Source organism: Triticum aestivum, chromosome 2B, assembly GCF_018294505.1.
Source record: "Triticum aestivum cultivar Chinese Spring chromosome 2B, IWGSC CS RefSeq v2.1, whole genome shotgun sequence".
Classification (NCBI taxonomy): Eukaryota; Viridiplantae; Streptophyta; class Magnoliopsida; order Poales; family Poaceae; genus Triticum; species Triticum aestivum.
In genome coordinates, this window is record NC_057798.1 from 171,168,244 (window position 1) to 171,307,481 (window position 139,238).

Below are 139,238 nucleotides of genomic sequence, written 5' to 3' on the forward strand. Positions count from 1 at the left end.
CAACGCAATAAAGGGGTTGTCAATCCCTTCACGGGCACTTGCAAAAGTGAGATCTGATAGAGATAGTATGATAAGATAAATATATTTTTGGTATTTTATAATATAGATGCAAAAAGTAAAGATGCAAATAAAAGTAGATTGGAAGCAAATATGATAAGAGATAGACCTGGGGGCCATCAGTTTCACTAGTGGCTTCTCTCAAGATAGCATAAGTATTACGGTGGGTGAACAAATTACTGTCGAGCAATTGATAGAAAAGCGAATAATTATGAGATTATCTAGGCATGATCATGTATATAGGCATCACGTCCGTGACAAGTAGACCGACTCCTGCCTGTATCTACTACTATTACTCCACACATCGACCGACTCCTGCCTGCATCTAGAGTATTAAGTTCATAAGAACAGAGTAACGCCTTAAGCAAGATGACATGATGTAGAGGGATAAACTCATGCAATATGATATAAACCCCATCTTTTTATCCTCGATGGCAACAATACAATACATGCCTTGCTGCCCCTGCTGTCACTGGGAAAGGACACCGCAAGATTGAACCCAAAGCTAAGCACTTCTCTCATGGCAAGAAAGATCAATCTAGTAGGCCAAACCAAACTGATAATTCGAAGAGACTTGCAAAGATAACTCAATCATACATAAAAGAATTCAGAGGAGATTCAAATATTTCTCATAGATAAACTTGATCATAAACCCACAATTCATTGCATCTCCACAAACACACCGCAAAAAGAGTTTACATCGAATAGATCTCCACAAGAGAGGGGGAGAACATTGTATTGAGATCCAAAAAGAGAGAAGAAGCCATCTAGCTAATAACTATGGACCCATAAGTCTGTGGTAAACTACTCACAACTCATCGGAGGGGCTATGGTGTTGATGTAGAAGCCCTCCGTGGTCGATTCCCACTCCGGCGGGCGCCAGCGAAGGCTCCAAGATGGGATCTCGCGGATACAAAAGGTTACGATGGTGGAAATTGTGTTTCATTGGCTCCCTGAATGTTTTCAAGGTACGTAGGCTTATATAGGAGGAAGAAGTACGTCGGTGGCCGCCCGAGGGGTCCACGAGAGAGGGGGGCACGCCCTATAGGGGGTGGGGCGCCTTCCTATCTCGTGGAGGCCTCGGCTGCTTCTTGACTTGCACTCCAAGTCCTCTGGATCACGTTCATTCCAAAAATCACGCTCCCGAAGGTTTCATTCCGTTTGGACTCCGTTTGATATTCCTTTTCTTCGAAATACTGAAATAGGCAAAAAAAACAGCAATACAGGCTGGGCCTCCGGTTAGTAGGTTAGTCCCAAAAATGATATAAATGTGTAAAATAAAGCCCATAAACATCCAAAAGGGGTAATATAATAGCATGGAACAATCAAAAGTTATAGATACGTTGGTGACGTATCACCCCCCCCTCTAGTCAACTATATCGATCCTTTTAATTGGTATCAGAGCCTCGTCTCTTTATTAAGGACTTTGCCGTCCGAAGAGTATGGTTGACACCGTAGACGGTGTGGAGGAGCACTCCGGTGTGAATCCGGTCTCGTCTATGGCCGATGGGGGAACCACGGTCTCTCGTGAGGAATTCAATGTGGCTTCGGACACATTGAAAACCTTCATGACGACCGTGGTTGAAAGCATGTTTAATAAATTCTTAGAAGGGCTTAAACTTTCCACCACACTGATGAAAGTGGGTGATCCCACTAACAAGGTGACGGATTCTAACTCCAACAAGGGGGAAGCTACTAGTGAAAAGGCTCCTTCTTCTAGTGGTAAAAATTGCACCGACATCTTTGCCCATGTGGAACCTCCACTTATTTATGGTGGACGGGTTCCTTCCACTCATTTAAATCATGCCGATCCTCCCCCTAAGATTGTGAAAAATGAGGACTTTGATTCTTGGGTTTATCGCTTTAAGTGTCATTTAAACCATGTTATTACTAATCTTTGGAGAATCATTAAAGAAGGTTTTTATCTGCATGACCGAAGCAACTTCACTCCTAGAGAAGCCGCAGATATAATTCAATGAGAATGCTCTCTTCATCATCCAAGATGCAATTCCACCCGAAGATCTTGCTCATCTCCGGCCCTTCACCAGGGCCAAGGATGCATGGCGCCATGTTGTCTCGCTCTATAGGGGAAGCGCAAGCATTCAACGCTCCAACTGTGAAGTGGTGCAAGATGAAGCCGATGAGTTTGCAATGAAAGAGGATGAAGAACCTCGTGAGCTTTATCGAAGATTAACTACTCCCGCGGTCTCACTCCGAGATCATGGGAGCAAGGATATAGATGAAATTGGATCAAGCGCAAATTCCTCAAGGTCATGATGCCTTACCACAAGGCCATGTCCTCCATCATTTGTCAAAGGCCGGATTTCCACACCTTGTCCTCAAGTGAAGTATTGGATGAGTTTGTGGCTATGAGCATCTTGGACAAGACCGTCGACAATGCGGTGCTACGTTCTCAAAGAGCAAAGAAGTCCAACCTTGCTTTGAAGGCCAAGGTTAGTGTGGAAGAAGAGGATGAAGAGGAAGAAGAGGAGAGCAATCCCGAAGATACAAAGTATGCTTATCATGAACACATGGCTCTTGCTTCAAGGCAATTTTGGAGTAAGAAGAACACAAGGCCCAACTTCAACAAGAACAACTCAAGTGGCGCGAAGGTCAAGCAACGAGTGAGGACTTGCTATAATTGTGGCAATGTGAGCCATTTTGTTGCGGAATGTCCTTATGAGAAGAGGGAAGACAATGGTGGCAAGCTCATCCGAAAGGACAAGGCCAAGTATTTCCCCAACAAGAGCAACTTCACCAAGAAGACTCCTCCCAAGGGGTTGGTGGCACAAGAAGAGTACAATGAGGATGATGATGACGATGAAGACGGTGAGTCGGTTGCCGTGGCCTCCATTGCCATTGCGACAACTCCATGGGTGTCTCTCTTCAACTCACCCAATGAGAACATCACCTCCAAGTGCCTCATGGCTAAAGCCACCAACAAGGTGTTTGCTTCCGGTGGGGGATCATGGTTGCTCGATAGTGGATCTACAAATCATATGACCGTAGCAAGGACTTGGTGGTGGATGTCCACAAGATTCCATCTATGCCCACCAAGGTATTGGGACTTGGCAAGGTTGTCATTTCTCAAGATCTCACGACCGAGAAGGTCATGCTTGTTGAGTCCCTTGCATACAATTTACTTTCCGTTCGTCAACTTGCACTCATGGGCTTTGCCACTTTCTTTGATATTGATACCGTGACCCTCTTGTGGAGCAAGACTCTTAAAGTAGCCTTTGTTGGGCATGTTGAGAACAGTCTCTATGTGATTAACTTTTCGGAGCGACCCACTAAGACCGCGACATGCCTAATGGCTAAAGTTGACGTGGGATGGCTTTGGCATCACCGTTTAGCCCATGTCAATGTGAGATCTTTGCAAAGTATTCTCAAGGGGGACCATGTCCGTGGACTAACAAATTTTAGTTTTGCTAAAGATCGTGCTTGCAGTGCTTGTATCGAAGGAAAGTTGCACGAAAAGGCTCACCCTCCCACGACTATCATTTACTTGAAGAGGCCTTTGGAGCTCCTTCACTTGGATCTCTTTGGGCCTCCATACTTTGATGGCCTTGGGGGTATAAAGTATTGCTTGGTATTGTGAATGATTATTCAAGATACACTTGGGTATATTTCTTCAAGAGGAAGAGCGAGACCCAACAAACCATCATTGACTTTCCAAATGAAGCCCAACGTCAACACAATGCAAAGATCTTGACAATAAGAAGTGACAATGGCACCGAGTTCAAGAACTACACCTTGGATAGTTTCTTAGTGATGAGGGGATCAAGCATAAATATTCCACACCATACACCCCTTAACAAAATGGAGTAGCGGAGTGGAAGAACCGGACGTTGATGGATGCGGCAAGGACCATGATGGCGGAGTTCAAGTCTCCATACAACTTTTGGGCCGAAGCCATCAACACCGCGTGCCATGAATCAAATCGGCTCTATCTCTGCAAAGGTTTGAACAAGAATCCATATGAGATACTCACCAGTAACAAGCCCAACCTCAAGTACTTTCGGGTGTTCGGGTGTAAGTGTTTCATTCTCAAGAAAGGTGTTCGGTTGTCTAAATTTGAGGCTAGAGCTTATGAGGGCATATTTGTTGGTTATTCTACAAACTCTCATGCTTACCGTGTCCTCAATAAGTCCATGGGCCTTATTGAGGAGACGTGTAACATGGAGTTTGATGAGAATAACGGCTCCCAAGTGGATCATGAAGGAAATATGCCCTAGAGGCAATAATAAAATTATTATTTATTTCCTTATAATCATGATAAATGTTTATTATTCATGCTAGAATTGTATTAACCGGAAACATAATACATGTGTGAATACATAGACAAACAAAGTGTCACTAGTATGCCTCTACTAGACTAGCTCGTTAATCAAAGATGGTTATGTTTCCTGACCATGAACAATGAGTTGTTATTTGAGTAACGAGATCACATCATTAGTTGAATGATCTGATTGACATGACCCATTCCATTAGCTTAGCACCTGATCGTTTAGTATGTTGCTATTGCTTTCTTCAAGACTTATACATGTTCCTATGACTATGAGATTATGCAACTCCCGTTTGCCGGAGGAACACTTTGGGTGCTACCAAACGTCACAACGTAACTGGGTGATTATAAAGGAGCATTACAGGTGTCTCCAAAAGTAGATGTTGGGTTGGCGTATTTCGAGATTAGGATTTGTCACTCCGATTGTCGGAGAGGTATCTCTGGGCCCTCTCGGTAATGCACATCACATAAGCCTTGCAAGCACTGCAACTAATATGTTAGTTGTGAGATGATGTATTACGGAATGAGTAAAGAGACTTGCCACTAACGAGATTGAACTAGGTATTGGATACCGACGATCGAATCTCGGGCAAGTAACATACCGATGACAAAGGGAACAGCGTATGTTGTTATGCGGTCTGACCGATAAAGATCTTCGTAGAATATGTAGGAGCCAATATGGGCATCCAGGTCCCGCTATTGGTTATTGACCGGAGACGTGTCTCGGTCATGTCTACATTGTTCTCGAACCCGTAGGGTCCGCACGCTTAAGGTTACGATGACAGTTATATTATGAGTTTACATGTTTTGATGAACCGAAGGAGTTCGGAGTCCCGGATGAGATCGGGGACATGACGAGGAGTCTCGAAATGGTCGAGACGTAAAGATTCATATATTGGATGATATGGTTAGGCCAAGGGGTCAAGCCCATGAGGCTTTAGATCGGTGCAAAAAGGAGTTTTGCGGAGGCCAGGGGGCCAAACGCCGGAGACCCTGGCGTCTGGCCCTGGGCCAGACGCCAAGGATTGTGGCGTTTGGTCCTGGAGTCCGAGTGGGACTCTTGCCTTTCGGGCAAAACTGACTTTGAGGAGGCTTTTGCTCCAAGTTTCGACCCCGGGGCTCAACATATAAATAGAGGGGCAGGGCTAGCACCAAAGACACAACAAGTTGATCCACGTGATCTATTCCTTAGCCGTGTGCGGTGCCCCCTGCCACCATATACCTCGATAATACTGTAGCGGAGTTTAGGCGAAGCCCTGCTGCTGTAGTTCATCAAGATCGTCACCATGCCGTCGTGCTGACGGAACTCTTCCCCGACACTTTGCTGGATCGGAGTCCGGGGATCGTCATCGAGCTGAACGTGTGCTTGAACTCGGAGGTGCCGTAGTTTCGGTGCTTGATCGGTTGGATCGTGAAGACGTACGACTACTTCCTCTACGTCGTGTCATCGCTTCCGCAGTCGGTCTGCGTTGGGTACGTAGACAACACTCTCCCCTCGTTGCTATGCATCAGATGATCTTGCGTGTGCGTAGGAATTTTTTTTGAAATTACTACGAAACCTAACAGTGGCATCCGAGCCTAGGTTATTTATGTTGATGTTATATGCACGAGTAGAACACAAGTGAGTTGTGGACGATACAAGTCATACTGCCTACCAGCATGTCATACTTTGGTTCGGCGGTATTGTTGGACGAGACGACCCGGACCAACCTTACGCGTACGCTTACGCGAGACCGGTTCCCTCGACGTGCTTTGCACATAGATGGCTTGCGGGCGACTGTCTCTCCAACTTTAGTTGAACCGAGTATGGCTACGCCCGGTCCTTGAGAAGGTTAAAACGGAGTCTATTTGACAAACTATCGTTGTGGTTTTGATGCGTAGGTGAGATTGGTTCTTACTTAAGCCCGTAGCAGCCACGTAAAACATGCAACAACAAAGTAGAGGACGTCTAACTTGTTTTTGCAGGGCATGTTGTGATGTGATATGGTCAAGGCATGATGCTGAATTTTATTGTATGAGATGATCATGTTTTGTAACCGAGTTATCGGCAACTGGCAGGAGCCACATGGTTGTCGCTTTATTGTATGCAATGCAATCGCGATGTAATGCTTTACTTTATTACTAAACGGTAGTGATAGTCGTGGAAGCATAAGATTGGCGAGACGACAACGATGCTACGATGGAGATCAAGGTGTCGCGCCGGTGACGATGGTGATCATGACGGTGCTTCGGAGATGGAGATCACAAGCACAAGATGATGATGACCATATCATATCACTTATATTGATTGCATGTGATGTTTATCTTTTTATGCATCTTATCTTGCTTTGATTGACGGTAGCATTATAAGATGATCTCTCACTAAATTATCAAGAAGTGTTCTCCCTGAGTATGCACCGTTGCCAAAGTTCGTCGTGCCCAGACACCACGTGATGATCGGGTGTGATAAGCTCTACGTCCATCTACAACGGGTGCAAGCCAGTTTTGCACACGCAGAATACTCAGGTTAAACTTGACGAGCCTAGCATATGCAGATATGGCCTCGGAACACGGATACCGAAAGGTCGAGCGTGAATCATATAGTAGATATGATCAACATGACGATGTTCACCATTGAAAACTACTCCATCTCACGTGATGATCGGTCATGGTTTAGTTGATTTGGATCACGTAATCACTTAGAGGATTAGAGGGATGTCTATCTAAGTGGGAGTTCTTAAATAATATGATTAATTGAACTTAAATTTATCATGAACTTAGTACCTGATAGTATCTTGCTTGTTTATGTTGATTGTAGATAGATGGCTCGTGCTGTTGTTCCGTTGAATTTTAATGCGTTCCTTGAGAAAGCAAAGTTGAAAGATGATGGTAGCAATTACACGGACTGGGTCCTTAACTTGAGGATTATCCTCATTGCTGCACAGAAAAATTACGTCCTGGAAGCACCGCTGGGTGCCAGGCCTGCTGCTGGAGCAACACCAGGTGTTATGAACGTCTGGCAGAGCAAAGCTGATGACTACTCGATAGTTCAGTGTGCCATGCTTTACGGCTTAGAATCGGGACTTCAACGACGTTTTGAACGTCATGGAGCATATGAGATGTTCCAGGAGTTGAAGTTAATATTTCAAGCAAATGCCCGAATTGAGAGATATGAAGTCTCCAATAAGTTCTATAGCTGCAAGATGGAGGAGAACAGTTCTGTCAGTGAGCATATACTCAAAATGTCTGGGTATAATAATCACTTGATTCAATTGGGAGTTAATCTTCCGGATGATTGCGTTATTGACAGAATTCTCCAATCACTGCCACCAAGCTACAAGAGCTTCGTGATGAACTATAATATGCAAGGGATGAACAAGACTATTCCCGAGCTCTTCGCAATGCTGAAAGCTGCGGAGGTAGAAATCAAGAAGGAGCATCAAGTGTTGATGGTTAACAAGACCACTAGTTTCAAGAAAAAGGGCAAAGGGAAGAAAAAGGGGAACTTCAAGAAGAACGGCAAGCAAGTTGCTGCTCAAGAGAAGAAACCCAAGTCTGGACCTAAGCCTGAAACTGAGTGCTTCTACTGCAAGCAGACTGGTCACTGGAAGCGGAACTGCCCCAAGTATTTGACGGATAAGAAGGATGGCAAGGTGAACAAAGGTATATGTGATATACATGTTATTGATGTGTACCTTACTAGAGCTCGCAGTAGCACCTGGGTATTTGATACTGGTTCTGTTGCTAATATTTGCAACTCGAAACAGGGACTACGGAATAAGCGGGCACTGGCAAAGGACGAGGTGACGATGCGCGTGGGAAATGGTTCCAAAGTTGATGTGATCGCGGTCGGCACGCTACCTCTACATCTACCTTCGGGATTAATATTAGACCTAAATAATTGTTATTTGGTGCCAGCGTTGAGCATGAACATTATATCTGGATCTTGTTTAATGCGAGGCGGTTATTCATTTAAATCAGAGAATAATGGTTGTTCTATTTATATGAGTAATATCTTTTATTGTCATGCACCCTTGAAGAGTGGTCTATTCTTATTGAATCTCGATAGTAGTAATACACATATTCATAATGTTGAAGCCAAAAGATGCAGAGTTGATAATGAAAGTGCAACTTATTTGTGGCACTGTCGTTTAGGTCATATCGGTATAAAGCGCATGAAGAAACTCCATACTGATGGACTTTTGGAACCACTTGATTATGAATCACTTGGTACTTGCGAACCGTGCCTCATGGGCAAGATGACTAAAACACCGTTCTCCGGTACTATGGAGAGAGCAACAGATTTGTTGGAAATCATACATACCGATGTATGTGGCCTGATGAATATTGAGGCTCGTGGAGGATATCGTTATTTTCTCACCTTCACAGATGATTTAAGCAGATATGGGTATATCTACTTAATGAAACATAAGTCTGAAACATTTGAAAAGTTCAAAGAATTTCAGAGTGAAGTTGAAAATCATCGTAACAAGAAAATAAAGTTTCTACGATCTGATCGTGGAGGAGAATATTTGAGTTACGAGTTTGGTGTACATTTGAAAAACTGTGGAATAGTTTCGCAACTCACGCCACCCGGAACACCACAGCGTAATGGTGTGTCCGAACGTCGTAATCGTACTTTACTAGATATGGTGCGATCTATGATGTCTCTTACTGATTTACCGCTATCATTTTGGGGATATGCTTTAGAGACGGCCGCATTCACGTTAAATAGGGCACCATCAAAATCCGTTGAGACGACGCCTTATGAACTGTGGTTTGGCAAGAAACCAAAGTTGTCGTTTCTTAAAGTTTGGGGCTGCGATGCTTATGTGAAAAAGCTTCAACCTGATAAGCTCGAACCCAAATCGGAGAAATGTGTCTTCATAGGATACCCAAAGGAGACTATTGGGTACACCTTCTATCACAGATCCGAAGGCAAGACATTCGTTGCTAAGAATGGATCATTTCTAGAGAAGGAGTTTCTCTCGAAAGAAGTGAGTGGGAGGAAAGTAGAACTTGACGAGGTAACTGTACCTGCTCCCTTACTGAAGAGTAGTTCATCACAGAAAACTGTTTCAGTGACACCTACACCAGTTAGTGAAGAAGCCAATGATAATGATCATGAAACTTCAGATCAAGATACTGCTGAACCTCGTAGATCAACGAGAGTAAGATCCACACCAGAGTGGTACGGTAATCCTATTCTGGAAGTGATGATACTAGATCATGATGAACCTACGAACTATGAAGAAGCGATGGTGAGCCCAGATTCCGCAAAGTGGCTTGAAGCCATGAAATCTGAGATGGGATCCATGTATGAGAACAAAGTATGGACTTTGGTTGACTTGCCCGATGATCGGCAAGCAATTGAGAATAAATGGATCTTTAAGAAGAAGACTGACGCTGATGGTAATGTTACTGTCTACAAAGCTCGACTTGTCGCAAAAGGTTTTCGGCAAGTTCAAGGGATTGACTACGATGAGACCTTCTCACCTGTAGCGATGCTTAAGTCCGTCCGAATCATGTTAGCAATTGCCGCATTTTATGATTATGAAATTTGGCAGATGGATGTCAAAACTGCATTCCTGAATGGATTTCTGGAAGAAGAGTTGTATATGATGCAACCGGAAGGTTTTGTCGATCCAAAGGGAGCTAACAAAGTGTGCAAGCTCCAGCGATCCATTTATGGACTGGTGCAAGCCTCACGGAGTTGGAATAAATGTTTTGATAGTGTGATCAAAGCATTTGGTTTTATACAGACTTTCGGAGAAGCCTGTATTTACAAGAAAGTGAGTGGGAGCTCTGTAGCATTTCTGATATTATATGTGGATGACATATTGCTGATTGGAAATGATATAGAATTTCTGGATAGCATAAAGGGATACTTGAATAAAAGTTTTTCAATGAAAGACCTCGGTGAAGCTGCTTACATATTAGGCATTAAGATCTATAGAGATAGATCAAGACGCTTAATTGGACTTTCACAAAGCACATACCTTGACAAGATTTTGAAGAAATTCAAAATGGATCAAGCAAAGAAAGGATTCTTGCCTGTATTACAAGGTGTGAAGTTGAGTAAGACTCAATGCCCGACCACTGCAGAAGATAGAGAGAATATGAAAGATGTTCCCTATGCATCAGCCATAGGCTCTATCATGTATGCAATGCTGTGTACCAGACCTGATGTGTGCCTTGCTATAAGTTTAGCAGGGAGGTACCAAAGTAATCCAGGAGTGGATCACTGGACAGCGGTCAAGAACATCCTGAAATACCTGAAAAGGACTAAGGATATGTTTCTCGTATATGGAGGTGACAAAGAGCTCACCGTAAAAGGTTACGTTGATGCAAGCTTTGACACTGATCCGGACGATTCTAAATCGCAAACCGGATACGTGTTTACTTTAAACGGTGGAGCTGTCAGTTGGTGCAGTTCTAAACAAAGCGTCGTAGCGGGATCTACATGTGAAGCGGAGTACATAGCTACTTCGGAAGCAGCAAACGAAGGAGTCTGGATGAAGGAGTTCATATCCGATCTAGGTGTCATACCTAATGCATCGGGTCCAATGAAAATCTTTTGTGACAATACTGGTGCAATTGCCTTGGCAAAGGAATCCAGATTTCACAAAAGGACCAAACACATCAAGAGACGCTTCAACTCCATCCGGGATCTGGTCCAGGTGGGAGACATAGAGATTTGCAAGATACATACGGATCTGAATGTTGCAGACCCGTTGACTAAGCCTCTTCCACGAGCAAAACATGATCAGCACCAAAGCTCCATGGGTGTTAGAATCATTACAGTGTAATTTAGATTATTGACTCTAGTGCAAGTGGGAGACTGAAGGAAATATGCCCTAGAGGCAATAATAAAGTTATTATTTATTTCCTTATAATCATGATAAATGTTTATTATTCATGCTAGAATTGTATTAACCGGAAACATAATACATGTGTGAATACATAGACTAACAAAGTGTCACTAGTATGCCTCTACTAGACTAGCTCGTTAATCAAAGATGGTTATGTTTCCTGACCATGAACAATGAGTTGTTATTTGAGTAACGAGATCACATCATTAGTTGAATGATCTGATTGACATGACCCATTCCATTAGCTTAGCACCTGATCGTTTAGTATGTTGCTATTGCTTTCTTCATGACTTATACATGTTCCTATGACTATGAGATTATGCAACTCCCGTTTGCCGGAGGAACACTTTGGGTGCTACCAAACGTCACAACATAACTGGGTGATTATAAAGGAGCATTACAGGTGTCTCCAAAAGTAGATGTTGGGTTGGCGTATTTCGAGATTAGGATTTGTCACTCCGATTGTCGGAGAGGTATCTCTGGGCCCTCTCGGTAATGCACATCACATAAGCCTTGCAAGCACTGCAACTAATATGTTAGTTGTGAGATGATGTATTACGGAACGAGTAAAGAGACTTGCCAGTAACGAGATTGAACTAGGTATTGGATACCGACGATCGAATCTCGGGCAAGTAACATACCGATGACAAAGGGAATAGCGTATGTTGTTATGCGGTCTGACCGATAAAGATCTTCGTAGAATATGTAGGAGCCAATATGGGCATCCAGGTCCCGCTATTGGTTATTGACCGGAGACGTGTCTCGGTCATGTCTACATTGTTCTCGAACCTGTAGGGTCCGCACGCTTAAGGTTACGATGACAGTTATATTATGAGTTTACATGTTTTGATGAACCGAAGGAGTTCGGAGTCCCGGATGAGATCGGGGACATGACGAGGAGTCTCGAAATGGTCGAGACGTAAAGATTCATATATTGGATGATATGGTTAGGCCAAGGGGTCAAGCCCATGAGGCTTTAGATCGGTGCAAAAAGGAGTTTTGCGGAGGCCAGGGGGCCAAACGCCGGAGACCCTGGCGTCTGGCCCTGGGCCAGACGCCGAGGCCCATGGCGTCTGGGCCAGACGCCAAGGATTGTGGCGTTTGGTCCTGGAGTCCGAGTGGGACTCTTGCCTTTCGGGCAAAACCGACTTTGAGGAGGCTTTTGCTCCAAGTTTCGACCCCGGGGCTCAACATATAAATAGAGGGGCAGGGCTAGCACCAAAGACACAACAAGTTGATCCACGTGATCTATTCCTTAGCCGTGTGCGGTGCCCCCTGCCACCATATACCTCGATAATACTGTAGCGGAGTTTAGGCGAAGCCCTGCTGCTGTAGTTCATCAAGATCGTCACCACGCCGTCGTGCTGACGGAACTCTTCCCCGACACTTTGCTGGATCGGAGTCCGGGGATCATCATCGAGCTGAACGTGTGCTTGAACTCGGAGGTGCCGTAGTTTCGGTGCTTGATCGGTTGGATCGTGAAGACGTACGACTACTTCCTCTACGTCGTGTCATCGCTTCCGCAGTCGGTCTGCGTTGGGTACGTAGACAACACTCTCCCCTCGTTGCTATGCATCACATGATCTTGCGTGTGTGTAGGATTTTTTTTTGAAATTACTACGAAACCTAACAGATCAAAGTGGCACTTGTGATGTAGGTGATGAAATTCCTCCTCAAGCCATAAGAAGAATGGGAGTTGGTTTTATCCTACCCATTGAGGAACCCCTTGTGGCCGAAGGAGAAGGACAATGCTCCACTCAAGTGGAGCCATCACCAACCCAAGGCCCACACGCTTCCGAAGAACAAGTGAAGGCCCTCAACATTATGAACAAGACCAAGGGCAAGATCAATCTCAAGATGGTGGTGAATCACCTAGTGATGCCCAAGGTCAAGTTCTCTCCTCCGAGCATGTTAAAGATCAAGAGCAAGCTCAAGATCAAGAACAAGCTCAAGACGGCGCTCAAGATGATCAAGTGATCGCTCCTCATATCACCCCGAGGAGGAATTGGAGCGTCGTGCCGCCAAGATTGCATCCAAGCTCTCTACCAAGGGTCATCTCATGAAGAATGTGCTTGGAAGCACTCAAAAGGGGGTAAGCACTCATAGACAATTGGCAAACTATTGTGAACATCACGCGTTTGTCTCTTGTGTTGAACCCCAAAAGGTCTATGAGGCGCTCAAAGATCCGGATTGGCTCAATGCCATGCATGAAGAACTCAACAACTTCGAGTACAACAAGGTGTGGAGATTCATGCCAAGGCCAACGGGGAACCACAATGTCATTGGAACCAAGTGGATATTCAAGAACAAGCAAGATGCTCATGGGACAATAGTTGGCAACAAGGCAAGATTGGTAGCACAACGCTACCCCCAAGTCTAGGGTATCAACTATGGTGAAACCTTTGCTCCCGTTGCTCGCCTTGAATCCATTCGTTTGTTGATTGCTTATGCTTCTCATCATAACTTTAAGTTTCAACAAATGGATGTGAAGAGTGCTTTTCTTAATGGTCCTATTAATGAGTTGGTATATGTCAAACAACCCCCCGGGTTCGAGGATCCCTACTTCCCCGATCATGTGTATCAACTCGATAAGGCACTCTATGGCCTTAAACAAGCCCCACGTGCGTGGTATGACCACCTTACCGAGTTTTTGCAAGATCGTGGATTTGAAGTTGGGAAAATTGACCCCACTCTTTTTACTAAGAAGGGCAAAGGGGAGTTGTTTGTGTGCCAACTATATGTTGATGATATTATCTTTGGTTCCCCTAACAAAGCTTTCAATGAGAATTTGCCGCTCTCATGACCTCTAAGTTCAAGATGTCTTTGATGGGAGAGTTGAAGTTCTTCCTTGGATTCAAAGTCAAACAAAGAAGAGAAGGAACCGTCATCAACCAAACCAAATACACTCAAGACATGCTAAAGAGATTCAAGCTAAGTGATGTCAAGCTGGCTTCCACTCCAATGCCCACCAAGTGCCAACTTGACATTGATCCCAATGGTAAAGCGGTTGATCAAAAGGTATATCGCTCCATGATCGGCTCCTTGCTTTACCTTTGTGAATCTAGACCGGATATCATGTTGACTGTGGGAATTTGTGCACGGTTTCAATCCGCACCTAAGGAAAGCCACTTTGTGGCGCTCAAGCGAATCTTTCGATCCTTGGCTCATACCCCAAACTTTGGCTTATGGTACCCAAGAGGAGCAAAATTCAAGCTTGCAGGATATTCAGACTCGGATTGGGCGGGAGACAAAGTGGATAGGAAGTACACTTCCGGAGGGTGCCAATTCCTTGGTTGCTCTTTAGTAAGTTGGTCTTCTAAGAAGCAAAGTTGTGTGTATCTCTCGTCCACCGAAGCAGAGTATGTGGCAGCCGGTAGTTTTTGTGCACAACTTCTATGGACGAGGCAAACTTTAAAGGATTACGGTGTCATTTGTGATAAAGTGCCTCTTTGGTGTGACAATGAAAGTGCCATCAAGATTTCTCTCAACCCGGTGCAACACTTCAAGACGAAGCATATTGAGATTTGGTATCACTTCATCCAGGATCACATCAGGAGAGGGGAGATCGAGCTCAACTACGTCAACACTCATGATAACCTTGCAGATATTTTCACGAAGCCCTTGGATGAAGCAAGATTTCGCGAGTTAAGGCATGAGCTAAATATCATTGATTCGAGCAATGTTGCTTGAACCCTTGCACACCCCACCATACTCAACTTGTTATCTTGTTTAGGTGTAGGCATGGACATAGGGGGAGTGTTGTTCTCTCAATGAACTCTCCCTCCCCCCCCCCCCCCCCCATTATCCATAAATTGATCAACTCTTTCACATTAGCCATTGTTGATGGTACTTGTGCTTCAAAGATGAGTTTTGGTCATGGTCCCAAGGATAATTCTTCGTGGTGCCATACCAATTGACTCAAACATAGGTGGCTTTGGCCACCGCCCTCTCTTTGGAGAGGTTGTGTTGCGTGTTTAGTCCTCCTGTCTCTTGCCTCTCTTTCTTCGTGCCGAGCTAGTGTGTGTTGTCTTGTGTGTCAGCGTTTTGGTGCGTCCGTTCTCTTGAAGGTTGCTGTGCAAATGCCCTTTGGTCGTCTCTGTTTTGAAACTTGCATTTTCTTGGGCACATGGTACTACCGCGGCTTGCCACGGTACTACCGCAAGTGCTGCGCACGGTACTACCGCACCCAGCATGACAGTAATTTTTTACTACCGCCTGGGGGAGCAGTACTACCGCCCTCGATGCGGTACTTCCACCCAGGCGGTACTACCGCAATGACATGCGGTACTACCGCGCAGTCGAGAGTGCGCGAGGGTTAAGAGCGGGTAGGGGGAGTTCCAACTCCCATGTACCCATTCACTCTTTCTCCCCATGCCGACTCTCTCTCTCCTGCCCAAGAACGTCGCTGGAGACCCTCGCGGGATCTCTGTCCCTGGCTGCTCTCCTCGGATTCCAATCGGTGGGATCGTTCCCCACCACTTTCTCTTGCCATGGAACAAGGTTTCTCCCCAAATCCCTGTCTCTTTGGTTCGTTCTTTTGCTTCTAGGTTTTTTGGGAGATGCATGTTGTTCTTGAGATTTTAGGCCAAATCTTTGCAAGAGTAGGATGTAGGAGAGTAGCAATGCATAGAGATTGTACTTGGTATGTTGCCCCGTGGTAGATTTGATCAACTGTAGTACCGCTTCATTGTCACGGTTGTGCTCAAATCCAGTTGAGGATTCGGATCTGACATCGTGCGGTACTACCGCATCTCTGGTGCGGTACTACCGCTCCTCCGGAGCGGTACTACCGCGCAAGGCGCGGCACTATAATTTTACTACTGCTCTGAGACACGATACTACCGTGCCCCCTGGCACGGTACTACCGTGGCTAGGAGCAGCACTAAAATTTTAGTACCGCGCAGCCATGCGGTACTACCTTTTTGTCAAATCTCTCATGTGGCAATTATCAAGTGTGCATTCTACTTGTTTCACCTATTTTGCTGTGGTCTTTGCATTGATCCTTCTCGCTTCTCGTGTGTGTTTTTGTGTTTTGTGTCTTAGGTGGTGGCTCCAGTGCTCCTACTCGCCGTTCCAATCCCAGCCGTGGCACGGGCTCCAAGTGTCTGCACAACCAAGATGAAGCTCCAGAGGGCTCCAATGCCCCCCAACGAAGGACCAAGACCACTGCCACCAAGAACAAGGAGCCCTCCATGGGCATGGATGAGATCCCACTGGCTGAGTTTGTCTCTCGAAGGAGGATCAACCCTTATGTGAATCCTCGTGCCAACTTTAGAGGGAATGATCTGTTCTGGACCAAGCAGTAGAATATCATTTATCTGGATGTGATCAAGGCCAAGTAGAACATATATGTGGACGTGCACTGGATTGACATGAATCACATGAGGGATGATAAGCACCATGCCTACTTTGGTGTGGCCTTGGATCTCGTGGAGCAGTTTGCCATTGAGATGTGATCTCTTTCCACCTAGACTTTGATCCCGAGCTTGTGGCCCAGTTCTTTGCTTCAGTTCACTTTCATACTGATGAGGATCGGAGGATGACCTGGATGACCAATGGGCGTCAGTTGGCTGCTACATGGAAGGACTTCATGATTTTGCTCCATGTACCTGATGAGGGGCTCAACATGCCCGTTGATGTTCGCCCTCATGCCAACTCCGAGTCAGCTAACAAGAACAAGCTCTAGTAGTATTATGTTGAGAAGTTGCTTCCCAGTGGCAAGAAGACGTGGGTGCTGAACTCCTTCCTTGACATCATGTATCGCATCTTCCGCAACTCCCTCTTTCCACGCATTGGTGACAAGGACATGGTGCATGCCTATCTTGTGGATATGACGCTCCTTTGTGAGGAGGCGCGCATTTCTCAGACACAACCACTTGATGTCTCACATATCATGTGGTGCGAGCTTCGGTTCGCGGTGTTCAATTGCAAGTACCCATCTATGGACCTTACCTGTTTCTGTTGATCTCGAACACTTGCAAGAAGCTGTTTCCCGGTGATGAGTTTCTTGCTTCCGACTGGACTTGTCATGAGCCCATCAAGCTCCGTGTCAAGACCCAGTGGGCCAACACTACTACTCGTGCTGAGGCTGAGGCTGCTAGGATGGATGTTGATTCTGGAGGAGATTGAGGAGGAGGACGCAGATGAGAATAGCTCTGTTGAGTATGCTCCTCCCTCTACCGAGCCCTCATGGGCTAAGAAGCTAAAGGCCAAGATGAAGGCCTTGTTCTGCATGCAGGCAAAGGGGCAGTATCGGACTCACGTTGCCTCCAAGGAGAGTCGCCGCCGCGACAAGAAGATCATGAAGGTTTTTGGAGAGGACATTTCCAGCGGCTCCGAGAAGCACATCACTCCAGAGGCTGAGTGGATGGCAAAACAAGGCTACAAGTGGACTGATTCTGAGGAGGAGCCCATCCCCGCTGCCGAGTCCGACGGAGAGCGTGCGAGTGACTAATCCGCTTGAGCCACCACTTATGTTGTAGGTGTCCTTTCTGCCTTTTTGGCATCTTGATGCCGAAGGGGGAGAGAGTGTAGGATTTGCGAGTCTTGTGTCGTGTTTGTTTCACTTGCTTTCGTTCCGTTGAACCTCGTTTGCTTTGGTTTGGTTTGCTCTTATGAGACCTCTCTATCATATGGTGTAAGACATATGCACTCTATCATACCGTATTGAGCTTATGCTATCTTGTGCTATTTACATTACGCTCATATTTACTATCTTGCTTAGTTTTAGCCTTATTGTTGCAAGATATGCTTGTCTATAAAATATAGGGGGAGTGTTGATCCTAGTATGTGTGTTGTGCAGTCCGAAGCACTTATCTAGATAGCACACATCTAGGGGGAGCTCGTCTATATTTTAGAGATGTGGGGTTTGCTCATGTTCTATGTTATCTCCCTTTGTGCAAACCCGTATTGTCATCAATCCACCAAAATGGGGGAGATTGTAAGGGCATATTTATCCCTTAGTTGTTTTGGTGATTGATGACAATGCTTTTGCGGACTAATCGTGTGCATTGAGTATTTTAGACATTTCATCACTGGGCACAAGACGATTTGTTGCCCCTCGAAGACTATTGAAGACGGCGTTTGTCTACGTTTCTTTTTGGTGGATTTGAGTCATAGGAAAGCCGTACTATTAAGAGGGGGTCCGCTTTGGAAAGGTTTGGGTGGAATCATCACGTACATGTCTACTCCTTTGCACCGCCTTTCCTTTGGCACTTTGGAACATCCACTGTCTTTTCTTGTCTATGCAAAAGGTCGTGATTGCTGAACTGGGGCATGCGGTAGAACCGACCTCTGGCGCGGTACCGCTTCCTCTGAGCAGTAGTACTGTGGCCTCAGGCCAGGCGCTGCTACTATTGCGGCAGTAGGGGCGGATGTAATTTTTTACATCCGCGCCCTACGCGGTAGTACCGCGCCTCCGGCGCGGTAGTACCGTGCGCTCTAGCCAGGCTTAGCTGCATGCACGGCAGTAGGGGCAGATGTAATTTTTTACATCCGCGCCCCGCACGGTAGTACCGCTCCTGGCTTGTTGTACTACCGTGTCGGATTTTTGCATAGATCCCAACTTAGCGGAAGTTGCCATGGATGTATTTTTATATGTCCGTGCCTTCTCAGAATCTGGACTACCCCTGCCTTGCGATAGTACCGCAAGGGGGAGCGGTAGTACCGCGCCAGCGGTTCTACCGCCCTCTGCTTCATTGCATCTGGGTTGTTTTGGTTTCTGCTGCACGGGCAGTAGTACTGCGGGGCCCTGCAGTAGTACCGCGTGCCCTTGCGGTAGTACCGCGTCCCTGGCGCGGTAGTACCATGCTAAGCAGGCTGAGTTGGTGGATAACAGTTGGATTTGTTCTTCCACTGTATAAGGGGTGTCTTGTTCTCCGAGTTGACTACCTCTTCTATCCCTAAGCTCCATTGTTGCTCCAAGCTTCATTTTCACCTGATCTCTCTCCATAGCCAATCAAACTTGTTGATTTTCTAGGAATTGGTTGAGAAGGCCCCGATCTACACTTCCACCAAGAGAAATTTGATTCCCCCCACTAATCCCTTGCGGATCTTGTTACTCCTGGGTGTTTGAGCACCCTAGACGGTCGAGGTCACCGCGGAGCCATAGTCCATTGTGGTGAAGCTTCGTGGTGTCGTTGGGAGCCTCCAATTAAGTTGTGGAGATTGCCCCAACCTTGTTTGTAAAGGTCCGGTCGCCGCCTCCAAGGGCACCAATAGTGGAATCACGGCATCTCGCATTGTGTGAGGGCGTGAGGAGAATACGGTGGCCCTAGTGGCTTCTTGGGGAGCATTGTGCCTCCACACGGAGACATACTTCCCCTCAAAAGGAAGGAACTTCGGTAACACATCCTTGTCTTCACCGGCTCCACTCTTGGTTATCTCGTGCCTTTACTTGTGCAAGTTTATTTGTGTGATATCCCTTGCTTGCTTGTGTGCTTATTGTTGTTGCTTCATATAGGTTGCTCACCTAGTTGCATATCTAGACAACCTACTTTGATGCAAAGTTTAAATTGGTAAAGAAAAGCTAAAAATTGTTAGTTGCCTATTCACCCCCCTCTAGTTAACTATATCGATCCTTTCATGCGTGCTACTTATGAGCTACGTTGGGATTTCCTCGAAGAGGAGAGGATGATGTAGTACAGTATAGATAAGTATTTCCCTCCGTTAAGAACCAAGGTTATCAATCCAATAGGAGAACTGCGCAAGACCTCATTAGTCGCACCTACACACAAAATAACAAATACTTGCACCCAACGCGAACAAGGGGTTGTCAATCCCTCGATAGTTAATTGCAAGGAGCACGTTTTCTCTCCGGCGGAGCGATTCTGCCAGGTAAACTTCCCTCCGAGAGGGGGAAATCAAAGCCATCGACATCACCAATGATCCTCTCATCGTGGGAGGACCTATCTTCATCAAAATCTTCACCAGCACCATCTCATCTCAAACCCTAGTTCATCTCTTGTATTCAATCTTTGTCCCAAAACCTCAGATTGGTACATGTGGGTTGCTAGTAGTGTTGATTACATCTTGTAGTTGATGCTAGTTGGTTTATTTGGTGGAAGATTAAATGTTCAGATCCTCAAGCATATTCAATACCCCTCTAACCTTGAACATGAATATGATTTGTGAGTAGTTATGTTTGTTCTTGAGGACATGGGAGAAGTCCTGTTACAAGTAATCATGTGAAGTTCGTATTCGTTTGATATTTTGATGATATGTATGTTGTTGCTTCCTTTAGTGTAGTCATGTGAACACCGAATACATGACACTTCACCATACTTGGGCTTAAGGGAAGGCATCGTGGAGTAATATGTAGATTATTTGTTGCTAGAGTGACAAAATCTTAAACTCTAGTTTATGCGTTATTCCGTAAGGGGCTGATTTGGATCCATATGTTTCATGATATGGTTAGATTTATCTTAATTCTTTTTTCGAAGTTGTGGATGCTTGCGAGAGGGGGTAATCATAAGTGGGATGCTTGTTCAAGTCAAAATAGCCCCCAAGCACTGGTCCACCCACATATCAAATTATCAAAGTAGTGAACGCGAATCAACTAAACATGATAAACGTGACTAGATGATAATTCCCATATGTCCTTGAGAGCACTTTGCTTTTATATAGGAGAACTTTTTGGCATGTCCTTTGCTATAAAATGGACCGAGTCACCTTGTTGCACCTTTGCTAGTATTGTTACTTGTTACGAATTACATTACTACAAAACTATCTATCACTATTACATTTAGCACTTGCAGATAATACCTTGCTAAAAAGCGCTTATCATTTCCTTCTGTTTCTCGTTGGGTTCGACACTCTTACTTATCGAAAGGAATATGATTGATCCCCTATAATTGTGGGTCGTTAAGGGTCTAGAAGTAGCTGATGTTATTATGAACATCAAGTTGTTGAGAGATGCGAATGTTGGGATTACGCTGCCTCAATCTCACTATGTGGAAAAGGTCTTGAGTTGTTTTTGGTATAGCGACTGCAAGCCTTCTCCAACTCCATATAATGCTAGTGTGTTGCTTCGGAAGAATCGAAGGATTGCTAGAGATCAACTGAGGTATTATCAGATTATTGGCCTGCTTATGTATTTGGCAAGTACCACGAGGCTTGATATCTTGTTTGCTATGAGCAAACAGAGCTGGTTTGTGTCAAAGCCAGGAGATAATTGATACGTCCATTTTGCATCATGTTTTCTTACTGTTATTTATGATGTTTTTATCCATAATAATGCTTTTTGGAGTAATTCTAATGCCTTTTCTCTCATAATTTGCAATTATGAGAGAAAAGGCATTAGAAGAGAGAATTCCTTATTTGACACTATCTTAAAATCTGATTCCTTATTTGACACTGGAAAAGTTTTTCTTCCCTATTTGACACCAGGCGTAAATTTTATTCTCTATATGACACTCTAGTTCATTTTTAACTCTAACGGTGTTAAGTACAGACGTAAAAAGACGTTAGTACCCTTGATGCACTCTGCGACCCAATTTCTTACTATTTAAGACAAAGAAGTATATGAGATATGTAGTCAAGGTTAAATGGCCATCTGAGATCCGTATATTTGGTGACGTATTTTCTACTCAGCTAAATAAATCATGTTACACAAATGCTATATCAAGATCATGTTACATGCAACAAGTTGAGCCAAGGACTAGGCAGCAACACACGTGGGGAGAGAAATGACCTGAGCATGGAACTATTGAAATTGTATCACGCCTCTAGTAACTTGCGATTCCGCGTATGTGCGTTGTGTGTTACCTATAATCCATCAATGATCAAACTGCCTGCTTTGGTTACATAGTGTTGTTTCAGCAGAGTGGAGCTCACCTCTCTGCCCCAATAGCTTTGGCGGCTGGATTGTGGAGTCCTGTGTTGCTCTACTCTACTCCCCTTTGTCTTCAGGTCAGCACCCACATCGGCTTGGGCCTCTTGGGCTAGAAAATGGTTCAATGCATAGCTAATACGCGTGTGCGCTACCACTTACCCCTTGACAAGAGTGGTAAGAACATCTCTCTAGCAAGCCCCGTATAATGCCCTGACACGCAAAATAATCGTCAAAATACGGGTTCACGCGAAAAAAGCCGCCCGATCAGACACTATAAACGCGTCGGACCCGTAAAAAAATTGAAGGGCGCGGTAAAATCCCACCTCTAGCCCGCGGAAACACAGATTTCCCCCTCGGCCCGATGGTGCCCTGTAGCTCAGAAAAGCTATTGGCGGGAGGGACATTTCAGCGCGCGTGTTTCCCACCCCCTTCCGCAACCGTCCGCCATCGGTTTTTCCCGTCCGCCACCGGCGATTCCGGCCATATCTGTGGAGGGAATCACATCGTCTGGGCGCCCCTCACCCGGTTCCACTTAGCCGCTTCATCGGCTCCCCGGATCCGCTGAGCCGTCGCCGCCCCGGGATCGACCGCCTCATAGCTACCACCCGAGCCGTCGGTGAGTACTTGTGCTTGTGCTTTTTTCTCGAGGATTCGTCCGATTCGGATGAATCGGATGTTAATACGATGCTTGAGAACCCTAAATGAGTTTTGCAGGTCGGCGATATACCGGGCCTGCTAGAGATGCTCTAAGCTATATAAAAAACGTTGGTTGCCTAAAAAAGTCCAAAAACATTGAACAATAATATGTGTGTGTGCTTATCCGTCTTGCAAGAACGTATCACCGGAGCTTTGCTAGTTGTACGCGTTTGTCTCATCAAAAAAGAAAAAATGCTAGTTGTACGCGCGTCTTGCTGGAAGCACGGGTCGTGGCCAATTCCAAATAAACGACAACCAATTTTGAGCATGCCGTGCCGCTGCTGTAGCTTTGTACCGGGTCTGGGAAACAAATGATGTGGTTTCTCTAGACATGGACACGAGGATTGGGTCATCTTTTTTCCAGGGTTACACAACGATTGATAGAAGGGTACTACGGTCCTAGTTGACGGAAGAGGCTAACGGAATTGACGGCGATGTCATATTGGGCAAAAAAATAGACCAAGTGTCAAATGGGAAAGAAAGAAAATTCTAGTGTCAAATAAGGAAACATATTTTGAAGTAGTGTCAAATAAGGAATTCTTTCTAATTTGCAAGGTATACACCAAGATGGAGAATTCCGGCAGCTAGAAATCTAGACCCGAAAAAGCTACGCCAGGCTACCTATTCTGCACAACTCAAACCAGCTGAATCTTCATGGAGATTTTTTATGGAATATTTGAGGAATATTGGAGCAAATAACTACCAGAGGGGGGCCACCAGGTGGGCACAACCCACCTGGGCGCGCCCTGGTGGGTTGTGCTCACCCAGGCCCACCTCCGGTGCCCATCTTCTGGTATATAGGTCATTTTGACCTAGAAAAAAAATAAGGAGAGGACTTTCGGGATGGAGCGCCGCCGCCTCGAGGCGGAATTTGGGCAGGAGCACTTTTGCCCTCCGGCGAAGTGATTCCGCCGGGAAAACTTTCCTTCCGGAGGGGGAAATCATTGTCATCATCATAACCAACAACTCTCCCATCTTGGGGAGGGCAATCTCCATCAACATCTTCAACAATACCATCTCATCTTAAACCCTAGTTCATCTCTTGTGTTCAATCTTGTTACCGGAACTATAGATTGGTGCTTGTGGGTGACGAGTAGTGTTGATTACATCTTGTAATTTATTACTATATGATTTATTTGGTGGAAGATTATATGTTCAGATCCAATATGTTGTTTAATACTCCTCTGATCATGAGCATGTTTATCATTTGTGAGTAGTTACTTTTGTTCTTGAGGTCACGGGAGAAATCATGTTGCACGTAATCATGTGAACTTGATATGTGTTCGATATTTTGATAGTATGTATGTTGTGATTCCCTTAGTGGTGTCATGTGAACGTCGACTACATGACACTTCACCATATTTGGGCCTAAGGGAATGCATTGTGGAGTAGCAATTAGATGATGTGACAGAAGCTTAAACCCCAATTTATGCGCTATATATTCCATAAGGGACTGATTGGATCCAAAAGTTTAATGCTATGGTTAGAATTTATTTTTAATATTTTTCTCGTAGTTGTAGATGCTCGCGGGAGGGTTAATCATAAGTAGGAGTTTTGTTCAAGTAAGAACAACACCTAAGCACCGGTCCACCCACATATCAAATTATCAAAGTAACGAACACAAATCAAACCAACATGATGAAAGTGACTAGATGAAATTCCCATGTACCCTCAAGAACGCTTTGCTTATCATAAGAGACCGTTTTGGCCTGTCCTTTGCCTCAAAAGGATTGGGCTACCTTGCTGCACTTTTGTTACTACTATCGTTACTTGCTCGTTACGAATTATCTTGCTATCAAACTACTCCGCTACTTACAATTTCAGCACTTGCAGACATTACCTTACTGAAAACTACTTGTCATTTCCTTCTGCTCCTCGTTGGGTTCGACACTCTTACTTATCGAAAAGAGCTACAATTGGTCCCCTATACTTGTGGGTCATCAATGATCATTAGCATTCTCTTGAGAGGGTTATGCACTATTTAAAAGGCACTACAAGCTATGGGATTCACTACACCGGGTACCCAAGAGTACTGGAGGGTTATAGTGACTCAAAATGGATATCTGACGCTCATGAGATTAAGGCCATGAGTGGATATGTTTTTTCACTTGGTGGTGGCACTGTTTCCTAGAAGTCTTGCAAACAGACCATCTTAACGAGTTCAACTATGGAAGCAAAACTCACATCATTAGACACGGCCACTGTTGAACAATAATTCTAAACGCACGGACATTTACAGGGGTTTTACGGAGTTTTCTTCACAACTAATTACTGCCCCCGTTGATTTTCAAGCGGGGTGGGGCCCTCCACTTTATTTGATCCAATCAAAAGATCCCAGCTAGGCCTCTTCGTTGATCCCGTACTAACCCTGCCCGTGTCTGTAGCAAAGCCGACTGTTGAAGCAGAGTGGCTTTGTCGGCTCTTGATGGACTTACATGTGGTTGAAAAACCAACCTACTATCCCGATGAACTATGATAATCAAACTATAATCATCAAGATAACCAGTTCTAAGGATAATATGAAGTCCTCAAAGCATGTGAAGTGGAGATTGAAATCTATCAGAAAATTAAAGAACTTCTGAGTTATTACATTGGATTATATCCAAATGTCTAAAAACCTGGCAGATCCCTTCACAAAGGGTTTATCATGTAATGTGATAGATAATGCATCAACGGAGATGGGTTTGAGACACACCGTATAAGTTGTCAACAGTGGTAACTCACTTTATGTGATCGGAGATCCCGTGAAGTAGAAGTAGGAGACAAGTTGTTGGTCAGCTGGGAGGAGCGTATCCCTATATTAATTATCCCACTCCGTGAAGATGTAGTACTCTAATCTATATGAATTTGATTGTTAAATGTCATAGTTTGTGAGAATTGAGTGTTCTCTAATGAATTCATGAAAGGCCCTGGAGTATGGCGTGTACGCTCCACCTGTGGGGAAGCCTTGCGGCAACCCAATATCAGTCAAGAATTTGTGTGAAACTAGTCCGCGGAAAACTTGTAGTTCGAGCCATAGTCCACTATTCAAGTTGTGATAGTGTAGCATAAAATTTTAAGTGGAAGTTCAACTTAACAATCTCCACTAAGCAATGTTTTGGAACTAAATGATAAGATATGCCAATGAGACTTTGTGGGGGGTTGTCGGATTTTTGCTAGTAGGCTTTTGGCCCAAAGCCCAACTAAAATCTGAAATTCTCATGGCCCATTCTTGCAGGGCAGTGTGTGCGGTGTGAATGGGACTAATATTTAGTCCCATACTGCTAGGTGAGTGGGAGTTGCACTACTTTATAAGGTGAACTCTTCTAGCACTTGTATGAGAATGAGAAGATGAGACCTACACACGCGCTCCTCCACCTCGCTCGCCTCGCCATGACGCGCCACGTCGGGTTTCGGAAATGAGCCGAGCCGAGGAAAAAGCTATGCATGTTGTCTATATTTTTGCTACTCGGGAGAATTAATGAGTCATTAGTTAATAGTTAACGGATGCGTTAATTACTCAGTTGTGAGGTTGTTACCGACTTGGACGTGGGGTTTACTCCCGCGACCTACCTGGCCTGCCACTGTATAGACAGGAAGACGTCTACCCTAGCAGCCATCACAACATATGATTTTGCGCCGTTCGAAAACATTGCGCCGCCACGCAGGTCTTCTCCATCCCTCTTTCCAACGTGCACCGCGAGAAGGGACAACAGGCCTACGGAACCCCGCCTCTCATAATCCAGTACGGGAGAGGGCGGTCATGTTTTTGGGAGCGCACTCGCGCGACTGCTGGCAGCGACGATTTTCTCAACAACGACTTTTTCCCCGACCTCGGCAACCTCTTCATCAATGACATGGGCGACAACATCAACGCCAACGGTTCTGCTCCCGATGCACCGTATGTGATTCTGTCCTCCTTGTTTGAGATCGTGCTAGAATTTCTATTTCTAGTATGTACCCTTGATTCGATCTGTTCATCCATTAGCTATTCCGCATGATTAGTTTAATCTCTGTTATTGCCCTCATGATTTATTTACTGTTTATTCAGATTAAATCTCGTAGTAATTTGCTCATATATTCAACAGGACACAAACCCTACCAAAACTCAAAGTAACATCTAAAAACAAAGCCCTCCCATCGACAAGGCTCGGGATCCACCGCGCTTTCATGGCCCTACTAAGGCCACCGGAGACGAGGCGACCGGTGGCGGCGCCGACGCCGGCAGGAGGAGGAGAAAACCTAAACTTGGGAGAGGAAGCAGTGGCTGTCCACGTCACTATCTTCCCTATATGTCCATCTCTTTCATGATCCGAATTCACATGGGTAGTACTAAGGACCTGCTATCAACCAAGGTCTGATAATAGTGCTAACGGGCGTTATGATGTCAGGCTCATCCTCTTTGTGACCCAGTACCACTACTAAGAACTACTAGTTTTTTCTTAATAAGAAGAAAAGGGGCCGACGGCCAAGGAGAAAGATTGTCACAGAACTACTCCTTTCGTTCCTAAATATTTGTCTTTATAGAGATTTCAATAAGTGACTACATACGGAGCAAAATGAGTGAATCTACACTCTAAGATATGTCTATATACATCCGTATGTGGTAATCCGTTTAAAATCTCTAAAAAGACAAATATTTAAAAACGGAGGGAGTAGTATAGTACTTCCTCCGTCCCAAAATTCTTATCTTAGATTTGTCTAAATACGGATGTATCTAATTACGTTTTAGTGTTAGATACATCTGTATCTAGACAAATCTAAGACAAGAATTTTGGGACGGAGTGAGTAAAGTTCAACAATTTGTGTTCTGCTGCAAACATGGTCCATGAAAAACGGAAGACAAGTTTAAGTTAATTAATAAGAAGACGACGCAAGGGTTTGCTGTGGCTCCGATGGATGCAATGCACCGTGTTATGCATGATCGAAGGGAACGGGACCAAATGGCAGATGATGCAACTAGAATAGCAAACTGTACGTAGTATTTCTTGTAGTACTTTGCTATTAAGCCAGCGCTAATTAATATGAATTGGAGGGAGTAGTATATGTGTCTGTGTTGGTTGGGTTGCTCGTAGGCTACTGTCACTTGTTTGTGTCGTCTCCCCATCATGCCAATCAATTGAATCGAATCGAATTAAATTGATGCCAAGCATTAGGCGTACCTGCCATGCTATGCTAGTGCCGTCTCTCCCTCTTTTCTCCTCCCCCCCCCCCCCCCCCCCCCCCCCCCCCCCCCCTCTCTCCCCTTAGCATGATTGGATTGGATTGGATCTCTCCCTAAAACAAGTTGATGAGGATGCTAACCAACAGCGATCCCGACTTTGCATTTGTTTTGATTTCCCAACAAAAACAAAGTGGCAAACGGCTGGCAGGGCGGGGCAGGGCAGGGCAGGCAGATACCGTTTCCATTTGGTCACCTTCCACGAGTCGTCTGGTCACCTTTGTCCGCTTCTTGACCGGCCGGCTCCTTTGCTGCTGCCAGTCTGTCTTGTGTGTCAAGGAGGAAGTTTCCACACCCCACGTTCAAATTTGTTGTCCGTCGCCGTCGTCGTCGTCATCGCCGTCAACCCTATCCCGGTGCCGTGTTCTGCTGGGCGTATGTGCATACATAACATGGGCCTGGCTCGAAATTTGGAAAGCATAGCTTTGCTTATCCTGTTTTAGCACACACCCACTCACCTAACAGTACTTGATAAATGCGGCATCTAGGCTGTATCTGTATCAGCCTCAATGTACTACTCCTAAGCTGGAGCCAGTCAAGACGATCCCCTCTTTGCAGCTGGAACCCATGACCAGCTGCTTCTTTTATTTAGTTTATTAATTTTATTTGTTTATTCAATTTGGGCCAATCCCATCCACCTAGGCTTTCTTTTCACCCAATCCTTATCAGATTCGCATGGCATTGATTCTTCTCCAACTGGAAATGCAAATACTGTCGTTATCATCTCATCCTTGACCATGCCTCCTCCCCTGCTCATCCCTTCATCATTGGACTTGGAGAGGACAGCCTCTTTAACACCTTGGTTAACTCCCTTTCAAGCCAAGGAAAGGAAGGAAGCCACACATTCTACAGTTAATTCCCCTTTTTCATCCTTGCATGCATGCATGCATGATGATGCCACCACCACCAAAAAGAATACACCAAGTAATAATCTCTCCACCAACAAGATGCTAGCTAGGACTAGCTGTCGCACAAGAAAGAATGGAATAATCATCGGACAGCCGGCAATAATAATGTATGTACCCGCAAAACAATCAATAATGTACTCCCTCCGTCCGGGTGTATAAGTCATTCGCGTAGTTCTAGGTCATCGATTTGAGGAATTAAATATGTGTTATATGTCATGAAAAGTACTACCTCCGTCCCGGTGTATAAGTCATTCGCGTAGTTCTAGGTCGATAATTTAACTATCTAAATATGTATTATATGTGACAAAAAATATATATTTAGAAACTACATCCGTGTGGAAATATAGTGGTATACTTTTCATGACATATAACACATATTTAATTCCTCAAATCGATGACCTAGAACTACGCGAATGACTTATACACCCGGACGGAGGGAGTATACCACTATATTTCCACACGGATGTAGTTTCTAAATATATATTTTTTGTCACATATAATACATATTTAGATAGTTAAATTATCGACCTAGAACTACGCGAATGACTTATACACCGGGACGGAGGTAGTAGTATCATGTATGTCTACAAATTCCATTATTACCATCCTCTCTGTAAAAAAATAAAAGTTACAGTGTGTTCATATATGTATGTATATACGATGATTGAAATCTCCGCCCATTTTACACCACCAAATGAATGATTTCCACTAGTGTTGCGCCAAGCAGCCGTGGCCGTCGCAGTGCACCGGCGGGCGGTGTAGGAACGCGAGGCACTGGTCCGCCGGCCGCTGGTCCGGACGGCCGGCGATGCAGTTCTGCCGGTCGTCGTTGCGCCGAAGCGCCATGCACCGCTCCGGCTCGCCGCAGAAGTAGTTGTACGAGTAGGTGAAGTTGGCCAGCCGTGGCAGCGCGCAGATGCCCTCCGGGATGTGCCCGGCGAGCTCGTTGTGCGCGACGTCGAGCTGCTCCAGCGCGTGCATCCCTGCCATGGACTCCGGCAGCGTGCCCTGGAGCTGGTTAAAGCTCACGTCCAGCACGGTGAGCTCGCGCAGCCACCCGATCTCCGGCGGGATGCAGGACCGGATGCCGGAGTTGAGCATGACGAGCTCGTTGAGCGTGCCCCCCATGCGCCCCACGCTGGCGGGGATGCAGCCACGGAGGCGGAGGTTGGCGAGCACGATGACCGAGGCGGGGGAGTTGCCAAAGTTTTCCGGCAGCTCGAAGTCGAAGTTGTTGTCGTTGATGAAGAGCGCGTCGATCTTCTTGTCGAAGATGGCCGGGGGCACGGGGCCGCACAGGTTGTTGAACCTGATGTCCACGTACTTGACGTTGGGGAGGCAGAGGATGTGCTGCGGGAAGCCGCCGGAGAGGCGGTTGTTGCTGACGTCGAGCTCGTGGAGGAGGGAGAGCTTGGGGAGGGAGTCCGGGAGCCCCCCGGCGAAGCGGTTGGAGTTGAGGTGGAGGACGGCGAGGTCAGTGAGGTGGCCGAGCTCGAACGGCAGCGTGCCGGCGAGGTCGCCGTGATTGAGGTCGACGCCGGCCACGGCGCGCGCGCACGGGTCGTCAAGGGACGGCGCGCAGAAGACGCCGAAGTAGGCGCACACGTCTGGGCCGCACCAGTTGCTCGTCAGGTTCTTGGGGTCGTCGGTGATGGCGCGCTTGAGGGCCTGCAGCGCCACGTACGCGCGCTGCAGACGCGGGCTGTTGTCGGCCGTCTGCTTCGGCAGCGGCACGGGGCAGGCCGAGCAGAGCAACGCGGCGGAGAGGAGGAGCGCGGCGGCAAGGAGCAGCGGTGGCGGCGAGGCGGTGGCCGGCATGTTTGCGTGTCTTTCTTTGGGTGTGTGTGTGGGTGTGTGTGAATTGGGTTGAGCTGGGTTGAACCGAGTATATATACAGGGGGAGGCGATCCTTTGACACGGTTTCCTTTCGTGGTTGAGTTTGCGCGTCATGATTTCGTTCTGGGTTTCTTGTTTTCTTTTACAAGGTTGACTGCTGGCTTTCCCACCTTTTATTTTTGTATTCTTGTTTTTCGAGGTTTTCTAGCTTTCCCGCGTTTTATATATAAAACAACAACGGAATAAGGTACACGAACGAATGATACAGGATACTGAGGTAACCCTTTTATAAAGCCGATCCGAGGATAAGCGGCATACGCAAAACACTACGCAACCAAAAAAGACAACACAACACTACGCCCAGCACACCTAAGCTCCACGACAACGCCCTTAGGAGGGAGAACGGCGCAAATCGTCACCGCTGCCGAGTCTGCAACGAACAAAGGTCTTCACCCGGAGCCCTGTCACAGAAAGGGTACCCACGACGACATCTTCAAGAAGATAGCGGCACCCACAAGCGTCGCCGTTATTGACGCCGAGGCGCTGAGTTTTCACTCAGCAACTCACCCATGCTACTACGAGGTCACCAGGACAAGCTCGGTGAGGAATAATCCCAGTTCTGGATCGGAGCGTCACTAGTGCTAAGGCAGAGCGCCCGCCCGAGCCACCCACATCTAGTCGTCCCGTCGCCCACACGCCAAGACAGATAGTCACCACCGCCACAATGTTGTCTGCCGAAGAGCCAACATGCAGACACCACCCGGGGCCGCCACCCTAGCATCCATGTCCAAGCCATCATCATCCGCCCACATCATGATGCACCAACCACAGTCGGAGGAGTAAAAGGTGTCTCCTTTCACTCCTAGCCTGGCATCAGCCACGAAGTCTGGATCAACACCTCCATGGTAGGAGGTGTCGACACCTGCGTCTCCAGCCAGTCCCGGTGGAACAGGAAGACCCAACTCCGTAACTACCGACGGCCGCCGTCGAACATGCTCGTACGACGCCAAGTCCATGGTCTTCGATGCCGATCTACCCAACAAACTCGCGATGTCTCGACCACCACCAACAGTCACAATACTTGCAAGGAGAGGGTCCTCATCATCCGCGGGCACCACCCGGACCAGGCCCACCATCATCTACCCGGAGTGAAGCTTCGACCCGTCCCGGGCCCAAAATGGTCCGCCCGAGCACGAGTTCCCGGTCCTAGCCATCTCCACCGCGTGAGCACCCCGCGCCATCGACCCACACCCAAAAGAAGAGAGGCACCACCACCACCCCACCCCGCCGCTGACCGCCTACCACCACCATGCTGCAGCAACCGTCTCACTGACCGATGCATCCACCTGACGGTCGAACCGGACCGGGGCGAGGGGAGAATCCTGTCATGACTTAGCCCTTGTAGGATCGAAGGGTAACGGCTGCGCGAGTCCACGGAGGGCTCCACCCACGAAGGGTCCACGAAGAAGCAACCTTGTCTATCCCACCATGGTCGTCGCCCACGAAGGACTTGCCTCACTAGGGTAGATCTTCAGGAAGTAGGCGATCTCCTTGCCCTTACAAACTCCTTGGTTCAACTCCACAATCTTGTCGAAGGCTCCCAAGTGACACCTAGCCAATCTAGGAGACACCACTCTCCAAGAAGTAATAAATGGTGTGTTGATGGTGAACTCCTTGCTCTTGTGCTTCAAATGATAGTCTCCCCAACACTCAACTCTCTCTCACAGGATTTGCATTTGGTGGAAAGAAGATTTGAGTGGAAAGCAATTTGGGGAAGGCTAGAGATCAAGTTTCATATGGTAGGAATGGAATATCTTGGCCTCAACACAAGTGTAGGTGGTTCTCTCTCAGAAAATGTATGTTGGAAGTGTAGGCATGTTCTGATGGCTCTCTCCACGAATGAAGAGTGGTTGGAGGGGTATATATAGCCTCCACACAAAATCTAATCGTTACACACAACTTACCAATCTCGGTGGGACCGAATTGAGAAACTCGGTCGGACCGATTCAGCAAATGATGTGACTGTTAGGATTTTTGGTGGGACCGACATGCAATTCGGTAGGACCGATATGATAAGGGTTAGGGCATAATGTAATCTCGGTGAGACCGATAACACAAACTTGGTGAGACCGATTTTGGTAATGGACACACAGAGGGTTGGTCAGGCAAACTCGATGGGACCGATTCGCTCATCTCAGTAAGACCGAAATGTTACGAAAAGGAAACAGAGGGTTTGCATTGTAATCTCGGTCGGACCGATCGCTCATCTCGGTTTGACCGAAATGTTATGAAGGGAAACAGAGAGATTACAATCCCATCTTGGTGAGACCGAGATCCCTATCGGTGAGACCGATTTGCCTAGGGTTTGTGGCAGTGGCTATGACATCTGAACTCGGTGGCGCCGGATAGGAAGAATTGGTAGGGCCGAGTTTGACTTATGGTTTAGGTCATATGTGGATGTGAGAAAGTAGTTGAGGGCTTTGGAGCATATCACTAAGCATTTTGAGCAAGAAATCCATTAAGCAACACCTCATCCCTCCTTGATAGTATTGGCTTTTCCTATAGACTCAATGTGATCTTGTATCACTAAAATAGAAAATGTAGAGTCTTAAGCTTTGAACTTGAGCCAATCCTTTTGTCCTTAGCATTTTGAGGGATCCACTTTTCTCATCCATGCCATGCCAATCACTGAGCTTTCCTGAAACATTTATCTTGAAGTAGCAGTAGCTCAATGAGATATATGTTGTTAGGAATTACCAAAACCACCCAGGGATAGTTGCACTTTCAATCTCCCCCTTTTTAGTAATTGATGACAACATATAGATCGAAGCTTCGACAAAAGATAATAAGATTGAAAAACATTGTCGCTTTGAGAAGTATGTGAAAAGTAAGAGCTCGCCCTAAATTTGTGCATTATTTAAAATTTGCTTTGGACTGCAAACGCACAATGAGTTAGGATCATGGGTCACTCTTCCATGTCACATACATCTTGGTGGAGCGCTCAAAATGATAATAATTAAATACATGCACTCATCACCAAGCAAAGTGAATGATCATATGAGAATATAAGAGATAATGTCATCCAACAAGCATTAAGGTAGCATATGATCAAACACATGATCATCCAAGTATCTCACACAAGGCATAGAGTATCAAGCAAACAAGCAAATAACGAGGTTCAATCACCAAAAAGAAAAGAGAGACCAAAAGCAACACTCTCTCTCGAAGCCTATGATCTATACATTTTCTCTCCCTTTGGCAACAAGTTACCAAAAAGTTCATAAAAAATGCATAGTGCTAAACGACTCTCAGGCTTGGTCTTCATGTGATGGTGTAGAGATGGCTCCTTGGACGAAGACCTCTGTTGATGTAGCTGGAGCTGGTGGAGAGGGTGCTGGAGCTGGATGCACTGAAGTTGTAGCTGATGCAGATGATGTAGCTCTGGTGTCTGGAACAGACATTGCAGCAGATCTTTGTCCTCTGGGCACTCTAGCAAAAGCATCAGTAGTTGACTTGCCCTTCTTCTCCTCCACATCCTCCTGAAGTTGCTCAACTGCAGTTTGGATCTCAGTCACTTTAACATCAAGAGCATAAAATTTCTGCTCTATGATCCTCTCCAAGCTCTCCTGGTTTTAAGTCAGGGTGGCCAAGCCCTTCTCAATCCTTAGAGTGGAGGCAATCAAGTAGCCAAGCTGATCTTGCTTGCTCTTCAGGAAAATCTGAGATGCTTCTTCAGCAGTTGGCATCTTTGCAGCTTTCTCAGCCCTTGCCTTCTCCTTCTTCTCTTGTGCTTGCATAGATGATGGTTCATTTTCATCCATCACAACAGTGTTGTCCTCAAAGTCAGGGTAGATGGGCAGGTGTTCCTTCTCCAAGAGATATGTGCCAGTGCCCATCTTGGAGTTTATAAGCTCTTGAATCTGTGGGGCATACCCACAACTCCTCTTCTGATCAGCAACATTCCTTTTGATTGTTTCCACAATCAGGATCATGACTTTGAACTTCTGAGGCACATCAAATATATGAAGCAAGTTAATTGCATGGCCTCTGATCATCTTGTGATCACCTGACTTGGTCAGCAAAGTGTGCCTTAAAATCCAGTTGATAGTGGGCAGTCCTAACAACAGATAATGTACTGATCCAAACTTGTGTGTCTCTAGTGCAGCATCTGGGATCTCTCTGTACATGTGAGCCATGGAGTTGTGATCTTTCTTCTTCTTGGCATAGACATCCAAGTCATCCTCATTCTCCTTTGGAGCATTGATCAATTCAGACCATTCTTCAACTGTTGATTGGTACCTTGTACCCTCAGACATCCAGACTATCCTTCGATCTGGGTAGAAATGAGTTGTGGAGTAGAACTGCATAATGAGCTCTTTCCACTTTGTGAGCTTCTGCCCAACAAAGTCTACTACTCCACAAGACTTGAAACTGTCATAAACTCCAGGTTAGTCCTCTTCATTCTTCTTGATATAGTCCCAGTCAACCCATCTCATATCACAAACTATGGGCTTCTTGTCAAGCAGCACTGTCTCATAGAAATCCCGTTGTTCCTTAGTATGGAACTTGTAGTCCACAGAAGTTCTTCTCTTGACAGCATAGGGGTCAGTCAGTCTCCACTGTCTAAGACATGCATCCTTCCTGAGCTTCATGTCTTCTGCAACTGGGTGAGCATCATTATGATCTGGGATCTTGGGCTTCAACTTTCTCAGGACAAGTGAGTCTTCATCTTCTTCATTAGCAGCTTCAGGCACTGGGGCCTTGTTCTTTTCTGCAGCTGGAATACTCCTGGTGTTCCTCTTGGGTGCAGACTTGGGCTTAGGAGCAGCAGCCTTGGGAGCATCTTTGGGCTTAGATGGAGCAGCCCCTAACCTTATAGCATCTCCCATCGGCTTTTGAGCTTTAGGTGCTGGTGCAGCAACCTCTTCCTCTTCATCTTCAGAGTCTCTCCTCATAGAGGGCTTGTCAAGTACCTTGGCTGTAGTGGTTTTGACTCTCTTCCTTTTCTTGTCTTGGCCAGCAGCTTCATCTTCAGACTCAATGGTGAACTTCATGGTTTCACCAGTGCCAACATTGCTAGGTTTGGAAGTGGGAATCCTCCTTGCAGGTGCCTTGTTCTGCATTCCTGGCTTAGTGGATGCAACTGAGCTATATTCCTTCTTCAGCACCTTCTTCTTGGAGGTGGCCTCATCCTCTGCAGCCACATAGTCCTCATCCTCGGAATCTGAGGTCTTCTTCTTTCTGGCCCTGGTGGCTGCCTTTGGCAAGTTGCTGGGTGTGCTCCTGCTGCCATCATCATAGCTGCTAGAGGGACTAACGCCCTCACTCATCTTAACTTGCTCCTCAGACTTATTCTAACTGTCACTCTGATCTGACATGGTGCAAACTCTGACAGCAGACCCTGTGAATAGAAATAGATGAGGTAGAAGGGATGAGCATCACAAAGCACAGAGGTTTTTGCAAAAGATTGAGTCAAAAACTTAGATTTAGTTTTCCACAGAAAGAATTTCGGAGCTACCAATTTGTAAACTCGGTGATATCGAAGCAGCTTTTGGAACCTAAACTAGTGAACTCGGTCAGACCGAATCACAGTTTGGTGGCACCGAGACTGCTAGGGTTTCACAAAGTCCTGAACTTGGTCACACCTATTTGCAATTCTCGGTCAGACCGAGAATCACATGTGCACTGGCCTAAGCCAAATTGGTGGGACCGATGTCTACAACTTGGTCGGTCCAAGATGAGTTCCGCGGAAACCTAACCCTAAATTTTCAATCCAAAACTAATCTACGGAGTGATTTCGCTGGATATGAAGATCTCAATCATGGCAAGATACATGGCAACGCAATGTGCTAGGAATCGGAGTTGGGAATAGCACAAAGATTCAAATCCATACCCTAATGCGGCAATGGACTTGCTACAGCGGCAATAGCAGAGTAGAATCCCGTTGACGGCAGCGGAGACCAGTGGCTGGAGGTCACTGGTGACAAGGAGGACAATCTGGAGACCCGAGGAGGCAGAGCAGGCTGTGCGCGGGCGAAGAGGTTCAGAAAAATTTCCAAATTTTGGCCCGGGGGGAAATATAGCCTGACCCTGTCGGTGTGACCGAGTGGAACAACTCGGTGGCACCAAGATGCATAACTGCAAGCAGTTACTGCAACTCGGTGTGACCGAAAAGTTCAAATCGGTTGCACCGAGATTGAAAACCTAGATCAACTTAGTGATCTCGGTATGACCGAAATGGATGGATCGGTCAGACCGAAACACACAAAGAGGTTTTGGAAGTTTGAAGTCTATGATGAATCGGGGACTCCGAGTGCTCCTCACACAGAGTGGTTGGAATCTGACTTGATCAAACTTTCTGATGTAGCATGAATAGAGTTTGTGACAAGAAAAGCATAGATAGCTAGAGAAGGTTCTTAGGCATTCTTGTCCATCCACTTGGCAAAAATAAAAGAAACCAAACAATCAAAACTACAAGTGGATGTCCTCAAATGAGTAAATTATGCAACCAACATGCTCACACAATAAAATGGCAAATGAAATATGTGTCAAAGCATGCACAACCATTCTAGCATCTATTAAGCAATTGGCGATGACTAGGTCATATATATATGAGTATATTGACTTAGGAGTGAAATGAGAACATTTGATCATAGGTCATACTCATCGTTTTAAGCACAAGTGGGGTTACCACTTTTACATAAAGCATTGTTGTGTTCACACCATTAGAGTTGCTTTGACTCAATTCTTAGAGTAAAGCTCCCCCTAGATGTGAGATCCCCCCTAAGAGGGATGAACTAAACTTGGGTTTGTCGTTGATGACTTCATGTAGGTGTTGAAGATGTGGATGCTCAACGTTGATGTAGATCATTTGGAGCAATCCTTTTGGAGTGAGTTGCACTTTCAATACCTACACGGGTTAGTCCCACAAGGAACAAACAAGGATATCCATAGACATAGAGTGATGCACACACAAGATGATGTCCATGAAAGCATTAGGTTACCTTGTCCCTTGTCTTACCAACAAGAGGGTTTGTGACTCCTTGAACTAGTGCAAGATGTGGAAGTTGATTCCACTTGTCCTTGCCAAAATGATAAGAATGAAATATGTTGGCGAAGTCACCCTCAAGAACTCTCTAGTTCTTCTTCTTCGGGATCCATATCATCTTGATGGGAATCCTTGGAGTTGTAGTTGTACTCGATGAAGTAGAACTTGACGTAGTCTTGGGAACCCACTTGACCAAGGCCTTAGGGGCTTCTTCAAATTCATCAATCTCCTCTTGAAGCTTGTCCTTGCCTTTGTGTTTGTGGTCTTGTGGTGGAAGATCATCTTGAGCTTGTGTCCCTTTGAAAGAAGTAGGATCATACTTCTCTTGTTGAGGAACAAACTTCGTCTTGGGGTATTGATCTTCTTCCCACTCAACTCCATTGGCATTGAACATTGGTTCAAAACCAACACCTTGGTTCTCCCAGTGCCTTCCTTGCTTGCGTACAATTTCCTCGAATTGCTTACTCTCGGCAAGGCTCTTGTAAACACCTTTCTCTATAATTCCCTTCCATAAGCTATTTTCTTGCTCAAGTGTAACTTGGCTAAGAGAATCATTAGTGAAATCAAGAGAACTACTAGAAACAACAACATTGGATTTAGCATGATTATTGTTACTACTATAGGAAGAGTCTTTCTTGTTATTGTTAACTTGAGGCATGTATGTAGAAAAGAGTGATGAGGATACAGACCTGGGGTAGGGTCATAGGCCTGACCTACACGTCCTATCCATGGTCACTACTCCAGAAGATAAGAAGACCAAGAATCCACTCAATAACCTAATCACTCGACCATCATTCCCCACCGTCACTCGACCATATGGGGAATCACTCGACTATATTGAAGACCTGGAGTCGGAAGAACACACAATGGCCGGGCATTCACTCCTTAGCCTTCATGAGCATTAAGAGTATTTAAGACTGCCGTTACCAGTAACGTGCTTACTTTATGTACATTAAGCCCCTTGTAATGGAGGTGGGCGGGGGTCCTGGCGCACTCTATATAAGCCACCCCTCCTCTAGGAGAAGGGTTCACACCCCCTATAATACAACACACATAATCCAATCGACCGCCTCCGGGCACCGAGATGTAGGGGTATTACTTCCTCCGAGAAGGGCCTGAACTCATAAACCTCGTGTGTACACCTTCGCCATAGCTAAGATCTTGCCTCTCCATACCTACCCCCCCTTTCTACTGTCAGACTTAGAACCACGATAGTTGGCGCCCACCATGGGGCAGGTGTCTTAGCGACTTATTGATGAAGTTGCAAGCTTTTCCGATCATCATCATGGTTTCCGACGGCGAGTTGGTTGAGGACCGCTAGATCTGTCTCGGTGCGCTCGTTTTCGTTGCCGACGACTCGGCGTGGCTTCAGGAATCTCCGCTCGACCTTGAGGCGCTCCCTGTCTGAGGGGCAACGTACTTTCGCACGTGCATTCGTGGCGTCCTTCTTCGGCAGCCGTCGACTCAGTATCAGTCGGCTCCGATGACATCTTCCCTCCCTGCTGTTCGCCGCTGCAAGCGATCTGGTCGGTCGCGGCTTCAGCGGTGGGTGAAGCATGTGGTGGCTCGGCGTTCGGCCACTCATCAAGTCGCGGCAATCGAGCCCGACGAAACTCTCCACGGCCTGTTCGATCTGTCGATTGGCTCCACGGAGACTGCATCTGAGTGCGATAGCAGCGATCCTGCGGCTGAAGTCCTGATGGTCGATGGTCCGCGTGGCCCACCTGGCTTTCGCCGCGAAGATGGCAAAGAGGCTAGCGGCGATCCATCACAGGTCCACAAGGAGTATCATCCTGAACCTCTCTCTTCGCAGCAGAGAGAGGATTTTCGTCGTTGCAACATGGACGCACTTCACACGCCCATCGCTGGAGAAACTCCCGAGGCTCGGGCCTTGGAGGAGGCGCACTTGGCTAATTTGGCTGAGCGCACTCGATTGGAGAACTTGCAGCGCGCTCTCGACGAGCGAGCCCGAGAACAAGTTCCCGAGTCCAGTTGACGGCAACTTTTCCCGCCTCCACCTAAGGTATACCATAGTCCGATTCAGAACCTCACTGCTACGGCCCGAATTGCAGAGTCGATTCAACCTTCCCAGTCAGAGGCTGGCCGAGGGTTGGAGCAGATCCGGCCTCTTCTCCGAGCAGCAGGAGAACAGAATTCTGTGGTGTCTCAGTCGCGGAATAGGATACACAGCAGATCCGTGGTAGCAGATACAATTTAGTCGGCCCATAGCCCAAGATCGCCCCCGTGGCGTGAATGCCGTGGGCTGTATGATCGTCAGTTCGACCACGACAATCGTTGTCGAGTGCCAACGCCTCCTCCGAGGAGTGCGTCGTACGTGCCTCGGCAGAATGATGACAGGCACCGTCACATGGACGAGCGCAGAGCTCCAGTCGACCCAAGGGAGCTGGGCTTCGATGCGAGATCCATTCTCATCCAAGGCCTGGTCGACCAGAATAGAACACACAGAGAAGACCTGGGCAGAGATCGTCCGAGTGGCAGCAAATTACATGTTTCAGGCCTAGAGTGTTTCAGCAGAGCCATGAGGGCAGCAGTGATTCCTCCCAACTTCAGATTGGCAACAGGAGTCAGTAAGTTCACTGGAGAATCCAAGCCTGAAACTTGGCTTGAAGATTACCGAGTGGCTGTGCAAATTGGACGCGGAAATGATGAGATAGCAATGAAGCATCTCCCTCTTATGTTGGAAGGGTCGGCCCGAGCATGGTTGACTCAGTTGTCCCCGGACAGTATACATAGTTGGGAGGAGCTATCTCGAGTGTTTGTAAGAACCTTCGAGGGAACGTGCAAGCGGCCAGCAGGGCTTCCCGAGTTGCAGCATTGTGTGCAGAAGCCGAATGAGACTTTGAGGGAATTCATTTAGAGGTGGACCACTTTGCATCACACCGTGGAGAATGTATCAGAGCATCATGCGATGTGCGTTTAAGCAAGGCGTCAAGTATCGAGAGTTGGTTCTGAAGTTCAGTCGGACTGGGGATATGACTCTGACCTGGATGATGGAGATAGCCACCCGGTATGCTAACGGAGAAGAAGAGGATCAACTCCATAGCGGGAAGAGTAAACCAGTCGGCCAAGAGGCTGGTGGAGGTGGTTCCAGTCGGAAACAAAAGCGTAAAGCCGAGTCAGCGGCACCTGGTGAGATTGCAGCAGTGGCTCAAGGAAAGTTTAAGGGAAAACTAAGGGGCCTTGGCCTCCTAAGAAGGTAAAGGATCAAGCAGGAAATGATGTGCTGGATTTGCAGTGTCACATCCACATGAAGAAAGATGAGAAAGGTAATCTGATTTACCCAAAGCATACCACTCGACAATGTCGACTCCTGATCCAACAGTTCCGGGAGAAACAACCCAATGAGAAGGACAAGGAGTCGGACAAAGATGAGGAGGAAGAGGAAGATGACGGTTACCCCAAGGTCAATTCCACTCTCATGATTTTTGCTGATGTTGAGCGCAAGAGTCGGTTGAAGGTCATCAACAGAGAGGTGAATATGGTTGCTCCGGCGACGACAACCATGTACCTGAAATGGTCCCAGACAGCCATCACATTCGACCAGTCAGACCATCCTGCTCGCGTAGTCACCCCCGGGAGGCAAGCGCTGGTGGTCGACCCAGTGGTTGGTGGCACTCGACTGACTAAAGTGCTGATGGATGGAGGTAGCGGCCTGAATATCCTGTATGCTGAAACCTTGAAGGGGATGGGCATCCCGATGACCAAACTTAGCGAGAGCAACATGAGCTTTCACGGCATTATCCCCGGGATCACTCTCAACGTGGTTTTCGGTGACTCCAAGCATTACCAGAAAGAAAAGTTGACATTTGAAGTCGTGGATTTCCAGAGTGCTTAACACGCCATCCTAGGGAGGCCGGCATACGCACGTTTCATGGCTCGACCGTGTTATGTGTACCTCAAGCGGAAGATGCCTGGCCCCAAAGGTGTGATCACAGTCACTGGCAATCAACAGAAAGCAGAAGAATGTTTCTAGAAAGGTTCCAAAATCGCCGATGCACAAATGGCGGCGGTTGAATTCCAGGAGTGTCAGAAGAGTGCAGATCCGAGTGATTTGCTCCGAGCCAAGAAGCCTGCTACAGACTCTGCATTCCACTCGACTGGCGAAACGAAGCCGATTCATATTCACCCGACCGACCCCAATGCTGCCCCGACTCATATATCAACAACGCTCGACAGCAAATAGGAAGAAGCGCTCATCCAGTTCCCCCATGAGAACTGGGACATCTTCGCATGGAAACCCTCTGACATGCCAGGTGTACCCACAGAACTGGCTAAGCACCGTTTGTGTGTTGACCCCAAAGTAAAACCCGTCAAAGAGCACTTTCGGCGGTCCGCTGTTCAGAAGAGAAAAGCAATCGGCGAAGAAGTGACTCGACTGTTGGCAGTAGAGTTCATCCGTGAAATGTACCACTCTGAGTGGCTTGCCAATGTCGTCATGGTCCCCAAGTAGGACGATTCACTTCGCATGTGCATTGATTTTAAGCATATCAATCAGGCCTGCCCGAAAGATCACTTCCCTCTCCCCCGAAGGAAAAGCTTACAAAGTTCAACGCCTAGTTTATTATCTCTCTGAAGTTTTGATTCCGTCCAAGCAACGATATCCTCATTATCTGAAGCTTGCCTATGGAATTTACATGACCATGAAGAAGGTTGCACATTACTTCTTTGATCACTCTATTACAGTCGTTAGTGATGCACTGTTGTCTGAGATTCTGAATAACAAAGATGCAACTGGTCGAGTAGCAAAATGGGCGATTGAACTCCTTCCACTGGACATCAAGTTTGAGGCAAAGAAAGCTATCAAGTCCCAAGCAATCGCGGATTTCCTTGCCGAGTGGATTGAGCAGCAACTACCGACTCAAGTTCACTCGGAACATTGGACTATGTTCTTCGATGGCTCCAAGATGCTAAACGGATCAGGTGCTGGAGTAGTATTGGTGTCCCCCCATGGAGACAAGCTCAACTATGTTCTCCAGATTCATTTTGATTCCTCCAATAACGAAGCAGAATACGAAGCACTTTTATATGGGTTGCGTATGGCCATTTCACTCGGCGTCCGCCGCCTCATGGTATATGGCGATTCAGATTTGGTGGTTAATCAGGCGATGAAAGAATGGGATGTCAGAAGTCCATCCATGACTGGTTACTGCAATGCTGTTAGGAAGCTGGAAAAGAAGTTTGAGGGGTTGGAACTTCACCATGTGCCCCGATTGAAAAATCAAGCTGCAGATGAGTTGACGAAGATAGGTTCAAAGAGAGAGGCCATTCCCCGCAATGTGTTTCTGGAGCATATTCATTCACCTTCGGTTCAGGAGGATCGCTTCACAGAAGAGTCGCCACAGCCCAAGAGTGCCACAGATCCGACTGAAGTTGAAATCCCAGCCGTGGTCGACTTAGTCATGGAGGTTCTGGTCATCACTCCCGACTGGAGAGTGCCGTACATTGCATACATTCTTAGGAAAGAACTTTCGGAGGATGAAGAAGAGGCTCGACAGATCGTCCGACGATCTAAGGCCTTTACTGTGATAAAGGGGAAATTGTTCAGAGAAAGTGCAACTGGGGTTTGCGAGAAGTGCATCACGCCAGAGGAAGGTCGAATGATCCTCAATGATATTCACTCGGGGACCTATGGTCACCACGCGTCCTCTCGGACCATCGTGGCCAAAGCATATCAAGCCAGATTTTACCGGCCGCGGGCCAACGAGATGGCTAAAGAAATAGTGGACAAGTGTGAAGGCTGCCAGTTTTACTCCAACATGTCTCATAAACCTGCGTCAGCTCAATTCCACTCGTCTGGCCTTTCGCCGTCTGGGGAGTGGACATGGTTGGGCCTCTGAGGACGGGCATGAGTGGATTTACTCATGTGTTGGTAGCAGTCGACAAGTTCACCAAATGGATCGAAGCCAAGCCCATCAAAAGCCTTGAAGCAAGCACAGCTGTGAGTTTCATCAGAGAACTTATATTCAGATATGGCGTCCCGCATGGCATCATCACGGATAACGGCTCGAACTTCGATTCTGAAGAGTTCAAAGCCTTTTGTGCCTCCCAAGGCATGAGAGTCGACTATGCTTCGGTCACTCATCCTTAGTCGAATGGGCAGGCCGAGCGGGCAAATGGATTGATTCTCAAAGGATTGAAGCCTCAGTTGATGTGTGACCTGAAACATGCAGCAGGAGCTTGGATCGACGAGCTTCCATCCGTACTGTGGGGGTTGAGGACAACCCCTAACTGGTTGACTGGAAGGACTCCATTCTTCTTAGTCTACGGAGCTGAAGCCGTGCTCCCCAGTGATTTGCTCCACAATGCACCTCGAGTCGAAATCTTCTCAGAAGAAGAAGCAGAACAAGCTCGGCAAGATGCAGTCAATCTCCTAGCTAGAAGAAGAAAGAGAGATGGCCTTGATCCGGTCGACCATTTATCAGCAAGACTTGCGTTGATTTCATGCTAGAAACGTGAGGGGTCGAGCGTTTCAAGAAGGAGACCTGGTTCTTCGAGTGGACCAGCAGAGACCTCACAAGCTCGCTCCTGCTTGGGAAGGCCCTTTCGTCATCACCAAGGTGCTCCACAATGGAGCATACCGTCTCTTCAACGTCGAACATAATAAAGATGAGCCACGCGCCTGGAATGCGGATCTGCTCTGCCCTTTCTATTCTTAAATATTTAGACTGATGAGATGTAATAAGAAATACCTTTTAGTTTGGATATCAAAAGACATAATTTACTTCTTCTGAATGATTGTTGTTTATTTCTTTTGTACGCATTACCTTAGCTGCGAATCTATTTCGCCTAAGACGAAGTGATAAAAATCCTACCGAGTGAAGAGTCTGCCTCTCACTCGGGGGCTTAGCTGCAGCCCAGTGCTTGCCTAAGTGATAAAAATCCTATCGAGTGATGAGTCTACCTCTCACTTGGGGGCTTAGCTGCAGCCCAGTGCTCACCTAAGTGATATAAATCCTACCGAGTGACGAGTCTGCCTCTCACTCGGGGGCTTATCTGCAGCCCAGTGCTCACCTAAGTGATAAAAATCCTACCGAGTGATGGGTCTGCCTCTCACTCGGGGGCTTAGCTGCAGCCCAGTGCTCGCCTAAGTGATAAAAATCCTACCGAGTGAAGAGTCTGCCTCTCACTCGGGGGATTAGCTGCAGCCCAGTGCTCGCCTAAGTGATAAAAATCCTACCGAGTGATGAGTCTGCCTCTCACTCGGGGGCTTAGCTGCAACCCAGTGCTCGCCTAAGTGATAATAATCCTACCGAGTGATGAGTCTACCTCTCACTCGGGGGCTTAGCTGCAGCCAGTGCTCGCCTAAGTGATAAAAATCCTACCGAGTGGTGAGCGACGCTCCCACTCGGAGGCTTAGCTGCAGCCCAGTGCTCGCCTAAGTTTGAAAAACCCTACCGAGTGGTGAGCAACCCTCCCACTCGGGGGCTTAGCTGCAGTCCCGTACTCGCCTAAGTTTGAAAAATCCTACCGAGTGGTCAGGGACGCTCCCACTCGGAGGCTTAGCTACAGCCCAGTGCTCGCCTAAGTTTGAAAAACCCTACCGAATGGTGAGCAACCCTCCCACTCGGGGGCTTAGCTACAGTCCCGTACTCGCCTAAGTTTGAAAAATCCTACCGAGTGGTGAGCAACCCTCTCACTCGGAGGCTTAGCTGCAGCCCAGTGCTCGCCTAAGTTTGAAAAACCCTACCGAGTGGTGAGCAACCCTCCCACTCGGAGGCTTAGCTGCATTCCCATAACTCGCCTAAGTTTCAAAAATCCTACAGAGTGGTGAGAAACCCTCTCACTCGGAGGATTAGCTGCAGCCCAGTGCTTGCCTAAGTTTGAAAAACCCTACCGAGTGGTGAGCAACCCTCCCACTCGGAGGCTTAGCTGCAGTCCTGTCCTCGCCTAAGTTTGAAAAATCCTACCGAGTGGTGAGCAATCCTCCCACTCGGAGGCTTAGTTGCAGCCCAGTGCTCGCCTAAGTTTGAAAAACCTTACCGGGTGGTTGACGGGAACATCAAGACCATTGTTGAGTACCTTGCTGATGAGCTGATCAATGCTACTCAAGGATCACCCAATCGGTTGACAGGAACGTCAAGACCATTGATGAGTACCTTGCTGATGAGCTGATCAATGCTACTCAAGGATCACCCAATCGATTGACAGGAACGTCAAGACCATTGCTGAGTACCTTGCTGATGAGCTGATTAATGCTACTCAAGGATCACCCGATCGGGCGACTGGAACGTTAAGACCATTGCTGAGTGCCTTGCTGATGAGCTGATCAATGCTACTCAAGGATCGCCTGATCCGTCGACTGGAACGTCAAGACCATTGCTGAGTGCCTTGCTGATGAGCTGATCAATATTGCTCTAGAAGATGCATCAAGCAAACAGACAACAATTCGAGAGAAAAACAAATTTCGTTCAAAGACAGACGCAATATATGAGATGATAAATCCAAAGTTTCTTAACCGCAGGATAAAGTGCTCGGGCATCAGGCCCGAAGGAGTTTTAACAGTTAAAAATTCACTCGGCATTCCGAGGCAAATAAAAGTAAGGCATAATGTTTTTTAATCACTCGGCAGGGGAAGGGCTGGCCGGGTCGCAGAAGCTGTCGAGATCGTTTCTGTCGGCGATGCGAGTTGCTGCCTCGAGGAAGGTGTCCATGAAGTCCTGGAAGGAGTGCTTCTTAGTGTTTGCCACTTTGAGAGATGCCAGTTTGTCTTCCTTAGCCTCCTTGCAGTGCCCTCGGACCAAAGACAAAGCGACATCGGCACCACAACGGGCGGAAGATTTCTTCCACTCTTGCACTCGGCCTGGAATCTGATTTAGTTGAGTCATCAGGGACTCGAGGTCTTGAGACATTTCCGCCCGAGGCCAGAGTTCAGCATCCACTTGGGCCATCGCCTCCTTCAGCCGAGCAAGATAAGCAACCGCACCATCTAAGCGCGACTCCAATCGAAGCAGATTCATTGCGGTGTCATCTTTCACCGGACAGTTGATGGGGTCGAGACCCGTCTCCACCCGCCCATTGCAAAAAGTGATGAGTTAACGACAGGACAACAAAGTTCAATCGACGACAAATTAATCGTGGTCGACAGATCATACCTTCAAGCTTCAGAACAAGTTTGGCGGCGAGTTGCTCCAGATAGGACTCTAGCTTGTCGGTCTTGCTCTTGAGGCCGCCAACTTCAGTGGTCAGGTTTTCCTTGTCCTTCTTCAGCTGCTCGACTTCCCGATTACCATCCGAGATGGCAGTCTTCAGCTTCACGTTCTCCTCCTCCAATTTGCTGACCAAAGCCAGCTTCTGGTCCGCAAGCTTCATCTTCTCACGTGCTTCCTTCTGAGCGGCTGGCAGATCCAGATCCTTTTTCTCCAAAGCCTCCTTCATCCTCTCTAAAGAAACAACACTCTTCAGACGAGACTGAAGTTGGCAATTTTCACTATGCACATCTGCTTGTGTGAAATCACTCGGTTCAAAGAGACTGAAGGAAAAACTAGTGCGAAGTGTGAAGCTACAAAACAGACAAAATGGTCGAGTAATCACCTCCCATGATGGCCGTTTCTTGTTGGGAAGTCTTCAGATTCTTCTTCGCAAGTTCGAGGTCAAGTTCAACGTTGATATGCTTCTTCTTTAACTCGGTGAGCCGAGATCCAAGATCACAAGACCTCTGCAGCCAGAAAGACAGACATGCCAGTTGACAGATACAAGCAACAGTGAAGGAAAAGAATTACTCTAAGACTACTGCCGAATCAAATATTCAACAGTAGTCTCAGGGACTACACCCAGTGGGTGCACTTAGCGTGCCCCCACTAGATCAGATCAATACTCAGCATGAGTTTAAAAAAAAAGAGATACATCATTAGACCTCAGTCGACTGCCAGCAGCCAACCGTGGTCTCGGGGACTACACCCAGTGGGTGCACTCGACGTGCCCCCACTGATTCGAAAAGTGCAGAATTGAAGATTTCATGAGTTCTAAACGAAGGAACACCCAGTGGGTGATCAGATATAAAGCGACATTCAAAAGTTCAGTCGGAATTCCACTGACCTGAACATTGGTCTGAAGGGCAGTACTGGCGTTGTAAGCTATCTGACTGGCTTCATGCATCACTTTCACCTGCTCCATGCCAAGATTCACCTGGCGAAGAGCTTCCCTAGCGGCACCCGGCAAGTCGTCTGGAGTTTGATATGTAGCAAAGAGGGATGGATCCAGAGGGGTCGAAGTTATTGCCGTTTCGGATGAGTGGAGTTGCACCGGTGCAGCAGGTGTCTGTGCAGTCGTCCCCAAAGGACGATCAGTCGTCAACGGGTTAGCGAATGTGACGTTGCTATGGACTATCGCCTCAGGCGCCGGTGTCGACTGAGGGACCTGGACTTCAAGCTTCCTCCTGCTTGAGCCTCCACTATTCTTCCTCCTCTCCTGTAGAGGCACTTCTTCTTCTTTGTCATCAGGAAGCACAACGATATCTTGCGGAGCTACATAAGAAGAGAAGTATCAAATTTTTAGTCAATTGACCATCCACTCGACTAAACAGAACTTGGTCGAACGAACTTACCAGCTCGTGAAGTGGCATCTTCGTCTCTTGATGCCTTGTCAATGTCCATGTCAGTGGCAGTAGAGGTGGGGCTGGAGGGACACAAGAATTGGTCGGTCAGATCAAGAAAAACTTTAGTCGACTTACGGAAACACAAACAAGATACCCACCCTGAGGCAACGGGGACGTCCATCTTGATTCGCGACAATGTCTTCCAGGCTTTGGAGGGAGCAACTTTAGGCTACTTGGCCACCTTCTCCGTCGGCTCCGGAGTCGACATCCGAGTGCGCTTCTGAGTACTGGCACTCGGACCCACGCTTTTCCCGTGCCCGCCAGCCGGATCATGCTGCTGTTTGGATCAATGTTCGGAGCGCGGCGGCGAGTCAACTTCCTCCTCCTCATCCAACTCCTCGCTCTCCTCCTCCTCATCATCTCCCTAAGAATCCCACTCGCCACTATCTTCCACGCTGTCCTCCCCCTCCTGGGCCTGTTCCAAAGCTTGTTCACCATTGGGCATCGAATGCATCTCAGTGAACACCTGCAGAAAAAATTGGTCGAACGAGAGTCGGTCAATATCAAGTGCAGCCGGAGCATGAATGAGAAGCAGTCGGAACAAAAAGCATACCTTGTCGGGTGGGTTTACGCTGCTAAAGGGAACAACTCGCCTAGATCCTCTTGGATTGTCCTGATTTCCCGTGATGGTCCTCAGCCACAAAGCTACTGTTTCAGACGACACTTCTTCTGGATGGACCCGAGCGGTGTCGTCCGGTCCGGAATACAGCCACATCGGGTGATCGCGGGCCTGGAGAGGCTGGATGCGTTGACTGAGGAACACCTCCAACAGATCCAGACCCGTAACGCCATCATTAATAAGATGAACCACCCTATCCACCAACATCCTCGTGTCCATGGTCTCGTCAGCAGTCTCTTTCAGTGGAGCAGGAGTCTGGACTCGGTCAAACGAGAATTGCGGGAGGCCGGTCGACTGACCTGGAGCCGCGACATCCTGGCAATAGAACCAAGTCGACTGCCAGCCTCTAACGGAGTCAGGAAGAGTCATGGCCAGAAAGGCACTCCTATTCCTCTTTTGGATACCTAAACCCCCACACATCTGGATGACATGGGTTTTCAAGTCACTCGACTTCGCCTTTTTTACCGACTGGGAACGAATGGTGAAGATGTGTATGAAAAGACCCCAGTGCGGTCGACACCCCAAGAAGTTCTCGCACATCGACACGAAAGCAGCTAAATACGTGATGGTGTTGGGAGAAAAATGGTGGAGTTGAGCACCAAAAAAGTTTAGGAACCCCTAGAAGAAAGGATGCGAGGGAAGCGAAAAACCGCAGTCGACGTGGGTGGCGAGCAGAACGCACTCACCCGGTCAAGGCTGAGGACTCATCTCCCCATCCGGCAGCCTCACCGCTCCCTTGGCGATTAACCCCGACTCCGCCAGCTCGTCCAGGTCTGCCTGCCAAATCAAAGACCGGATCCAATTGCCCTGGATCCAGCCCGACGGCAGCCCCGCGCGCGATGACGACCTATGTTGCTGCTTCTTGCCCTTCGCCACCTCCTTCGTCTTCTTTGCATGCTCTAGCATCGGCGTCTTGTCCTTCACCATGGCGACGGGGCAGCGGCGTCAGAGCGGAAGAGTAAGGTGCGGCGGAGAAGCGGAGAGAGAAGAAGAAAGAGAAGATGTGCACAGTGCGGACGCCTCAGTCCGGTCACCTTATAAGGGATTGTTTCCGAGTGACTGACGCGTGGGACCAGGCGATCCCATCAAATCCCGCAACAGTCGCGCGCAGCGTACGTGGCGAAAAAGGCGGCACGGGAATTGAGGAATCACTGTTTATCCGCTCCGCCCACTTCGGCACTCCCCGTCCGGCGCGCTTCCCTGAAATTTCATATCCTGCGAAATCCGGGATACACTACAGACAATCGCGCCCACGATCCCGTTCTCCAACACAACACTCGGCACATGAGATCACCAGTTCACTCGACTGTCCACAGAATGGATTAAGGCGACTGAGTCGACACCGAAATAGTGACGCAGGCGTTCGGACTTGCAGAAAGCACTCGCGAGGTCCCGAAGCTCGGAACAGGTTCAATTTCAGCCTACTTTGCACTCGCACCTTAATCCATTCAGGTGCTACTGATGAGGATACAGACTTGGGGTAGGGTCATAGGATGACCTACACGTCCTACCCAAGGTCACTACCCCAGAAGATAAGAAGACCAAGAATCCACTCGACAACCTAATCACTCGACCATCATTCCCCACCGTCACTCGACCATATGGGGAATCACTCGACTATATTGAAGACCTGGAGTCGGAAGAACACACAACGGCCGGGCATTCACTCCTTAGCCTTCATGAGCCTTAAGAGTATTTAAGACTGTCGTTACCAGTAACGCCCTTACTTTATGTACATTAAGCCCCTTGTAATGGAGGTGGGCGGGGGTCCTGGCGCACTCTATATAAGCCACCCCCTCCTCTGGGACAAGGGTTCGCACCCCTTGTAATACAACACACATAATCCAATCTACTGCCTCCGGGCACCGAGACGTAGGGCTATTACTTCCTCCGAGAAGGGCCTGAACTCGTAAACCTCGTGTGTACATCTTCGCCATACCTAAGATCTTGCCTCTCCATACCTACCCCCTTTCTACTATCAAACTTAGAACCATGACAAAGAGTAAACGGTTGGCAATGTAAGAAGAACTTTTCTTGCGAATATCATCATTGATTGCTTTTAGAAACTCGTGTTCTTGCTCAAGGTTGAGCTTTTCAAAGCGTAACTTCTCATGAGTCCTTCAAAGTTCTCGATGATCTCCTAAGATAGTTTCATGAGCTAACTTAAGAGTTTTCAGTTCTTTAGTTAGGAGCTCAATCTTCTCCTTATCATTGTCATTCGTTTTATCTTGATTACCATGATTAATTGACATTTCATCATAGTATTCATCACTAGAGTTGTCAACAAGTAAATCATCATCACCTAACAAGTCATCTTCATCACTATTGAAATCAACATACTCGAGGTGTGATACCTTTGGGCCTTTAGCCATGAATCATCTTACAAGTCCTTCATTTGGCGAACCAAATATGTCGTAGGAGTTGGTTGACACAAGTGCTAGACCGGCAACACCTTCATCTGGAGTATATTCAGAGTCGGAGTGATAGCTTCTCTCGGAGTGATTGTTGGAGTCGGAGCCGGATACCCATTCACCAACATGAGCTTGATGTCTTCGTTTTGTGTAGCTCCTTGAAGACTTGTCCTTCCTTTCCGAATCCTTGCTTCTCCGCAATGTTCTTCGTTCATAATGATCATCTCTACTCCTTCTCTCTCTTGATGGTGATTCTTCTCTTCTACTTCTTCTTTTTGGAGAATCTTCTCTTCTTTTGTAGGGTGTCGTACACTCATTGGAATAGTGTCCGGGTGTTCCACAATTGTAGCAATTACGCTCACGACTAGAAGATCTCTTGTCATTGTAAGACCTTGACTTGGAACTTCTTTCCTTGCTTCTACTCTTGTAGAACTTGTTGAAGTTCTTCACCATTAGGCTCAATTCTTCATTGAAGGTTTGTTTCTCACTTGATGATGTGGGAGCTTCACATGAGGCTTTGTAAGCACCACTTGACTTGTTGTGGAGCTCCTCCTTATCCTTGAGTGACATCTCATGAGCAACAATTCTTCCAATGACTTCCGTTGGCTTGAGATCTTTGTAATTGGGCATCATTTGGATCAATGTGCACACGGTATCATATTTTCTGTCCAAACCTCTTAGGATCTTCTTGATGATGAATTTGTCGGTCATCTCTTCACTTCCTAAGCCGGCAATCTCATTTGTGATAAGAGCAAGCCTAGAGTACATTTCAGCGACGCCTTCACCATCCTTCATTTGGAACTTGTCAAGCTGACTTTGAAGCACATCCAACTTGGATTCCTTGACGGAGTCGGTACCTTCATGCATATCAATCAAAGTATCCCAAATTTCCTTTGCATTTCTCAAGACGGCTGATTTTGTTGAATTCTTCGGGGCACAATCCGTTGAAGAGGATATCACAAGCTTGAGCGTTGTATTGCAGCATTTTCAACTCTTCCGCGGTAGCTTCACGGTTCGGTTCTCTCCCATCAAAGAATTCACCTTGTAAGCCAATACACACAATAGCCCAAATGGCGGGGTTATGTCCAAGAATGTGCATTTTCATCTCATGCTTCCAACTAGCAGAATTAGTACCATCAAAGTAAGGACCTTTACGGTTGTAATTTCCCTCGCTAGACGCCATACTCTCCTAGGTTGTGAAACCAAGGCTATGACCACAAAAAGCTATGGAGATCAAAGCAAATGGAGGCCAAAGCTCTGATACCACTTGTAGGATCGAAAGTATGTCTAGAGGGGGTGAATAGACTACTTGACCAAATCTATCCTTTTCCCAATTTTAGTTCTTGGTAGATTTTAGCAATTTAGCACGGTTCAAGCAATCTTATCACAATTCAAGCAAGCATGCAAAGAGTATATGATCAGCGGAAAGTAAAGCATGCAACTTGCAAGAATTTAAAGGTAAGGGTTTGGAGAGTGCAAATGCAATAGGAGACACGGTTGTTTTTGTCGTGGTTCCGATAGGTGGTGCTATCGTACATCCACGTTGATGGAGACTTCAACCCATGACGGGTAACGGCTGCGCGAGTCCATGGAGGGCTCCACCCACGAAGGGTCCACGAAGAAGCAACCTTGTCTATCCCACCATGGCCGTCGCCCACGAAGGACTTGCCTCACTAGGGTAGATCTTCACGAAGTAGGCGATCTCCTTGCCCTTACAAACTCCTTGGTTCAACTCCACAATCTTGTCGGAGGCTCCCAAGTGACACCTAGCCAATCTAGAAGACACCACTCTCCAAGAAGTAACAAATGGTGTGTTGATGATGAACTCCTTGCTCTTGTGCTTCAAATGATAGTCTCCCCAACACTCAACTCTCTCTCACAGGATTTGGATTTTGTGGAAAGAAGATTTGAGTGGAAAGCAACTTGGGGAAGGCTAGAGATCAACATTCATATGGTAGGAATGGAATATCTTGGCCTCAACACAAGTGTAGGTGGTTCTCTCTCAGAAAATGTATGTTGGAAGTGTAGGCATGTTCTGATGGCTCTCTCCATGAATGAACAGTGGGTGGAGGGGTATATATAGCCTCCATACAAAATCTAACCGTTACACACAACTTACCAATCTCGATGGGACTGAATTGAGAAACTCGGTCGGACCGATTCAGCAAATGATGTGACCGTTAGGATTTTGGTGGGACCGACATGCAATTCGGTAGGACCGATATGATTAGGGTTAGGGCATAACGTAATATCGGTGAGACCGATTACACAAACTCGGTGAGACCGATTTTGGTAATGGACACACAGAGGGACCGATTCGCTCATCTTGGTAGGACTGAAACATTACGAAAAGGAAACCGAGAGTTTGCATTGTAATCTCGGTGGGACCGATCGCTCATCTCGGTTTGAACAAAACGTTACGAAGGGAAACAGATAGATTACAATCCCACCCGGTGAGAACAATATCCCTATCGGTGAAACCGATTTGCCTAGGGTTTGTGGCAGTGGCTATGACATCTGAACTCGGTGGCGCCGGATAGGAAGAATCGGTAGGGCCGAGTTTGACTTATGGTTTAGGTCATATGTGGATGTGAGAAAGTAGTTGAGGGCTTTAGAGCATGTCACTAAGCATTTTGAGCAAGAAAGACATTAGGCAACACCTCATCCCTCCTTGGTAGTATTGGCTTTTCCTATAGACTCAATGTGATCTTGGATCACTAAAATAGAAAATGTAGAGTCTTGAGCTTTGAGCTTGAGCCAATCCTTTTGTCCTTAGCATTTTGAGGGATCCACTTTTCTCATCCATGCCATGCCAATCATTGAGCTTTCCTGAAACATTTATCTTGAAGTAGCATTAGCTCAATGAGATATATGTTGATAGGAATTACCAAAACTACCCAGGGATAGTTGCACTTTCAGCCCTCCGCCCGCCAGAGCTGTGAGGAGCCAGCAAGGCTAGCCAGACCCACAGACGACCTTGAGCAGCTCCTCCACAGCACGCCCACACCTCCCTGCCAGATCTTGGTCACCACCAAGCGCCCGCAGCACAGTCAGTCTGCCAGTCGCCAAGACAAACAAAAGGAATGGCCGCGACCTCCAGCCCACGGCAACACAGCCAGTGCCACTCAGCTCCAAATCATCCGGGTCACCGCCGCCAGATATCACGGCCACAGACCAGACCGAAGCGTCCCACCAGAAAATCCCGCATAGCCGTTGCAATCCAGCCATCCGCCCACGTTGTTGATGTGCCTGCATGACTGGTCGCCACCGCGCCCCACTCGAGTGTTGTGCCCCCATCTCAATGCTACACCCCGCAATGCGCACACCAGCGGGAGGGGAGAAATGCCCTGTCGCCGCTTCACTAACCGGGCTTTGTCCAGCGGCAGAGGGGAGGGAGGGCGAGCAGGGGAGAGGTGAGGCGGGAAGGGAGGCTGCGCATGCTAGTGTTCACCACCTGCTAGGCGAGACGTGGGGGCATTTTGGGAGGTTTTGATTGGAATATACTCTAGTAGATAATATTTCGTTTTGCTTGATTCTCAAAATTATGTGTTTTTCCAATGTAGCTTTCAGTGCGGGTTTTCGGTTGTCATTTTAAGATTAGTTAGCTGGCTAGCTAGGGGTCATGTGATTGGTTGTGATAATTGATCGCATGATTACTCAAAATAATTTCTTGAGATGAGATGCCGCTCTACAAATAGCCAATGGCGCCTCGTCAGAATGCCCACATGTGTCGTATGAATGGTAGTTTGCAATCTAACTCAGTGTTGTGCTTGTCCGCTGACGCGTTCGCTGGTCCACCCCAGGCATAAACTGGAGGAGGAAAAATCATGGAAAGCATTGTGGAGGGTCAAGGCTCCCAACAAGATGAAAATTGTGCTATGGCGTTTGGCTCATGATTGTCTTCCCTCGGGCGAGTAGCTTCGTCATCGCCATGTACCGACTCGGACGGATTGCTGCTTCTGTGGCAGGCAAAGAGTATGGAGCATGCACTGCTATTCTGTTCTCATGCTCGCGCAATATGGGAGGCGATTAAGGAGACTTTTGGAATCAAACTCCGTCGGTCGTCCTTTACATCACCTAAGCAGTGTCTATTTGATTATCTATCCAGATGCTCCGATCAGGAAGCAACGGTCATGAATGACGATTTTGGCATATCTGGGAGGCTCGCAACACTGCGAGAAATGAACCGGAAGCCCCACACTCGAAGCGCACAGCAGCTAGGACCCAGGCTTATATTGAGTTGATCATCCAACACCTATACAAACTTGTACCTGCACATAGGCATGAGACCTCTACCCTGAACCCTCTCTGGTCCCCGCCGCCGGTAGGTGAGCTGGTTGTTCTCTCTAATGCTGTTGTTTCTAAAGATTTGAATGAAAGCCGGAGTGGGTGTTGTGATTATGGATCATTTGGCTCAGTGTGTGGCTGCTTGCTCTGAATATTTGAAGGGTATTCTGAATCCTAAAGTAGCTGAAGCCATGGCGCTTCATCGGGCGGCCAGGTTTGTGAGAGAGGAAGGCCTTGCTGATGTGGTCTTCAAGTCAGACTACCTCTCAGTAGTACAACGTTTGTCATCTCCGACCAAGGATCATTCTGCTATTGGATCCATTGTGAATGATATCAAAGTGGTGGCAAGAGACCTTCCTGATGCGTCGTTCATGCATGTTCGTCGGCACCTCAATGTCTTGGCTCATGTTTTAGCTAGATTAAGTTTGAACTCTACTAGTCTTTCTATTTTTCATTCTGCTCCAGATTGCATCCGGGAGACTCTTTGTAAATTTGTTGCTTGATCAATAAAGGCCGACGTTCTCCCAAACCAGTAATGGATAACTCACAAGATAAAAGTAATGAAACAGAAAGTTCACACGCTTGGTGAAGAAGCAAATCCAACAATTAGAAGTCAACGAGATCACCATGGAATTCCAGGAAACATAATGACCAATACTAGAATAAAATTAGGTTGATAACAAAAATTCAAAAACCATTCAAGAATGCATAAAATGATCATTCAGGAACCATCAATAACATAAAAGTACTCTAAAACAACTACAATAGTCTGATTCCTGAATAAATGACCGATCTGGCTCCTCGGGCAATTCATGTGTGGTTGTTTTCAGACAAATTCTAGTTATGGTGACACAAACCATATATATGAGAGTTAGTTATCCACAGAATCGAACTAGATCACATGGAAATGGTACTCAGACAATGACAACAGTAACTCACTCATTTTTGTGTCCACATAAATAGCTAGATGAATGTTTAGTCAAGTACTCCCTCTGTCCCAGCAAAAGTGTACTTCCAGCATTTTTTGGAGGTTCAAAGTTTTTCAAGTCTGACCAAGTTTATATGAAAATTGACCAATATTTATATACAATGAACATACATATTATGATGAATCTAATGATACTAATTTGATGGTTTACATTTTGGTAAATTTTTGTAATTTTTTTGTACAAATTTGGTCAAACTTTAAAAAGCTTGACTCTCCAAGAAAGTTGGAAGTACACTTTTTCTGGGCGGAGGGAGCATACAGCAGAAATTGCAAAAATCGCAAAAATCTCTAGCGGACAATGAAGAACAGGTGAATTGCACCACATGAAATAGACGAAAATGGCATTCTGAAATGTCGACAGTTCAAACTGACAATGTCAACTTTGTCCATCAAATGCATCAACAATTATTGGCAATGACTCTGATTTTATGAATACAGCCGTAGTGCGAAATAAGTGAAGATGTCTAGGTTACAGACTAGGTTCAGAAGAGCAGAAATTTTCCATATAAAGTATCTCTTACCAGATCAGTCCCTGAAATCGAGAGGAACCTCAAAACTGCAGTTCCAATAAATAAAGACCTCAGGACAAAGCTCGAACACTGAAAGCAAGGGTTGACAAAGGACCTTCAAAATGCTGAAAAGCAGTATCATATAAGCCTTGATGAAAGTTCCTAAATTCCAGTGTAAACCACCTTGTATACAAATAGATGGGCCATCTACTTTCCGTTCTTAAAAGAAGTTAAATATAAGATGGACACTATGTGTAAGCTTGACTTAAGCAAAACTACTTACTGTCATCTTCCTTTTTGTATGTAATACAAAGGAGAGTGGTACTGGATAAAATGCTACTGTACAACCAACAAATTTTAAAATTATATGCACCCAACACAGCAAAAGCTATGCACAACAATAACCCAAAATGTCATATTAACAGCTGAACATGGCATCGAGCAAAAAATTCATCCATCCAAAAGTATCACATGTGGTAGTTTGCTAAATCTTTAACAGTGACAAAAGCTAGATGCACATTAATAATCCTAGTGGGAGGACATTCGATTATCACAGGAAACAAACCAAGAGATGAACTTACCAAAATAACAACCTCGAAAAATAAACAATATCTCAATATACAGGTAGAAAAAATTCTGCATCAATTATTCATTCTAGGGCAATAACAACCGAGTTGCATGTTGAAATGTGGAAAATCACATTCAGAAACATCATCAGAAACTTTGTTCTTTATCAAGTAATTCTACAACAATGCTCGCAAGACACATTTGAAGACTACCTACACTAGCAGGAAAAATTATCACATGAAACTTCCAAGCTATAGATGATCTCCTAACGTGGTCTTGCCATCCGGTTCATTTCCAGTAGTGGTGTAAGAGACATAGAACTCTTCCAGTTCCCTCTTGAAGTTGCGTATAGAGTGGTCGCTTGACAAAGTCTACGCAAATGCTCACGGTGCCAAATTCGTACACTGGCCTGCCGTTATAGAATTTGTTAACTCTAGGCATAAACAACAAACCTTGGTCAGCCGCATGTGCCTGAATAGAATCCTTGAAGCTCATATCTCCCATGGCTGCTCCTGGTACAACATGGTAAGGTGGGTACTGCGATGCTTGTTGTGTTGCATCATATTGCTGCTTCTCTGTCAATAAGCCAACATTCTCCCTAGCTCCTGGATGCACCAACTCATGTCCTTCAGCATCTTGGTTCATCATCTCAAGACCAACCGTTAGAAGCATCCGTATGCGTTCATTGGCAAGTAACTCTGGTGGGAAAAGGCCCCTCCAACCCTTGTACCAATTCATTATCTCATTGAAATCAGGATTTGGCGAGCTCAACCAATGGTACTGTAAGTGCATCTAGTGCCACACCTAGTTGGTTTTGGAGTATTGACGATAAACTTGGTTGAGTGACTAATGTGTTTGTGAGAATTGCAGGAAAACATAAGTAGTAGTCCCATATTGATTCAGTTTACCTACCAGAGATGACCCCTAAAAATGTGTGAAGACATTGAAGACAATGGTGGTCTGTGAAGATATTCACATTGAATACTATGACATGAGAAGACATCGCATGAAGATTATGGAGTGCGAAGACATAGTTGTTTCGTAGTTTCCTTTTCTTCTTTGTTGGGTCATAGGAACCACCGTACTATTAAGTGGGGTCCAAGTGAACAAAGTCAGAGTGACTGAGGTGATGCTCAACCAAATCCTATGTCTTCGAGCAAAGACAATGAGAGCAAATCTTATCTAGAGCTGGATGAGTCATCTTTACTTGTAGCCCAAGTCAAGCCGTCGCGTGTGTTTGAAATCTGACCACTGAACACGTATCAGTTCCTTAGTGACCCAGGGTCATTTTGGACTAATCAGGTCGGGTTGCCTCCTGTCTATAAATAGCCCACCCCCTACACCATAAATTGGTGGCTGCTTAGAGTAAGTGCACGACTTTTGTCATTTGAGAGCAACCCACCTCCGAAGCTTTTGAGAGAGTAATCCTTGCGAGGACAAAGCCTAAAACACCCAGAGCCAAAGAGTGTTAGGCATCACTGAAGTCTTTCTGTCCGGGTGATATGAAGACTTATTACACTTGAGGACTGTGAATCCTCCAGCCGGTTAGGCGTCGCGTTCTGAGCATCCAAGAGTCATTGTGGATTGCCGATGAACTTAGTCTGTGAAGGTTTGGAAGTCTCCCTTGAAGACTTACCAGAGTGATTGGGCGAGGACTAAGTGTCCTTAGCTCAAGGGGAATAAGGTGAAGACGCGGTCTTCTGAGTTGACCTCAGCCTCCCTAACCAGACGTACAGTTGTCACAGCAACTGGAACTGGTCCAACAAATCCTTGTCCCCTCCAAGCAACTGGTTCTATCTTTCACCTCTCTTTACTTACAGTTTGTCTCCGTGAAGTCATTGCCCATTTGTCTGATCTGATTGACTTCACTGAGTGAAGACTATTTACTGTTTGGCTTCATACGATCTTCCATCCCGATCCTTACTACCTAGCTACTGATAGTCTTCATGCTTTCACTTCATTGCTTGCTTGACTATGGCTTGTCTAGTGTAGTCTACCTTCCGCTGCATATCAATAGGGTCATTTCTATTGTTTGTCTTCAAAGCCCCCGTGTTTTGAAGACTTTCATAAAAATCTCCTATTCACCCCCTTCTAGTCAAATACTAGCACTTTCAATTGGTATCAGAGCAAGGTGCTCCCTTGTTCTATGTGATTCGGTTTAACCACCTGGAGTTTAGCTATGTCGACTGCAGGGATAATCAAAGTCTCTGCTGCGTGCCCTATCTTTGATGTCACTGATTGCCCCTACTGGAAGAATAAGATGCGTATGCATCTTGAAGCCATTGACGCCTCCTCTGGTATGTCGTCAAGAATGGCGTTCCAAAGGTCAGTGAAGGTGTCACTGCTGCTGATGTCAAGAGGTTCATTCAACTGGACTCGACTGCCAAGAATATCATATGTGGTTTGATCAAAGGACAGTATGGTCGTGTGACTGCTCTAGAAACTGTGAAGCTAGTCTGGGACTGTCTTTCCAAGGTCAACGAAGGCGTCTCGACCCAGAGAGATTCAAGGATTAGTGTTCTTCGCAATCTCTTCAACTTCTTCAAGAGAAATAACAATGAGAATGTTCAGCTCACATTTGATCGACTCATAGATATCACAAATGAGCTTCATGCACTCGGCGCCACTAAGATCACCAAGCACGAAATCGTCGAGACACTTCTGAGATCACTTGACAGCTCATTTGACACCCTGTCCCTGATGATTCAAGAGCGCCCTGACATCAAGACTCTCGATCCGTCTGACATACTTGAGAGACTCAACACACATGAGTTCCAGCTATCTGAGAAAAGAGATATCTATGGTCCCAACTATGGCCGAACTCGCGCTTTGAAGGCAAAGGCTATTTCCTCATCTGAAGAAGAATCTTACTATAGTTCTGGCGATCCTGAAGACATTGGAAAGGAGCTCGCTATGCTTGTGAAGAAGTTCCAGAAGTTCACTAAGAAGAAAGACTTCAGAAAGTCTTCAAGATCCATCTCTAGAAATGATGAAGCTTCATCTCGTGATCACAAGAAGAGAACATGCCACAAGTGCAAGAAACCTGGTCACTACATCTCTGAGTGTCCAAAGTGGGACAATGAGACCAAGAAGAAGAAGAAGAGCAAGGAATATGATTCTGATGACAAGAAGAAGAAGAAATCCTCAAAGTCTTCTTCCAAGTCTTCGTCGAAGTCTTCATCACACAAGAAGAGCTCATCAAGCAAGGCTGGTGCGTTTGTTGGCAAGGAGATGGATTCAAAGGAGGAGTCTGCATCTGAGATGGTGGAGGTCGAGTCTGAATAGGAATCTGATTCTGGAGTAGCAAGCCTGGCTCTAGCTTCTGCCTATGTCGCCAAGTCCATCTTCAACACTGAAGACAATGGCCTCGTCACCAACGCTGATGCCAAGGACGAGGATGACTCTGCTCCCACCTACTGCTTCATGGCACGTGGTGCCAAGGTAAACTCACATGATGCTTACTTTCAAACTTCAAGTGAAGATGACTTTGAATGTGAATCTAAACCTAGCTACAAAACACTTGCTAAAATTGCAACTGAACAACAGAATGCTATGGAACATATTCAAAAGTTGCTAGACAAAAGCGATGACCTGTTGGATGCGGAAATGACTCGAACTCAGTCCTTAATTGAAGACATTAAAAATCTTCATGTTAAGTACGAGGAACTTGAAAGTCGTCATGAAACGCTCTCAACTACTCATGAAAAGCTCTCCTATTATTATCTTCAAAGGAAGCAAGAGCTTGAGAAATTAAGATGGGCTCATGAAGATCTTCAAAAGGAGAACGAGTCACTCCACACTCAACAGATCGGTTCCACTCACGAAGGATTTGAACCACCATGTCTAAAATGTCTTGAGCGTGATAATGCTGTCTCTGTTGCTAAGTGTTCTACTGCTGCTACTGTTGCAATATCTTCAACTGCTAATGTGGTAACTAACCCTTCTACTGAGGATACCACTACTATTGCTGATGAGAATGCCAGGTTGAAGACATTGCTTGAGACATGAATGTATAAAAGTCTCAAAGGGCATTAGACATTATGTGATGTACTCAAAAAACATATTCTAAACCAAAGCCCTAGGAAAGAGGGTGTTGGGTTTGAGAGGAAAATGAATGTTGATGACTCTTAATGGATGCCTGAGCAGTACCCCAAAACCACATCGGTTGCCAAAGGGACCTTCAGTGGATCCATCTACCTTATCTGGCTTCGCTTGTGCTAACCCAATTATCATTGATGAATCCTTGCATGCAAACTATAAACTGTTCAGGAATCACAATGGTGAAGTGTTTGCGAGGTATATTGGTACTAACTACAGGAACAGACAACCTCTTAAGGAGATCTGGGTACCCAAAAATTATCTGGAGAATCTTCCCGTGAATGTCATCATGACACCACCGGGGAAGAAGACAAAGTCCAGACCAAAGGCTTCATATGGTCCAAAGGCTTCATACAGACAGAGGACTCACCAGAGTCACCCTAACACCAGTGTTTTGCAGGGAAACCATACTCAGACTTTTGAATATGAGTGTGTTTCGTCAAACCGCTATGTTCATAAGACCAAGAACTTTTCAGCTTATTCTTATGAGTATTATTCACCTCCTGCAAGGCTATTTGATAGGGCTCCAAAGCCGAAGTTCTTAGATGCTGCACTTAGACTCATAGGGGTAAGCCACCCCTCAAGATGTGGGTGGTTAAGAAAACTTAACTCTCTTTTGCAGGGAAAGGTCTCCAGCCGGAAATCAAAGGCGTCTGATGCTTATGCTGGGGACCTTAAACATCTTGTGGGACGCAAGATAAAATGTCCAAATGGTCTTACTATGTATTTCGTCCCAGGATTCCTTGACAATCATCCTATCTATCCTAACCAAGATCTGAACTTTCATAGTCCGCTTGTTCATCAAATGTTTATGCTTCACAATACACTTGGTGAAGCCTATCCCCCAAACTGTACTGTAGGGTACGACACCAAAGGCTTCAGAATGGATTATGGATAGTGGCTGCACTAACCACATGACTGGTGATTGAAGTCTTTTGATGGATTCAACCCTACGTCCGTCTGACAAAAGTCACATCACATTTGCTGACACTGGTAAAAGCAAGTCTTTGAAGGGTATCGAAAAGATGATCTGTACATGGTAGATTTCTCAGCAGGACCACAGTTGGCCATATGTCTTCTAGCAAAAGCTTCAGAGTGCTGGCTCTGGCATCGGACGCTAGGACATGCTGGCATGAGGAACTTGTACACTCTCGCGAAGAAGAAGCATGTCGTGGGCATCGAGGGCGTCAAGTTCAAGAAGGATCATCTATGTGGTTCTTGCGAAGCTGGAAAGATGACTAGGGCCAAGCATCCCTCGAAGACAATCATGACGACATCATGTCCCTTCGAGCTGCTTCACATGGACTTATTCGACCCTACTCACTACTCTACTCTTACTAGCACTTCTTGTCTCTATGGCTTCATCATTGTTGATGATTACTCAAGATATACATGGGTGCATATAATCCTCTACAAGAATGAAGTGCAAGATGTCTTTAGACAATTTGCTAATCGTTCCATGATGAACTATGGCATGAAGATCAAGCACATCAGAAATGACAATGACACAGATTTCAAGAATACCGGCCTCGACACTTATCTTGATACACTGGGCATCACTCATGAGTTCTCAGCTCCTTACACACCTCAGCAGAATGGAATCGTGGAGCGCAAGAACAGAACCCTCATTGAGATGGCTCGGACGATGCTTGATGAGTACAAGACTCCAAGGAAGTTCTGGCCTGAAGCCATTGATATTGCATGCCATGCCATCAACCGTGTTTATCTTCACAAGCTTCTAAAGAAGACATCATATGAGCTACTAACTGGTAAGAAGCCAAGCGTCAGTTACTTCAGAGTATTTGGTGCTAGGTGCTGGATCAAAGATCCACATCACACTTAAAAATTTGCACCAAAAGCACATGAAGGTTTTATGCTTCGATACGGAAAGTATTCACACTCCTACAAAGTCTTCAACCTCTTTCACTATAAAGTGGTTGAAACTGTGGATGTGCGGTTTGATGAGATTAATGGCTCGCAAAGAGAGCACCTGCCAAATGTGCTAGATGAAGTCCCTCCTAATGAACCTATCAAGCTTATGGGTACTGGAGAAATCATACCTTCAGAAGCTCAGGCTGAAGAAGAAATCATCATTGCACCAAATCAACCCGAAGACAATGCTCAGCCTGAAGTCAATGTTGAAGCTGAAGACAATGATCTGCAAGGGCAAAATCTTTGTCTAGTACATCCCCGAGTTGCAAATGAAGTATAGATTGAGAAGATAATTGATAGCATCAATGCACCTGGTCCACTCACTCGTTCTATAGCAACGCAGCTAGCAAATTTCTGTGGGCACTTTGCATTTGTCTCTATATCCGAACCCAAGAAAGTTGCTAAAGCCTTCATGGAACCTGAGTGGATTCAAGCTATGCAAGAAGAGCTTCATCGGTTCGAGATGAACAATGTATGGGAATTGGTCAAGCGTCTTGATCCTCGCAAGCACAATATCATAGGCACCAAATGGATCTTTCACAACAAACAAGATGAGCATGGTAAAGTCGTCAGAAACAAGGCTCGTCTAGTTGCTCAAGGTTACACTCAAGTAGAAGGGATTGACTTCGATGAAACATTCCCTCCCATGGCAAGGCTTGAAGCCATTCGCATACTGCTAGCCTACGCCAATCATCAGAACATTCTTCTGTACCAAATGGATGTGAAGAGTGCCTTTCTCAATGGCAAGATTGAAGAAGAAGTGTATGTTGCACAACCACCTGGCTTTCAAGATCCAAAACATCCTGATATGGTATACAAGCTTAACAAGGCACTATATGGCCTCAAACAAGCTCCTCGCGCTTGGTATGACACACTTAAAGACTTCCTGAAAAGCAAAGGCTTCAAACCTGGTTCTCTAGATCCTACACTCTCCACGAACACATATGATGGTGAACTATTTGTGTGCCAAATCTATGTGGATGACATTATCTTCGGCTGCACTGACAAAAGATACAGTGATGAGTTTGGGCACATGATGCAAGAGCAATATCAGATGTCCATGATGGGTGAGCTGAAATTTTTCCTCGGTCTTTGTCGTGGAATAGTCACGGAAGATGTCCTAGTGTGAGGACTTAGTCGTGGAGCCATCGCAACTAGGTTAGCTTAAAGGGGTTAAACGGGACAAAGGACACATGAGTTTATACTGGTTCGGCCCCTTGTGGTGAAGGTAAAGGCCTAATCCAGTTTGAGGTGGTATTGCTTATGTCTCGATTACCAGGGAGCGAATACGCTTGACCTAGGTTTCGATCTCTTATTTCTTGCCCTGAATCGCCGTCGGATCGTCCCTTTATATACACAGGTTGACGCCCAGTGGCTCATGGAGTCCCGGCCGCCTCATAGACAATGTGTCCGGCTCGAAGACTAACCATACTTGCCTTACAATATAAGTTACACATATATGGCGATTTACCCCTATGGGCCTTAAGTCGCCCTTGGGCCCTGGACCCTTCATGAACCGCCATCTTCATTGTCTTCATGGGCTTCATACTGATGAACCGCCATAGGTATAACCCTCCCCCTATTGGGCAGGTCATACCTGGTAGTCATATCCCCAACATTAGGCCCCAAATTGATTTGAACTTGTTTATGTTAATCTTCAACACTTCGAAAATCCCTCCTTCTTCATTTATGCGAGATCTCATAACCCGCCATGACGTCATCTTCTGCGATCGTGATAACCCGCCATGACGTCACTTGTCATTAATTTTACACATTATCCAATATATCTTAACGGATCTTTATCTTTAATAGCCATGCCGAGAATCGAAGCGCCCGAGCCGCTGGATAATCATTCTTTGGCCTCCTTGTTTTTTGCGCCCACCTGTTAATCTTTTCCTTATAAATAGGGTCGAACAGCCTCTTTTCATTATCCACCTTTCGTTCTCGTCTTCCTCCTCCTCTCGCGACTCGTCTGCCTCTTCGATCTCCGCCGCCGCCATGAGCTCACCGTTTTCCTCGTCCTTGGCCGCTACATCGACCTGAACATGACCAGAGAATGCCAATGCTCCACCGCAGTCTCATCTGCATCTGTAAGTGCTCACCTTCCTATGCTCCAGATCTACATTAGGGTTAGTCTTGTTCTTCGTTGTTCTTCGCCATTCTTCACTATTCTTCGCCTTCCTCTTCAACCCTAGTAGCTTTTGATCTGAATATAACATATAACTTGTGCGGTAGCAGTTTTAGTCTTTGCCTTTAATGTCAGCAGACTTTTTCCTTCATAGAAGATCTCATCAGAACCCATGAACTCCTCTGCTGCCGCTTTTAGGTTTTAGATTTCACTGAATTTTCTGAACTGCCACTGATCCAAAATTATAATTCCAGTCTGTGAAACATGTTTGTCCAGTACTTAGCAAAATTTTCTTCCTGATAGATCAACCTGGCCATGGCGGCTTACATCACCAGTTGTAATCAGATTCAACACTTAACATATTTCACTCTTGATAGATATCAATCTGGTCATGGTGGCTTACATCACCAGTTGTAGCTAGTCATATATCATTAGGCCCCTTTTAAGCCGCCATTTTGAATATATGCTGCAGTGCTTTTCCTCCGGCTTAACTTAAACCGGCAAAATTGTTCCTTCTTTTTTTAGGCTTTACAATGCCGCCGAAGACATCCACTTCCTGTAACTGGGTTCCCTCCATTGTCACCGAGAACACGCTCCAGGACTTTGTGAAAACTGGCTATTTACCAGAGAATACCGTCATGCATTATCGCGCCCCTAATCCGGAAGAAGAAAAACCTCAGCCAAAGGATGGTGAAGTCATCATTTTTATTGATCACATCAACCGGGGCTTCTCACCGCCCGACTCTAATTTTTTTTGAGATGTTCTGCACTTATTTGAACTTCATCCTCAAGACATTGGACCCAATTCCGTGTCAAACATCTGCAACTTCCAAGTTTTCTATGAAGTATACCTTCAATAGGAGCCCAGTGTCGAACTGTTCAGCGAATATTTTTATTTGAACCGCCAAAATGAGTTTACGAATGGACCCAAGCTGGAACTTGGCGGAATCTCAATTCAATGGAGAAGAGATGCCATCTTTCCGTATGCTTGCTTGCCGAGTCACCCTAAATATTGGAACCAGACGTGATTTTATTGCCAAGATACTTCTCCGTCTGACGAGAATCCACTGTCGGGTTATCGTGCCCAGCGTCTTGACTCAAAACACAATCTTCCTGAGAAGCTTACGGCTGCTAAATGTAAAAAACTCGCCCCACCATTAAAAGGTCAAGGCTCTGCTGGGAAACGGTTTAACTATCATTGACTTGGTTTGATGTTGGGTTGCATGGAGGATCATACCATTGAGTCGCCGAACCAGCTTAATGTGTACCTACACGGGTAGTAAAAAGGATCCATTGCGCCACAACTCCGTGCGTTTAACGGACAACACCATCAATGAAATGACGAAGTCCCTTCTGAACGAAGACCTGACAGACTACAACAAAGTGGGCCTAAACCCTTTCTGCACATCTAACCCGCCACCAAAAGTAAGTCTTTTAAATTACTTACCTCTGCTTCGTCCTTAAATACTTTGTTAATTCAACTTTGATGACTTTCATAGGCTGACGATGATTTTTGGAAGAAGTATGACCATGAAGCTGCCAAAAGGGCCAGGAAAGCCAAAAAAGCCGCCAAGAGAACCGCAAAGAAGAATAGGAAGAAGACCAGTACTTCCGAGCTGTTTGAACTAGACAACTACTCTGAGTCGGAGGTAGACCTTGATTCCCTTGGCTCCTTTTTCAACCACCTTATGGACATTAATTATCATCAGGATGACACGGGGGCCAGTCAAGCAATCGAAGAAGAGGTAACTATGATTTCCTCCGACTCTGAGCCAAGACAGAAAATTCGAAGAGTAACCTGGAAAGTAAGCTTTTCACACCCCTTAGATCATCTGGATCCTCACTTTCTTTTGAAGCAACAGCAGCATGAGAGCCGGCGACAGACCCGAACCAATGGCGGTGAAGAATTATCTTCCGGCTTACCGAACACTCCCCAAAAACGTCGAAACAAGGTCATCCCTGATCTGAACTCTTTTTATCCTTTGGTGGGTCTCATTCGCCAGCCACTTGATTCTTCCGATTCAAATTATCAGGAGACTTCTCGCTCCTCTTCCGGCAACTCATCACAATCCTAGCTGTCGGCTTTCAAAACTGCTCCTGGGTAATAACGATTACTTATTATCTGCTCCTTATGCTCCTTTATACTTATACTGACCTCTCATGACCCATGTAGTGGAGGCCAAGCCTAGCAAGAAGGCGAAGGTGAATAAGCCGGTTGAAGACCCCAAAGTTGCTGAACCGGAGCAACAAATTCCAGCGCCTGACACCTCTGCACCACAACAAGAAGAACCTGTTCATGACGTTCCACCAGAAATCCCCGGCTCTTCCATTGACCAGACAAAAAGCACTCCTTTGAATACTGAATCCTCAAGCCCGATTAGAACGGATGAGACACATGATGATGATGTGGTGATTACCAACACCGACTTTAGAGAGCCGGGAAGACCCACTGCCCTGGCCAAGCACTCCGCCAAGGAAGAACACATTCAACAGTGAAAAGAGAGATTTGATGTGGCCGACTACTCTGAATTGAGTGTTAGTGAAGTCTTCTCTGGCTACCTCAATCAAGTACACACCATCCGAGGTCTTGAAGTTGACATGGTGAAGCAGATGCATCAAAAATTTGTGGTATGAACTCCTTGTTTATTGAGTTATGCACATCCTATCAGCCCCCAAGTCTACAGTTTATGATAGAATTGAATATGCCGTAGACTTAAATTAACCGCTAGTGTAAAGATTACCCTTTAATAGAACCCTTCAAACTCCGGCTTATACCATCCGAGTTAAAGCAGATCTATAATGATTAACACTAAATCCATAGCCCCCAAGGGCCGGTTTAATCAGCATGAATGAGCCGGTCCTTTGTTTCCTTGTGTCTAAAGAAGAAACTTACTTGTGTAGCCCCCATGAACCGGCTGTGACCGTTTGTGGCACAACCAGGTCATCATAAAGTAGGAAAAAGACAAGAAATATGCACTAGCCCACAAGTGCCAAATACCCTTGCTCACAAAGTGCTTGGGACTTATTCACATAAGCCGTTGCATGAGTAATTTTTTCGGCAGACATTAGCCCCCAAGTGCCAAGTGTTGTTGCTTGTAGAAGGCTTGGGACTTCATGTTTTGTAATCCAAATTTGAATCATGATCTTGAACCGGTGTACGTACAGGCTACCACTGCTCAACTTGAATCACAATTAACTGACGTGAAGGCTCGGCTGGAGCAGCAAGAATCTGAGACCCGGAAGGCCGACTCGAAATTCCAGTTTAGCATGTCTGAATTGGAAAAACTGAAGACCAGCTTTGAGGTTGAAAGAAACACCTGGGCTGAAGAAAAAATTGCCTTGATACAGTGGGCTGAGAAGGCGAAGGCGTCTCTTGAGGAGGTGACCACTGAGCTTACCGGCTTAAAACGCCATGTATCTCAGATGGTTTCTGCTATCTTTGGTGAGTCGCCTTGCTAGTATCAAATTTGAATCTCTTTCTTGACTGCATAAACCGCCACTAACCAATCTATGATTATTATTCAGGTCCCAGGAGCGGCAATCTTAGCCAAGAGATGCTTGTGAAGCTCAAGGTTGTTTACACTTGTTGAGCAGCTCTATACTGGGACTCAACGCGCACTGGCCACAATTTCTCCGGCTAATCAGACACCTACTCTCTTGATTGAAGTCTTGAAGAAGCTTCCTGTTCCGCCTGAGAGGTTTAACAAGATGAAGCAATCATCTGCAAGAGCCGATGCTGTGACAGCCTTGAGCTGGGCCAAAGCATGGCTATTAGAGCTAGACCCCGACGATATATCTACCGGGTATCCAAGCTTGCAGGAAGATGGCACTCCTTTTGATAAAAAAAAGACTTTGCCGCCTGCGTGAAGGAAATATGTCCTCTTGCCAGCCTGATTGCCAATGAAACAGATCTTTCAAGATATCAACCAGCTTATGACATGGAAAGCCAGAAGCTTCCTACACTGGCTTTCAAAGTGATGGATCTAATTCCCCCAATCCGTAAGCACACTTTTGCTCCTGAAGTTGACCCGTTCGAGCTTATTGATGATGAAGCTGAATTCCAAGCCTCGAGTGGTATTGACTGGTCATCACCAAACTTCCAGGAAGCAAAGGAGGGCGAAGAAGCGGAGAAGGATGATCCAGAAGCTTCAAGCCGTCAGGGCCAAGAAGATTAATCCGCTGGGCGGTTCATATATTTGATCTTATGAAAAACACTTAATCCTTTTGGCTCCTTGAGTCATGTAATAGGCTAGCAAAAACTTTGCTCTGTCATGCCATCGTGCACGTTTATGTTTTGCCCAACACGGTTTGAGCCGCCACTTGATAATTATCCTTTTACACTTATCATGACGTTGATTTGTGTAGATGAAACTTAGGATTATACTGCATAGAAATAAATCACAAGAGCCCTTGGCGGTTTACTGCAGGGCGGGTCATTATACCCATATAAAGCCACTGATGTTCTAAAATACTTTATAGACAGGGCTGGTTTAGTCATAATTAGATATAATCATAACAAAAATATCATACCTGTGATATTGAATCGTACTGCCGGCTTATGATACCTGTGCAGTAAGGGTGATAACCCAAAACTTAGAAGCCAATACCTCCAAGTATTTTAATATCATCAAATACTGGCATTTTACCGCCTAAAGCTAGGACGGGTTAACAGAAACCACGAGTATGCTTCAAATATGAGCTGTGAGAACTGAAGCGACACGACCTGAGTCAATGTAAACCATATGTCAAGATGGTATCAAGATGAACCGAAAAAATGTTCAAAAAACCAAGTAAGATAAGAAAACGAGGCTATGCTTCGAATACGAGCAGGAAGCCGGACCAAAAGGGTTATTTCATAGCTATGCTTCAAATGCAAGCAGGAAGCCCCCAAGTGGTTTGTGGCCTTGGGCCGATCAAGAGGGTAATGACAACTATGATTCGAATATGATCAGGAAGCCACCTAGTGACCATAAGGTTTTGGCATTGCGCTGATCAAGAGGGTAACGACAGCTATTATTCGAATACGATCAGGAAGCCCCCTAGTGACCATAAGGTTTTGGCATTGCGCCGATCAAGAGGGTAACGACAGCTATGATTCGAATACAATCAAGAAGCCCCCAAGTGACCTTTGAAATTATGATGAGAAAGACTCATTATTCGTGGAAATGAAATGACAGAGACTCTGCTTTATCAGGGATGCCGGTTTTATTATAATCATCATAATATATACATTTATCAAAATATGTACATCATAAGAGCCGGTGGCTCAAGTGTATTAAGGCCGAAGATGAGCAATATTCCACGACCGGCGGGTCTCCTCCTCCGACTGACGTGAGTCCTTGTAGTCTCGAACATTCATGAGATAGTATGACCCATTGTTCAAATTCTTGCTGACCACAAAGGGTCCTTCCCAAGGTGGGGATAGCTTGTGCATGTCAGTTTGATCTTGGATGAGCCAGAGCACCAAGTCACCTTCTTGAATGGTTCTGGTCTTAACCCGGCGGCTGTGATAGCAGCGCAGATCTTGTTGGTAAATCGCTGAGCGAGCCGCCGCAAGGTCACGCTCCTCATCTAACAGGTCAAGTGCATCCTGACGTGCTTTTTCATTATCAGCTTCGACGTAAGCCGCCACATGGGGCGAGTCATGACGGATGTCACTAGGAATCGCCTCTCCTCCATAAACCATGAAGAAAGGCGCGTAACCCGTAGATCTGTTGGGGGTAGTATTGATGCTCCATAGCACTGAAGGTAACTCCTCCACCCAACAACCCGGCGTCCTCTGCAAAGGAACCATAAGCCGGGGCTTGATGCCTCTCAAATTTTTTTGATTGGCTCTTTCAGCTTGACCATTGGATTGGGGGTGAGCTACTGACGACACATCAAGTCGAATATGCTCACATTGACAGAACTCTTTCATAGCATCCTTGGACAGATTAGTGCCATTATCAGTTATAATGTTGTGGGGAAAACCAAAGCGAAAAAGCACCTTTTTGATGAATTGAACCGCCGTTGCCGCGTCACACTTACTGACTGGCTCTGCTTCAACCCACTTTGTGAATTTGTCAACTGCCACCAAAAGGTGGGTCTTTTTATCCTTGGACCTTTTAAAAGGCCCAACCATGTCCAACCCCCAGACTGCGAACGACCAAGTGATTGGAATCATCCTCAACTCTTGAGCCGGCACATGAGCGCGCGTGATATTTCTGGCAACCATCACATTTACTGACAAAATCCTCTGCATCAGCATGAGCCATTAGCCAATAAAATCCAGGACAAAAAAGCTGTGGCCACGAGAGATTTAGAGCCGGCATGATGATCACAATCTCCTTCATGAATCTCGTGAAGAATTTCACGGCCTTCTTTAGGAGAAATGCAATGTTGAAATGCCCTAGAGACACTACGATGGTGCAACTCACTGTTAGAAATTGTCACTGACTTAGACCGCCTGGTTATCTGTCTGGCCAAAGTTTCATCCTCAGGCAACTCGCCCCGGGTCATGTAAGCCAAATATGGAACTGTCCAATCAAGAGTAGCATGAAGAGCCGCCACCAATTGTGCTTCCGGGTCAGGAATAGCCAGATCTTCCTCTGTAGGCAACTTGATAGAAGGGTTATGCAAAATATCCAAGAAAGTGTTAGGTGGCACTACTTATGCTGGGACCCTAACCGGCTTGAAGCATCAGCCGCCTCATTTTTCCTGTGATCAATGTGTTCCACTTGATAACCCTTGAAGTGCCTAGCAATAGCGTCAACTTCACGGTGGTAAGCCGCCATAAGTGGATCCTTAGAATCCCATGTGCCTAAAACTTGCTGAGCCACCAAGTCTGAGTCGCCAAAACATCTCACCCGGCTTAAGTTCATCTCCTTAGCCATCCAAAGACCATGGAGGAAGGCTTCATACTCAGCTGCATTGTTAGTACAGGGAAACATCAACCTTAAAACATAACAAAACTTGTCACCTCGAGGGGAAGCTAAGGCCACTCCAGCCCCCGAGCCCTCCAACTGCCTGGACCCATCAAAGTGAATAGTCCAATATGTGTTATTTGGCTTCTCTTCAGGCATCTGCAGCTCTCTCCAGTCATTGATGAAATCCACAAGTGCTTGAGATTTTATGGCCGTGCGAGGCATATACTTTAAACCAAGAGGTCCAAGCTCAATAGCCCACTTGGCTACTGGACCTGTAGCTTCTCTGTTCTGGATAATATCCCCTAAGGGAGCAGAACTGACCACAGTGATGGGATGACCCAAAAAATATTGCTTAAGCTTCCGACTGGCCATGAACAACCCAGAAACGAGCTATTGCCAATGCGGGTATCTCTGATTGGACTCAATAAGCACCTCACTGATATAGTAAACCGGCCGTTGAACCGGATATTCCTTGCCTGCTTCCTTCCGTTCCACCACAATTGCTACACTGATAGCCCAAGCGTTAGCAGCCACATATAACAACAACTGCTCCTTATCAATAGGAGCAGCAAGTACTGGCGGCTCAGCTAGCTGTTTCTTCAAAGCTTCAAATGCATCATTAGCAGCATTACTCCAAACAAAGTCATATGTTTTCTTCATCATCTGGTACAATGGTATGGCCTTCTCACCCAACCGGCTTATGAACCGGCTTAAGGCAGCAATACGACCCGCCAGACGCTGGACATCATTGATACACGCCGGCTTTGCCAGGGAGGTAATGCCCTTGATCTTCTCCGGGTTAGCCTCAATGCCTCTGTTAGAAACCAGAAAACCCAAAAGCTTGCCTGCTGGCACACCAAAAACGCACTTGGCCGGGTTAAGCATCATCTTGTAGACCCAGAGATTGTTGAAGGTCTCCTTCAAATAATCTATCAAAGTTTCCTTCTCTCTGGATTTCACCACAATGTCATCCACATAAGCATGAACATTGCACCCAATCTAACTGTGAAGAAAGTTCTGCACACATCGCTGGTAAGTCGCCTGGGCACTCTTGAGCCCAAAAGGCGTAGATACATAGTAGAAGGCTCCAAAGGGAGTGATAAAAGCCGTCTTCTCCTGGTCCTTAACTGCCATCTTGATCTGATGATAACCAAAATAAGCATCCAAAAAACTTAAACACTCACAACCCATCGTAGCATCAATGATTTGATCAATACAAGGGAGAGCGAAAGGATCAGCCGGACAAGCCTTGTTTAAGTTTGTGTAGTCCACACACATACGCCAAGTGCCGTTCTTCTTAAGCACCAGCACCGGATTAGCCAACCACTCAGGATGAAAGACTTCGACAATGAACCCGGCTGTTGAGGGAGTCCGTGATTAAGGGGTCCTCGGACAGCCGGACTATATACTTTGGCCGAACTGTTGGGCTATGAAGATACAAGATAGAAGACTTCGTCCCGTGTCCGGATGGGACTCTCCTTTGCATGGAAGGCAAGCTTGGCAATTCGGATATGTAGATTCCTTTCTCTGTAACCGACCTTGCACAACCCTAGCCCCCCTGGTGTCTATATAAACCATAGGGTTGGGACTTCTAGGGTTAAGCCACAACAATCATAATCTCATAGGCTAGACTTCTAGGGTTTAGCCATTACGGTCTCATGGTAGATCAACTCTTAATACTCATATTCATCAAGATCAATCAAGCGGGAAGTAGGGTATTACGTCCATAGAGAGGGCCCGAACCTGGGTAAACATTGTGTCCCCCGCCTCCTATTACCATTAGCCTTAGACGCATAGTTCGGGACCCCCTACCCGAGATCCACCTGTTTTGACACCGACATTGGTGCTTTCATTGAGAGTTCCGTTGCACCGTCACCAAGAGGCTTGATGGCTCCATCAATCATCTACAACAACGCAGTCCGGGGGGGATCTTCCTCCCTGGACAGGTCTTCGACGGAGCAGATCGATAGCTACGCCCCTGGCCATCAGGTCAGATTTGGAAACCTGAATTTCATGGCCGATATCCACGGAGACTTGATCTTTGACGGATTCGAGCCCATGACGGCTGTCCTCGGCCACCACGATGAACATGACCTAGAGCTGTCATCGGGCCGCACAAAGGAGATAGCGCCTGTGACTGCCCTGGCCCTAGAGTCGGAGCAGACTGCATCGCCCGAAGACGGGAAGCTCAACCCCGCCACGGAGGCCGCAGACTCAGCAGCGCTCGAGCCGCACATGGACCCAACATCAGGTTGGGTTGGTGCTACCGGAACCTCGGACTCGTCTCCGGCCAGGGGCTCCGTACCATGTGCATCCGCGTCCATCAAACTAATTGGGCGCCGGTCTTGGAGTCCAGCTCCGCGGACATTTTCCAGCACTCGCCTTTTGGCGACGTGTTAAGGTCATTAAAATCCCTCTCCTTGTCGGGGGACTCTTGGCCGAACTATGTCCGGCTCGAATGGGAAGTGGATGATGAAGAAATTCGTTCCCCACCCACCACCCACTTTATAGCCACTGTCGAAGACTTAACTGACACGCTTGACTACGACTCCGAAGACATCGATGGTATGGATGACGATGCCGGAGAGGACTAGGAACCACTGCCTACAGGGCGTTGGACAACCACCTCCTCGTATGACATATACATGGTGGATACACCCAAAGAAAACAACGGCGATGATGAAAATCCAGTCGAGGATAAACCTCCTGAGATACAGCCGAAGCGCCAACATCAGCGGCGCCGCTCTAAGCCACGCCATAGTAAAAACAGCAATACCATCACAGAAGAGGACAACACTCTGGACGGTGCCAAAAACAATGAAGACCCCGTTGAGCCAACCTCCAAACAGGAGGAACGGTAGGATGGGCGAGTCAGCCCTAGCGAATAGGCCATGAACAAAGACTCGAAGGATAGCAATTACCTTCCACTCTCCGAGGATGAGGTGAGCCTCGACGACGAAGATTTCATCTTGCCTGAGCAGCCCGCCGAATGGGAACGCTTTAAGCGTCAGCTAATTGCCACTGCAAGAAGCCTGAAAAAGAAGCAGCAGCAGCTTCAAGCTGATCAAGATCTGCTCAATGAAAGATGGATTGATGTCCTGGCAGCCAAGGAATATGGCCTCGAGCGCCCAACCAAAAGCTACCCGAAGCGCAAACTGTTACCACAGTTCGATGACGAGGCGTTGGAGCCCGTCCTACAAAGGCACAATGCGGCTGACCGACCACCATGTGGCCGGGACAAAGAGGCACCTCAGGCCGAACACCAGCCCGCACTGCCTCGCCGAACAAACAGAAATACAACAACTCGGGGATATACACATGACCTACGACGCGATTTGGAAAAGAGAGCAGGTCAGACAAGATCAATCTATGGATCACGGGGCCGTGCCCCGACGCGCGATGATGGCCATCTGGCTGAACGTGACAAACATAACCACGTCCGGGCCGAAAACCGCAGACGAGCTCCATCCGAGCTACGTCACAACTTGGCCCGATATAGAGGCGCCGCACACCCCCTTTGCTTCCTGGATGAAGTAATGGGACATGATTTCCCAGAAGGGTTTAAACCCGTAAACATCGAATCATATGATGGCACAACAGACCCCGTGGTGTGGATTGAGGATTTTCTTCTCCACATTCATATGGCCCACGGCGATGATCTTCACGCCATCAAATACCTCCCACTCAAACTCAAGGGACCAGCTAGATACTGGTTAAACAGTCTGCCCGAAAATTCCATTGGCAGCTGGGAGGAATTGGAGGGCACCTTCCTCGATAAATTCCAAGGCACATATGTCTGACCTCCGGATGCCGATGACCTAAGTCATATAATCCAACAGCCCGGAGAGTCATCCAGGAAATTCTGGACTCGGTTCCTAACTAAAAAGAACCAGATCATCGACTATCCGGACGCCGAAGCTCTAGCGGCCATTAAGCACAACATCCACGATGAATGGCTGGCCAGACACCTCGGCCAGGAAAAACCGAAGTCCATGTCATCCCTTACGGCACTCATGACCCGCTTTTGTGCGGTCGAAGATAGCTGGCTAGCCCGTAGCAATAACAGTACAAGCAAACCTGGCACCTCAGAAGCCAGAAACAGCAACGGCAAGCCCCGACGCAATAGACATAAGCGTCGAAACAATGGTGACAACACCGAAGACATGGCGGTCAACACCGGATTCAGTGACTCTAAGTCCGGTCAGCGGAAGAAGCCATCTAAAAGAAACAATCCAGGCCCGTCAAGTTTGGACCGCATACTAGATCGACCATGCCAAATCCACGGCACTCTTGATAAACCAGCCAATCATACCAACAGAGAATGTTGGGTTTTCAAACAGGCCGGCAAGCTAAATGCCGAGAATCAGGAGAAAGGGTGGCAAAGCGAGGACGATGACAAGGAACCCCGAGCACCGAACACAGGGGGACAGAAGAAATCCCCCCCAAATCAAAACGGTGAACATGATATACGCCACCCATATCCCCAAGAGGGAGCGCAGGCGTGCACTCAGGGACGTCTGCGCGATGGAGCCAGTCGCCCCAAAGTTCAATCCATGGTCCTCCTGTCCGATCACCTTCGATCGCAGGGACCATCCGACCAGTATCCGTCATGGTGGTTCAGCCGCACTGACCCAATTATTGATGGATTCCACCTTACGCGAGTCCTTATAGATGGTGGCAGCAGCCTGAACCTGCTCTATCAGGATACAGTGCGCAAAATGGGTATCGATCCCTCAAGGATCAAGCACACAAAAACCACCTTTAAAGGTGTCATACCAGGTGTAGAGGCCTGATGTACGGGCTCAATCACACTGGAAGTGGTCTTCGGATCCCCGGATAATTTTCGAAGCGAAGAGTTAATCTTCGATATCGTCCCTTTCTGCAGTGGCTATCATGCACTTCTCGGACGAACCGCATTCACTCGATTCAACGTGGTGCCGCACTACGCCTACCTCAAGCTCAACATGACTGGACCACGCGGTGTCATAACGGTCAACGAAAATACGGAACACTCCCTTTGTACTGAGGAGCACACCGCGGCCCTTGCAGCAAAAGTACAGAGTAGCCTTTTTAGGCAAAACCTCAATTCGGCAATAAAGGCCCCGGACACCGTCAAGCGAGTCCAAACTACTCTGCGGCAGGACTGTCCAGCTCGTCCAGAGCTTGACTAGCAATTCGGCCTCCGTCCCTGTCCCAATCAAGCGGTGAAATTTGTGCCGCGCGTACATAACTACGCACTCAAAATACCATGGGCATGGACGGAGGCACAGCTAGACCGTGGTCCACAATGAGGCTCAACCGCTCCCGGACCCATATACCTTCACCTTTTCTTTTTATTTCAGGTTTTTCTCATCTCAAGGATTTTTCTGATAACCTGATCATCGGGCCCATCATGGGACGGATACACCAAGGAGGCAAGGAGCTTTGACGTACAAAGGAATCCTAGGTGGTCTCTGCTAATGATCGTTATACCTATTTTTAATACCCGCACGCAGCTCGCCCTTGGTCATGGAATGTCAAATAGCCTTATTTGCTTATCGCATTACTTATACAAATACGCCTTGACGTATTAATCAAATTACAATGGAAAATAATTTGCAGCGTCAGCTTATTACTTGATTTTTTCCTTATCTTTGTATTTTTATCTATTGCACCCATACACTCTGGTACGCATTACTTCGCCAGGGGCTTCATCACGCCCCGCAATACGGCAATAAAGTCCGAACACTTTTACATTACAGTTCGGCACCCCGAACTTATAGCATTATATGCATCGGCTCCGAATCATGTCTTTGGTCAATAGTTGGGTTGCCCGGCTCCTGTGCTTACTACCTTACGTTCCGCTATATCGGCTAGGGTAGTAAAGGGAGAACTACTGCAATTGTGTCCTGGTTCTTCCAGACGAGCACCTCAGTAGAGAAAGCCAAAAACTAACTGTCATGATGCGGCAAGAGCTAGTCAGCAGTTCGAGAGGTTTCAAATCCTTAGAGATTTTTTCCGCTTTAAGCGAGGAATCGGTTTTTATCCGATTAGGCGTGTATAGCGCCGCAAGTTCGGCCTTCCGAATACCAGGGGCTACGCCAAAATTTTCATTGTCAAACTCCTATGGCTAAGTTAGGGTGATAAAGTTGTATAGTCCGATTGCCTTGTTCGTTGCGCTAAACACCTCCTTTAAGGACCAAAATGTGGAGTAAAGAGTGTTTAGATTTATCCCGAACACCCCCGTACCATCTACGTGCGCGCAGAAGCCGACGACTGGCCAACTCTCAGATTTTCATAAACGGCCGCACAGGAGGTAAAATTTTAAACTAACAGACACTATATTACATAACGGATCTGTTTAATATTATAGGGCAGGATAACATGAATGTTTTCATGGGAATATAACATCCTTCACACATTGCTCCGCCACAAGGCGGGATCCCTCTAGGACACTGTCAAAATATAGCTCAGGTCGGCGGTGCTCCTTGCCCCTGGGCGGCCCTTTGGTCATCAGCTTCGTGGCATCAATCTTCGCCCAGTGCATCTTTGTGTGGGCAAAGGCCATCCACGCACCTTCCATGCAGACTGACCGCTTTGTGACTTCAAGCCACGGGTAGGCACTGATAAGCCGCTTCACGAGTCTGAAGTAGCTGCTGGGCATGGGCTCGGCAGGTGATAGCCGGACTATTAAGTCCTTCATGGCTAGTTCGGCCGCCTTATGCAGCTCGACCAGCTGCTTCAGCTGGTCGCTAAAGGGCACTGTATGTTCTGGTCCAAGGTATTGCGACCAGAACAACTTCTCCTAGAGCTCCCTTCTTTGGCTCAGTAAAATTCGGCAGCATCTGATATGCTGAGCAGCAGATTCACGAACGCCCCTGGAGAGCTCCAAATTCGGATAAGCAAAAGGAACATCTCCTTCACATACTTGCTTTGCATAATGAAAGCCTTACCCGCCGTGATCTTCTTGGCCACCTAAATTTCCTGGAGGGTGCTCTAGGCTTCTGCTCGGGCATCTTACGCGCTCTGGAGGGCCCTAGCAAGTTCTAACTCTTGAGTATTAGAATCACACTCCAAGGACTCGTACTTCTTGACGGTGTCCTGGAGCTCTTGCTGGACCTCGCTGACCCGGGCCTCCTGCTTCTCGCGGCCGGCGCGTTCCTTGGCCGCTTTGTCCTTGGCATCGGCTAACGCCTTCTTGAGGGCCGCCACCTCGGGTGTGGCCCCTAATAAAGTTCATGAAACTTTAGTCAGCACGAACCATTCATCCTTCCTAAATATACACGCAGGTTACTACATACCTTTGCTTTCCTCCAGCTGCTTCTTCACGTGGTCGAGCTCCTCCTCGGCCCCCTCCAGATTTTGCTTCAGTCTGGAGACTTTTGTAGTGTGAGCAGTCGTTGCCAGCAGCGACGCCTGCTTGTTCACATAGACATATTATGTTAGAATCCTGCGAAAATTATTTTGATCCTTTGTTCGGATTTTCTTTCCGAACACCGAACAGAGCATCAGGGGCTACTGTCTATACCGTGACAATATCTTTACAATTATATTACTTACCTCAAAGCCTGTTAGGAGGGTAGTCTAGGCTTCGGCCAGTCCGCTTTTGGCGGACTGGATCTTATCAATCACCGTACTCATAAGAGTACGGTGTTCCTCAACAATGGAAGTGCCTCGCAGCGCTTCCAGCAGTCTATCCGATGCCTCTTGATGGACAGAGGTCACCGTGGAGTTGGCTCGACCCCCTCGTTCGAAAGAGGTGGCCTGCCTAAATCCGGAGCCACTTGGGTCTCCGGAGTTGTATTCGGCTGGAGGCCGAATTGGATGCGGCCCCCATCGTCGGTGTCCATGGGGGTTTGCTCCCCCACGTGTCCAGCAGCCTAGGCTTCACCCTATGGCACCATCGGACGGCCTCCTAAGCTTCTCCCGGGCCTGGGATCCTTCAAGACAACACGTCGGTGTTGTCCGCGGCCTTGGGGGAGGAGGCCGTCGGAAGGGACTGGCTGTCCATCGCCGACGGGTCCAGCGAGCCCTACGAAGAGGAGAACAGCGCAATGTTGGACTAGACCAGTCTACAAGTGCACGATCTAGCACACTAAAAACAATAAAGTAAAATTCCGGATATATTCCTATGTCCGGACACTTACGAGTTGGCTAGGGTCTTGACCCTGGGCTCCCATTACCCGCCGCTGTTGGTGGCCGCTATGGAGTTGTCCGGAAGGGAATTTTTCCCCTTCTTGGACGCCTCGGCCTCCCCATGTGTGGAGGCCTTCTTCTTCTTTCTCCTCCCAGCAGGGGGGATGGATTTCTTCTTCCTCCTCCTCTTTCGCGTCATCTTCGGTGGAGGAGTGTGTCTCGGCGTCTTCGGACGTGACCCTTACGACGGAGACCACTTCTGGTCCTCGGGGCCTTCTTTTTGGCCTTCTTCTCCGGCAGCTCATAAGGCGTTGGAAACAACATCTTCGTCAGAAGAGGGGTTTCTGGATCTTCGAGCAGCAGAACCGAATAGTTAATCCGCCCGCTATCTCTATCCAGGCCTGAAAAAATTGATAGGAAGGTTTAGACTCCTTCCTCAAAATATGCCAGTAAAGGGTATACCTTGAAAACATGAAAGAAATTACCGAATTAGCCTGGCGTTTTAAGCTAAGCCCGCGATCCTCGGTCATGGTTGGTGGTGTCTCGCCGGCCTTGAAGAGCACTTTCCAGATGTCTTCGTGCGTCGTGCTGAAGAGCTCTAGTAGCGTCTGGTGCTTGGCCGGATCGAACTCGCACAAATAGCAAGTCCGGCGTTGGCACGGAAGGATTCGGCGAATGAGCATAACCTGGATCACATTGATGAGCTTGATTCTCTTGGTTATCATGTTCTGGACGCACGTTTGGAGCCTAGTCAGCTCGTCCGAAGAACCCCAGGCTAGGCCCTTCTCTTGCCAGGAGGTGAGCCGCATCGGGACTCCAGATCGGAATTCAGGGGCCGCCTCCCAGTTGGTGTCGCGCGACTCGGTGATGTAGAACCAGCCCGACTACCACCCCTTCACCGTCTCCACAAAGGAGCCTCCGGGCTAGGTGGCATTGGACATCTTGCCCACCATGGCGCCTCCGCACTCTGCTTGTTATCCTCTCACCACCTTTAGCTTCACATTGAAGGTCTTCAGCCATAGGCCGAAGTGAGGTGGGATGTGGAGAAAGGACTCAAACATGACAATAAATGCCAAGATGTTGAGGATAGAGTTGGGGGCCAGATCATGGAAGTCCAACCCGTAGTAAAACATCAGTCCGCGGACGAACGGGTGGAAAGGGAAACCCAGCCCACAGACGAAGTGTGTGAGAAACACAACCCTCTCATGGGGCTCTGGGGTAGGGATGATCTGTCCCTTGGCTGGGAGTCGGTGAACGATCTCCTTGGCCAGGTACCCGGACTCCCGGAGCTCCTTGATGTCCTTCTTGACGGAGGAGGCCATCCACTTGCCTCCAGCTCCAGATCCGGACATGGTTGGAGTGCTTTTTTGGGCGGAGAAATCTACAGCTTGGGCGCTAGAGCTCGAGAATGGACGGGCGGAGGAAGGAGAAGGCGTGGGTGAAACGGATGAATCTTTATCCCTTTATAAAGGCAGTAAAAGTCATTCGCCTCCCTGCTCGCCTTAAAATCTGCCCATTCCCCAAGCGTCGTGCAGATGACACAGTTGGGTTACCGATGCCCGTATTGATGAGAATCCCGTGATAAGGGGACACGATCTCTGCTTCGACAAGACGTGCCAATGAAACCGCACCTCGAAATACAGAGCGGCGGGCTAAAAACGGTTTGAATAATGACCGGGCAGTGGCGTGATGTCACGCTACAAAAAACCTATCAGCGGTTTGGACTCATGAAATATTATACTCTCTACGGTGGTGTGTAGTACTTGTTTTACAGAGTCGGACACGATTCCTGTGTTCGAGGTTTACTTTTAAGTATTCGGAGGAGGAACCCGCTGACGGTGTCCTGGACTAGGGGGTTATCACGCCCAATATGCGATACTATCCTAAAGAGTCTCGAAGGTCCCACCAAGGATAGAACCGCATATTGAAACGCTTTTGCAAGGTGGATATCATTACATCAACATTACATAAATAGATGGGGATACATACAAAAGGCATACAATGCCACACGAATACAACATCACCTTACATAAGATCAACATCCGACTACGGATGAAACACAAACAGAAGCTCAAACGACATCCACCCTGCTAGCCCAGGCTGCCAACCTGGAACCTATCCCCTGATCGAAGAAGAAGAAGAAGAAGAACTCCAAACAAGCAAGCATCGCTCTCGCGTCAAGATCATCGCATAACCTGTACCTGCAACTGTTGTTGTAGTAATCTGTGAGCCACGAGGACTCAGCAATCCCATTACCATGGGTATTAAGACTAGCAAAGCTTAATGGGAAAGGAAGGGGTAAAGTGGTGAGGTTGCAGCAGCGACTAAGCATATATGGTGGCTAACATACGCAAATAAGAGCGAGAAGAGAAGCAAAGGAACGATCGTGAAGCTAGCAATGATCAAGAGGTGATCCTGAACACCTACTTACGTCAAACATAACACAGAAATCGTGTTCACTTCCTGGACTCCGCCGAGAAGAGACCATCACGGCTACACACACGGTTGATGCGTTTTAATTCGGATCAGGTGTCATGTTATCTACAAGCGGACATTAACAAATTCCCATCTGCTACATAACCGCGGGCACGGCTCTCGAAAGTTTATACCCTGCATGGGTGTCCCAACTTAGCCCATGATAAGCTCTCGCGATCAACGAAGGATATTCCTTCTCCCAGGAAGACCCGATCAGTCTCGGAATCCCGATTTACAAGACATTTCGACAATGGTTAAACAAGACCAGCAAGACCACCCGATGCACCAACATCCCGATAGGAGCTGCACATATCTCGTTCTCAGGGCAACACCGGATGAGCAATCCGTACAGCTAAAACCAGACCTCAAGTTTCCTTGAGGGGGCGCTGCAAAGGGCTCTAGTTTGGACCAACACTTGGACAAGCATTGGCCCGGGGGGGGGGGGGCTGAATAAAGATGACCCTCGAGAGAGCGACTCCCAAGGGAAAAGTAGGTGGTGGTGAGGCAAATGGTAAAACCAAGGTTGGGCCTTGCTGGAGGAGTTCTATTCAAAGCGAACTGTCAGGGGGGTCCCATAAATCACCCGACCGCGTAAGGAACGCAAAATCCGGGAACATAACACCGGTATGACGGAAACTAGGGCGGCAAGAGTGGAACAAAACACCAGGCATAAGGCCAAGCCTTCCACCCTTTACCAAGTATATAGATGCATTAATAATATAAGAGATATTGTGATATCCCAACATAACCCTGTCCACCATGGAGCAATCTTCAACTTCACCTGCAACTAACAACGCTATAAGAGGGGCTGAGCAAAGCGGTAACATAGACAAACAACGGTTTTCTAGGAAGGGTGTCAAAGCTTAGAGGTTCATGGCAATTTGGGAGGCTTGAAGAGCAAAAGATAGGTAGCGCAGCAAAGCGATAGAACGAAGCAACTAGCATAGCAATGATAGTAGTGAGATCCAGGGTAGCGGTCATCTTGCCTGAAATCCCGCAAGGAAGAAGAACGAGTCCATGAAGAAGATGAAGCCACGAAGACGAACCAAGCGTAGACGAACGAATCCTCACGATCGCAACGAAACAGGAACTATCGAGAAGAAGCACACAACATGGTAAACACACCACACATGAACAAGACATGATGCACAAACAAGCATGATGCATGAGAAAGCTAGATGAGGCTACTCATGGCAAGAGATGATGCATACAAGAGCAACACATCAAAGCAAGTTTAAATGAGGCCGGAAACAACATATAACAATTCCGGTAAGTCCTCATATGCAAATTTCAAAGTTGGTCCAGATCTGAATAAACCTTATGTTCAAGTTGTTAAACAGCAAGTTAAGATGTACCAAGATGATCTACACGAGATTCTAGTCAAGTTAGATATAAAGTTCATTTAGTTCGGAGCTACGGCGTAGAAGATATGACCAAAACAAGTTAAACATGGCATTGATGCTAAATGCATCCAAACATCAAGCAAACACCTCAAAACAAGGATGCAACATGGTAATATGAAACAACATGCAAAATCAAGCAAGTTTCATATAGACCACACTCAAAACGGAGCAACGGTGCAACACATACACTCTATACAAGACATAACAACAATCTGTCCATAACAGCAACTAGGCATCTTGCAAGCATCAAAACAACATGCTACAGTACCACAATATGAAAACAGAAGGCACGGGCATGATGTACAGGTAAAGCATAACAAAACATGAACACTGAGCTATCTCCAGAAATCACTAGAACAAGCTCAAAAGGACATGACAAGATTGCAAATAATAACAGTTTCAGTCATCAGCAGAAATAACATCAGGATGCAATGTTTAGAGCTATCAAACAACATGTTACAGGAACATATCATGGCAAACAAAGGCATGTCATGAATCTAATAATCACACAGAACAAAAGTCCCTTACTGACCATGAGCCAAAAGGGCACAGAAAATATGATGGCACCCATGTAAACATGGCAAGTTATATGACAGATTCATACATGGCAGGAACAACAATAAGTAAGCATGTTGGTGAGCTTGAACCACCCACCACAGAGCAGCAGGTTTACATAGCAACAAAATATAACAGAATCAGTAAGGAAAACAGCAACAACAAGTACACTACTTAACGAGCTTGATGCACTCACTACAGGAATCACAAAAATACATGGATGGAACCACTGTAAAGATGGCATGACATAGACCAAAACACATGTAGACATCAACCTCATAGGATGCATACATCAAACATGGCAAAAATGACAAATCAGCATATTATAACAGTTTCAGCAGATTAACATCACATAGCACTCTTCCAACAGCATTTCGGGCATCAAGATGAACTCAAATGAACATGATGCAATGGAATGAAATGAAGTACTCGTCGAGGCGAACAATTTAACATATTACACGCACGAAATGGAGCAGTATGCAGCAAGTTATGATGTGATGAACATGGCACCAGAATGTAAATAAATAAGGACTTAGAGATATTTCGGGGTCAACCTCGGGTTCGCACGGAAATCGATGCACGACCGGAGTTCGCCGGAGATGTGGACGGAGAGGAGGGAGATGGCGGTCGGCGTGGTCGGGGAGGACGCCGGCGGGGTCGGGGGAGCTCGGGGGGGCCGGATCTGGCCGACCGGCGAGGTCCTCCGGCCGGGATCCAGCGGATCCGGGCGCGGGGGCGCGGTCGGAGCAGTGGGGCGGCGGAGGCCTGGCAAGGGGCAGCGACGCCGGCGGCGGCTGAGGCGGCGGAGGGGCGCCGGGGCGGGGCCGGTCGGCACGCGGCGGGGCGGAGAGCCGCGGCTCCGGGCAGGCGCGGGCGGAGCGGGGCGGCGCGGGGCGAGGCGCGGCGGCGCGGCTCCCGCGGCGGTGGTGGCGAGCGGGCACCGGCGCGGAGGCGGGCGCACGGGCCAGCGGCGGCGGCGGACGGGCTCCGCGGGCCCGAGCCGGGCCCGACGGGCCTCGCGCGGCGGGAGGAGATAGAGGGCCGGCGGGGACAGGTGTCGGCGCGGGATTCGGCAGGCGGTGGAGGCGGACGCGTCCGGCCGTCGGCGGACATGTCCGGCGGCGCGGAGGGAGGAAGGAGCTAGGGTTTTGCCCATAAAATTCGGGGATGGGCACATATTTATAGGTTGAGGGAGCTAGTAGTATCCAAATGAGGAGCGGTTTTCGCCCACACGATGGTGATCGAACGACCGAGAGCATGGAGGGGGTTTGGATGGGTTTTGGGCCACTTTGGAGGGGGTGCTGGGCTGCACACAAAAGAGGCTTTTACGGTTACCCGGTTAACCGTTGGAGTACCAAACGACCTCCAAATGGCACGAAACTTGACAGGCGGTCTACCGGTGCTATACCAAGGCCGCTTGGCAAACCTCGGGCCATTCCGAGAACGTTTAACGTCCGCACACGAAAAGAGACAAGAAGGGGACGCCGGGTGAGATAGGAGTGCCGGATTGCAAAACGGACAACGGGGAAAATGCTCGGATGCATGAGACAAACATGTATGCAAAATGAAATGCACATGATGACATGATATGAAATGCAGATGATGACATGGCAAAATGCAACACGCAAGCAAATGACATGGCAATGACGGCGAATAACTGGCAGACACCTGGCGCATCGAATCCGGGGCGTTACAGGGGTACTCACCACGTCTTCTCCCGATCAGTTGAATTGGGCCGAGGACCCCCATGGCCATACACTTATGGGCCAGCTCGGACAAACCCTATCGCATACAAGGAAGACTCCACAAGACTTGGCGCCCAAGACAATGACTCTCCTAAACCCTAGGCCTCCGGTGACTTATATAAACCGAGGCCAGGCTAGTGAATAGACAATCTCATATTCATTATTATCATCTCGTGGTAGACATATGTACTCTGTACTATCCCCATATGAATACAATCAAAAGCAGGACGTAGGGTTTTACCTCCATCAAGAGGGCCCGAACCTGGGTAAAATCCATGTCCATGTTACCATCGCTCCAAGACACCTAGCTTAGGACCCCTACTACGAGATACGCCGAATATTGAACCGACATTGGTGCTTCATTGAGAGCCTGCTAGATGATCGTCACGGATCGACGGGATGATCAGGTGATATTTTTGCAGTTAGATCTGATTTACATAAATTATCTTTTTCAAATCTTCGATGCCGAGTCACGCTCGTAATCATACCAGGCTCAAGAAAATCTTATCGGCGGCGGCCGTACCCACCACCTGGCAGTACATCGGATCCGAACTCTACTGCGGAAACGCACTCATGCGATGGCATCCTAGAGTTGTTGGTCCGCGGCATGGGTCAACGCAGCCGGGCCGGCGTGATCCAGCCAAGGAGACGCTGCCAAGCAGTGCGTATGGGTCAATCAGCCTTCAGCTCGACGGAGCACTCATCAGGAAATTCGTTTCCTTTCCTTTTTTTATTCAGCTCCTAGTTCGGCCCGCTGGTGCTCGGCTACCTAGTATTAATGACGGGCCGAACTAGGTGCAAATCCATGAACGCCCACATGTGTCTTTTTGGATTGCTACAACAAATAAACCAGGTCTGTCAAATGGTGGCCGCATTAATGACGGTCGCGGGGAGGTTCGGTCAGTCTCCCATCCACAGTTCGGCGAACGCCTCATCGGGGACCTGGACCGCCCTGTGAATTCAGGCTTTGTCACGCCGGCGCCCCGCACCAACATTGGCTTCGACGCTAGGCCACATCTCTTTAAAAAAATTATTTTGTGTAATTTAATTAAGTGAGGATTTTTTTGTATATTTGTATTATTATTTTTTGGATTGTGCTATTCTACATGTGTAGGTAATCGACTTTGACTGCGTCACGCGGTCACTTCGGCAAGCCGACGTCGTCGTCCCAATCGGTGTAAATTGGCTCACACAATCACCTTGTTGGTCGAGTTGCCATACCGATGTGTTCGGTTGCCTCGGGGACTTCGGCATCGCCGAGAAAGCTCTACCTCATTGAGTGTTCGGCGCACTAGCCATATTTCTTTTATTACTCACTTTACATAAGTTATTTATTATGCAACACGTTTTTTTAATTTATTATTACTATTATCTCCGGTTTGCACTATTTTGTGTACATAGGAAAATGATCCGGGTTGGGCAGTGTTGTCACCTCGGCCGGATAGGGGGCTTCGTCAACACTTCATTACTCCATGTTGGGGACTTCGGCGTCACTCTGCCGGCCTGTATTGGCCGTGCAATGTCACCACTTCGGAGTGCCGAGCTCTTCGCTCCGCCACCTTGAGACCGGCTTGGGGGATGGAACCTTGTCCCGCATCAAGCTCGGACCGCGTCATCAACACCGAGCACATTAACCAGTTAAGTCGCTTCCATCCTCAAAAACTTTGAGTTTTAAATTTTGTTCAGTCCGACCAAGCATTATACTTTTTTTTAGCAAAAAGTTGTTTGTGAAAAACTTCCTTGTCCAAACTTTGTTTGTGACACACAAATTCAAATACCCCGTTTACTTGGGGGCTTCCTTCATGAAGCCTTTCCTCTTGCAAATGATTACACTTGTACGGATTCGTTCCTTGTTCGTGTATTAGGCCACAATATGCACCATGTTGACTTAAGCGATTTGCAAGCTGGGTTGCCTTGCTCATGTGTTTACCCCTACGTTACCGATTGTTCGGCTAGGGAGTAAAGGGAGCACCTCTGCGATTGTCACGACCGGGTCCTCTGAGCTCTGACCTCAGACTGGGTGAAGACGAAAGCTAGAGCTCTTATTGTTTTCAATTTTGGTCGGCACACAACGGAACTCATGAGTACAAAAAATCTATTGCACAAGTCTCATAGCAGCAATGAGCAACCGAAGAAAGGTATTGGTGGGGGTACTATTTTCTTCGAAGATGGTTCTTACACTTCGTTAGTAATATAGCATAAGTTCCCTGAGCGCGCTTTGTCTGTTACAGCCTTATGGCCTGATTGCCTAGTTAATGGAAACACCGTCGATATTCTCGACAGGTGGAGTACATAACACTTTTCGGCCCTTGGCCGAAGAGGGAGAAGCCGACGGTCGGTTAAGACGCATTTAAAGTTCGGGTGAACACAGATATGATATAAGTACTTCGGTACATACAATCATTATACATAAAATTCTTTTACCCAAGTCACTTGGGGGCTCTTAGATTTATATGAGCTGTTCTATAGTAAATGTGTCTTCTTCTTAGTCATTGCAAAGTCTTTTTTCTATCACTTCTTTTTTCGACGCAAGTGTGTGGTCAATAGCCGGGGAGCCTAATTTATCTCTCAAATCCGCTAAAGTTTGCTAAACTGGCCTAATGAGAAGACCCCGCCTTCGGGATAGGAGGTTGAAGCCATAGGCTGACCCGCTTGAAGTCTTGAGATAGGATGTGTCATGTTAAAGCACGACAGAAGCACAATTCTTTCTTTTCTAAGACCAATTTTCTGATTGGCACCGAACAATTGATCTAGTTCGGACGTCGAGTTTTTACTGGCGTTTTTGGTTTTCCAATCCTATGGCACTTTTAAACTATTTGTGTGTTTCCAGCATAAGTCTCGCAGTGCAACACCGGACACCTTTAGAGATTCGGCAAAAATTCTCGGATATTGCTATATATGCATCAGTTTTGAATTGTGTCTTTGGTCAATAGTTGGGTTGCCCGGCTCCTGTGCTTGCCTCCTACGTTCCGCTTTGTTCGGCTAAGTGTGCAAAGGGAGAACCACTACGATTGTGCTTCTAGCTCGCATGGTTAAGCACCTCAGTGGAGAAAGCCAAAAACTGACTTTCACAATAAAGCGTAAACTGGTCAGCGGTCCGATGACTGTATTAAATGACGGGCCCTTCATAACATTGGCTGAAGTGTTTACGGCTTGATCTCGGCTGTCGCCAAACACTAACCAGGGGCTACTTGGTGGCCTCCCAACTTGAAGCTCGTATGACTAAGTGAAAGTTATAAAGCCTGCATATCTGATTGCCTCGTTTCCGCTAACACAAGCCGATGGTCGGTCAACAAAGTTTTTGTACAATGCGGATTCGAGTATTAATGATGTAGAGTACTTGGGTACATAAACATATTACACATAATTTGTGATTTTACTTTGGATATCGATCCTTAATTCAGCCACCCGTGTCCGCATTAAGGCTTGGGGGCTAATAGGCTTCGGGCTTATTATTTACAAATATTAAAAGGGCACATCGATCCCCTGATCTAGTGTTGCCACCCGACCAGTGTCTCGGGGGCTACTGCATTGACAATCCAATGCAGAAAATTTAAAGTGCAATATAGTTTTCGAGGAGATTATTATCCTCAGGTTGGTTGGCCGCACCCAACCTGAGTCTCGAGGACTTTGCAGACTGCATTTCTATTCCTAAGTATGTTGCCGAGCTGGGAATTGATCCTCGGGATGATTTTATGAATCAACCTGAGTCTCACGGGCTACTAGGGTCAGCGGTTTGATTTTTTCCTTCAGATGCACCCCGGATATTAGGCCAACACGCACCTTGAGGGCTACTGGCTATACATCTCGGCAGAGATTACATTGCATAAATTCGGAATTAAATTCATAAAAATCAGCCCATGGCCGAGGTGGTGCACCACCTCGGATACAGTCCGATGTTGGTGCTCGACTACAATAGACACCCCGGAATCAGTCCGGCATAAAGCTCGGACGCCAGTGGCTGGCTCCATAGAGGGCATTTCCGGCATTAAGCTCGGCTAAACTCCTTCAACTTTTTTGAACCAAGGTGACCTATGACACCTCGAATATAGTCCAACGTTGGAGCTTGGACATAGTCCGGCGTTGGAGCTTGGACATAGTCCAGCGTTGGAGCTCGGATACAGTCCGGCGTTGGAGCTTGGACATAGTCCGGCGTTGGCGCTTGGACATAGTCCGGCGTTGGCGCTTGGACATAGTCCGGTGTTGGAGCTCGGATACATTCCGGCGTTGGAGCTCAGAAGCGGTCCAGCGTTGGTGCTCGGCTGCTAAAAGATACCTCAAATGCAGTCCGACGTTGGAGCTCGGACGTAAGAGGACGTTGCCGCTCAGGAACAACTTCAAACCCTAGGGATGGCATAAAAATAACAAGGCATTGATAAAGGCAGGAAATTTAAAGGGCTCCTCGGATACCCGACGTGTAAACTATTCGGATGCATTTCGGCGATCCTCAAGATCGAAGATGTGAAGATTTGTTAAACCAGTTTTCAAGATAGACGACCGAAGGTGAAGAACAGTTTGGAAGAATCGAGGAGCGTCCCTGTAACACCCCAAAAATTTAGCCATGATTTGTTTATTAAAATCTTTCCAGGAGATTAAAAATTTTACTTTATACTTTTTCCTTTGATTCCAGAACCCCTCTTTTCTTTGATATTGTGGAGCTTTTACCCCAAGTAAAAACTTTCCAAGATTATCATTGGACTTGTATATCCTCTTAAGAAAAACAATTCTTTTATCAGTAGGTTTATTTGCATAATTGTTTTCTTGAGCTTTATTCTTTTAAAATGATTTTTCATACGTTTTGGAGCCTCTTTTGCACTGCAACCATTTGATAAATGCATTTAAAATTTTCACCAAAATTTGGGGATGTCATGTGATATTTTTAAATCACTTTGATGCAAAAATATCTTTTATTCATTGAAATTTTTGAGCTCTACCCCTAGTTTTCAGAACTAGTCCAGTTGGTACCTTTGCACTACAACCCCTTTAAATAATTCTTTAAAAATTTACCAAATATTTGGAGATGACAGTAGATGCATATAATTCATTTTTATGCAAAAACCCATGAATGTTCTTTGCAAAATTTGAGCAAATCATCCTGTTTTGCTCTTTGGACCAGATTGGCATTTTCTACTACAACTCCATTTTTTGTTGCTTTGTTGCCCATGATTCTTTTTCCTGCTTATAGTCCTCCCTACAAAACCCTTAAGTCCAGGAGAGTGGACCCATTGGAGTACTTTTGGTTCATGTAATTATAGCCTTTAGTTTCTGCCCAAAATTGGTTTTCTCAAATATTTGCACTATCAAGTTTCTGGTTTTTCCCAACTAACCTTGCCACCCTCTTTATCCTCTAAAGAGACTAGGATTTGGAGATTTTGGCCACTCCAAGAACTGCCTAGATGCCTCTAGCATTCTGTCGAACACTTTGTGTGCATAGCCAGATTTGGCATGACTTTTAGTTGGCTTTGTGAACTTGATGTTCTGACCTAACTAACTTGTCAACTAAGCTCCTAGCTAACCCTAAACAAGGCATGTTAACTACCAGCCTCATCCTAGCACTCTAGCACGCTCTGGCATTGCGTCGAGCACGTAGCATGCGTGCGCTGGGCGCGCCCAGAGCACGCGCTTTGCACGTGCGTGCGCACGGGTCGCCGCGTCCCACTGCCGCCTCCCCGCGCTCGTTTTGGCCACTCCCCTCGCACAGCCAGCACGCCCGACCCTCCCTTGCTGCAGAGCCGCCCTGGCCCCCTCCTGGCGCCCTACAGCGCCGCCATCAGGTCGGCCATGGCAGCAAGCGGGCGGCTGCAGCAGCCTCTGCCATGAACGGCGCCGCCCGAGCCACACGCGTGTGCCAGCTGCCCTCTAGAGCAGTTCGAGCTCATCCACAAGCTCGTCTGCAAGCGCTCGTCGCCGCCACGTCCCCCTGCAGCAACAGAACAGCGGTTCGCCATTGAGCTTATCCACGGTAGCCGTGGAGCCGACCCTGGCCGCCTATAAAAGGACCCCCGAGCTCGTCCGACCCTCAAGCAACCTCGTGCCATCCCCCTAGGGCCTCCACAGCCAGCAATCGACGGCGGGAGGCCGTCTTCCCCATCTCCGGTAGGTTCGGCCACCGCCACTCTCCAGCGCAGTTCGTCGCGAGTAGGTCCTCCCCCGTCCATCCAGCGCCACCACCCGACTCCACTTGGTCTTGCGGAGCCTCCCAAACCTTCAGCTTCGACGGGGAGCCACCATAGCCCGAACCCCGAAATCGTCCCGAAGCCATCTCCGCCGCGGAGCTCGCCGCTGGCGACTCCCTTCACCTCCGCCAGCCGTTCGACCACCAGGAGGATAACCCCGGACCCACGGATCCATCCCCTCCCTCAGAACCGCGCGAGGAGCCGCCGTTCACCGGCGTTGATCGCCGGAGCCCCGCCTCTGTTCGGCCAGAGGAGGAAGGAGGCAGGGGCGACCGGTCAAACCTGACCAGTGGGCGCCCTGGACCCACTGTCAGTGACCACGGGCCAGTCCACGCTGGCGTAAGTGGAGGCGTAAACGCAAAGTACGTCTTCGACGTGTATTCATTTCGAAACGTTTTTCTTTTTCTGTTTTATTTTAAAAAATAGAAATTTGACTAAACTTTGACTGGCTATAACTTTTTAAATATAACTCCAAATGAGTTGATTCTTTTTCCTACCTCCCTCAAATATTGTCTAGTTTATTTTCAGATTTATTTAAAAAAAATCAAACAACTTTTTTGTACTGTTTTGAAACTATGTTTTAATTCAAATTTTTAAATAGGATTTTTGGAGAGAGAAGAAAACTTTCAAAAGTTTTGGAATGCACTCTACCTCTCCACAATTTGAAGGCAAGCATTCTGAACTCTGGCATAATATTTTTGTGTGTCGTTTGAATACGGTTACAACCCTCCTTGTCTCGGAGTTTTCATTATTTTCTGTGACGATATGAACATACTCATAAGTGCATATTGATGATTCCGTGCTACTAAAATTTGATACGTTGTGATAGTAATCACCCTCGTATGCTTTTCATGCATACCGTAAGGAAGCCGGGAAAGTCCCTGTCTTGGGTAGACACGAGCTTGTCCCTAGTTCCTCGTCGAGATGAGTGTGTCCTGTATGGCATGATGAGGTATGATGAGTGGTGATTCTATCTATTGATTGAAATATATTTGTTATGCTAATCATGTAGGGAATACTTAAACCTCCTGAGTCGGCCGTAGATCGAGTCTTGTTCAAGTAACCCCATACTTGTTTCGTACTACCACTTGTCCCTGCCACAAGTAGGGTACGGTTCTGTAAGTTGTCAACCCCTTTCTTGGCACACACCGTACAGAGAGGCCATGGTGGAAGATACCGGCTGCATCCGGTAGGCAGGCCACCTGGTCCGGGGGCATGGGTGTTTTCGGTTGGGACCGAGAGGGGGCACCCCTTAGTAGCGCGCGGTATAAATTTGATCCCATGCTAATCAAGGTTGTAGCCTCCCCACTTAGAGTTTTACTTGACAGGTGTCGTGGGTGATTCCAGACACCGGTAAGTTAAGCTGGTGTGTGCGGGTCAGGTGTGTTTTCAATTAAAAGATCGTAGACGGAATTAGTCCCGATGGACTAAAGGAATCCGTTACTCGTGGGTAAAGAGTACACCCTCTGCAGAGATTAAATACTTATTCGAATAGCCGTGTCCATGGTTAAGGACTACAGTCCGGGTTGGGTCAAGTGTCGGTCTTAGTGTCGGTCTTCGGAGGAAAAACGGCTAAACCAGAACATGGATTATGACTTGTGACTCATGATGATTATGGTTATTATTATTATGGACTAACCCTTTCTATTATTTGAATTATTGAGTATCCCTGGGACGATTCTACCTCCTGGGTATTCACTATGATTATTCTCTTATAAGCCCTTTATGTGGTGTCGCACAGACGCCCGACTGTGGCATGTTTGTTATTGACTTACTTTATAAGCCCTTTATGTGCTGTCGCACAGACGCCTGACTGTGGCATGTTTGTTACTTATTTACTTTATAAGCCCTTTATGTGGTGTCGCCTAGACGCCCGACTGAGGCATGCTTTATATCATTATCCTTTCGAGGCATCGCTTCAGACACCCGATCGGTGCATTTTATTTCTACTCCATTATTGCATAATCATGTTGTATATAAATAACCTGCGCGTATGCATCAAGGATTTTATTTGGTGACTGACGTTGTGATCATAGAATATTTTAGAGCATGATTATCAATTGTATATTATACCTGTTTTCATAATGTTTGCGAGTACATTCAAAAGTACTCACTGGCTTGTCCCTGGCTATTGTCTTGGCCAGATTTCTTGCATGGAGAGGAGCGTTGCGATGATAGCCCCAAAACCTACACACTAGTGATAGCAGTCTCGCGAAGATAGGAGTTATCCAGGTCAGCTGTTCCTGTGGGAAATGGAGCCCCACAAACGCTGATGGACCACAAACCGCTTCCGCCATCAACAACTAGAAACCATTTGTTGTACTCATAGGCCACAATGGTCTTGTACTACATATTTTGTACCTTGCTTGGAATTCCTGTATCAAGTTGGTGTCTTGTCAGCTAATAGTAATCCTGGGGCTGACGAGCATAAGGGCCATTTTCTAGGAAATTAATATCCCGAAAACCCGGTCCTGACAAACTTGGTATCAGAGCCAGACTGACCATTGGCTAATCCTATCTTAGCCAGGTCGATAAACCTAGGTTAACCAACCCACCAGACCTTAACCTAACCCCAGCCAAACTTCTCGTGTAAGATAGCCACACAGGGACACGACACCTTTTGGCAGTCGGTGCCCAACCTATCAGCCTAGCCTGTCGATCACGCGCCAGTGACCGACACCGAATTTGTCTCATTCGCAAGCGTGCGAAGGAAGGCTCCGTCCCCTTTTTCTATAAAAGGGCACGCTAGCCTCAACATAGCACAGCACACCCTCTTTCCCAAACCGAGCTATAATGCCTGGCCCCGTCGTGCACAATGAGACCACAGCAACCAACCTTGGAGGTTTTGTGACCGTGCTAGCAAACCTCACCCGCCGTGCCTCTGCATTGGAAGAACCCCCAGAATATGTTGTGTATCAAGGACCCATGAGCGGTGAGAGCCGTCAATTCTGGGCCACTGTGCACGTCTACGGTAGGGGTCTATCACCAGAACGCCCCTACAGGTTCACCGGAAAGACGACTTCCTTTGAACCACAAGCCATCCAACTAGCTGCTCGTGAGGCTATAGTTCAACTCCGGCACTTGTTGCCCAGAGTTAACTGTCGCTCGTTCCACTACTACCCCGGCCGTGAAGGGTATGGTAGGCCACCCTAGGTTGCCAACAGAGATCATGAGATGGATCCTGCATTGTTACATCTGGTGCCCTATGTAAGTGCACTAGAGGGACTATTCGATCAAATCACCCTTGATCTGATCGTAGCTTGTGGAGAACTGGTTCGCCGAGCCCCGGCGAGAGGAGAAGATGAGCCCAACGCCGACAACACAGTCGTGCTATTCGGACACCCAATCGAGTCGTTGAGGTCTATCCCAGCCATCGACCAAAATACTTTGGTGTCCCCAGAAGTGCTTCGTCGCCTTTTGGGAACATGCTCCAGCGGGATTGTGGTCAACAATCCCCGGGATGGTCATCATCGCTACCCCGACCCAGCAGTTCCTCAACCCCCTCCAGCTAACCCCGATGGTGAAGCCCGTGGAGAGGCCTCGACGTCCACAAGGCACGCCCGCTTAGATATAAACAAGGTAGACTAAGTCACTCGAGTAGTACTGAGTCTCAGTATGTCCACGCCTTACAATCGTGTGACCTTGTAAATAATCGCAGCCTGCTTGTGTGCCTCTGTTTTAAATAGTAGCCTTGCATAAATATGTTAGCATGCGGTTGCATTTTTAATTCCGAGCACTGCTACCAAAACCACCCCGACGACACCCACGGTGATACGTCACTTTTGTGAGATATGTGTATCTGTAGCATTGACCCCGACCCCGCAGAGCAGAACCGGCAAACTAGTTACCCTTCACCACGGTAAATAACCCAGCCCCAATGCTATATAAAAGGCCACCTCGTGACCTTACCAAGTACCCCTCACCTTGAGCACCACTCGCACAAACATTTCCATTGCCATGCCAAGCCCTAGTATTTACTTGAGGACTCTAGATGCAACCCCAGGTAGCTTTGTTAAAATTTTGTGGGACGTTACCTGCAGTACCATGAGTGCTATCCACCCACCCCAGTACGAGTTGCTCAAATCAAAGATCACCCCATCCACCTCGAAATATTGGGTAGTGGTGCACGTCCCTCCCGCAAACCCAAACCTAGACCCCACGGAAGCCTCCTTCGTGGGGAAATCTATGTCGACTCCGCATATGGCCATAGAAGCCACTGCGTATGAAGCGCTTACTCGCCTTCAATTCGCAGTACCCTATGCCAGCGAACGAGGGTATTATTACTTCTCGAGTCGGGCAGCACCCAGAGAAGTAGCATCTTTTCCCGGTGGATGAATCGAGAGAGACCCAGTACTGGCCAACCTTGCCCAGTATGTCATCGCTCAAGAGCGTTTGACCCAGCGAGTAATGGGTTATCTCCAGAGCCTCGCTGATTTAAATCCTCAGATCGCCATCGGCAGACCACTGAGGCCCAACCAAGAGAGGCACATTCATCGACTAGTCAAGCCGCTTCCCCCGATAGAAGAAGAGTGTGCCCCAATCCCAGAGACATTTTCTCAGGACCCTGTCCAATTACCATTGTCGTTGTAGATGTCATTGATGTGTTTATTGTCCCTGCATTTATTTATGTGTTGCAACTTATTTGTAGTATCCTAAATTTGTATGATGAATTGAATATTTAGTTTCAATCAATGTGAGTGGTTTTTACTACGGTAAAATTTTATTAACTGTTTTCACTCTCGGTAAACCCTGAAGTGAGATTTTCCCCCTGAGTTGTTGCAGCATATATTTCTTCACGGCATAGATTTTTTTCACACAACACCATAACAGCAGACTCACGACCCCAACCACTCGACCAAATGCAAATCCACGTGCACGTTTTTGCACCAAACTAATCACCTCACTAACACCCCACAGTCTTAGAGGGAGAGATTTGTGAGTAATTACTCAGGTACAAGTTACCTCCGGCACCCTGACAAGCAGTTAGCATCTGACACCGCACCTAATCCTCGTGATCACCACCACCGCGGAGAGCTAACACTCGAGCGGCAGCATCACGATGATCATCGAGGATCATCATGCACAGGAGCACGGAGAACCCCAGCAACGCCGCCAACCCTCCACACATCAGGATCACATACCAGTCCGGCATCACCTCCGCCATTAGAGCCTCGTCTCGAGCTCCTGCAGACAGAAATGGAGGAGAAGGAAGGATAAGGAGAAGCAAGGTCAGGTGGGAGGAAGAAGAAAGGAGCACCTCGGTCGTTTTATAGCTCCAGATCAATGTACGGTGGGCGAAGTCCACCAGAGCCGCTCGTCGCTCGATCGCCGGTGTTCGGAGGCGAATCCGCGAGCAGTGTTGACAGCGCACTGGCCCGCGTGGTGAGTGCACGCTGCGCTGGCAGCTAGCACGTCATGCACTACCGCAGTACGGCCTAGATGCCCTACGAGCTAGACGTCGCCGATGGAGAAAGCGCGGGAAAGCGTGCGGGAGAGAGGAAGAAGAGGGAGCCAGAGGTAGAGGAAGAGACCGACAGTGGACCCCGGGTCCATTTGTCAGCCACAGAGAGCACTGTGCTCTCGGGTACGACCAGCGTATTTTCAGTAATTTAGAAGTTTATTTTAAATTTACTGTATCCAATAGTAGAATTTGACCGTAATTTTTTTCCATGCAACGCCAGTATGCCACACTGTAGTTTTACACCACTTATTGCCCACTCAGTGTAGCTACGTTTTAGTTACATGAGTAGGATGGTTATTTTTGTTATAGTAGGAGTAAAAATTTTCAAAACAACCCTTAGAAAATCTTGAGGACGAGATTTTTTCTTAAGGGGGGTAGTATTGTAACACCCCAAAAATTTAACCATGATTTGTTTATTAAAATCTTTCCAGGAGATTAAAAAATTTACTTTGTGGTTTTTCCTTTGATTTCAGAACCCCTCTTTTCTTTGATATTGTGGAGTTTTTACCCCAAGTAAAAACTTTCCAAGATTATCATTGGACTTGTATATCCTCTCAATAAAAACAATTCTTTTATCAGTAGGTTTATTTGCATAATTGCTTTCCTGAGCTTTATTCTTTTAAAATGATTTTTCATAAGTTTTGGAGCCTCTTTTGCACTGCAACCAGTTGATAAATGCATTTAAAATTTTCATCAAAATTTGGGGATGTCATGTGATATTTTTAAATCACTTTGATGCAAAAATATCTTTTATTCATTGAAAATTTTGAGCTCTACCCCTAGTTTTCAGAACTAGTCCAGTTGGTACCTTTGCACTACAACCCCTTTAAATAATTCTTTAAAAAAATTACCAAGTATTTGGAGATGACCCGGGCGCCCCGACCCGGTTTATCTCTGGTTGGTTACTGGTCCCTGCTCCAGGCGTGCCAAAGAGATTCCTCGCCTCGTAAACCGATGGTAGACAACTCTGGTGCCTCCTTCTCAGGATTTCATTTGAAGCATTCTGATCCAACGAGAGCTGGAAGGAACTAGCCTAGATCCATTGTGCCTGGGCATCCAAAGCAGCTCGCAATTTTGCAATTTCCGTGTTATGCTGAGCTTGATTTGCCGGGCTAACCTCTACTTTTAACAAGGCTGTTGGCTTATCTAGCAAATCCGTCAAAACCTGAGCCAGCGGGCGCACAGGGCCTCCTGCCCTAGCTGCCATCGCCACTGTTGACATGGAGATCATTGCTGCCGCAGTTGAAGATTTCTGCCTAGGCTGTGTATCGGCCATGAAGATTGCGACCCTGTTTGGTGGCTCATAGGGGTCCGGAATACTATCACCATCAGAACAGCCCCCAAGCCTGCCATCTTGCAATTAGTACAATGAAGTAGTCTCGCCTGTGGACGACTCACCATCAGAATAGATGGCCATCTCACCGCCAGACATGGATCCTTCATCAAATTCCGCCCCATGGATGAATCCCACAAAGGCACGTTTCATGGCGGTCTAAGCTCGGGTGGGTCTTGCATGCTGAGCCGTCTCGATGATGTCGGTGCAGATGTCCGGCTCAGGGCCCGGCTCGCCGATCCTGCCGATGAAGACGTGAATTCCGCCGAAGGGGACCCGGTACCCATACTCAATTGAGCCGGCCTCGGGGCCCTAGCCCGCATCATCAATGTAGAGCTTGCCGCGACGACTCTTGGTCATCCGGCGCACAGCGTATCCCTTGATCCCTTCGAAGTTGCCCTTTAAGAACTCAAAACCACCATGCGTTGGCCCCATGGTGGGCGCCAACTATTGTGGACTAGTCACGACAGATGTCCTAGTGTGAGGACTTAAAGGGACAAATGGAACAGGAGTTTATACTGGTTCGGCCCCTTGCAGTGAAGGTAAAGGCCTAATCTAGTTTGAGGTGGTATTTCTTATGTCTCGATTACTAGGGAGCAAATATGCTTGACCTAGCTTTCGATCTCTTGTTTCTTGCCCTGAATCGCCGCCGGCTCGTCCCTTTATATACATAGGTTGACGCTTAGCGGCTCACGGAGTCCCGCCAGCTCATAGACAATGTGTCCGACTCGGAGGCTAACCATACTCGCCTTACAATATAAGTTACACATATATGGCGGTTTACCCCTATGGGCCTTAGGTCTCCCTTGGAACTTCGGTGCTTCATGAACCGCCATCTTCAATGTCCTCATGGGCTTCATACTTATGAACCGCCATAGGTATAACCCGGCCCCTCCTGGGCGGGTCATACCTAGTAGTCATATCCCCAACAGTCTTCAAATCCATCAGCAGAGCAATGACATCTTCATATCACAAGAAAAATACCTCAAAGATTGCCTGAAGAAGTTTGGAATGCAAGACTGCAAAGGATATATACACGATGCCAATGCCAACAAAAAGTCATCTGGGCCCTGACGACAATGGTAAAGAGTTCGATCAAAAGGTATACCGCTCCATGATTGGTTCTTTACTTTAGTTATGTGCATCTAGGCCAGATATAATGCTTAGCCTTTGCATGTGTGCCTGATTTCAAGGGGCACCAAAGGAATCGCATCACTTAGCCATGAAGCGAATTCTTCGATATTTGGCTTACACCCCAACACTAGGATTATGGTATCCAAAGGGCTCGGAGTTTGATCTAGTTGGATTCTCAGATGCTGATTATGCTAGTGACAAGGTTGATCGCAAGTCCACATCAGGAACATGTCACTTTCTTGGACGATATCTTGTCTGTTGGTCTTCAAAGAAGCAGAACTGTGTGTCTCTCTCCACTGCTGAATCTGAATAAATTGCTGCTGGATCTTGCTGCGCTCAGCTTCTATGGATGAAGCAAACTCTCAAGGACTATGGTATCCATCTGAAGCATGTTCCACTCTACTACTACAACAAAAGCTCCATCAAGATTGCCAACAACCCAGTTCAGCACTCGAAGACAAAGCACATTCAGATCCGTCATCACTTTCTCAGAGATCATGTCATGAAGGAAGATATTGATATCATTCACGTCAACACTGAAGAGCAATTGGTAGATACCTTCACAAAGCCCTTGGATGAGAAAAGGTTTTGCAAGTTGCGGTGTGAGCTAAATATCTTAGAATCCTCAAATGTCCTGTAATTGGACACACATCCTAACGCTTATGCATGTTGATGACTTAGATGTGCAACACACGAAGTAACATATATCTTCAATCAATGAAGACTTACCCTGTGAGTGTGAATACATTAACATGGAATTTGACTTCGGAGCGCCACGATAATTGTGCATCGTGTCTAGGTCTAATACTTCCTATATGGTGGGCAACGCCACAACCAAATTCTTATTGAAGTGTTTCTCTTGGTGTCATGGTTGCATAGTCTTTGCATTTTGTTTGTCTTCAACATTGATTTAACTTCAAGGTTTACATACATATATATATTTGTGTTATGTCCTCTACAACATTCACTTATAGTTATGTCTTCATTCTTGAATCTTTATTGACCTAAGTGAATGTGATCGGACCCTAACCTATTTTGTGCTTCTTCCTAAAATTCTATCTGTCCAAATCATAGCATTCTATTGAAACCGGTCGATTGTCTTCTCTGAGTCCTTGTCAGCAGAAGACAAAGTGACAAACATTTAAAATCTGCTTTTAATGCCGCATCCTTATTGCCTGAATACCGGAGAAGCCGGAATGACCACCCGACAATCCAGTCGTGCATGGGAACATGGAACAGCTTTCAATGAGTTGCATGCATGCCATGTGTCCCTCTGATGTGAACCGCCAGGGGCACCTGCGTAATTGCGATGCGCCGCCCTCCTCCTTCCTATAAATACTCACCCCGCACGGTCAATATCTGTTCTGCCACCTCACCACCTCGCTCAAACCCTAGCGCCTCCGCTAGCTCGCATCGACGCCAGAGACGAAGCGCTTAGCTGCTGCGACTTCTTCGACGCCGACCTCACACTTGCCGTGGACTTCGTCCTCTCCGCCGCCACTGTAGGTGTATTCCGCCGCCAAGTTAGGGCGCGGGAGATTGAACTGCTCGGACTCCCTTTCAACCTCATCTAGCAGTTCGTCAGCGGTAATTAAATCTTAATTTTTACTACCTTTTTGATCCGTCAAATTCATCCACTTCAACCAAAAGTGGTTTCTTCACTTCCAAATCTGGATATATCTTCTCCTGCATCTCATATTATGCCAAGTATATTCACTTATGCTTCATAACTACTTAGATTCCTCACTTGTACTTATTCATGGATTCGTACAAATCTGGAACCAACTCTCTTCAAATAAGTGAATCTCTTCGCACTATGAGGTCAATGTCTTCTAAACTGATCTATCTTCAAAATCTTCTGAGAATGCATATGACCTCTTCCCCTTCCCTCGCATCTCTAATGCTGTCACAGGTACATGTCCATGGGAGAATCCCTTGGTTCTCATAGTCTAAATTCATTTGCAGAATACTTACAACGTCACATCGAATCTCCTGAAGCCAGTTCTTGTCTGACCAGCAGACGGAAGCCTTTCACTGTGTTGAAGCCAATCAGTCTGAACATTATGGCTTCAGAAAAATCAGCATGGAAAGGTGGTAGGCAACACCGTGGCAACACTGCACTTGATTTGCCTCCTGATCTGTATGAACTGTACAAGCCAAATCCCGAGGAAAGTTACACCCAGCGCAAAAACCGGATTTAGTGGATCAGAAGATATTGGGCTGAGCAATGGTTCAAATACAGGTTTGTAACCCCTGAATATGCTGAAAAGAATGCCATCAAGTGCCCATGGGGTGACTGTCTGTACTGCGGCTTGGTGCCAAAGAGCAAGGCTGAACCATTGAGAAAAAGTTCTATCCTCGTATGGCTAGAGGACCACAGCCTGAGAATGCCGACCCATCTTTGCTCTTATGGTGTCGTGAAGACAATCTTTTCAAGCGCAACTATCAGTTTGCAAAACATTCTGCTGTCAAGAACCAGAAGGAGTTTGGCCTCAAGTTCAACCCTGGCCCCTCCGCTCCAAGACTTGATGGGACTCATGAAGCTAATGAGAACAGAATTGGCCCCTTCGCCAATTTTGACGGGCTTCTGTCTCACATTGCTGCCCGGAGAGCAGCTGTGGAGCAATCTACTGCAGAAGCCGATTCTGATGATGCTCCCTCACCTCCAAAGGAGAAAAAGAAGAAGAAGGCAAAAGCTTCAAAGCCATCTGCTTCACCAAAAGCTTCAACTAGGAAGCCTCTGAATGCTGCACCGCCTGAATCTAGTGTGCAGTTTGAAGATTTATCTGACGTGTCCAAGAGGACCAAGAAGCCATTGCCCAAGAAGGCCACTGGGCAACCTCTCACTCGTTTTGTTGTCCTGCACAATGAAGATGACACCATTGATCTGTCCAGTGATGAAGATCTCAGTGATGATGCTCTTGAGATGCTTATCAAGAGCAAGCAAGAGGCAGAAATATTCAATGATCTGCCCCTCTTTGATGTTGACATTCTGAACAACTTCATTGATGAATGGTTCAATGACTAGACCATTAGCATTGATGATCTTCAGCTTCCGGTGGACATCAGCGTCACATTCCACGGAGCCATTGCTAGTAAGTTGTCCTTGGCTCAGAAGATTGTTGAGCTCAAGAACAAAATTGATTATGAGAAGGCTCGCTTGAAGAAGAACATGGCCAAGCTCAGCGTGGCAGATGTTCAAATCTTCAAGAAGATGCCGCATGACCTCAAGAAAGAGTTCCACAAGAAGCGCAATGAAGCTAAAGGCTCATGAGAGTGCATGAAGTACTTCGCTCAGAAAGTGTTCAAGCACACAATGAAGCTGAGAAGCGCAAAGCTCTTGGGCGCCCTGGCATCGATCCTAGGATGGCTGCCAAACAAAAGAAGCATGATGTGACACAAACTGAAGCACCAAGGCAGGAAGAACCTCGCATTGTCTTCCCTGCCAGCATGACAGGCTCGAAGCCTAAGGTCACCTCAGCAGCTTCAGAACTGAAGAAGACAAGGGCAACTGAAGCCGAAGCCAAGAAGCGCAAGCACAAGGATGCATCTGACGATGCCCCTTCCAAGAAAAAGTTGAGTACTAAGGGGACTAAGTCTTCAAAGAAAGAGCATGCTGCGGCCTCTCAGCCTCTCATTGTTGAAGACATTGGTCATGAAGACAATGTAGTTGATGATTAAGTCCTTCCTCAGCTTGAGCACCAGTTGGTATCATCGCCTGCTCCAACGAGCAGTGAATACATTAGCATTGGTTGCCCATTGACGCCAATTGCTCAAGATGATTCCTCGGCTAAGTACCCACAAGAAGAAACCCCAGTTCAAGATGAGACACCCCATACTCCACCAGCTCAAGTTACCTATCCGGTACTTAATGACGACAACTACATGGAGACCACTCCATCTCCAAAGGCGTCGCCCGTGTTTCAACGGCTTCGCAAAGGTCTCAAGCCATCTGTCTCCATGTCCATGATCCTAGAAGAAGATTCACAACAATTCAGCTAAGTGGCACGTCTAGTATTCCCTGAAGATAATCCTTCTGTGACGGTTCAAGCATCTGAAGCTAAAGCTGCTGAAGACATTCCGGCTGCATCAGCCAAAGAAGAAGAAAGAAGAGAAGAAAGAGAAAGAGTTGCCACACCTCCTACTGATACGTCTCCAACGTATCTATAATTTATGAAGCATTCATGCTATTATATTATCTGTTTTGGATGTTTATGGGCTTTACTAAGAACTTTTATATTATTTTTGGGACTAATCTATTAATCGGAGGCCCAACCCATATTGTTGTTTTCTTTCCTATTTCAGTGTTTCGGAGAAAAGGAATATCAGACGGAGTCCAAACGGAATGAAACCTTCAGGAAAGTTAATTTTGGAACGGAAGCAATCCAGGGGACTTGGAGTGCAAGTAAGGGAAGCTTCAAGGTGGCCGAGGCAGGGAGGCGCGCCCACCTCCCATGGGCGCGCCCCCACCCTTGTGGGCCCCTCGTGGCTCCCCTGACCGACTTCTTTCGCCTCTATATCTCCATATACCCTAAAAACATCGGGCAACAGAATAGATCGGGAGTTCTGCCGCCGCAAGTCTCCGTAGCCACCTAAAACCAATCGGGACCCTGTTCTAGCACCCTGCCGGAGGGGGGATCCCTCACCGGTGGCCATCTTCATCATCCTGGCGCTCTCCATGACGAGGAGGGAGTAGTTCACCCTCGGGGCTGAGGGTATGTACCAGTAGCTATGTGTTTGATCTCTCTCTCTCTCGTGTTCTTGAGGTGATACGATGTTGATGTATCGCGAGCTTTGCTATTATAGTTGGATCTTATGATGTTTCCCCCCCTCTACTCTCTTGTGATGAATTGAGTTTTCCCAATGAAGTTATCTTGTCGGATTGAGTCTTTAAGGATTTGAGAACACTTGATGTATGTCTTGCCGTGCTTATCTGTGGTGACAATGGGATATTCATGTGATCTACTTGATGTATGTTTTGGTGATCAACTTGCGGGTTCAATGAATCTATGCATAGGGGTTGGCACACGTTTTCGTCTTGACTCTCCGGTAGAAACTTTGGGGCACTCTTTGAAGTACTTTGTGTTGGTTGAATAGATGTATCTGAGATTGTGTGATGCATATCATATAATCATGCCCATGGATACTTGAGGTGACAATGGAGTATCTAGGTGACATTAGGGTTTTGGTTGATTTGTGTCTTAAGGTGTTATTCTAGTACGAACTCTATGATAGATAGAACATAAAGAATAGCTTCATGTTATTTTACTACGGACTCTTGAATAGGTCGACCAGAAAGGATAACTTTGAGGTGGTTTCGTACCCTACAATAATCTCTTCATTTGTTCTCCGCTATTAGTGACTTTGGAGTGACTCTTTGTTGCATGTTGAGGGATAGTTATATGATCCAATTATGTTATTATTGTTGAGAGAACTTGCACTAGTGAAAGTATGAACCTTAGGCCTTGTTACCTAGCATTGCAATACCGTTTACGCTCACTTTTACCACTTGTTACCTTGCTGTTTTTTATATTTTTGGATTATAAATACTCATATCTACCATCCATATTGCACTTGTATCACCATCTCTTTGCCGAATTAGTGCACCTATACAATTTGCCATTGTATTGGTGTGTTGGGGACACAAGACACTCTTTGTTATTTGGTTGCAGGGTTGTTTCAGAGAGACCATCTTCATCCTACGCCTCCCACGGATTGATAAACCTTAGGTCATCCACTTGAGGGAAATTTGCTACTGTCCTACAAACCTCTACACTTGGAGGCCCAACAACGTCTACAAGAAGAAGGTTGTGTAGTAGACATCACCTACCACAGACCAAGTCATTCTTGAGGAGAATGTGATTGTACCAGACCCTATGGTTCTGCAACGAACGAAGGTTGAACACACTGGGGCTGCCACAAACACTGCTACAAACACTGCTACTGACCAGCCACATTCGTTAGTGCCAAGAACCCATACTTGAAGCCAAAGATCTCTTCTGATCGCTTTTGGAGCCATCAACAGCGCAACTACTACTCCTGTATCCTCTACAACCAAGAGCGAATCTTTCCTCACAAGTGTCTTGATTGTGAAGCTGTTGATGGGCTGCCCTGTCTTGGAGAAGCACTGGACTGCTTTTGGGATGCTGGTCGTCTGCAATTTGTCACTGCCAAAGAGCACTGGAATGAAGAGCTTCTACTGCAGTTCTATGCTACTCTTCACATTCGTGGCTACAACAGGGATCCGAAGACATGGATTCTCGAGTGGATGTCAAGAGATGTGCACCATGAAGCCAAATCTCAAGTCATCATTGAGCTTACCTCCCTGCCCACTCCAGGTGAATTGTATGAGCCCAGTTGTCAGCGTCACAGAGAAGAACTGCAGAGTATTTTTTAGAGGCCTGAACCCAATATGAGTCAGATGCTCAGTTTGATGAAGCCATTGCCTCAAGATGCTGAATGTCCCAAGGAATTCTTTCTAAACGACCTTGAGTACTTGCCACGCACAGTCTATCATATACTAAGGCATACTCTGTGGCCAATCAAGAGACATTCTTCCGAAGCCAAACTTGAAGGAGCCGTGAAGACTCTGGTATTTTATATTGTCAATGGCATCAGATTCAACTCCCAGGATTTCTTCATCAGACAACTTGCTGTATATGGGATTGATCTATTTGGTCTGAAGTTTTATGCTCCATGGGTGATGCGCCTGATCAAACTCAATTCTTTTGTCGACTATCAGCTCTCAGCATGCAATCATTTTGTCTTCTTGCATGAGGTTTATTTGTCAGTTGAAAGCATCTACCCCGGGCCTGCCAAGGAGCCTCTATATCTTCATAATGTTGATCATCAAAGCTTCACGCAACCAATAAAAGGAATTCATGTCCCCAATGCTGCAACTCCTGCTTACCCTCTGGCTGGCAATGAGCGTATGCATCATCGGGCCAATACCGAAGCCACTGCTAGTACAATTGCCCAAAGGCCTCGGAAGCGTTCTTGTGTACTCAATGACTGAGAGTTTCTTGTGGCCTTACATCAGAAGCAGGACAAGCACCATGACTGCCTAAAGTGTCAGATGCAGAGTCTCTTGGTGGATGTTAATCGCATTCGAAACATGGCCACCAAGAACTCATTTGTTGCCCATGAAACCTCTTGGCGGTCTTGGAAGAGCCTCACCCTACTATGTCCTGAAGACAATCTTCACGAAGATGGCTTCACCAAGATCTTCAACTTTGATTCCAGGCCTCCACAAAATGCAAGCTGGCGCCGCACTCCCTCACTTAAAGATTTTGAATATTCATCTTCGGCTGCAACTATTGTTGTGAATGTCGTCGATGAAGAAGACGATGCCACTTCACCAACCATGGCTACACTGCATCAGGCCCTTCTGCACCACCAAACTCCAACGTCGACCCTGCTCCTGCATCTGCTCCTTCTGGGAACGAGTAGATGTTCTATGTCTTCAAACCTTTTTGGTCCTTACTGACAAAAGGGGGAGAAGCATATGAGTTGATAGTCTTCAAGCGGGTCCTTATGGGTGGTTGCATTACTTTTTCCAAGTATTTACAACTATCATCTTTTGATACATTTGGTTCTTTAAGTTGTAACACTTAAACTCGAGGGTTGTCTGCTACTTTGTGATGCAATGATAAATTCCGCATAAAGTCATTCTGCAGACATCCATTTTCCATTATGCATATCATTATCTTCATTATCTTCTTATATGCATAATGCATTGTCTTCACACTTTGAAGATGGCCTCTGAGGGAGTCCTGGACTGGGGGTGTCCGGATAGCCGAACTATCATCATCGGCCGGACTCCAAGATTATGAAGATACAAGATTGAAGACTTCGTCCCGTGTCCGGATGGGACTTTCCTTGGCGTGGAAGGCAAGCTTGGCAATACGGATATGTAGATCTCCTACCATTGTAACCGACTCTGTGTAACCCTAGCCTTCTCCGGTGTCTATATAAACCGGAGGGTTTTAGTCCGTAGGACAACAACAATTACAACAATCATACCATAGGCTAGCTTCTAGGGTTTAGCCTCCTTGATCTCGTGGTAGCTCCACTCTTGTACTACCCATATCATCAATATCAATCCAGCAGGAGTAGGGTTTTACCTCCATCGAGAGGGCCTGAACCTGGGTAAAAACATCGTGTCCCTTGTCTCCTGTTAGCATCCGCCTAGATGCACAGTTCGGGACCGCCTACCCGAGGTCCGCCGGTTTTGACACCGACATTGGTGCTTTCATTGAGAGTTCCTCTGTGTCGACACCGATAGGCTTGATGGCTCCTTCGATCATCAACAACAACACGGTCCATGGTGAGACTTTTCTCCCCGGACAGATCTTGGTATTCGGCGGCTTTGCACTGCGGGCCAATTCGCTTGGCCATCTGGAGCAGATCGAAAGCTACGCCCCTGGCCATCAGGTCAGATTTGGAAGTTTGAACTTCACGGCTGGCATCCGCGGAGACTTGATCTTCGATGGATTCGAGCCACAGCCGAGCGCGCCGCACTGTCACGATGGGCATGACTTAGCTCTGCTGTCGGACAGTGCCCTAGAGGCCGCACACGAGTCCACTCCGGTCCTCAATTCAGAGCCGACTGCGCAGATCGAGGATGTGTGGCTAGACACCGCCTCGAGGGCTGCAACCCCTACGGCAATGGAGCCGAATACTGACCTTGTCCCTTGTAAAGCTCGTGACTCCGAGGTGTCGGACTCCTCGCCGGACTCCGAACCTCCTGCGCCCCCTTTAATCGAATCCGATTGGGTGCTGATCATGGAGTTCACCACTGCGGACATCTTTCAACACTCACCTTTCAGCGACATCCTGAATTCGTTAAGGTATCTCTCGTTATCAGGAGAGCCCTGGCCGGACTGTGGCCAGGACGGATGGGATACGGACGAAAAAGAAATTCAAAGCCCACCCACCACCCACTTTGTAGCCACTGTCGACGATCTAACCGACATGCTAGACTACGACTCCGAAGACATCGACGATATGGACGATGATGCCGGAGACGACCAAGAACCAGCGCCTACGGGGCACTGGAAGACCACCTCGTCATACTACATATACATGGTGGACATCCCAAAGGATGGGAATGGCGAGGATGCAGCGGAGAAAGACTCCTCCAAGAAACAGCCCAAGCGCCGGCGTCAGCGGCGCCGCTCTAAATCCCTCCACAGCAAGAATGGAGATTCCGGCACCGGAGATAACAACACCCCAGAGAGTGCCGAAGACAACCCCCTCCAGCAAGATTCAGCGCAGGAGGACGGAGAAGCCAGCCCTCAGGAGAGAGCGGCAGACGATGAGGTAGAGGATGATAATTACATGCCTCCCTCTGGAGACGAGGCAAGCCTCGACGACGACGAATTCGTCGTGCCCGAGGATCCCGTCAAACAAGAGCATTTTAAACACAGGCTTATGGCCACGGCAAACAGCCTCAAGAAAAAGCAGCAACAGCTTAAAGCTGATCAAGATCTGCTAGCCGATAGATGGACTGAAGTCCTTGCGGCCGAAGAGCATGAACTCGAACGCCCCTCCAAAAGCTACCCCAAACGCAAGTTGCTCCCCCGATTAGAGGAGGAGGCATACAAACCTGCATCACCAGCGCACAATACAGCTGACCAACCACATCGTGGCCGCGACAGAGAGGCCTCTAGGCCCTCCACTAGAACCGTACCCCGGCACCGCTCGAAAAGTACGAAGCCATGGGGGAATGCGCCGGACTTGCAAGACATATTGGAGGATAAGGCAAGACAATCAAGATCGATCTACAGATCACGTGGGCGCCCCACAATGCGCGACGACGATCGTCGCGCCGGATACAGCAACTCCGGCCGGGCCGAACACAGTAGACAAAGCTTCCTTGAGCTACGTCGTGATATAGCCCAATATAGAGGCGCCGCACACCCACTATGCTTCACAGATGAAGTAATGGATCATCAAATCCCCGAAGGATTTAAACCCATGAATATTGAATCCTACGATGGCACAATAGACCCCGCGGTTTGGATCGAAGACTATCTCCTTCATATCCACATGGCCCGCGGCGATGATCTTCACGCCATCAAATACCTCCCACTCAAGCTTAAAGGACCAGCTCGGCATTGGCTTAACAGCTTGCCAGGAGAATCAATTGGGTGTTGGGAGGACCTGGAAGCCGCATTCCTTGACAACGTCCAGGGCACATATGCGCGACCACCAGACGCCGATGACCTAAGCCACATAATTCAGCAGCCAGACGAATCGGCCAGACAATTCTAGACACGGTTCTTAACAAAGAAAAATCAAATCGTCGACTGTCCGGATGCAGAGGCTCTCGCAGCCTTCAAACATAACATCCGCGACGAGTGGCTTGCCCGGCACCTAGGACAGGAAAAGCCGAAATCCATGGCAGCCCTCACATCACTCATGACCCGCTTCTGCGCGGGAGAGGACAGCTGGCTAGCCCGCAGTAACAACCTCAGCAAAAATTCTGGCAGTCCGGATAACAAGGACCGCAATGGCAGGTCGCGTCGCAACAAAAACAAACGCCGCGTTAACGGCGATAACACTGAGGATACGGCAGTCAACGCCGGATTCAGAGGCTCCAAACCCGGTCAGCGGAAAAAGCCATTCAAAAGAACTACTCCGGGTCCGTCCAATTTGGACCGAATACTCGACCGCTCGTGCCAGATACACGGCACCCCCGAAAAGCCAGCTAATCACACCAACAGGGATTGTTGGGTATTCAAGCAGGCAGGCAAGTTAATTGCCGAAAACAATGACAAGGGGCTGCATAGCGATGACGAGGAAGAGACCCGACCGCCGAACAATAGAGGACAGAAAGGTTTCCCCCCACAAGTGCGGACGGTAAACATGATATACGCAACCCACATACCCAAGAGGGAGCGGAAGCGTGCACTCAGGGACGTATATGCGATGGAGCCAGTCGCCCCAAAGTTCAACCCATGGTCCTCCTGCCCGATCACTTTTGATCGAAGGGACCACCCCACCAGTATCCGCCATGGCGGATTCGCCGCATTGGTTTTAGACCCAATCGTCGATGGATTTCACCTCACCAGAGTCCTGATGGACGGCGGCAGCAGCCTGAACCTGCTTTATCAGGATACAGTGCGCAAGATGGGCATAGACCCCTCAAGGATTAAACCCACAAAGACGACCTTCAAAGGCGTCATACCAGGTGTAGAGGCCAATTGTATAGGCTTGGTCACACTGGAAGTGGTCTTCGGATCCCCGGATAACTTCCGAAGCGAGGAGTTAATCTTCTACATAGTCCTGTTCCGCAGCGGCTATCACGCTCTGCTCGGACGGACCGCGTTTGCAAAGTTCAACGCGGTGCCGCATTACGCATACCTCAAGCTCAAGATGCCAGGCCCTCGACGAGTCATCACGGTCAACGGAAACACTAAACGCTCCATCCGAACGGAGGAACACACAGCAGCTCTCGTGGCAGAAGTATAGAGCAGCCTCTTAAGGCAATTTTTGAGTCCGGCTGTTAAACGACCGGACACAGCCAAACGCGCCCGGAGTAACCTGCAACAAGACCACCTGGCACGTTCCGAGCACGCGTAGCAATGCGGCCCCAACCCCAGCCCTTGCAAAATTGCAAGATTGGTCCTTCGCGTACATCACTACGCCCTGGAGATACCATGGGCATAGGGGGAGGGGCACGACCACAACAGGCCCAGAGTGCGGCTCAACCACACCAGGGGCTCCCAAGTGTGCCATCTTTTTTTCTTTTCTCTTTTTTTTACCCATAGGACTCCGTTCACTAGAGGCCCTTTCCGGCAGTAGACCTGTCGATCTCACGATGCAACAGCCAGGGAAGGAGAAAGGCTACGACGAGTATCCAGGTGGTCTCCATTACAAGCATTAAATCTGTTTTATACACCATTCCGCAGCCTACCCCTGGAGGGGGACATGTTTAATAGTCCCATCCCTTGCTTACCGCACTATTTGTATCGTTCTGCATTCATGGCAGTATTTCTTGAATAAACAATGCATCGCTTTTTTATAATTGCATTTCTTTCTTATACATATGTTCATTTATGACATGTTGCATCCGTACACTTTGGTACGGATAAATACACCAGGGGCTTAAGTTCCCCACATTATGGTGTGATAAGTCCGAACACTTTCACAAGTGTGGCACCCCGAACTTATAGCATTATATGCATCGGCTCCGAATCATGTCTTGGGTCAATAGTTGGGTTTGCCCGGCTCCCATGTTTTGGTACCTTACATTCCATTGTATCGGCTAAGGTAGCACTGGGAGAACCACTGCGATTGCGCCCCAGTTGAGCTGGGCGAGCGCCTGAGTGGAGAAAGCTAAAACTGACCGTCATGATAAGGTGAGAGCTGGTCGCTGTTCGAGAGGCCTTTTCGAGTCCCTAAAGACTTATGTCGCTTAGAGCGAGGAACCGGCTTTGTCCGGCCCAGGCGTGGATAGCGCCCCGAACTCGGTCTTCCGAACACTAGGGGCTTCGCCGAAATTTAAAATTATAGAATTCTATGGCTAAGTGAGAGTGTTCAAGCATTATAAGTTCGGTTGCCTCGTTCGTTGTGTTGAGCGCCTCCCTAGATGGACCCAAAAATGGGAACAAGAGCGCTCAAGTTTATCCCGAACACCCCAGCACTCGTGGCATGGGGGCTGAAGCCGACGACTTGCCATCTCTCAGATTTGATAAACGGCCGCACAGAAGGTAATATTTTAAATTAACAAGCGTTGCTTAGCGCATATGAACAAAGTTTTCAGCGCACAGGATAACAAAATGCGAGTCTACTCAAATATTACATCTTTGGAGCACTCACCCGCAATCATGCGGGCACCCTTCAGGACACTCTTATAATACATTTCGGGCGTACGATACTCCTTGCCCGCCGGCGGCGCGTCCGTCAGAAGCTTCTCAGCGTCCATCCTGCCCCAGTGCACTTTTGCACGGGCAAGGGCCTGACGGGCACCTTCAATGCAGGCGGTGTGCTTGACGACCTCAACCCAGGGACACGCATCCACCAGCCGCCGCACCAGGCCGAAGTAGCTCCCAGGCATGGCCTCCTTGGGCCACAGCCGAACTATTAGGCCCTTCATGGCCTGTTCGGCCACCTTGTGGAGCTCGACCAGCTGCTTCCGCTGGTCGCTAAGGGGCACCGGATGTCCAGCCTCAGCATACTGAGACCAAAAGACCTTCTCCGTCGAGCTCCCCTCCTCGGCCCGATAGAATGCGGCAGCATCGGACACGCTGCGGGGCAGATCTGCGAACGCTCCTGGAGAGCTCCTAATTCGGGTAAGTAATAGGTAATTCACATTTACATGCTTACTTTGCATGAAAATGCCTTACCCGCCGCTATCTTCTTTAACGCCTCGATTTCCTGGAGGGCCTTGTGGGCTTCGGCCTTAGCGGCTTTGGCACTCTCAAGAGCCGATGCAAGCTCGGACTCTCGAGTCTTTGAGTCGCGCTCCAAACTCTCATGTTTTTCCACGAGAGCCTGGAGCTCTTGCTGCACCTCCGCCACCCTCGCCTCTTATTTCTCTCGCTCGGCTCGTTCCGCGGCTGCATTGCATTCTGCCGCGGACACCACCTCCTTCAGGGCCGCCAGATCGTTCGTGGCCCCTATAGTACCCACGTTATCTTCGTTATTTTCTCTTGCAACCAAATCCTTTTCTGTAAGGTACAACTTTAATAAGGTTTTACTCACCTTCCTTGTCCTCGAGCTGCTTCTTGGCACGGCCGAGCTCGCTCTCGGACCGCTCGAGGCTTTGCTTCAAAGCATCGACCTCCACAGTCAGTGCGGTAGAGGTCAGCAGTGCAGCCTGCAATCCCATATTGACATATTTTTTAGACTCCTGCGTACATCTTTTTGGATCCTCAGTCCGGCTTTTCTTTCCGAACACCGAACCGAGCATCAGGGGCTACTGTCTATGCGGTATTATATTACACATCTTAAAATTCTTACCTCAAAGCCTGTTAGAAGGCTGCTGCAGGCTTTGGTCAGCCCGCTCTTGGTGAGCTGCACCTTCTGAATCACCGCACTCATGACAGTGCGGTGTTCTTCTTCGATGGAAGCGCCGTTGAGCACCTCCAGCAACTTATCCGGCGTCTCCGGTTGGACGGAGGCCGCCGGCCTCACAGTCTTGCCCTTCTTACGAAGGGGCCGCTTGCCGGACTCCGGAACCACTACAGGTTCCGGTGCGGAGTCCGGTGCACAGTCCGGGAGGTTGCCCTGCGGCACCTCTGGGGCCTCCTCCTCCTGGCGGGTCCCTTCCTGGGATCCCACCTCGACGTCGTCAGCGTCACGAGGGGTGGAGACGGTCGGAAGAGAATCCATATCCGACGTGCCCAAGGACCCGCTCGACAAAGCGGGAAGATCGTCCTTGGCCGGACTACAGGTTGTATGCAGCATTAGAAAGACATCACGTGGCAAAAAGAAAAATTATAAATCATCCAGGAGTCCGGATACTTACGATCTTGCCAGGGGCTTGGCCCTTGAGGGCCACTCCTCGTCGTCGTCGCCGACGTTGGCGGAGCAGTCCGGAGGAAGGGTCGTTCCCTTCTTGGACCCTTCGGCCTCCCTCGTTGGGGAGGCCTTCCTCTTCTTCTCTTCCCCCGCTGGGGGAGAGGCCTCTTTCTTCTCCTCCTCGTCCTCGTGGGAGGAGTCCGCCTCAGAGTCATCGGACGATGAGTCTGATACCACCTGATGCCGGGAACTCCTCCGGGTTCCCATGGCCTTCTTCTTGGCCTTCTTCTCCGGCACCACGTAAAGTGTCAGGACCAGCAGCCCTGTCAAACGGGCGTCCGCTGGGTCTTCTGGAAGGGGAGCCGGACAGTTAACCTGTCCGGACATCTTCTGCCAGTCCTACTAAAGGTATTGGGAGTTTAGATCCCGCATAGAGTCAAACTATGAAAAGCGAGTGTCCCATAAAGGATAACATAGCTTACTTCGCCAGCCGGGCGCTGCGTGCCGAATCCGCGATCTTCAGTTGCGGATGCGGGAGCTTCGGCACCCTTGAACAGCACCCTCCAGGCAGCTTCGTACGTAGTGTCGAAGAGCCCGCTCAAGGTCCGGTGCTGTGCTGGATCAAACTCCCACAAATTGAAGTCCCGTTGCTGGCAGGGGAGATCCGGCGGACAAGCATGACCTGGATCACGTTGACAAGCTTAAGCTTCTTGTTCACTAGGGTCTGGAGACAGGACTGGAGTCCGGTCAGCTCCTCCAAACTACCCCAAAGCAAGCCCTTCTCTTTCCAGGAGGTGAGCTGCATGGGGATGCCAGATCTGAATTCGGGAGCCGCTTCCCATTTAGGGTCACGCGGCTCGGTGATGTAGAACCACCCCAATTGCCACCCTTTGATGGATTCCATGAAGGCACCCTCGAGCCAAGTGACGTTGGGCATTTTGCCCACCATGGCGCCTCCGCACTCCGCTTGGCTGCCCTTCACAACCTTCGGCTTGACATTGAAGGTCTTTAGCCACAAGCCGAAGTGGGTTTGGATGCAGAGGAAGGCCTCGCACACGACGATAAACACCGAGATATTGAGGATGAAATTTGGGGCCAGATCGTGTAAGTCCAGGCCGTAGTAGTACATGAGCCCCCGGACAAAGGGGTGGAGTGGGAAGCCCAGTCCGCGGAGGAAATGGGGAAGGAATACCACCCTCTCATGGGGCCTGGGGGTGGGGATGAGCTGCCCCTCGTCGGGCAGCCGGTGCGCGATGTCGCTGGACAAGTATCCGGCGCTGCGCAGCTTCTCGATGTGCCCCTCCGTAACGGAGGAGGCCATCCACTTGCCTCCCGCTCCGGACATGGCTGGAGAAGGTCGAGGTGAGATGTGCGGACTTGGGCGCTGGAGCTCGAGTGCGCGGAGATGGATAAGCAAAGGAGGAAGAAGGCGTAGGTAAAAGAGGTGGATCCTTATCCCCTTATATATGGGCGGACGAAAACTATGCGTCCCCACCGGCCTGGTAAAACTCGCTTATCTCCCAAGCGCCACAATCAATGGCGCGGTTGGGTTACCCACGTCCGTATTGATGGGAATCCCGGAATAAGGGGAACACGATCTCTGCTTCGACAAGACGTGCCAAGGAAACCGCTTCGCTAAACGCGCTGAGGTGGTATAATAAAAACGATTCGAGTAAAGGCTTGGTAGTGGTGTGACGTCACGCCACAAAATACGTCAGCAGATTGAACTTGTGTAAATATTATTCTCTCTACGGTGGTATGTGGAATTTATTTTACAGAGCCGGACACTATCCTGGTGTTCACAATCTTCTATGAATTATTCGGAGGAGGAACCCGCCTTGCAATGCCGAAGACAATATGCGCGCCGGACTCGTCGTCATTGAAGCCTGGTTCAGGGGCTACTGAGGGAGTCCTGGACTAGGGGGTGTCCGGATAGCCGAACTATCATCATCGGCCGGACTCCAAGACTATGAAGATACAAGATTGAAGACTTCGTCCCGTGTCCGGATGGGACTTTCCTTGGCGTGGAAGGCAAGCTTGGCAATACGGATATGTAGATCTCCTACCATTGTAACCGACTCTGTGTAACCCTAGCCCTCTCCGGTGTCTATATAAACCGGAGGGTTTTAGTCCGTAGGACAACAACAATTACAACAATCATACCATAGGATAGCTTCTAGGGTTTAGCCTCCTTGATCTCGTGGTAGATCCACTCTTGTACTACCCATATCATCAATATCAATCAAGCAGGAGTAGGGTTTTACCTCCATCGAGAGGGCCCAAACCTGGGTAAAAACATCGTGTCCCTTGTCTCCTGTTACCATCCACCTAGACGCACAGTTCAGGACCCCCTACCCGAGATCCGCCGGTTTTGACACCAACAGCCTCCACAAAGCAAAACCAGCCATGTGCATTTGCATTCAAAAGCAAATCATTTATATGCACATCTTCAGGGGGAGCATCGTCGTATGTATGAAGACAATACTCACCGAACTTTCATATGCTTTAATCCCCGTTGAAAACTTCAACCAGTTTGTCATCAATCACCAAATAGGGTGAGATTGTAAGTGCATCTAGTGCCACCCCTAGTTGGTTTTGGAGTATTGACGACAAACTTGGTTGAGGGACTAATGTGTTTGTGAGAATTGTAGGAAAACATAGGTAGTAGTCCCATATTGATTCGGTTTACCTACCAGAGATGACCCCTAAAAATATGTGAAGACATTGAAGACAATGGTGGTCTGTGAAGATATTCACATTGAAGACTATGACATGAGAAGACATCGCACGAAGACTATGGAGAGCGAAGACTTAGTTGTTTCATAGTTTCCTTTTCTACTTTGTTGAGTCATAGGAACCACCGTACTATTAAGTGGGGTCCAAGTGAACAAAGTCAGAGTGACTGAGGTGATGCTCAACCAAATCCTATGTCTTCGAGTGAAGACAATGAGAGCAAATCTTATCCAGAGATGGATGAGTCATCTTTACTTGTAGCCCAAGTCAAGCTGTTGCGTTTTTTTGAAATCTAACCGTTGGACATGTGTTAGTTCCCTAGTGACCCAGGGTCATTTTGAACAAATCAGGTTGGGTTGCCTCCTGGTTATAAATAGCCCATCCCCTACACCATAAATTGGTGGCTGCTCAGAGTAAGTGCACGGCTTTTGTCGTTCGAGAGCAACCCACCTCCGAAGCCTTTGAGAGAGTAATCCTTGCGAGGACAAAGCCCAAAACACCCAGAGCCAAAGAGTGTTAGGCATCACTAAAGTCTTTTTGTCTGCGTGATCTGAAGACTTATTACACTTGAGGACTGTGAATCCTCCAGCCAGTTAGGCATCGCGTTCTGAGCATCCAAGAGTCATTGTGGATTGCCGGTGAACGAAGTCTGTGAAGGTTTGGAAGTCTCCCTTGAAGACTTACCAGAGTGGTGATTGGGCGAGGACTAAGTGTCCTTAGCTCAAGGGGAATAAGGTGAAGATGCGGTCTTCTGAGTTGAATCTTAGCCTCCCTAACCAGACGTACAGTTGTCACAACAACTGTAGCTGGTCCAACAAGTCCTTGTCCCCTCCAAGCAACTGGTTCTATCTTTCACCTCTCTTTACTTACAGTTTGTCTTTGTGAAGTCATTGCCCATTTGTCTGATCTGATTGACTTCACTGAGTGGAGACTATTTACTGTTTGGATTCATACTATCTTCCATCCTGATCCTTACTACCTAGCTGCTGATAGTCTTCGTGCTTTCACTTCATTGCATACTTGACTATGGCTTGTCTAGTGTAGTCTACCTTCCGCTGCATAGCAATAGGGTCATTTCTATTATTTGTCTTCAAAGCACCCGTGTTTTGAATACTTTCATAAAAATTGCCTATTCACCCCCCTCTAGTCGAATACTAGCACTTTCAGGTACAAAACCAGCTGCCACTTGGTGAAGAAATCAACTTCCAACATATGAATAATATGGTGTACCGGGACAGCAGAAGCCCAGATCATAACCCAGTTAAACTGGTCAAACTTCTGGCTTGGTGGGTTAATCTGAAACTCCTGGAGTGCCATTTTCAGCTTAGGAATGATATAACGCACTATCAAGTCTTCCCAGCTTGCTGGATCAAATACACCCTTCCATGGAGATAGCACAACATATCTGATGAATCATGAGCTTGCCATAACTGGAGGACACTACTCAGCTTGTACCGGATAGAGTGGCACAATTTCTCTATCCTTTGCCCTAGAGTTGGAACCATGGGTGTACCCATGCATGGATTGGCATATTTTAGCTCCGCGGGTCCAAGATTCGACAGCAGCTATGAGCTTTGGCATTATTACATGCTCCAATATTGAATGGAGCACGATAGGCGGCAGCAACCGTTCCCATGACTCAAGAAAATGGAGCATTGGTTCTGGATCCCTAGCCTTCCTTGAATTAGTTCCTGATATCAACACAACTAATAGGATGACCTCACTGCCCAGCTGTGCATATGGAGGCATTGATTCAGTAGCATCTGAGAAATCATATGGCTGGTCTCCCTGCAGCAAATCCTTCCAGGATGACATGACCTCAGAGCCAAAAAATGGATTCTGCAGAGGCTGCCACCCTGAAATACCCAGATAAGTAGTGGATGCGCAAATCGGCAAGCAGCCCATGCAACACTGCAAATTTTGAACTCCTCCTCATAGCGCAGTTTCAGTTCCTGGAAGGTCTTAAGCAACCACCCCAGAGTGAGAAAACCAGCGGTGTCATCAACCCAGACCTTCTCCAGCACATCTGCAATTGTCTCCATAACTTGCAGCTAGTGTTTCTGCAAAGCCTCCTGCTTTGCTACTTTCTCCTTCTCCCGCTCCAAACTAGCCACCTTCTCATGCTCCCGTCGCAGCTGCCCATCCAACCTGACAATATCAGCCTCAGTCTCATCAACAAGCAGTCACACATTGTACTACAACTCCGGCATTGGCACATCATTTGCCTCCATCTCATGTTCAGTACTCAACCCCTTCAAGTCTGTCAACACACGAGCCTGAGGCCCTCGCATGCCAATCACCTTTTGGACAAATGTGGGCTACTCATCCTCTTCCTGCTCGGCGCGCCTTGCCAACAACTCATTCTTAGTCAAGACCTGATCCTTCTTCATGCTGGCCTTCTTGGACCACCGTTGCTTTTCCTTCTTGGCAGGCGGTGGAGGTGGGGGTGGCAAGTTCTCGTTGGGAGCGAAAGCTTTGGGCTCCTTAAACCCCTCGACGTTGCTGAGTCCGGCATTCTTAGGGCGCAAGGTAGTCTCCACTGGTGCAGTGATTCCCTGAGCATTCTTGCCGAGGCCTTCTCCTCTCTTGTACCCCATCATAGCCATCATCTTAGCCACCTTCGTGTTGGACTCCAGACTCCCAGGTGGCGGCACCGATTTTCCAGGTTCAAACCCTACCCATGCACTGCACCAGCGATTGGCAGACTCCTGCTGCCGCTCCTTCTCCTCCTGCCTCGCGCGTGCACCCTCGGTGATCCGCTGCCCAAAACCCGTTGCCAGGTCGATGTATGGATCCTGGTCCTCCTCTGCATCCTCCTCCGAGGAGGCGGCAACAGTAGTGCCCGAGGAGGACGCGGCCTAGCCAAGCCCAAGCCTTTGCTGCTCCTCCTCTTCCTCTGGCTTTGGGACACTGATGCCCTTGGAGACGAACTGCATGGTCTTGGTGAGGTCGGGCTCGGAGTCGTCCATGCGGCGCTTGCGGTGCCGGCGCCGGCGTGGTGCCTTGTTCTCCTCGGAGTCGTAGTCGGAGTCCCCCTTGCCGAAGGCGACGTAGAACGCCTCGTTGTGGGTCTGGGGCGCCCGCTCGCGACGGCTCTGGTAATAGAACTCCCCATCGCGGCCGAAGCGGCCGCCAACAAAGTCGTTGTCCATGTCGAGGTGGTCCATGTGAAAGTGCAACTATCCCTAGGTGGTTTTGGTAATTCATAACAACATATAGCTCATTGAGCTAATACTATTCCAAGACAAATATTTCAGGAAAGCTCAATGAATGGCATGGCATGGATGATGAAAGTGGAACCCTCAAAATATCAAGGACAAAGGATTGGCTCAAGCTCAAAAGCTCAAGACTCTTCATTTTATATTTTAGTGATTCAAGATCACGTTGAGTCTATAGGAAAAGCCAATACTATCAAGGAGGGATGAGGTGTTGCTTAATGAGCCTCTTGCTTCATGTGCTTAGTGATATGCTCCAAATACCCTCAACTACTTTCCCACATCCACATATGACCTATACTCAAAGTCAAAATCGGTCCCACCGATTCTTTCTATCCGGTGCCACCGAGTTCAAATGTCATAGCCACTGCCACAAACCCTAGGCAAATCGGTCTTACCAATAGGGATCTCGGTCTCACCGAGATGGGGTTGTAATCTCTCTGTTTCCCTTTGTAATGTTTCGGTCTAACCGAAGTGAGCGATCGGTCCCACCGAGATTTCAATGTAAACTCCCTGTTTCCTTCTCGTAACATTTCGGTCTCACCAAAATGAGCGAATCGTTCCCACCGAGTTTACCTGACCAACCCTCTGGAAAGCTTATTACCAAAATCAGTCTCACCGAGTTTGTGTAATCGGTATTACCGAGATTACGTTATGCCCTAACCCTAACCATATCGGTCCTACCGAGTTGCATGTCGGTCCCACCAAAAATCCTAACGGTCACTAGGTTTACTAAATCGGTCCGACCGAGTTTGTTGATGCGGTCCCACCGAGTTTGGTAAATTGAGTGTAACAGTTAGATTTTGTGTGGAGGCTATATATACCCCTCCACCTCCTCTTCATTCGTGGAGAGAGCCATCAGAACAAACCTACACTTCCAACTTACCATTTCTGAGAGAGAACTACCTACTCATGTGTTGAGGCCAAGATATTCCATTCCTACCATATGAATCTTGATCTCTAGCCTTCCCCAAGTTGCTTTCCACTCAAATCTTCTTTCCACCAGATCCAAAACCTATGAGAGAGAGAGTTAAGTGTTGGGGACACTATCATTTGAAGCACAAGAGCAAGGAGTTCATCATCAACGTACCATTTGTTACTTCTTGGAGAGTGATGTCTCCTAGATTGGCTAGGTGTCACTTCGGAGCCTCCGACAAGATTGTGGAGTTGAACCAAGGAGTTTGTAAGGGCAAGGAGATCGCCTACTTCGTGAAGATCTACCGCTAGTGAGGCAAGTCCTTCGTGGGCGACGGCCATGGTGGGATAGACAAGGTTGCTTCTTCGTGGACCCTTCGTGGGTGGAGCCCTCCGTGGACTCGCACAAGTGTTACCCTTCGTGGGTTGAAGTCTCCATCAATGTGGATGTACGACAGCACCACCTATCGGAACCACGCCAAAAACATCCGTGTCTCCAATTGCGTTTGAATCCTCCAAACCCTGCCCTTTACTTTCTTGCAGGTTGCATGCTTTAATTTCCGCTGCTCATATACTCTTTGCACGCTTGCTTGAATTGTCTGATGATTGCTTGACTTGTCCTAAAATAGCAAAAATCTGCCAAACTCTAAAATTGGGAAAAGGTTAAGTTTTTAATTGGTCAAGTAGTCTAATCACCCCCCTCTAGACATACTTCAAGGTCCTACAAGTGGTATCAGAGCTTTGGTCTCCATTTGCTTTGATTTCCATAGCTTTTGGTGGTCATAGCCTTGGTTTCACAACCTAGGAGAGTATGGCGTCTAGTGAGGGAAATTATCACCGTAGAGGTCCTTACTTTGATGGTACTAATTTTGCTAGGTGGAAGCATAAGATGAAAATGCATATTCTTGGACATAACCCCGCCGTTTGGGCTATTGTGTGTATTGGCTTGCAAGGTGAATTCTTTGATGGGAGAGAACCAAACCGTGAAGCTAGCGCGGATGAATTGAAGATGTTGCAATACAACACTCAAGCTTGCGATATCCTCTTCAACGGATTGTGCCCCGAGGAATTCAACAAAATTAGCCGTCTTGAGAATGCAAAGGAAATTTGGGATACTTTGATTGATATGCATGAAGGTACCGACTCCGTCAAGGAATCCAAGTTGGATGTGCTCCAAAGTCAACTTGACAAGTTCAAAATGAAGGATGGTGAAGGTGTCGCTGAAATGTACTCTAGGCTTGCTCTTATCACAAATGAGATTGCTGGCTTAGGGAGTGAAGAGATGACCGACAGATTCATCATCAAGAAGATCCTAAGAGCATTGGATGGAAAGTATGATACCGTGTGCACATTGATCCAAATGATGCCAAACTACAAAGATCTCAAGCCAACGGAAGTCATTGGAAGAATTGTTGCTCATGAGATGTCACTCAAGGATAAGGAGGAACTTCACAATAAGTCAAGCGGTGCTTACAAAGCCTCAAGTGAAGCCCCCACATCATCAAGTGAGAAACAAACCTTCAATGAAGAATTGAACTTAATGGTGAATAACTTCAACAAGTTCTACAAGAGTAGAAGCAAAGAAAGAAGCTCTAAGTCAAGGTCCTACAATGACAAAAGATCTTCTAGTCGAGAGGGAAATTGCTACAATTGTGGGAGACCCGGACACTATTCCAATGAGTGTACGGCACCCAACAAAAGAAGAGAAGATTCTCCAAAAAGAAGAAGCAAAAGAGAAGAATCACCACCAAGAGAGAGGAGGAGTAGAGATGATCGTTATGAACGAAGACCCACACAGAGAAGCAAGGATTCGGAAAGGAAGGACAAGTCATCAAGAAGCTACACAAAACGAAGACATTAAGATCATATTGGTGAATGGGTATCCGGCTCCGACTCCGACAATCACTCCGAGAGAAGCTATCACTCCGACTCCGAATATACTCAAGATGAAGGTGTTGCCGGTCTAGCACTTGTGTCAACCAACTCCTACGACATATTTGACTCACCAAATGAAGGGATTGGAAGATGCTTCATGGCCAAAGGTCCAAAGGTAACATATCCCGAGTATGTTGATTTCAATAGTGATGAAGATGACTTGCTTATGGATGATGATTTACTTGTTGACAACTCTAGTGATGAATACTATGATGAAACGTCAATTAATCATGCTAATCAAGATAAAACGAATGACAATGATAAGGAGAAGATTGAGCTTCTAACTAAAGAACTAAACACTCTTAAGTTAGCTCATGAAACTATCTTCGAAGATCATCGAGAACTTTTAAGAGCTCATGAGAAGTTACGCTTTGAAAAGCTCAATCTTGAGCAAGAGCATGAGTTCTTAAAGGCAATCAATGATGATCTTCGTAAGAAAAGTTCTTCTTACATTGCCAAGCGTTTACTCTTATCTACTTACATGCCTCAAGTCAAGTCTAGTAACAAGTACAAGAAGGATCCTTCCTCTAGTAGTAACGATAATAATGTCAAATCCAATATTGTTGCTTCTAGTAGTTCACTTGATTCCACTAATGATTCTCTTAGCCAAGTTACACTTGAGCAAGAAAATATCCTATTGAAGGGAATTATAGAGAAAGGTGTTTACAAGAGCCTTGCCGGGAGTAAGCAATTCGAGGAAATTGTACGCAAGCAAGGAAGGCACCGGAAGAATCAAGGTGTTGGGTTTGAACGAAAGTTCAATGCCAATGGAGTTGAGTGGGAAGAAGATCAATACCCAAAGACGAAGTTTGTTCCTCAACAAGAGAAGTATGATCCTACTTCCTTCAAGGGAACACAAGCTCAAGATGATCTTCCACTACAAGACCACAAGAACGAAGGCAAGGACAAGCTTCAAGAGGAGATTGATGCATTTGAAGAAGCACCTAAGGCCTCGGTCAAATGGGTTCCCAAGACTACTTCAAGTTCTACTTCACCAAGTACGACTACAACTCCAAGGATTCCCATCAAGATGATGTGGATCCCGAAGAAGAAGAACTAGAGAGTTCTTGAGGGTGACTCCGCTAACAGTCTTCACTCATATCATTATGGCAAGGACAAGTGCAATCAATTTCCATATCCTGCACTAGTTCAAGGAGTCACAAACCCTCATGTTGGTAAGACAAGGGACAAGGTAACCTAATGATTTCATGGACATCATCTTGTGTGTGCATCACTCTATGTCTATGGATATTCTTGTTTGTTCCTTGTGGGACTAACCCATGTAGGTATGTTGAAAATGCAACTCACTCCAAAGGATTGCTCCAAATGATCTACATCAACATTGAGTATCCACATCTTCAACACCTACATGAAGTCATCATCGACAAAACCCAAGGTTAGTTCATCCCTATAAAAGGGGATCTCACATCTAGGGGGAGCTTAACTCTAAGAATTGAGTCAAAGCAACTCTAATGGTGTGAACACATCAATGCATTATGTAAAAGTGGTAACCCCACTTGAGCTTAAACGATGAGTATGACCTATGATCAAATGTTCTCATTTGACTCCTAAGTCAATATACTCATATATAGATGACCTAGTCATCGCCAATTGTTTGATAGATGCTAGAATTGATTGTGCATGCTTTGCCACATATTTCATTTGGCATCTTATTGTGTGAGCATGTTGGTTGCATATTTTACTCATTCAAGGACATCCACTTGTTGCGTTGATTGTTTGGCTTCTTTTTATTTTGCCAAGTTGATGGACAAGAATGCCTAAGAACCTTCTCTAGCTATCTATGCTTTTCTCATCTCAAACTCTATTCATGCTACATCACAAAATTTGATCAAGTCAGATTCGAACCACTCTGTGTGAGGAGCAATCGGAGTCCCCGTTTCGTCATAGACTTAAACTTCCAAAACTTCTTTGTGATTCTCGGTCTGACCGATTCTTCCATTTCGGTCCTACCGAGATCACTAAGTCGATCTAGGTTTTCAATCTCGGTGCAACCAATTTGAACTTTTCGGTCACACCGAGTTGCTGTAACTGTATACAGTTATGCATCTCGGTGCCACCGAGTTATTCCACTCGGTCACACTGACAGGGTCGGGCTATATATACTCACAGGAAAAAATTTGGAAATTTCTCCGAACCTCTTCACCCGCGCAATAGCTCGCTCTGCCTCCAGGGTCTCCGGATCGTCTCCTCGTCGCCAGCCGCCTCCTGTCGCTAGTCTCCACCGCCGTCAACGAAATTCACCCCCGCCGTTGCCGCCGTAGCGAGTTCATCGCCAAGCTAGGGTATGGACTCGATCACAGTGCTATCCTCGTCCTATTCCTAGCACATTGTTTTCATTATGATTCTTGCCACGATTGAAACACTCCTATGCAGTCAATACAATCCTTAGATTAGATGTGATTTGAAAATTTAGGGTTAGGTTTCCGCCGAAACCATCTCGGACCCACCGAGTTGAAAAACTTGGTCCCACCGATTTGGCTAATTCCATTGCACTAGTAACTCTCGGTCTGACCGAGAATTGCTAATCGGTGTGACCGATTTTAGGACTTTGTGAAACCCTAGCAGTCTCGGTGCCACCAAACTATGACTTGGTCCGACCGAGTTCACCAGTTTAGGTTCCAAAAACTGCTTCGGTATCATCGAGTTTGAAAATCGGTTGATCCGAAATGCTTTCTGTGGAAAACTAAAACTGAATTTTTGAATCATTTTTTTGCAAAAATCTCTGCATTTTGTGATGCTCATCCATTCTATCTCATCTATAACTATTCACAGGGTCAGCAGTCAGTGATTTGCAGCATGTCAGACCAAAGTGATAGTCAGAACAAGTTAGAAGAGCACAATCACATGAGTGAGGGCACTAGTCCCTCTAGCACTTCAGATGATGGCAGCAGGAGCACCCCAAGCAATCTGCCTAAAGCTACCACCAGGACAAGGAAGAAGAGAACCTCAGAATCTGAGGATGAGGATTACTTGGCAGAAGAAGATGAGGCTACCTCCAAGAAGGTAGTGCTCAAAAAGGATTATGCCTCAGCAAAGAACACAAAGCCTGGACTCAATAGGAAGGTTCCTGCCAAGAGGACACCTATGCTGAAGGTCAGAGGATCAACTCAAGTGCTTGAAAAGACTGAACCCAAAGAGGCACCTACAAGAAGAGTCACAACATCCAAACCCAAGAAAGTTCCCACTGGAGAAACTATGAAGTTTACCATTGAATCAGAAGATGAAGCTGTTGCTCAAGAGAAGAAGAAGAAGAAGAAGAAGAGAGCCAAAACCACTACTGCCCAGGTTCTTGGAAATCCCTCTATGAGGAGAGATTCTGATAAGGAAGAAGAGGTTGCTACACCAGCACCCAAGGCACAAAAGCTAATGGGTGATGCTATTAAGTCAGGGGCTGCAACATCAAAGCCCAAGGAAGCACCCAAAGCTTCCCCCAAGCCCAAGCTTGCACCAAAGAGGAATACCAGGAGTATTCCAGCTGCTAAGAATAACAAGGCCCCAGTGCCTGAAGTTGCTGATGAGGAAGATGAAGAAGGACAAGTCCTGAGGAAGCTGAAGCCCAAGATTCCAGACCACAATGATGCTCATCCTGTGGCTGAGAATATGAAGTTGAGAAAGGATGCGGGACTCAGAATGTGGAGGCTGACAGACCCATATGCCACTAGGAGAAAGACTGTTGTTGATTATAGGTTCCACACTAAGGAACAGCGGGACTTCTATGAGACAGTGCTGTTGGACAAGAAACCAATAGTGTGTGATATGAGGTGGCTCGACTGGACCTACATAAAGGAAAATGAGGAACACTATCCTGGAGTGCAAGACAACTTTGTTGCTTGTGGAGTTGCAGACTTTGTTGGGCAGAAGCTCACAAAGTGGAATAATGAGCTCATTATGCAATTCTACTCCACAGCACACTTCTATCCAGATGGCAGGATAGTCTGGATGTCTGAGGGTACAAGGTACCAGTCAACAATTGTGGAATGGGCCAGTCTGATCAATGCCTCAATGGAGAGTGAAGATGACTTGGATGTCTATGCCAAGAAGAAGATGGACCACAACACCATGTCTCATATGTACAAGGAGATCCCAAACAAAGCTCTTGAGACTTTCAAGTTTGGGTCAGTCCACTTTCTTCTGTCAGGGCTGCCAACCATCAACTGGATCCTAAGGCACACTCTGTTGCCCAAGTTAGGTGACCACAACATGATTAGAGGGCATGCTATCAACTTGCTGCACTTGTTTGATGTGCCACAAAAATTCAAGGTCATGAGCCTCATTGTTGAGACCATTAAGAGGACAATAGCAGATCAAAAGAGGCGTTGTGGGTATGCCCCACAAATTCAGGAGTTGATTAACTCAAAGATGAGCACATGAACTTATTTGCTGGATAAGGAACATTTTGCTATCTATCCAGACTTTGAGGACAATCAGGTTGTCATGAATGAGAATGAACCATCATCAGTGCAAGCTCAAGAGCAGAAGGAGAAGGCAAAGAGAGAGAAGGCTGCCAAGATGCTAACTCAAGAGGAGGCATCTGAGTACTTCTTGAAGAACAAGCAGGAGCAGCTTGGTTACTTGATAGCATCAACACTGAGGATTGAGAAGGGGTTGGCCACCCTAACTCAAAACCAGGAGAGGCTGGAAAGAATCATGGAAAAAAATTCTATGATCTAGATGTCAAAGTAACTGAGATTCAGTCAGTTGTGGAGCAGCTCCAGGATGACATGCAGGAGAGGAAGGGCAAGACAACCACTGATGCATTTGCCAGAGTACCTAGAGCTCATAGGTCAGCTGCAGTGCCTGTGACAGACTCCAGAGCCACATCATCTGCACCAGCTACAGCTCCTACAGCTCCAGTGCAACCAGCTCCAGCACCAACTCCTCCAGCTCCAACCACTTCAACTGATGCCTTCGTCCAAGGAGCCATCTCTACACCACCACCTGAAGATCAAGCCTGAGAGTCGATCTAGCACTATGCATTTTCTATGAACTTTTTGGTAACTTGTTGCCAAAGGGGGAGAAAAATGTATAGATCATAGGCTTCGAGAGAGACTGTGTTGCTTTTGTTCTCTCTTGCTTTGGTGGTTAAACTTTGTTTGCTTTTGATTGCTTGAGATACTATGCTGTTATCTATGAGACATTGATGATCATGTGTTTGATCATAAGCTGCATGTTTGATGATATTATCTTACCTATCCTTATGTGATCATTCACTTTGCTTGGTGATGAGTGCATGTATTCAATCTTTATTACTTTGAGCGCTCCACCAAGATGTATGTGACATGGAAGAGTAACCCACGAGCCTAATTCTTGTAGTCCAAAGCAAACTTTAAACTATGCACAAATTTAGGGGGAGCTCTTGCTTATCACATACTTATCAAAGCGACGATGTTTTTCAATCTTATTATCATTTGTCGAAGCTTTGATCTATATGTTGTCATCAATTACCAAAAAGGGGGAGATTGAAAGTGCAACTATCCCTAGGTGGTTTTGGTAATTCATAACAACATATAGCTCATTGAGCTAATACTATTCCAAGACAAATATTTCAGGAAAGCTCAATGAATGGAATGGCATGGATGATGAAAGTGGAACCCTCAAAATATCAAGGACAAAGGATTGGCTCAAGCTCAAAAGCTCAAGACTCTTCATTTTATATTTTAGTGATCCAAGATCACATTGAGTCTATAGGAAAAGCCAATACTATCAAGGAGGGATGAGGTGTTGCATCATGAGCCTCTTGCTTCATGTGCTTAGTGACATGCTCCAAATACCCTCAACTACTTTCCCACATCCATATATGACCTATACCCAAAGTCAAAATCGGTCCCACCGATTCTTTCTATCCGGCGCCACCGAGTTCAAATGTCATAGCCACTGCCACAAACCCTAGGCAAATCGGCCTTACCGATAGGGATCTCGGTCTCACCGAGATGGGGTTGTAATCTCTCTGTTTCCCTTTGTAACGTTTCGGTCTAACCGAAGTGAGCGATCGGTCCCACCGAGATTGCAATGTAAACTCCCTGTTTCCTTCTCGTAACATTTCGGTCTCACCGAAATGAGCGAATCGGTCCCACCGAGTTTACCTGACCAACCCTCTGGAAAGCTTATTACCAAAATTGGCCTCACCGAGTTTGTGTAATTGGTCTTACCGAGATTACGTTATGCCCTAACCCTAACCATATCGGTCCTACCGAGTTGCATGTCGGTCCCACCGAAAATCCTAACGGTCACTAGGTTTACTAAATCGGCCCGATCTAGTTTGTTGATTCGGTCCCACCGAGTTTGGTAAATTGAGTGTAACGGTTAGATTTTGTGTGGAGGCTATATATACCCCTCCACCTCCTCTTCATTCGTGGAGAGAGCCATCAGAACAAACCTACACTTCCAACTTACCATTTCTGAGAGAGAACTACCTACTCATGTGTTGAGGCCAAGATATTCCATTCCTACCATATGAATCTTGATCTCTAGCCTTCCCCAAGTTGCTTTCCACTCAAATCTTCTTTCCACCAGATCCAAAACCTATGAGAGAGAGTTGAGTGTTGGGGAGACTATCATTTGAAGCAAAAGAGCAAGGAGTTCATCATCAACGCACCATTTGTTACTTCTTGGAGAGTGGTGTCTCCTAGATTGGCTAGGTGTCACTTGGGAGCCTCTGACAAGATTGTGGAGTTGAACCAAGGAGTTTGTATGGGCAAGGAGATCGCCTACTTCGTGAAGATCTACCGCTAGTGAGGCAAGTCCTTCATGGGCGACGGCCATGGTGGGATAGACAAGGTTGCTTCTTCGTGGACCCTTCGTGGGTGGAGCCCTCCATGGACTCGCGCAACCGTTACCCTTCGTGGGTTGAAGTCTCCATCAACGTGGATGTACGATAGCACCACCTATCGGAACCACGCCAAAAACATCTGTGTCTCCAATTGCGTTTGAATCCTCCAAACCCTTCCCTTTACTTTCTTGCAAGTTGCATGCTTTAATTTCCGCTGCTCATTAACTCTTTGCACGCTTGCTTGAATTGTGTGATGATTGCTTGACTTGTCCTAAAATAGCTAAAATCTGCCAAACTCTAAAATTGGGAAAAGGTTAAGTTTTTAATTGGTCAAGTAGTCTAATCACCCCCCCTCTAGACATACTTCAAGGTCCTACACCATGCCCTCGGCGTCCTCCTCCATGGCTCCGCCGCCTCCCGAATATTCGGCCTAAGATGTTGGCACGGGCGAATCTTGAGTCAGAACCTAGGGTTTCAGTGAGGGTTTCGGCCAATCAAACATGATGGGACGGAGCAAGCGGGGGATGGGAACTGAAAAGGGCTGGTGGTGTCTACCTTGTCGCCCGTGAAGCCTTGTCCGCCATAGTTCGCCGCCTCCGCCGAGCAAGCGTCAGGGTGGAGACGGAGGGAGGGAGCTCGTTGGAGGGACTATTCCACGAGCGATTGTTTTTCTGGGACAGGGCGGTCACCTACAGCCCGTAAGGTCGATTATGTGTAATATGGGCTTTACTATGGGGTGGTCCGATTCGGGTTGTATAGAATGTCAAATGGCGAAGTGTGCTTGGGCCCATGGTTGATGAGGAATTACTCCAGAGAGCGTATGGTAACGATATCTTTCAAAGCCCACAAGGTACCCATTGTTTCATCAAAATAGATTTATATACCCTAAAAAATCAAAATAGATTTATATTGTCTCAATAAAATCAAAATAGATTTATTGACGAGCTTGAGATGGTCAAAGGGAGTGCCGGCATCAGCGGCGAAGGGGTTGTCATCCACCCTAGTGGCTACAACGCAACACCCAAAGCCACCCCCCCGACGGGCTATGCAAAGATACACGTTGATGCTGGTGTCCAAAAGGGAGTGGGAAGAACGGCAACGGCAGTGTGTAGAGATACAAATGGAACATTCCTGGGAAGTAATGATCTTGTCATTGGAGGAGTGGACGACCCATCGATATTGGAGTCCATTGCGTGCAGGGAGGCACTACCACTGGCTGAAGATCTTCACCTCCATCATTTTACCATTGCTTCTGACGCTAAATAGGTCATTGGGGACATCCAGAAAGGTGGGCGAGGAAATAATGGATCAATTATTAGCGAGATCAAGCTACACGCATTGTCTTTTAACTACATTTTTAATTTTGAAGGTCGTTGAGGGAGTCCTAGACTAGGGGGTGTCCGGATAGCCGGACTATCATTATCGGCCGGACTCCAAGACTATGAAGATACAAGATTGAAGACTTCGTCCCGTGTCCGGATGGGACTTTCCTTGGCGTGGAAGGCAAGCTTGGCAATACGGATATGTAGATCTCCTACCACTGTAACCGACTCTGTGTAACCCTAGCCCTCTCCGGTGTCTATATAAACCGGAGGGTTTTAGTCTGTAGGACGAACAACCATTACAACAATCATACCATAGGCTAGCTTCTAGGGTTTAGCCTCCTTGATCTCGTGGTAGATCCACTCTTGTACTACCCATATCATCAATATCAATCAAGCAGGAGTAGGGTTTTACCTCCATCGAGAGGGCCCGAACCTGGGTAAAAACATCGTGTCCCTTGTCTCCTGTTACCATCCGCCTAGACGCACAGTTCGGGACCCCCTACCCGAGATCCGTCGGTTTTGACACCGACATTGGTGCTTTCATTGAGAGTTCCTCTGTGTCGTCACTGATAGGCTTGATGGCTCCTTCGATCATCAACAATGACGCAGTCCAGGGTCAGACTTTTCTCCCCGGACAGATCTTCGTATTCGGCGGCTTTGCACTGCGGGCCAATTCGCTTGGCCATCTGGAGCAGATCGAAAGCTACGCCCCTCGCCGTCAGGTCAGATTTGGAAGTCTAAACTTCACGGCTGACATCCGCGGATAGTTGATCTTCGACGGATTCAAGCCACAGCCGAGCGCGCCGCACTGTCACGATGGGCATGATTTAGCTCTGTTGGTGGACAGTGCCCTGGAGGCCGCACATGAGTCCGCTCCGACCCTTAGTTCGGAGCCGACCGCCCAGATCGAGGACGGGTGGCTAGACACCGCCTCAGGGGCTGCAACCTCTACGGCGATGGAGCCGAATACTGACTTTGTCCCTTGTAAAGCTCGTGACTCCGAGGTGCCGGACTCCTCGCCGGGCTCCGAACCTCCTGCGCCCCTACCAATCGAATCCGATCGGGCGCCGATCATGGAGTTCACCGCCGCGGACATCTTTCAGCACTCACCCTTTGGCGACATCCTGAATTCACTAAAGTATCTCTCGTTATCAAGAGAGCCCTGGCCGGACTGCGGTCAGGACGGTTGGGATGCGGACGACAAAGAAATTCAAAGCCCACCCACCACCCACTTTATAGCAACTGTCGACGATCTAACCGACATGCTAGACTTCGACTCCGAAGACATCAACGGTATGAACGACGATGCCGGAGACGACCAAGAACCAGCGCCTACTGGGCACTGGAAAGCCACCTCAACTCATGACATATACATGGTGGACACACCAAAAGGAAGCGATAGCGAGGAACAACGGGACGCGTCGAAGGATAATTCCCCCGAAAAACAACCAAAACGGCGACGCAAGCGCCGCCCAAAGTCCCGCCTCGATAACAACAGCACCCATAATGACCCAGCCATAGAGCAGGGAAAACCAGTGGACGACGAACATGCAACGAAGCAACCATCCGAACACACTACTAGGGAAAAGCCAATACACAGAATCTTAGCAGCAGCACGGTTCAAAATAGAGTGCTGCTGCTAAGTAGTTGTAGCGCGTGTTACGTAAACTCGCTGCTGATAAAGATTTAGCAGTAGCGCGCTCGACCAGAAACGCGCTGCTACAAATATCGACCGGCGGTGTTCCCCCAACTCTAAGTAGCAGTAGCGCGGTCGCAATAACAGCGCTACTGCTAAGTACGTAGTAGTAGCGCGCTTTCCTCGAGATCGCTGCTGGTAAGTTTCAAATTGCCACAATTTTCTGTCCCAGTTAGCAGTAGCGCCTTACCGCAAAGCGCGCTGCTGCTAAGTACTTAGCAACAGCGCGTTTTCTCTCCTGCGCTACTGCTAACCCCACCAACCCCCAACCCGTCCCTCCCCTCCCCCTTCCTTTTTTCCCTTCCCCCTACCTCCCCCTCTCCTCTCTTCCCTCCACCACATGCTCCCACTCTCACTCTTCTTCTTCTCAATACTTCTCCCCCATTACTCTCTCTCTTCTCTATCCACCTTCTCTCTCTTCATTACTCCTACATAACTACACCACCTCCATTAATGCATCTCCTTTCTCTTTTTCCTTCCCCCTCCACTAGTTGAAGTTGTCTCCTTCCAAATTAGGTAGCTAGGTAGATGTAGGATTTAGTTAAGTGACCTATTTGCCCCCTAACTAAATCTATCTTTGTCAAGAAGAGCTTTGTGCACTTTTGATCTCCCTACAACATCATCTCCGGCCATCAAGATAGAGGTGATGAAAATTTCATGCTTTTGCAAAATGGAAATGTGTTTATGTGTGTGTGATATGTTTGTGGAAATTGTGTGTGTGGCATGAGTTGACGCCGCCAAATTGTGCTTTTGAGTTGCCTATGTTTTGCCGAAATGTCGATTTATTTCCGTTTCGGCGAATTCCGGGCAAACTCTAGATCCATATATGTCCTATTTTTAGGGAAGGTCATGCCAAATTTTTTTATGACTTTGATGCATGCATGCACTTTTACAATCAATTTTTTTATTATTACCGTGCAGAGTTGACGATGGTCAGTGGAACGATGGTGGACAGGTGGTTGCGGTCGGCGGTGCAAGACATGAAAGAAAATAACCATACAGAGGTTTTATGTCCGTGTCGAAAATGCAAAGGAATAGTTTGGCTCGACCCCCATGATGATGGTCGTGTCGAAGCGCACCTGCTCATGACTGGTTTCATGGATGGCTATACTCGGTGGATAATTGAAGATGAGGATGACGATGTTGAGGATGCCGACGGGGCAGGCAATGATGACACGGGGCAAGACGAAGAGATGATCGATAATGGCGGCGGGGAAGAGGCCGGACATGGCGGCGGAGAAGGGCCCGGACATGGCGGCGGAGAGAACGACGTGGACTCCACGCAGCAGAGTTCGTCGGTACTAAGTTCAATTGTGCGGGACCCTCATGTTCAAGCATTGCTTCGCAAGGAGACGAGTACTGAGAGAGCTGCTTCTAGAGAGGAGGCTAAGCTGGAGCAACTGGTGGTAGACTCGAACACTCCATTGTATGATGGTTGCAATCCTGAGGTGACCCGATTGAGTTTCACGCTCCAACTCCTGAAGACGAAGGCTAAAAACAAATGGACCAACACTAGCCTCGATGAGCATCTCAAGTACCTAAAGGATGTTCTTCCCGCGGGTAATCTATGTCCTACTAGTGTTGATGAGGCCAAGAAGATCGTGTGCCCTCTTGATCTGCCACACGTTAGATACCATGCATGCATCAACGATTGCATAATTTATCGTAAGGAGGACGCGGAAAAAACAAGCTGTCCAGTGTGCAATGCTTCTCGATACAAGAAGGCCGGGAAGAAATGTCCCCAGAAAGTTGTATGGTACTTACCGATCACTCCCCGTCTCCAGAGGTATTTTGTAGATCCCAAGGAAGCAAAGCTAACGCGCTGGCACGCGGAGAGGAAGAAGCCCGACGATGGAGATGATCCGAAGCTGAGACACGTGAAGGATGGAAGCCAGTGGAGAGCGTTGAACAACTTCTATTGGTATTTTGAATGTGATGCAAGGAACATCGTGCTCGGTGCGTGTACCGATGGCATGAATCCGTTTGGCAACCAGAACACCAACCATAGTACATGGCCCGTGTTTGTATGGATGTACAACCTCCCCCCTGGTTGTGCATGAAATCGAAGTACATTCACATGAGCATGCTTATTCAAGGGCCTAAACAACTAGGAAATAATATTAATTTGTATCTGGGGCTACTTCAAGAGGAGTTAGACACGTTATGGAAAACACCGGCCAAGACATGGGACGCCAGCAAAGGTGAGTATTTCAACATGAGAGCCGCGCTGATCATGACAGTGCAGGACTATCTCGGTTACGGATATGTGGCAGGCCAGGTGTGCCATGGATATTGCGGATGCACGCGGTGCATGGATGATACAACGTCTCAGCAGCTAACGTCAAGGAAAGATGGCGGGTCTGGGAAAATCGTGTACATGGGGCATCGAAGATGGCTTGAACAGGACGACCCGTGGAGAAACCATGGAGATCTATTCAATGGTCACGCTGAGCATCGAGGACCTCCACGTAAGCGGAGCGGTGCCGAAATCGATGAGCTGTTGAAAAACTGGAATGAGTGCCCCGCGCCGGGAAAGACTATGAGAAAGGTGCCGGAGCCGCTACTGAAGGTATGGAAGACGAGGTCTGTGTTCTGGGACTTGGAGTACTGGCACAAACTCGATACACCTCATTGCCTTGATCAAATGCATATCTGTAAGAATGTCCTTGAGAGCTTGCTCGCAACACTGATGAACATGCCGGATAAGACCAAGGATGGGCCGAAGGCAAGAAAAGACTTGCAAGATTTGAAAATCAGGGAAGATCTGCACATGCCGCCCCGTAAAATGTCAGACGAGACAGAGACGGAGACAGAGGCACGGGAGAAGAAGGGCAAGAAATTAAAGAAAGAGGATTATTGCCCCCCCCCCTCTTGCTTCACCTTAAGTCAGGCTGAGATCAATCAATTCTTTATGTGCCTTACCGGAGTGAAAGTTAGTTCCGGTTATTGTGGCAAGATAAGTAGATATCTAGACACGGACAAGAAAAGGTTCAGCGGGATGAAGTCTCATGACTGTCATGTGATGATGACGTAGATACTACCTGTTGCCCTTAGAGGGATAATGGACAAGCACGTCTGTGACACGCTTATTGGTCTCTGCAACTTTTTTGACGTCATCTCTCGAAAGTCGATCAGTGTGAAGCAGCTCCAAAGGCAACAGGAAGAGATCGTTGTGATACTGAATGAGCGCTAGATGTACTTCCCGCCCGCGTTCTTCGACGTGATGGTGCATCTATGTGTCCATATTGTGGATGACATAATAGACCTGGGGCCGTCATTCCTGCACAACATGATGTTGTTTGAGAGGATGAATGGGATCATCAAAGGATTTGTTCGTAACATGTCCCGTCCGGATGGAAGCATCGTCCAGGGCTATTTGGCACAAGAGTGCATCTCTTTCTGTGAGAATTTTCTATATGGCGCAGACCAGCCGCCTGGTGTTAGTGTTGGTTTGCCCGTTAACAAGCACGATGGGAGGCTCGAAGGAGATGGTCACTGCAACGGTCGCAGGGAACTGCACGTGGCATACTCAGATCGACGCAGCGACTTTGACAGAGCAAACTTGGTAGTGCTACAACACCTAGATGAGGTAGATCCTTTCGTGGCACTGCACAAAGAAATTATCGCAAAGAAGTATCGTGACCGGGGGGTATGCAGGACGGATGCCGAAGTTACTAGAGAGCACAACTCCACTTTCCTGCATTGGTTCAAAGAGCATATTATTGCTAATCCCCCGGAGGAGGGCTCTAAGGACGGATTGCTCATATACGCCTTAGCACATGGCCCCTCGCCCAACCTCGTAACCTATCAGGCATATGATATCAACGGATACACGTTCTACACGGAGGCAAAAGATATGGACAGTGATGATCAGAACTCAAGGGTGACGATGGAATGCATGACCGGCAGCGACAACGGCACAACTGAACGATTTTATGGAAGGGTCGAGGAGATCTGGGAGCTTGACTACTCTGGACTGCACAACACGACGATGTTCCGTGTCAGATGGGCTAAGAATGTCGAAAGAGAAAGCCAGATGTTCACTACCATGACTATACCCGACGCCAAGAGCGCTACCGTGAACGCTATCGCAAAAAACGAGCCATGGGTACACGCTAAGCACGTGACACAATGCTTCTTCATAACTGACCCGCGCAATCCCAGCCGTGTTGTCGTGAGGAGAGGCAAAAGGAACATCATTGGAATGGATGGAGTCGCCAACGAGGAAGACTATGATCAGTACGGCAACCCAATGAGGGAAGATGATGATGATGATGAAGTATACGTCAAAAGAAGAATCAATACTACATTACCTAAGAAAAATCGTACTCCATGGAAAAGGCAAAGTCACAATGAGGGGCTCAATTATTCTTCGACGAACAAGAAGGGAAAGAAGCTGACTCAAAAACGAAAACGCCAGCACTGAGGAAACGTATGTTATGGGTCCAATGATGTGTAATATATATATGTTCCTATTTTGTATACACACTTAGCCATTATTATGCATGGGTCCAATGATGTGTAATATATATGTTCCTATTTTGCATACATATTTAACCGTCAAATGATGCAATATATATCGCCCTCCCTTCGTTCACTGCCCTCGGGAAATAAAAGTGGGATAAAATAAAGGAAAAGAAAAGGGAAAAGTGGCAGTAGCGACGGCAGTAGCAGCGCGTTTCTACAAAACCGCTGTAGCTAGATCTTAGTAGTAGCGAGTTTCTCATAAACCGCTGCAGCTATAGATCATAGTAGTAGCGCGTTTCTCTGAAACCGCTGCAGCTACAGAATATAGTAGCAGCGCGTTTTTACATAACGCGTTACTGCTACGTCCACTTAACCCAAAATTCGCACTCGCCCAGCTTCATCCCGCCATTTCCCCCCAAATCCCCACTCTCTCTCCCCCGTCGCTCCGCCGCGCCCGACCCGGCCCCGGCGCTCGCCCCCGACTCCGCCGGCGCCGGCGCTAGCCCCGGCGCTCGCCCCCGTCCC

The 139,238-nt window shown here is 47.3% G+C and overlaps 1 protein-coding gene and 1 pseudogene across 1 annotated transcript; both read right to left on the reverse strand.

Annotated features, from left to right (window-relative positions):
- Positions 1-29,397: 29,397 nt before the first annotated feature.
- LOC123044147 (leucine-rich repeat extensin-like protein 6) lies at positions 29,398-30,793 on the reverse strand. The gene has a single exon (XM_044466800.1). The coding sequence runs from the start codon at positions 30,776-30,778 to the stop codon at positions 29,537-29,539; it is 1,242 nt and encodes a 413-aa protein (XP_044322735.1). The 5' UTR covers positions 30,779-30,793; the 3' UTR covers positions 29,398-29,536.
- A 27,180-nt stretch (positions 30,794-57,973) lies between these two features.
- LOC123039145 (septin and tuftelin-interacting protein 1 homolog 1-like) lies at positions 57,974-121,537 on the reverse strand (annotated as a pseudogene).
- Positions 121,538-139,238: the final 17,701 nt, after the last annotated feature.

What these genes read in the sequence shown, in the direction of transcription:
- LOC123044147 (XM_044466800.1), bottom strand. Translation starts at nt 30,778, where the DNA reads ATGACGCGCAAACTCAACCACGAAAGGAAACCGTGTCAAAGGATCGCC.